This window comes from Spinacia oleracea, chromosome 1 (genome assembly GCF_020520425.1).
Source record: "Spinacia oleracea cultivar Varoflay chromosome 1, BTI_SOV_V1, whole genome shotgun sequence".
In the NCBI taxonomy this organism is placed as follows: domain Eukaryota; kingdom Viridiplantae; phylum Streptophyta; class Magnoliopsida; order Caryophyllales; family Amaranthaceae; genus Spinacia; species Spinacia oleracea.
Window position 1 is genome coordinate 117,710,878 of NC_079487.1, and position 141,592 is coordinate 117,852,469.

A 141,592-nucleotide genomic window follows, 5' to 3' on the forward strand; every position below is an offset into this window, starting at 1 on the left:
TTTTTAAAAAAGATTTACTTAACTTTTTATCCCCGAAAAAGTGAAAATAAAGTTAAATAAAAAAACTTAAAATCTTAATTTGATACGGAGTAAATAACAATAACAAAGTGTCACTTTGTTTTTTCTTGACCATAGTGTTATTAAGAACAGAAATTTGACTTGGCTAGGAAAGATAAATACTTTTGAAATCAAGAAGACAATTTGTTTTAGAAACAAACCAAATCATCCCACTAACCTACCTACTTTTTTTTTCTTTTTTTCTTTTTTTTGTGTGCAAATGCACTTACCTACCAACTTACTAATAAGTTTTTAGTTCATAGACAATACTTTTCTCCTATTTTCCTACCTAGATTTACATCATAAAACCACCAACACATAGCCCCTTGGATTCACCTCATAAACAATTGCATCACCAATTTTCTACACTTTCCTTTTACCAACCTCGCACACTCTATATATAATATACACAAAACTCTTAGTTGCAACTATATCAAACACAAGTTAGTGTACTAACATCCTCATGTGCATAAAAATGGAAACAAACTCAAAAAATATGTCCAAAACTAACTTTGTTAGAAACCTCACCCTTCTTGCCCTTTCCATTATTGTACTAACATCCACATTGACAAACACAAAATTCACCCTTTACCTCACAATATTTATCCCCATCATATTATACTTGGTCTATTCCTTATTCTCTACTCATGCACAAAAATTCGGAAATATCCCTCCTGGTCCGTTTTCTCTCCCCATCTTTGGTAATTGGCTCCAAGTAGGGAACGACCTTAACCACCGCCGTTTGGCCGCCCTCTCCAAGACCTATGGCTCTGTGTTCCTCCTCAAGCTTGGGGTTCGAAACCTAGTTGTGGTCTCGAACCCTAAGCTTGCTTGCGAGGTCCTCCACGCACAAGGGGTGGAGTTTGGATCCCGACCTAGGAATGTTGTCTTCGACATCTTCACAGGAGGAGGCCAAGACATGGTTTTCACCGTCTATGGTGATCACTGGAGGAAGATGCGGCGTATAATGACATTGCCATTCTTCACCAACAAGGTGGTGAATACTTATAGCCTTATGTGGGAGGAAGAAATGGACAAGGTTGTTAGTGATTTAAAGGAGGATGATAACATAGTTGGCATCAAAGCGAAAAGTGTAGGGTTTGTGATTAGGAAGAGGCTGCAACTAATGCTTTACAATATAATGTATAGGATGATGTTTGATGAAGGTTTCGAGTCTATGGAAGATCCCATGTTTTCAGAGGCGACCAAGTTTAACTCTGAAAGGAGTAGATTAGCTCAAAGTTTTGAGTATAATTATGGAGATTTTATACCTTTGCTTAGACCATTTTTGAGGAGGTATTTGAGCAAGTGCAGAGACTTGCAGCAGAGAAGGCTGGCCTTCTTCAATAACCACTACGTCGAGAAACGAAGGTAATATCATAGTACATGTTACTTATTTATCAATCAGATAAACTTCAAAATCTTTTCAAAATTTCTAACAGATGAGAAAACAACGACACAAGTTGTTTTGCTATAAATGAAATATCAAACAACGATTTCTGTCTAAATTTAGTTGTCACGCTACTGGTTCATCATTATCAATTTCGGATGAAGGAGTGATAACAAGTCTATTACTAATAATAAGTCAACAACATGTTAAAAATTGATATTATGACTATATGAATATTCAAGCTAGAATGAAGAATATTATTATTGACAAAAACATGTTAGAAAAGTATACATTTCTTCTTAGAGTCAAAATGACACAATTCAATCTTCTTTTTTTTACAGGAAAATAATGGCTGCAAATGGAGAAAAACACAAGATAAATTGTGCCATTGACTACATAATTGATTCACAAAACAAAGGAGAAATAAGTGAGGAGAATGTTCTCTACATTGTCGAGAACATTAATGTAGCAGCCATAGAAACGACGTTATGGTCAATGGAGTGGGCAATAGCGGAGCTAGTAAACCATCCGAAAATCCAACAAAAAATCCGGCAAGAAATCGCCACCGTACTAAAAGGAAAGCCAGTCACAGAAGCAAACCTTGAACAATTACCCTACTTACAAGCAACCGTCAAGGAAACCTTAAGGTTACACACCCCTATACCTCTACTAGTACCTCATATGAACCTTGAAGAAGCTAAGCTTGGTGGGTATACTATACCTAGAGAGTCGAAGGTGGTGGTTAACGCGTGGTTGTTGGCTAACAACCCCGAGTGGTGGAAGGACCCACAAGAATTCCGGCCCGAGAGGTTCCTCGAGGAGGAAGGGGCAACGGATGCAACCGTGGGTGGTGGAAAGGTGGATTATAGGTTCTTGCCATTCGGTGTTGGAAGGAGGAGTTGCCCTGGAATTATATTGGCTTTGCCAATTTTAGGGCTTATTGTTGCTAAATTAGTGACTAATTTTGAGATGAAACCTCCTCTAGGGGAAGAAAAGATTGATGTGAGTGAGAAAGGAGGGCAGTTCAGTTTGCACATTGCCACTCATTCAACTGTCCTCTTCTCCCCTATACATGGAGCTTCAAGTAATTAATCGTACGCCGGGCGAAAAACCAAGTTTTATCATCCAATATTTGTTAAATTGTCCTAGGGTTGAGATCTTATGTAACTTCATTATGTTGTTATTTAGAGTTTGCTTCATGTTTAAAGTTCGTTTCAGCCAACTATACTTTTATGTATGTCAATGTGTTGATGTTTCTTTATGTGAAGTTAAATATACAGTTAACTAAACCTTGACATGAACAAATTAGGAAAATTTGTATTATTAATCTAATCTTTGCCCGGTTTTTTCTTTGATTAAGCCTACCTATGCAATATTTCTAAATAATCCAACCTTTATGACCCAACTACTATTATTAAGCCTAGCAAGTTAATAACCTGTTGTAACCGGTATTCACCCTTACGTGGCAATATGACCCTTACAATTTAAATTTTTTCCCCCTTCTTTTTCTTAATTGTTATTCTAATGTTCGTTCATCTCTCCTCTGCGATTTAATTGCTTCATCTCTGCAATTTTCGTTCCTCTCTCCTCTGTTCATCATTTCTTTTCTACCTCTTCTCCACCATTGTTGATCCCTCATACCTCTCCATTCGAAATTCGTCAAAAATAATCAGCAATTGCTATGACTGGGTTAAACCAATCAACTGTTGGATCCGGGTTAAGGGTTAAGAGGAGAGAAGGGTTAAGGGTTTTTTGAAAAAAAAAAATTAGAAAATCCTGTTTAGGTGGAACGTGATGTGACGTGTCCAAAATTTTAGGAGGGAAATCAACTTTAGGTTGTCAACGTTTTTAATGTTGACTTTGTAACAGGTAACCGGTCACCCAGGCTTAATAATAGTAGTTGGGTCATAAAAGTTGGATTATTCAAAAATATTGCATAGGTTGGCTTAATTAAAGAAAACCGGGCAAAGGTTGGATTAATATTTACAAATTTTCCAACAAATTATAGCAGTGAAGTAGTGAAGTAACAACAACAAAAAAGTGTTCATGACCCGTAACTTCGGAGAATTTTGATCCCTTTGTACTTGTCGCAGTACTATATGAAGTAAAGCAATCAAGGCCAACAGAGTTGAGCAATGACGAAAACACGAAACAAGGAGTAGTCAACAGTCACCCACGAGAGTCTGCTTTAAACTTTTACGCAATTCTGGCTGCTTCATGTTTTTATTTTGTAGTGCAACCCGGAAAAGGGTTGTTTTATCTTTTTATGACGTTATCTCAAGACTAATACTTCTATCAAAAATTGAGAAGTTAGATAACAAAATGATTTTGAAAGCAGCGCGTCTCCTGTGAGACCAGTCACACCATCAACTTGATGGTGTGATGAGCGCGAAATCAATAGTGTGCCTCCCCTAAAACTATATTAAAAAAAAATAACAGATCTAAACTATAAAAGTAATATACCTAAACTAAAAAAGTACCTCCTTTAAAATTATATAAAAAAAAGTAACATGTCTAAACTATAGAAGTAACATACCTAAACTAAAAATGTACCTCCCCTAAAACTATTCCGTATAAAAAAAAAAGTAACATGTCTAAACTATAGAAGTAACATACCTAAACTAAAAAAGTACCTCATCTAAAATTATAAAAAAAAGTAACATGTCTAAACTATAGAAGTAATACATAAACTAAAAAGGTACCTCCCCTAAAACTAATCCGTATAAAAAAAAGCAACATGTCTAAACTATAGAAGTAACATACCTAAACTAAAAAGGTACATCCTCTAAAACTACTCCGTATTAAAAAAAAGTAACATGTCTAAACTATAGAAGTAACATACCTAAACTAAAAAAAAATACCTCCTCTAAAATTATTAAAAAAAAGTAACATGTCTAAACTATAGAAGTAACATACCTACCTAAACTAAGAAGGTATCTCCCCTAAAACTACTCCGTATAAAAAAAAGTAACATGTATAAACTATAGAAGTAACATACCTAAACTAAAAAAAATACTTCCTCTAAAATTATAAAAAAAAAAGTAACATGTCCAAACTATAGAAGTAACATACCTAAATTAAGAACGTATCTCCCCTAAAAACTACTCCGTATAAAAAAAAGTAACATGTATAAACTATAGAAGTAACATACCTAAACTAAAAAAAAATACCTCCTCTAAAATTATAAAAAAAAAGTAACATGTCTAAACTATAGAAATAACATACCTAAATTCGCAAGTGTAAACTTGTCTCACCATTAGTTGATGGTGAGGACAGTCTCGTATAAGAATTTGGGTTTTGAAGGTGTATAAAAAAGAAGTACAAAAAAGCAACAAAAAGTTGGCTGAATTTGACCATACACACCACAAAGTCACAAATCCATATCATATCTACATTTAAACCGACGTAAAAAAACCCAGCACGAACAGAGAATTTGACATATTTTAGTGAGTCGTTTAGTCAGATTGGTATGGAAATACTAGCCTATTACAGAATATGAAAAACATATATACATATACACAATTAGTGTTGCAGGAGCATCTGCTCAGTAGTGGGGAGAGGTAAGGGAAGGGTAAGCAAGCAAAACACCTAAATATCACCATTTGTCAACTTTTATACCGGAATGGCGATATGTTGCCAACTTGCCATTGATATAATAATGGTTACCAGTGTGGCAAGAGGGTGCTAACTCTAAAACAATACTGGCTAATTAGCATAGTTAAAAACTGTCCTCTGACAAATAAAAGGATGTGCGTGCATCCAGTCAGTTAAGAATATCAAACAGCAACATTTACAATCTCCGCTTGGCCAAAACTGAGGGATTTCAATTGATACGTATATGGAGTGTACAACTCTTTGTTAAGAGATGAGCTTTAATTGTTTTTTTCTATAGAAAGAAAACCCTTACATTTATACAACTGACTACAATTTGAATATCAGGAAAAAATAACAGATGATTCAAATACTGCAGCTACAAGTACAGAGAATTAGCAAACATAATACCTCGACGGAGGCTGGTACTTGCTTCTCCAAACTTGTTTTCCAGATTGGCCTCTCCCACTGCACTAGCAGCAGCTTTCAACTAGAAAAAGCAAAGCACATCGGATATCAACGACATGACACAAAAACAGAAGCAGTAGTCAAAGAAAAAACATTTAAGTCCTCCCTATACTATAGTTACTTTACAAGAACTATTTTTGAACCAGCACAAAACTGAGTAGTAATATAACTACAGAGAAAATTGGAGACAATCTTGCTAAGTCAGACACATGGAGACAATCTCAGTCTCTCTTAATAGTCTCCAATTGTCTAAGATATCTATTAACTTAATCTCCTTCCCATTACCATCAATCGGAGGTCTGAACTTCACTTTTAGTTAGTTTGCTAATTTGGAATTTGGGCTCTCTCAAACTCTTTTGATGATTGGAGCTTCCGTTTTTACACTATATGAAGCAAGGCCTACTCAATAAACCCTTTTCCAGGATCAAATTCAACAACCATATCCTACATGACTTTTAGTTATTTACTACTGGTCAATTGTACATGAAAGAAAGAGAATCCTCATGTTTTCACTCACCTGATTTAAGAACTCATCTAGCCTTCTCGCCAGTCTTATGATACTTCCTTCAAATATATCAGTCATTTGTATAACCTCAGAAAAATTGGCTCCCTGATCAAATAACAGAAACCAGAAAAAGTAAATCAAAGGACAGCAAAATTGAGACACGATAAAGCTCAAATAATCCAGCAGATACACACTTCAAAAGCAGCAGCAGATAGGATAACTGGAAAAGACCCCCTTAGTTGGGTCATTGGTTCAACAAAAAACTCAACTATCTTTACCAAGGGTCAATCCAACGGTAACGGTGATCAAAAGATTATGATATTTAAAGTAAAGAAATGAATAACATCATAAAAAGGCCAGCACGAAATAGGCTGTGAAAGAACTGAACCTTTGACCAACAGTATATCACATCCATCAAGTATGGTCTCGCAGTTGACTCAACATATTCTTCCACATTTACGTCCAGGCGGCATTCACGTTGTATCTGCAATATAACAATTGTCGATTCCAGCTGCTAGAATTAAGGACAAAATGGTCTAAAGAAAAGGGGAGAGAGAAAGAGAACCTCGGCTATTCTTCTTGCACTGTCTTGGAGTTGTTGTAAGGGCTTTGCAAGTTCTGCTCGCAGCTGAATCTGCTCGTTTGATTTATCACATGGGACAAAACAACTTGCAAGAGAGGCAACTTGATGGTGATCCAGATCATTAAATGTACCTGCATAATGTAAGCCAACAAAATCAGATACTTTTTCTTCACAATTACACATAAGAATTTCAAAGGAAAACAGCAGGGAGGAAGTATTCAGAAGCCAATCAGGGTGAGATCAACGGGTCTTTGACTCTTAGTTATGCAATACTGAATTCAAATTCAAAGAGATACGAAAGCCTAAAAATAAAAGTTTAACTGATCGGTAACAATTGCAAAGCAAGCTATTTCTTAGTAAGAAATCAAAATAGTTTTCCAACCCCTGAATGTGTGAAGCTTGTTAATGGGCATTATCCTGCTCTGGGTGCAACAGAAAGACATGCTCACATTCAAACCCATCTGGCATTTACACGTGCAGAAGGTGTACATTAATATTAATTTGGGCACACATAGTGTGCATGTAGGTGTAGCTACAGGCCTACAGCTATAAACCACATCCATAGATTAAACTACAAAGAAGACACTGTCAGAACTCAGAACAAGATCGTGTGCTCGAACCTAAGCACAAATCAGTTGAAGACACTGTAACTACAACTTATTTCCCATCCAATGATCAACTAGCCAATGTAAAAGCACAAACTAACAAGAGAAATCTTCTGACCTACAATCTCTAAGTTCACAGAAAACATTAAAATCCCGGTTCCCCGTATAACAATTTTAGGACACAGCATTATAGACCTCATCAAAATCCCTATATTCTATCAGATAGTGAGATAGTCTGCCTAACATCACTGCTAGCATCTTCCCTATTAAAACAATATCCTCAACTTAGTTTCTTTTAAAGAATATTTCCATTAAGACAAAAGTCAAGTATAACCATGCAGGACCAAGTGGACAGAAACTATCACAAGAAAGGGTTGAAAGGTCCAGATCTACATTACCAAGGCCTTGGTACAAGTATTGGATACGGGCACATCTCTATGTTAGCAGGACTCTGATAAAAGTACCGGATATGGGAAAACCATATCAATTTGACCGAGGATATAGCAACTTTGTAAATATATACTTCCCCTCTCCTTTTTTATATGACACAATTATTTAGGCACGTTTCCAATGCACGATTTTAAACATTAATATCTTCCAGTATGGATAAGAAAAAATTATAAAAAATTGATATTTAAAAACTATTACCTCAGACAACTCTGTTTTTTCTTATGTATAAATCACAAAAAGTCAACGGAGCTTGTGTGAATAGTGTCAAAAACCCAATTGTGTCAGGTAAACAAGAACGGAGGAAGTATTATATAGTGTTGTGTAGTGCGGCTACTAGTAAACCCACAAATAAGAGTTAAATTTATTTTAGGCCAATACGAAGCTTAAAAGAATAGTGACACCTCAAACCCATTAGTCACATGTAGCCAACACATAGAGAGGAGAGAATCAAAGCAAAAATAATTAATTGTCACGGTACATAAGGAGAGGAGAGAGGGAAGAAAAATTGGCAACCGCATAAAGGAAGGAGGGAGAATAATTAAGGATGTCTACTTGCTTCATATGGAGTATGTCATGTTCAATTGAAAGATCTGGGAACTCTCCCCAGAATTCTAGATCTGAGAACCTTCAATTTTACTGTGTTTAATGTGTTGAAGATCTCCCTCCTTTCTCTCTGATTTCTTGGTTAGGATAGGCGGTCGTATCCCAGTGCAAACAGAGGTGCACTGCCTACATGCTGTACCTGGATCTGTGTCGGGTCCGATATTGACACCAGATTTCCAGCAAATATACCATGTCTGGGTGACATAGTTCCAGATACAGTTTGAGGGACAAGTAGAGAGGGTGAGAGACTAGCATAACACAGAAAATAAACAAGGTGTCCTTCGTCAAAAGTCCGTGGAAAGATATAGCATCTGGAAGGAGAGAAATTCTATCTTTTCTAACTGAGTTCATGTTGATTACATTTTACATCATTAAGGACCACTTTGGGTAAGTCCCATAGGATAGTGTAGCACCAAAAGAAAGTGAGCTAGGGTACTCTCATAACTACTCAAACCCAATGATCCTATTTCAGACTATCTACCATTTCAGTTAAGCTCTGTAACCCAAAACTCAGACAAAGCTTACACATGTCGACCTCCAAAGCAACTTCCTACCCCTCTCCCCCCAAACCTTACATCAATGACCTGCAGGTGCAACAACCCAAGAGGACATGACCCAGAAGAGTCTATTCAAAGTACCCAAAAACACATCAGAGCAGAAAAAGTGATAACCTTCCCTACAGGCAGTAGCTAATTAGCATATTGTCACTGATTTTTGGGTGATTGGGCCTCTCTTAAGCATGGTATATACACAAGGTCTTTACCTTCTTAGTGATCTTAGATTTCTGAACTAAAGGTGCTACAGGAAAGGAGAAATGTGTGGAAAGTTCTGTAAAATTGACTATATAAAGGCGTACAACTGTAAAGAAAACCACCACCACGGCACCAACACCCTGTTGTCCTTTCAATCAGAATAAAAGACTTCAAAGTTCAAACCCCCTAAAAACCAATCTTCAAAAATTTCTAATCAACAGAAAATATAAAAAGAAAACTCTAACTTTGAGCTCCAGAACTCAGAAACCTTATTTAGTGAGGTAGCAAAAATTTAGGTACAAATGAAGGTGCTCCCCCAAACTGATAATATGACACACTGTGGTTCTATACCAACAACAAATACAAATGAAGATACATGGGCAACTAATTTCCATGCAATTGAAGAGGATGTCTGAAACCCCTCCAAGTTCATTACGACCATTATGCGAAAATCCATATCTACTCTTGATAGCTCAATACCCCTACTCAGAAGGAAATGATGCAACCCATATTTTCCAAGAAAATCCTTTTGACACCAAATTCCCAAAAGTGGAGGTCCCTACCTTTTGTGTCTGCAGAGTGCAGACTAGATCTCACCCAGCCAAAGGCCCATAGAAGCATCTTCTCAAAGAGAGCTTATTTAAAAGGGGTTACTCCTTCCTCTCGAAATACCCATTTGTCTTTTCAAAGTCAGAGTTCATCAACTTTGACCATATTGTTTCACCAATATATGCAGAAAAATATAACATTGTGTGGTAGTGCAAACACCCACTTAATCCACCAAGGCAACCACTTCTACACATGGATAAGTTGTCGCTCCAATCTAAAATTTTGCTAATTCGGAAAGTCTCCAAGATTGGAGAAACTACAAAGCACTTACCATTAAACATTAATTCAGTAACTAGAAGTTCATCGCCAGTGTCAATCAATGAGGCAGCTCGTCCTTTCAACTGGACTACACCATCACCATCTATGTGACCAAGCTTCTTCAAGACACGTGACCGGTTTTTAAGCTCATCCCGAAACTTTTGAAGCTGTGAAAAGTCAAGAAAACACACACACTCAGCTCAAGTTAATCACTCATACTCCCTTTTTGATAATAGAAGAACAAAAAAATAAGGACTACAAATTAGTTGATGCAAACAACCAGAGTATTTAAGTTATACATGCATCTATGACAACAGGAATATAGGACCTTCCTTTTCTGTTTGATTGTTGGACAAAGCACCACCCTTAAAAATTACTAAAAGAAATGAATACAATCCTCAAAAGAACGAAGTGATGAACATAAGATTTTTTTTTTCCAAAAACAATCTGATCATTCTGATGTATATCAGCCACATTTCTATGGTATTGATAATTTGAGTTGGTTGGAGTACATTAGACAGCCTAATTCATAGTCTATTATGGATTCAGTAGACGAAGTTTGGTAGGCGTAAGATTTATGGCAGATACCAGTTTTTTTTGTTTTTTTGTTTTGCAATTTTTGGGGTGCTCTGGTTGGATAGGAATAACTGGAATTTCCATGGTTGGGAGTCCACTTTGGTTACTTAGTGGAAGTGGGTAGTTAAATAGCCTTTTGGGGATCACGATCATCTCTAACGTTTCCTTTTTTATGAATTCTGCAAGATTATAATACTTGCTTTCCTTTGCCTTGATATTTAGTGGACTTATGCCTTGATACAAAGTAAAGGAGGAATTTACTGTGTCTTTTTTTGTGTTGAATGGTTTTTGTTCTCTTATAAAAAACCGGAAAAGAAACAAAAACACTGGTAAATTCCCCCTTTAGTAGGGACTAGGGTACAAAACTCTGAGTAGCGATAACTTAGGCTTGTTGCATAAGCATTTAATAACAAAGGGGATTTTTTAATAAATCTCTATTAACCACAGCTAAACTTCAAAAACTAAGTTATTGATTGTAAACAATGACCAATATTTGCAAAACCATAATACAATACCTGAGACTCACGCATCTTCGTCTTTAACTGTTGAATTTCATAATTAACCTCAGCTTTTTGTTGGAAACATTTCACCTGGTGGAAATCTTGAGACTGCAACGCATTCAGAAGATAGATCGAGGAAGAGAATGAGGTTAGCAAATGTGGAGTACTATCCAAAGAGTATAGCATCAAAAAACAATACGCCTATAGGGAAAACCTTGTGCATTGGATGCGAGAATAATTTCTGCTCAAGTTCCTCAATTTGACTGACCAACTCAACAATCTCCTTATCTTCAATACCCATATCCTGCAACGTGAACATCACCATGAGTGACGATAACATTCTAATAATGATGCTGAAAAGCCTTTCATCTATTTACCAAAATGAGCACTAAAGGCCTCCCATTCCCAAAACAAAACAGTGAACAGTGAGCAATATAATAAAGTAGTAAGCTGAAATGATTTAACACATACTACATCCAGACACAAACAGTCCATTCACTTCGTAAACAGTGCCAAAAATATTACAGGGGAGATGTAAATGCATCTTCAGCAGCAGCAAGTTAAGATAAGTTACTACTATTGTAGTAACAGAATGCAATAATGAGTGTATGAGAAATTCTATATTGGCTGTTTCTTGTCTGACGACAAAGGAGTTGAGTCAGTCAGGAAATAGGAGAAAAATAAACGTCTGGCAACCCATAAGGTAACCAATTCTGCAATCGTTGTATTTAAAAAGCAACAAGATCAAAACAGAAACAATAATTTTCTCTCCATTAATAGGAGGGGGAAAAAATGATGCCCCATTGGTACATCCTCCACTAGCCAAAACAATGCATCACCAAAGGGGAGAATTTTATAAACTTTATAAGCAGTCAAGCCCACCTTCACGGGATTAAGTTTTGGGAGGCCTTGAGGAAAACGTTTTTCCAATTCCTGTACAGCTAGAAGTATGCTCTGTCTTGCCTCCACAGGCCGAAGGTCAGGAGGGATAGAAAGCCGAAGCTTACTCAGAGCAGCAATTAAGGGCAGCTGCACAGGAACCTACAGAATATACAACACAATTAACAACCTATATAACAAATTGATTGATTCTTCCAGGTATATACAAGTGAATATGGATACTATGAACTGTATGGTTGCTAGCATATAAGTTAACTCACCACATGCATTTCACCCTTCTCACCAGGACGAGGGGGGCATGGTTTAGGCCTTGAACCACTATCACTTGTACTAGGGGAGCAATGAAGCAGAGTATCAACTATGTAGCCTCCACCACGCTGCACAGCTCCAGATGCAGCAGGGGCCTTTTTCACCACATTAACCACGACTCCCCAACCCCAGTCAGTTCCTCCTTCACGTATCTTGATCTGATTTCAGACAAATAAGTAAAGAAGACAAGTATAATAAAATCTACTTGTTTAATTGATCTGTATAAAAGAATAGGGTAATGTCATAACTAGGACAGCAACATAAAAGTTTGTGCAGAGTAACAACGACAAGCACATTAAATTATAGATGATTACCAGCCTCCCAGGAAGAAGATAGTAAAGAATTCTTTCAGGCCTCGTAATCTCTGACATCATCTTCTTCTCAAGTAGCACTAAATCAAGCCTTAGCTTGTGGTATTCTGCAACTTCAGACTACATACAAGACTGTCTTAGGAGAAATATATTCCTTATACTGAAAAGCAAAAAAAAATTCCAAAAAGAAAGAGTACCTCTCCAGAAGCATCAAGTGTGGCAGCTTCTTGCTCAAGCTTCTCAATCCTTTTCTCAATTTCAGGCAAAGCCTGTAAAAGGAACAAAAAGATAGGTAATACATCTTATCAGAAGATTGAGTACACAAAAATTAGAGAGAAGGCAAACCTTCTCATGCTGAAACTGGTGAAATGAATTTCTAATAACATGTTCAGCAGTAAATTGGCCTTCAGCTCGGCACATTAGATTCAAAATTGAGTAGTAGCTCAATCTAAAAGTGCTGACAAGAGGAGCTGGCTTGCCCAGCACCATATCCCTCAGAGAATTCATTTCCATCTGAAAAAAGTAAAGAAAGAACAATGCATTGAATAATTGAACAGAAAGCCCTTGTATAAAAGTAAATGTAATACTAAGGTTGAAGAAGAATATACTTCGTTAGTTAAAGCGTAAGCTCTGTAAATAGGACAGAAAAAGAGAGAAAGCATGAAGAATACTCCACTACTGTGAGTTTATTTTAGCTCTTTTTCACATTTTAGAAGAGAGGAAGCCTCTTCAAAGCTTGCATTATCAGTCCAAAATTCAGCTTTCCTGTATTATCCATCAAATTCATCTCTCTTTTTTCTTCTAATCCAGAAATGTCAATTCATAGGGGGAAAAAAAGGTATAAATGATAAATTCACTACAGAGAACAACTTAAAAACAAATATATAGAAAGTGTAAAACAATATACTTCCTCCGTCTTTTTATGATGTACCCATTAACCGTAGACTCTTAGTTTCTAGGAGAAGTGAGTGGGTGTAAGGAAAGGTGGATAAATTAAGAGAGAGGTAGTAAAATAGTGTGTGGGCGTAAGAAAAAGGTGGATATAGTAGGAGAGAGATAGTGAAAAGGTGTAATTGTTGTGGGGAAAAGGGGTATGATGGTAAAATGTGTTGGTCAAAAACAGAATACAGTACATCTGGTAGACCCAAAAAAACACCCCTTTTTGGAAAATGGGTACATAAAGAAAAAAAAAAAGACGGGGTATAATCATCACATAACATAATAAAATGTGGAGAAGAGGTTAGCTTTTCAGATAGTGCTCAAATTTTACAAGAATTACCTGCTCATCGACCATTATAATGCAAATGCCTCGATCATCCTTGCCACGACGACCAGCTCTTCCACTCATCTTCGGAAAAGCCAAGAGAAATTTTTGGTAAGACACAAAACCTGACATTTAACAAATGCAACACAATATAACGCGCAGATAAATCTTCACTCACCTGAATATATTCACCAGATCCAATATAACGATGGCTATCACCGTCAAATTTCTTGACTGCTGTAAAAACAACTGTTTTCGCTGGCATATTTAAGCCCATTGCAAACTACAAAAATCAAGCCAGGCAGAAGTGTTAAGGAGTTGCAGCAATAATATACAAACACTGAAGATGATTCATGGCAGCAGACAAAAGCAATTCAAGGAAAGGAGAATTTTCTCCCATCCCAATCAGTGTCCCACTTTCCAACAGCAAAATCAAGGAAAAGGCTACTGCTAAGTATCTTGAAAAGATGTGACATACCTATGGGCGACTAATCGAGTACATTGTGTGGTGATATACAGAAGACATTGTTCTAAACAATCAAAGAAAGCAAATGAATACTAGTACAGAAAGCTTACAGTTTCAGTGGCAAATAGGGCCTTCACGAGCCCCTCTTGGAAAAGGAGCTCCACCAATTCTTTAATAATCGGAAGAAGCCCAGAATGATGTACAGCAATGCCCCGTTGAAGAAGGGGTAACATCAGCTCAATCGCAGGAAGGCCCCTGTCCTCTTCATTCAAACAGAGAATCGCGTTTTTAAAAACCTGCTCCACGATATCTTTTTCTTCGTCTGTATTAAAGTCAAGCTTTGACATGGACATTGCATTTTGTTCACACTCTCTTCTACTGAAACTAAATACAATGACAGGCTGAAATTTGCGCTCCATGATCATCTGCGACACAGAAAGGATTGAAAACAGATGTTACAGAGTCAATAGTTCAGAAGAAAACAAACAGGAACAACAGCCAGAAGAAGAATAAGGTGTATGAATCCTGCCATAGGGAGGGCCTGGGGAGGTCTAGATGAACACAGTCCTACCTCCGGTCATTATGAACTGGAAAGATCTAACGGAGAGTGTAAGGCCCGTAAGCACATAGTAATTATCCTGGTGATTCAGGAAAACAATTGATTCTGCTATTCAGAATGGCAACGTACGGATGTGTAGCATAATGTATGTCCCTTACTTTCATTGCTCTATAGGCTTACAGCCAACCAGCAAAACGATAAATATGCAACTGATTAGAACCTAATAAATAGCATTAAAACCAAGAAGATGTATATTTATAAAGTCAACGATAAAATTGTTTGTATGCAGTAGTCCTCTTTCATTCTTTGGTGTCTTTCAATAACTTTTTACAGTAGAAACCCAACAATAATATGTCTATACACAGATCTCACAACATTGAAACCTAACATATTAAGTTGACATACTACGAAATATCCTGGTATTAACCTTCCGTTCGCTATGAAATTTAGCCTAATGACCCCATAACCTCAAATTCAGCCTGAGACTACAAGTTCTGAAAAATCACCCAAAAAACACAAACAGTTCCAAAACAGAAACCATGTAGACACGCTACATCTGAAAATCCTAAAACGAAGTTCCACTAAAGGCTGCAATCTTACAATGCAAGAGAAAAACAGCTACATACTCTCCAATAGAAAAGCACGTAAAAAAATAAGACAAACATTAAGCACGTAAACCAATAAGACAAACATTAGGCAGTAATGCTTCAATTTTTAGTCAAGTCTGATAACATTGTTCACATTAGAGGGGTATGAGGAATTTGTTATGAGAAGGGAGGAGAGATAAGAGTGGTAAAATTGACATTTTTCAGGTATAAAACTTACCCAAACAATATGTGTGTCAACTAAAAAGAACTTCCCAAAAAGGAAAGTGTGTCATTTAAAAAAGAACAGAGGAAGTACAAGTTAGAGAGAAAGTAGCATATTGCCAAGACTCTAACAAACATAAAACCTTCTCCAAAATTAAATCTCGGGAATGAGTTATCATGCAATGAATTTAACTGCATTAATAGCTTCTCATTTAGGATGTCAACTGTTATACGAACTTTTCTTCTCATTGCTATTCATGTATTGGCTATTCCATTCAGGCACTAATGAATTGAGTATGCATAGTAGAGTATTTTGATGGGACTTACGCTAGCTTACTTAACAACAGGAATGGAGGCCGTCCTAATCCAACAACTTACAGAGCTAACCTTAAAGACGACTACACAATCCATGATGGTATCCCATGAGTTACTCACGTGAATCCTTCTCCACCATTCACTTCCTAAGTTCCTATACAACTTTACTTCAAAGGCCAATTAGAATTACATAATCTAAAAACTTTTCTTTATACCATCCATAAGTTATCCATCAATAGACCCCCAAATTGAGAACACTCACAGAGTAATTGATCCCTTCCATCAAATACTCCTTTCTGCTAAATTGGCACCCCAACATCTTTTTTCACAGAGTAATTGATCCCTTCCATCAAATACTCCTTTCTGCTAAACTTTGAGCTTCCAACTCTTGTCTACATAATTCTACCTTACCGTTAACACATACAGCAACCAATAAGGGAACCGGGGGGGGGGGGGGGGGGGGGGGGGGGGATAAGGGAAGGGAAGGGAAGGGAAGGGAGGTGAAAATGAATTGCTTCCATGGATTACAAAAAGTACTAGAGAAGGGGAGGAACCATTGCTTTAAGTTATTCCTTCAACAATCGGAAATTTGGAAGAAGAATAACTTCAAATCTGAAGTAAAACCCAACGAAAACATGGTCAATCAAAACTGGCTTTAACCTAAGTACAAATACAAAAAAGGTCGATTATACAATGTCACACTGAGGAGTTAGGACACACAAGTTTTCCTTGGCCTAAAGATGTCACCAATACCATTCCCTACCTTACACATAAACATTGGAAGAAAAGGCAACGAGCCTGACAATAGGAAGTAGAGCCACCAATGATTACTTTGCATCAGAGTTTAGTGATTTTAGACACTTAGTCCAAAGAAAGTTGAATTCTAACAGAGAGCGAAAAGCAACCAAAACCCAAACTTCACTCTTGGGTTTACTCAATGTTTCAACTTACAAGGTGACCTCTCATAAGTCCTTAATCCTCCCAATGTTCTAAGATCATATAAACTTCTCACCGCATCCTCTGGAATCTTAAGAGGATTATTGAACACCAAGACTCAACAACCATACTGTAACCTTCCAAACAAAAATAAGCCTTCTTCCAATTAAACCTGCTAAAGTCTCTAAACCACAATCTGGGAAAAGCAGACATCCGACTGTTATCTCCATTTAAGAAACAAACATTTAACGATTCTCACATGAGTCATAACCAGCCAAAGTGGACAAACTTGTTAACGCGGGAATCAAAGAATACTTCATCGTTGCCAAGATCAAATTGAGGATTAAATTCGGGAATCGGGAGGCGTGTATGCACAAACTCACAGTAAATCAAAACGTACTTAAGTGGATTGATTAGCTATTGACAGCTTCTCATTTATCAACTTCAACCCTCCCCCCCCAACCAAACCGGCCCTAAACTCTTCTCCCTATTAAATCAATCACCTACAACTTCCCCAAAATTTTCCCTATTAACTAAACTTACCAGTCGCTAATTACTTAACATTAGTAAACTCCATTCAATATCATCAAACAAATAAATATAAGTATATGAACAACATACCAATGAAGGCAACAACATAGTCGTCTTCGTTGAAATCAGTTCTCGTGTTCCACAAATAATACAACGCAATAATTACTTGAAATGCAACAAAAACAGCAATTTAACAAAATGTACCTTGACAATCTTGTAGATATCTGAACCCCCTTTAGGCCCCGAACCAGCTTTGGCAATCCTCCCACTAGCCTTGTCAGCAGCAGCCTTCATCCCATGCCCAGGCTTCACAAATGTATCCTGAAGCTTCAAAAAGTTGTCCTCCCTAAACTGCTCATTCTCATCCACCACCAAGTACAACCCTGACCCACCAACCGGAAATACATAATGCTGCAAAGGCGTAGGCCGGAAATCGGTATATACAACATGGCAAGGCTGCTTATGAATATTACAAATCCACTCAGCAAACTCAGTGGCATTCGACATAGTAGCTGATAAGAACACCATCTTAATCGCAGTAGGCAAGAAAACAATACTCTCCTCCCAAACAACCCCTCTCTCTCTATCCTTCATATAATGAATCTCGTCAAAAATAACCCAAGCAACCTCCTTCAATACCTCCGACCCTCGATACAACATTCCACGGAGAATCTCTGTGGTCATCACCAAACAACTAGCATTAGGAGATATAGTAACATCACCAGTCATAAGACCAACATCAGTGAACTCCTGGCTCAACTCCCTGTACTTCTGATTGCTCAACGCCTTTAGAGGGGAAGTGTATATTACTCGCTGCTTATCGCGAAATGACATGGCAATTGCGTATTCAGCAACGGCGGTCTTACCGGCGGAAGTGTGGGCAGACACTAGGACTGATTCGTTCCGCTCTAAGCAGGCAATTGAGACCTGTTGGAAGGGGTCGAGAGTAAAAGCATACTTTTTCGCCTCTGAACCATTGAAGCTAGGATTCGCCAAAGTTCCATGGATTGAAGAATCTTTGTCTGAGATGAAATCCTTTGGCACCGCTACTTCGTGTACGCAAGTGCGAGTTGAACTTCGACGTTTTGATCCCGGTTTTTCTGAGCTTTCCTGAGATTCTTTCTGATTTTGTTGCTTTTGTTGTTCTTCAAGTGAGCTCTGTTGTGGCACCGGTTCTTCTAGTTCGGATTGTTTTCTCTTTCCTAGGGTTTGTTGCTCTGCAACTGGAGCATTTGAGGAAGGTGGATTTTCAACCATTGTTGAAGGAGCTTCTGTGGTTGTTGAAGGAAGTTCTGTGGTTGTTGAAGGAAGTTCCGCCATTGTTCACTGAAGTTGAGCTTTCGATTTGGGGAAATGGAGGGAGTTTTTGAGAGGGGTTAGGGTTTTTGGTTCCCTTTTGGTATTTTGTAGCGTTTGGGGTTTTAGCAGAGCTTTTTTTGGGTTGGGTTGGGTTGGGTTGGGTTGGGGGGGTCTGGAAATGATAGGCTAACCTCGACAAAAGTAAACTAAGGTGTAGTAACGATTATGATATCCGATCTCATCCGGAGGAGTATGAAAAAAATTGAGCTTCTCAACTTGAACAACATCTAAGGCCCCATTCGGTATCGTTTTTGTTTTCAGTTTTTCGTTTTTCTACAAAATTAAAAGGCAAAATATGAAAATCACAAAAAGTAATTTTCAGTTTTTATTGTTGGTTTACAAAATCAACATGATTACTAAGTATGATTATTTTTAAGTTCATGATTCAATCTAAACCATATGACTTTTATAACAAAAAACTTAAAACTGGAAAACAAAAAAACTTAAAACTGGAAACTGACAGTGATACCGAACGAGCCCTAAATTATCCATAAACGTTTGCAAATTGCAATGTTAAATGATATGATGGCATTTCTCTCTTTGATAATTTGATCTTCGAATTACTTTCATTATCCATTTCGCGAGCCATGTCCAGCCCAATAGCTGCAGCTAGGAGTTCCGCTTTGTAAGCGGTGCCAAGATTGGCTGCAAAAGCAAAGCCTTCAAAGGTGGGTCTTAACCCGCACAAAAAAAATGACAGTTTGAGGTTATACGGCCTATCTACCACTTCTTTTTAATTATTACTAGGAAAGAAAATCAACTTGGTAACCAAAAATCGGAATTGGATGGTATATTCGATAGTGACCTAAAAGACCCTTTCGGGTGAAGTACATGCAATTTGGGGTAATTGCACTATCTGCTAACAAATGATGGTCAACGAAGTTGTTGACGGTTAGAAATAATGAGACACACGTAAACCTTGATAGAAGATTCATTTACCGCCTTCTATCTACAGTGAAAATGAACTCAGTCAATAAAAGAATGCAAAGCTTTTTAACCAAAAAAACTTTTTTATTTTATTTTGTTTAATCCGAAGCTTGGACTTTTTATTACACAAGATATGTGAGTATTTGACACTAGTATGACCTATTTTGATGATTTGTTTCATGATTGCCTTGGCTTTGAATACAGGTCAAAATTATTATAAACGCAATGCACAATAACAAATTTTTCTTAAAATCCATTTCGAATTTCTCATTTTCCGTTGGGTTATAAAAGGTGAAAGAAGGTAAATGATCATCGTGGGTTAAAGTAATTTCCCCACGACATAGAAATTTTGAGAAACCCACAATTTCTTCCATATCACCTTCTTTATTCTCCCCTCTTCACTACCTCTATAATTTTCTATATCAGAACCAAACAAAGTACTCCGTAAAACATAATTTGAAAGCTAATTCCCCTGAGATACAATAAGATTGTTCTCTACTACTGTCTACTGGTAGGTACTTGTCATTCTCATAGAAAAAACGCACTACAACAAAGAACTGGTTGGATATGTCGCAAAACCATTAGCTAGATCGAACAACACATATAGATTATAATACGACGATATAGTATATCATTGTTTCTCTGTTTGAAACCCAAGGGTAACTTACACCTCAAACAAAAGAAACCCCCCAAAAGGCCAGTTTGTAAAAGCCCCTCGTCCCTCTTTTTCTCTATCAACTTCCTGAATCTTCACCAAGTTCACACAAAAAAAAAGGGTTCATATTACACTCTCATGGACCATATAGCTAGTGTAGGCCATAACAGATACGAAAGGCTATATATAACACATTTTCTAAGCTATTCGAGACACAAAACGTGGAGCTACCTATTAGCTCACAAGTCATAGTAACCATTTGGAGGTAGACGCGGACCTTTGATCTTGAATTTATGTGGACTGTGCTGCAATGGAATACTGCTGTGTGTTGATAACCGAGACTTTTTTTTTGCTGGTGGAGGCAAAAGGTTGGCTGAATAGCTTGGTGGCTCAGGTTGACATAACTGTAAGGCTCTGCTTTTATCTGGGGCTGCCCATGATAAAGGACTGGCTGCAAACACAGGATAAGATACATTACTTGCGCACGAGTTGTAAATGACTGATACATTAAATAATAAGAACACGGGAAAAGTATTGTTTACAATGTATGCAAGTATAGTACAAAAAAGCAGCGCGTTATGCCGATTATGAAACACGGGTAACACCATAAAATGATAGACCAGAACAGTATACGTAGCAAGATAATCCCTTTGTCAAAACTAAAAGAGAAACATCCAAGAAACAAAAGTCTGCAAAACCTACCAAAATCCCTTTGAGGTTTAAGACAATCTGACAATGTTTACAACAAAACATGATCATGATTTTTTGAAACAAACCTAACACGAGAATTTCATATTCTAAGGTAACTTAATGAGCCAAGCCACCTAGCAATTTTTCCAACTCCATTAGAAAAGGCACAAAAATATGCATACACATTCAAACAAAGCTATACTTTTCATCATTTAGATCATTTATACTAGCCTGCCCAGACTCCTATCTGCAGCTAACGATACTAGAACAGCAAGAAAAGGTAACATAGGCAGTAAAGGAAAATACTTCTTACTATGCATTCTCCAAAAGATCCAGAGTTCAAGACCCCTTTGCAGCAAACAATAATAGAATGGTACCAGTTTTCTCCATCAACTGAAACATATAGTGGCAATCACTAAAGTGCACCATACTTTCAGTTCTCTCCTTGCCAATAAGTATGCCCTAATTCCTATAGCAACCTCCTAGGATCCTAGCACAATTCAAGATCACTTGCAGCTCAAGTTACTTAAACACACGCTTGACTTGTTTGATAAGTGGGCATGGATATCTCAAGTTTTGCTAAGTTTTCGAGTAGTCAATAAAGATCATATCCAAGTACAGGTACACACACAAAGACAAACAGAATAGCAGGAGTACAAAATCACGCAACCAAACATTTTAGTATCTATTTGGGTATGCACAAGGTTTCTTTTATAATTTAGCCTTTTCAACTCGTTATGACAGAACTAACATGATCTTGATGTTGATTTTTTTCCATTGATTAATAATTCAAGCTGCTCATTCTTAATCACATATTCCGTAGTACATAAATACGGAAAATTTTATTATCAGCATTATCGCAACACTGTATATCAGTAGAGATTACAAGAAAGTCATTTACGAGGAAGCAGTTGAAACATATACAACAAGACTGCATGCAGAATAGAAACATAACAATATCAACTGGCAAAGAATGAAGTTTTTCACACGTGTCAAATAGGAATCAGGAACAGTTATCAACACGTGTTTGTGTTAGTACGGAGTAACAAAAAACGACAAGTTAGAGCTCATCAACCATTTCTTGACTATTACCTATGAGCATAAAGTCCTTGATTAAGAAAAAAGGGGATAAATAAAAGATTACAGCTTCCAGTTAATAATGCCACAATGTAGCCCATTAAGATAAGAAGCAATGAATTCCAGCTTGCCCTAATCATATCATTTGGATAACGTAATCTCATTTGCAGTTCCCTAGCATACCAACATTATCTTCAATGGTCATAGTTGGTAACGGATCCATAGAATTTTCATCAGAGACAAACATTTATTACAGAAGCATGATATTCAATTTGATATTCAGATAAATGTAATCAATGGTACAAATATGTTAAGTATTGACTATTGCTAGAAAATTTACAGGCATCAAGCATCACTATCAGGTTATTTGTCTTCCATGTATCAATTTTTGTTTTTTCTTATTTCCCCTTTCAAAACATAAAGCATATGTGTTCAGAAATTATCTTTAGAAGGCTTGCTAAGGCAGCTTTTCTGGTTCCATTTGATTAGAAAATATGGTACTATGGTCTGAATATAAGCATCCAAGTTATTAAACATAAAATACAAGCATCCAAATTATAAAACATAAAATATACCAGCGATGGTCTGATCGGGTCTTGACATCCCAAAATTAGAGCCATCAGGCATAGGTAAACGAGCAGGGCGCTTTCTGACATAGTCCTCTTGCAGAGGCTTTGGAATTTGAAATGAGAACTGGGACATAGTCACTCCTTCCATAATGAATTCGGGATGCTCCATCAGGTATCTGCATACAGACAAAACATAGGAGTCATGGATATTGCATAAGAATGAAACTTCTGCACACAAGCAATCAGTACAGAACACACTACAAATAAAGATCTAGCAAAGAAGATAATTTCAAGATGAAGAGGCTAATAAAAACATACCTCTGAATCTCCACCATCGACCGAAGTCTCTTACCAGATGGTGCAATATAGTACCTGAAAATATTAAGCAAATTTTGTTGTCATGATATACATAAATAACAACACAAGCTGGGGTTAAGGGGTGCAAAACTGGATTGGTTTCAAAAGAAAAAAAGTAACAGTTGAAGTTACAGGCATAAGCTAGTTAGTGATCTGGAAAGACATAGTATGGTGTAGCATATACATTGAACAATTGCTAATTATGTTTACTAAAATGACCCTCCCCTCCCACGTTCCCATAACAATCGTTACTTGAATCATGCTATCAACAGCTTAAGGTGTTAAGGTTATACTTCTATATAAGATATCAACTGTGATAGTAACTAGATAAGCTAAGTTAAGCTGATACACGTAGAATCGTGCAAGGTCAGACCTATATTCAAACAAAAAGGACTTGAACATGGGTACCTGGTTAGCAAGATTAGGGAAAGTGGCAAAATTCAACACTTATAGACAAGGAAGCTGAGAAAAGAGAAATTTGCCACAGATGTAATCCGAAACTCTCTCTCTGAACCTTTCCCACAGATCATCTACTTTGGTCTCTCTTATTGATGTTCTTGTTCATTGACATGGGTTTGTGTTTCACATAAAAAGCCAGGTGTCTTGCTGAAATTAGGGTGATAGCTGCAGAAAACTTCCTTTACCACATGACAATTATCATTAAGAACTCATCAAGAATTGGGTGCAAACAGAAGGGATGCCAAGATATTGTATGGGAGGAATCCGGTCATTACAAGGCCCTTCTGTGTCACTCAGGCACACCCCTACTTGAAAGGGGGGACAATAACCAAGCCTGAAGCTCTCAGCATACGAAATAGGAGCTTATCATGTAGCGGCAGAATAGTAGGATTTCATCATAGCCGTCACCTCTACATGATCAAATGATCAGAAAATGAAGCATGCCAGATAAATTTGAGTATAGAAGCCAATAAATCCATAAGACCTTTTAAAATAAAAAATGTTCCAAAGTGAATCGTGGGTAGTGGTCAACGACATATTCCATAAATCTACTAGCAATAAGAGCTATACTACGCACTCATTGTCTGGCCTTCAACACGCGGTTCTAACTCCTGAATGACAGAACTATAAATCTGTGCATGTGTTTTAAGGGTGACTCTTAAGCAGTAAGATACAGACATCCTCCGCTGATTGACAGAAAACCTAGATAACAAACACGAAATATAATAACCTCCAAAATCGATACAAGCTCAACAAGACACCAACAACCAAGAGAATGATCAAAGCATAAGTACAAGCAACGTTTCACAACAAATGAAAGCAACCAGCCACAGATGTCTTGGAGATTTGGTAACCAGTCATCAGTATAGCCAAAAAGGTATAACCACACCTCACATGCAATCAGATCATAATAAAATAGAAGTAAACAAACAGCAAATCAACATAAGAAATTGATCATTTAACACCAACTAACTGCTATTGACACAATTATATTCACCTAATACAAAACAAACGCAAAGAAAAAATAAACTTTTGTAACCAACAATCAAAGAACAAGAACAACAAACATGTTCATGAACTCACTTATTCAATCATAAACCCTAAAAAAACCCCATCAGAACAAAAACAAATTCCCTCATCATATAGAAAACCCAAGAACCTAAACACAAAAAAAAAAGCACATAACAACATATGGCGGATACTAATTAGCTTGGTTAGTAGTCTCGGGAAGGTGATACCCAAGTCCGGGATCAAATCCCGTCTACATCACTATTCATCAACTAAAATTAGCATACATATGTTAATCACAAACCCCCAATAATTTTAAAAATGAACTTTAAAACTCCATAAAAAAACAGGAGAGAGATACATACACATCAGCAAATTTAGAGCTGCCTTCACCACGAATCCTAAGCTCCCTTTCCCAACCAGGAGGAGGCTGAGAAATATTAGGCTTATCAATGGCCCACAATCTACTATTATCTTGCTCAAGATCAGTTGGTGTATCACAAGTAATCTCACCCCTCCACTCCTTAGCCAAATCACATGTAAATGGTTGCTGCAAAATATGTTCCCTGATCTCCTCATACTTCTCCTTTGAAGGTATAAGCCTCCATTTGAAGCAAACAGCACATTGTACTGTAAATGAACCCACTGCTGGTAAAACTCTTTGTGTTAAATTAGCTTGAGGTCCTCCTCCCCCTAAATTTGAGAACAATGGTGGTTTCCAGTGTATCGGACCGGCTTCGTGTTTGGGTTCGTGTGCGGGTTCAGCTACGGTGATTGCTAGCTCGTTTCCATTTGCATTTGGGTCGTTTCCATTTGCAGTTGGGTCGTATAGGACTATTTGATAGTCGTTATGAGTGGGTTGTTCATCTTCATCATCCGAGGATAAAACTACTGGGTTTGAGCTGGGTTCTTCTTGTTGCATTATTTAAATTTCGCTGAAATTTTCCTGCAAAAATTTGAAAAAAAAATTATGTAAGCAAATAGATTAAATAAACCCAAAGATACCCAGAAAGCAGAATTGTAAGATCTGGAGAAGTTACTGATTTATATAATTTGAATATTTCTGCTTTGTTTGTAGAGCATGGAGAAGTAAAGAGGGGTTAAAATATATTAAATAAAATATTTTTGGGGGAATTGAAATGGGTGTTCTGTTTATTTAGTCGAAGATGTTTGATCGATTTAGGGATTTGTTGATGTGGATGGCAGGAGATGGGGGGAAAACTGCGCGAAACAGGGTGGGAGAGAGAGGGGGGGATGGAGGGAGGTTGTAGAAGAAGATGGTGGGGTAATGATGAAAAGGAGAAGAGGAGAGAGAAAAGGGGCGAAATGCAAATGGATGAAGAAATATTTTACGAGTATAATATTTGAATGTTGGAGGATGAGTGAAAGTTTCAATTCTTTAATAATGTACACGAGGAGAGATACCACCGTAAAGACGTATAGTTGTCTCAAGCGGTAAGCAGTCTGATAAAGATTTTGGATTCGAGTCTGGTTATATGTTAAAATTAGCGTAAAAACTGATCCGATTCGAAAATATGGTGTGAACCAACAGAAATCATAACTGGTCATGATCCTAAATATTGGTAAAGCAGGTAATCCGTAATCCGTAATCCGATTTGTATTCGGCACGACAAAATCGATAACCGGTTTTAACCTGATGTATTCATAACTGAACTGACACGACCGAATAATGATCTGAACCTGATTTGATACTCGACCTGACAACGACCTTAACCCGATTATTACTCGACGTACATAACCTGGTAGTGTCTCGACCTACGAAAAAAAATATTTTACGCTTGAATATTTTGAAATGACCAAATTATTCATTGACTCAAAAGCCATATTAACTTTATTTTTCACATTAACTTGATAAGAATACACGACGAGTTGATTTGCATAAAACTCAAATTTGAAATAAGTTGAACACTAATGTTTAACATATAAGAAAAAAAATAAGCATAGGTTAAAAACTTGACAAGAACCGATAGTTATTAGACCAGATCTTGATCATGTTCGGGATTGAACCCAACCTCAATCTAGAACGACCCAATAATTATCCGATCCAACTTGACCCAAACCCGAAATTACCGCTACAAAACCGGCTTAAACTCGACTAGATAAGGCTCGGACCCGAAATTAAACCAGACATGAACATGACTCGGCCCGAACCCGACCTGTACCCGGAATAGAAAATAAACTGACATGATCCGACCGAAAACAAACACGGCCTAAACCCGGGTGACAAAGTGACCCGACGACGCCCGAAGTGATCATGACCCAAGGTGACCCGACCCAAACCCGGCCTGAGTACTCGTTTTGACATCTCTACCCGTATTTAATTAAGGAAACTTAATTGGTTATATTTGGTGTACTTGTTTTATTTTAAAGGTAATATGAAATGTCCTACCGGGTTGAAACCCCGCAGGGGTCAACCCGCTCGGGTTAGTAGGTTAGACACTTTGAGAGTGGCGTGGATGGTAAGGGGAATCCTCTCTCAAAGTGTCCCTATTTGGGTGTACTTCCTATCTATGGAAATTTCCCCTCTTACACAATACTCCCTATTTTATAATTTTCCTCTTATCCAAGGACCTCACTAGTAATATTTTATTCATTTATTCGTTGTCTTTTCTTTCCTTTGATATTTTAATACTTCAAATTTATTAAACTTGGCGTCGGTCAAAGTGCACTAATTAATTATACAAGAAGGGAGTACTATATGACAGGTAATCACGAACTTTGACAATATAAATTATGTAGACGACATTATTTCGCAAAACTTGTTAGCTACTTTCTATCGTTACAATTGATGTAGACGAGATTCATCCGCAAAACTCTTCGTAACACTAATAAGTAATGTAGATAGGATTTAATTGAAAAAATTGCAGACACAACATTTAACCGTGTAAACTGGTTTTTGTGTCCGGGCGATGGCCCGAGTTACTACATTAACAACATTTACATTTACTTAATTTTTTTAATTTTTTTTGCAACTATAATATGAAACGTGTAATAGTTTAGTGGTAAAAGCTTTATTGTTTAAACTCAAGGTCAGGAGTTCAAACTTTACGCGAACCATGTTTGACATTTTTGTAAGGAAAATTTGTGAAAAACTACCTTTAACCAAACTCATAAGGTAGTTAAATTTTAAAAAGTTTTAAAAAGTAGCAATTTACCAAACCACCAAACTTAAAGGTAGTGTTTCACAAAATTTTCTTTTTTTTTAATGCATATGAAGATTACATAAAGTTAATGACGCATAAGCAGAACGTCGCGTGTCACGTATGCTTTCTTATAGACGTAAGCATAGCGCCACGTGTCACATATGCTTTCTTATAGACGCCTTTTAATATATAGTATAGATTATATACACGGATTTTTTTTGCAGAACTTGTTAGCTAGTGTCAAAGTAGTAACCGTATAATACTCTCGGCCTCCGTCCCTTTTTATTCTTTACGTTTTCTGTTTTTAGTGTCCCATTTTAATGTTTACATTTAAAATATTTCAATTTATATTGTATCATAAATATCTTTAATATTCTGTCAAACATTTTACAAATTACTTGGAGAGAGAAAGTGTTTGTAAAATGTTTGACAGAATGTTTGTAAAATGTTTGACAGAATGTTTGATAAACCCTATAAAATGTTTCGTAGACCCTAAGGGTTGTCAACCCCTAAGATACATATAACATAAAATAATATATAAACATAATTAATTGGAGAGAGAAAGTGTTGTTGTAAAGTTTCAATGCATTTGTAACCAATCAAAATTCAATATTGAAAGGGTTACCAACCCTTAGGGTCACTCTATCATTGTCCATTAAACAAATAATTTCAGAAATCTACCCTACCTCCCACATCCCAAAATGACATGGTCCCCACTTATTTAATTATTAAAATATCTATTCAACTCCACTTACTTTATTATTTTATTTTAATCATTTTTTTTTAATACTCGTGTCCGGACAGTGTATCCTTAAATAAATACGGAGGAAGTATCATTAAGGTTGATTTGTTTTACGTTGGGGTAGATTATAGAGAGAAGATCGTGTATTCTCATTTTGTTGGATAGGTAATGTTTGTTTTATGCAAATAACGGTAAGAAAATAGCACTTCTTTTCAGGATTGTTTGAAATGTTAAACACAAAAGTGCAGTTGGGTATCTATTTATTCCTACTTTTGACTGAGTGTGGATTTGTTTCCATTTCACTTTATTTGAGTCAAGGTAGTTGAGTCAAGGTAGTTGGAGAACGCTTACTGAGAATGCTTACAAATTATAACACAAATGTCATGAGTTCGAGGGTTGGTACGACCGTGGTTTTGTATATATATATACATATTACAAAATACATTTTAGCTCATAAAACAATAAAATAGGCAAAAAACAAACACTAAAATCAAACGCTATTTAGAAAAAACGTTATTTTTCACATAAAAAATTTAAAATACAACGATTGTTGTGTTTTGTCATTTAGTGCTTGTCTTTACACCCATTTTGTCGTTTTATTGGCTGAGATGTATTTTGTAATACATATCTGATATTCGAATTTACTTCCCCAGATACGTTGTTTGTCATTCTAGAGTAACAAAATTATGGATCAATACATTAATACTCGATACAATGTACTCCGTATGGTATGCAGGGGTGAGCAGAAATATTGGGTACCCGATTCCGGACCGAAATTGCAAAGGGTCCGGTTGGTCCGGAGCGGAGCCAGTACCAACGGGTAAAATCTATTATTACCGGTTCCGATTTCGAATCCAGATTTCTAGGACGGCACCTTGTGGGTACCGATTCCAGGACCCGGTACCAGTGCGACCGATTCCGGAACCAGGTACCTCGTACCCGGTACCAAACGGACACAACTAGTTTAAAAAATATGATAATTAATTGTCATTTTGGGGTTAAGTATTATAGAAGAAAAAAAACAACTTAAAAATTGGCAAACTGATAATTTATTAGAAAAAAGCAGAAATATAAATTATCTTTAACTTAATTGTTAAATTAAAGTAAGCATTCAAAAGTGAAGGCTAATCTAGTACTCGATAACGGAACCAAGGTACTGGTTCAAAAATTTTGGTCCGATTTTACCGGTTTCAGGACCGGTTCCAATCATCCGTATCTAAATGAAACTCCTTTTTGTGGGCAACTAGGGGTGTCAATTCGGACGAACTGATCGGGTCCGGTCGATTTCATTGGTTCGGGTTGAAACGAGTTCATTTGGTTATTGGGTCAAATCGGGCTGGGTTGAAAAAGTAACGGGTCGGTTCGGTTCGGGTTGGTAGACACAGGTTCATATCGGACCGAGGAATAATCGGGTCGGGTCAGGTTGTAAACAAGTTTATCCGGATTGTAACAGGTTCTGATCATATCGGGTCGGGTTATAGTTAGATCAGGTCAGGTCGGTTCGGGTTGGAACACGACGGGTTGCAACATGTTAATATCATATTGTGTAGGGATCATACCGAGTAGGGTCATATCTGGTCAGGTCAATTCGGTTCCAAATTATAAACAATATCAGATTATTACTATAATCACAATTTTCAATACAGTTATAAATTATAATATGTATGTCTTAATTAGGAGACAAGAGCGGTAACTAACTTTTACATTAATTCACTAACTCTATTCAAGACCAATAGAGTTAGTGTATATATTGTATATGACTTAGTTTAGTTATCGGTAACGATGAACTTATAACTTTTAATAGAATTTATCACTTCGTATCCATGAAACATTTATTGATGAATTAATAACTAATAACATAGTAATTAATAATCGATAATGATGAATTAATACCTAATAAATTTTAAAGTTTGTAAATACAAGTTTATCATATATTCATATTGTTTAAACAACAAAGAGACTAACATGTTCAACAACGAAATGAGACGAACAAGTTCAATTGTTAATGAATTAAGTCGATTTAGTTAAAACAATATGGTTTTTCGATTAGTTGGTTGGTTATATGCTTATAACATATTGAATTAGATAATTTTAGTTTAGTAAATCGATTTATGAGTGAATATGAGTTAGTAAAAGAGTGCAAGACTAATAAAATAACACGAATTCATAAGTTTTATATTATTGTCAATGATTAAGGAATATAAGATTCTACATTTGATTACTATAATAATCAGTTGAATATGATCATAAGCGGTTTGGATATAACGAGTTACGAGTTGCAAACGATTTGGGTTGAAACAATTCGGGTTGTAAACGGTCTGGGTTAAAAAATACGGGTTGTGAACGGTCCAGATTAAATGTGTTTTTCGCGGTTGAAACGATTCGTATTGAAATAAATCGGGGTATTAACGATTTTCGAATCCATTCGGTTTTGGTAGAAACGGTTCGAGTTGTCGCATGACGGTTTGTTATCAGATTTCAAGTCTTAATCGGGTTGATATTTCGAGTTGATTCGGGTTGAATATAATCAGATCGAGTTTCGAATTCCAGCTCACGGATTAATAATGGTTCGAATTTTTAATGATCGGATTAACCCAGTGGATTCAACGGCTCGGATTAAAAATTTACAGCTCTAGGTGCAACACTTATTTCGTTTATGAATATCCCGTAAATAAATCACTTGAATTTTTACACCATTCATATATTAATTGAACGGGTAACCTCATTTGGACGGGTCACCCCATGACCAGCCCAACAACCAGTGGAGGCCTATTACAGTATGTGAATACTAGTCTTATATGCACGCAATGCGTGCCAAATTATACACAAACTAAAATAATAGATGGATATATTGTCACAAACCATATCAAATTACATAACTTAAGGCGATTTTCTTTAAAATAAGAAATGAACACAATTTACTCAAATTCAGTACTAAAAAGTAAAAATAAGTAAAACAGTTCAAATTTTACAGGCGGTGCCCGAGATGAGCCAAGAAAAGTCATAGTGAGTGGTATTGCACATCTACATCAAAATTGAGTTAGCCATTTATTTTTCTAAGGCAAATGTTTACACAATATGAGAAGCTCCTGCTTGACTGTGCCACCAAATTTTATTTGCCCTCCTGATAAACTGACATAAGACATGTACATGAAACTCTTAGAGCCACATCATCTATGATCCATTTGTGTACACCTTAAAAACCTTCAACCCATCAACTGTTACATAAAAATTAAAAATAACAATTAGGATACATTCATGAACTCAAGCCATACATAAAAACAACAACACCAGAAATCAGCAATCACATACACCTCCTTCTTTTGCCTTTGCAATCAAATCAGCAATTTAAAACATTAGTGACCCACAAATAAACCCTATTCCAGTGTTTTATACATGCCTGAGGAGTTGAAGACTGCGTTGATGCTCTCCCAATGCTCGATCAACGACACCAACCAAAGAGCCAAAGCACACCTGAAAATTGATAAAGAGATCAGGGTATTTTGTATTGAAGGAATTGCAAAATAAATAGGCTGGTTATGTTTCTATCATATGAGAGTATATGATTGTTTCGTCATCATAAACCCACATCACATAAGATCTTAGAACATGAAATATTCATTAATTGCTTCGTAAACCAACATCACCATCGTGAACCAACATATATGAAATATTGATTGTTTTGTAACCAACATCACCATCATCGTAAACTAACCTATATGGTTGTTTCGTCATATGAGAATTTCATGCTTAAACCTAGAACTGATAGACTATGATAATAGCAGGAGAAAACACATTAGCGAATTTCATGAATTTCATAATCATCTAGAAGGCTATTAACAGCGTCGTAAACTTGAGAACCGTCGATAAACCCTAGACTACGGAGCTCCAATTCAATGACTGAGTTGAGCTGGTCAGTGAAGTCGGGGTGACCTGAAAATTTCATGAATTGCATAATAAAATTGAGCAAAAACAACAAAGAAAATAGGTGACCTAATAAAGTTGGGTGATGAAGTTAGGCATGCCAGGTTAAGCATGCCTAAAAAAAATACACGTATCCCAACATGGCTGCACCAGCAAAACAAAATGGCAAGCTAACCAAAAAGAACATGAAAAAAAACAGCTAGAAGCTATCCAACTGCACCGACCATCTAATTGAATTATAGCAGAAAGCAGTTCCACTGCTTTCACAGCAAAATACCACCAGACTGACTGCAGTTTAAAAAACACGCAGCTACAACTTCCTACAGGCACATAGAAATCCACAGACGGACTGCAATACCCACCAAACCAACAACACTCCAGTCTGTTTAACATAATACTTTCAAAACATGATAATAATATATCGTGAATAAAACCAATATTTGCATATGGCTAAGCCATGCTAACTGGAACCTAATGAGACTGGACAACTTGAGCTTCTTTTATTTAACTGTCAAAATTGGTTAAAGCTTGAATCAAGCTGAACTTAAGCCCTTAATTAACTGATTCTACTTCCCTTACAGAACATCCCTACAATTATGGAGGACTTCATCCTTTCACTTAAAAGGGAATTTTGTCACCAAGTATTTCACAGTAAGAAAAGGAGCACAATTTCAAGTTAACCAATTATCATCCGAACTCAAGACAAAAAAGCCATATAGATGCGAATATCAAATTTATTTGAAATAAAAGTTAACCCATTGAAGTTGCAAAGAGCTGACATGTTAAACCCCATCAATGTAATCATCAAAATCCTAAATAGCTAAAACTCATTACAATGTAAAATTTAAGGTAATAAATTGAGATTGAATTTATGTATTGCTAATTAATGAAATTTAATCCAAAATCAATTGAAATCGATCAATTGAAGTATTATATGAAAATTTTGAAATCAGATTAACAAAAAAAGATGTATAAATTCATACTTGCATAAGGAGTCTCCGAAGTCAGATCCGGACAATTGAGGGAAATGGGGATCGCGGAGATGGAGAAGAGCAGCGGGAAGGAGAAGATGCGAAGACAGCGACTGGACGCGTGTAATCTAGGGTTTGATAGACTGCTTCAACTTCGGGTTTTTTGCATTTACAGTCTCCAGAACATTGAAGTCTGGCCTTGTCAGTTAGTTGAGCTGGTATCTTTGAATAAGCTTCTTCTGCCACCATGGTTTTATGACACTGGCAGATTCTGTTAACACATGGACAACCCTCTAATTTGCAGTCATTGAGGCTGCTACACCGATCTGGGCTTTGCTTCAGTTACAAATTCTTTTGAAAGTACTAAACCTGGTAAGACTCACAATGATGTATTAGATACTTTTAATAAATGCTAAATTATTAATTTTAGAGTCACATATGTAGTGATGTAAATAGTGGGAAGAAGAATAAACAATGCATTTCTGGTAGGGAAGGGATTGTGTTTTCTGTACCAAATGAAATAGTGAAGAGGATCACCAACAGAACTCAGACCGTCAAAGAGAAAGCTTTAGTCAAGCAAAAATTTCTGTGAACCAATTTCTTTTACAATAAAATTAATTAATGGACCTGTCACTCAAGTCACCGCGTCATAAGCACAGTTATACTTATGAAAACAACATAGTTATGGAGTTGGAGAGAAATATGTGTCGCGTTGAGCAAAATCATACACTCCCAAAATTAAAAAGTATCAAAATAGAAGAACAAAACTCATGTTATCAACACAACTAAGTAGGTGATGCTCTATGCCTCTATACCAAAAATAACAACTCACTCGTCAAAATGGTTTCTCGTCACAATCCGGAAACCTCAACCGCAAAATTGATGAGAACAGTTACTCTCAAATTTTGAATTTATCCAGAAATAACAACAAAAGCTAATAGTGTTAGGTACATGATCGGAAGAACATAATCATCTATTTAGATTGCAAGATTGACACACATCTATCTCCAAATTATCGAAAGAAAACCCATCACCCACAAACAACTCTGAATTAAGAACATACCCAAATTTCCCAGAGAAAAACTATATCAACAAATAAGCATAGAACTCCTAATTCAAAACTCGAAGCAAAAAAATAGTCAACAAATATAAACCAATAAATCAGGCTCCAACTTACAAAACTCGCATTGATAATGAGTTGCAAAATTAATCAACCATACTTCACATGCCTAATATGCATCCAAAAAACACCACATTTCTGGCACAAACAAATTCCGCAGCGAAAAACTACTCAAAGAAATTAACATCCATGTTCAATGAATTAACCTCAATAAACAGCATTTTCATCCAGAATTCTCAGATTTACAAAGTTCAACGCTCATAAATTCACAGATTTCGGATACGAATTTGGGATTAAAGAACCTCAATTTCGGATTAAAGAACCCACAAAATTCTTGAGCAAACTTCAAAATTGCAGTTGAATACTCCTATTTAACAAAATCTGGAAAAAAATAGCAAAAATTCAGAATATAAAATCAGTGTTTGTAAGGGAACTTACAATGACTTCCCGGAAGTTCGAAGAAGACCGGCGAGCTCCTTAGGGTAAAACGGAGTCATGTGAGCCAAGAACATGGCCTTATCACCGAGGTCTTTGGTGACAAAAGTGTCAGGGGCAATGCCGCTAACTGAATAGAAGCTGAGAGCCGCTTGATCCGCGAAAATCTTGAGTAAGGATTTGAATTATTTGTAAAGATACTGCAATTCGGATTCATAGATTTATGGATCGCATTTCATTTTTTATTGTAGGGTTTGGAGGGTTAATTTGTCGGATGAGAGCCCGGCAGAGGAGAAGCCCTCTGTTGCCATCTCCGCTGCGAGAATCGACATGCCGTCTTGATTTGGAACTCTAATTTGCAATCCGTACTTTGTGCGTCTGCATCATTGTTTTTCCACGATGAGGAATCCAGATATCGAAATTTGTTAGGGTTCTTCATTGAATTTCTAGGGTTTGGGAGGATTGGGAGTTGCAGAATTACCATGGAGTTGAGAGGAGAGAGAAAAGGCGTGAGCTGAGAGGAGGGAGAGATTGTGCGGTCAGTGACTCTCTAGGCCTCTAGGGCTTCGAATGAAGGCTGCGGTTAGTGAGGGTATTATCGTCTTATCCGGGGGACACGAAAAGCATATTTACTCATTTACCCTCAGCTGTTCCTTTATATATGTGAATATGTGAGGAGAGAGAAAGTAAGAAATCAAAAGAGGGAAAAAATGGGAGGAGGCATGGAAGCATCGAAGAACAAATTCATTGAAGATTGGGGTTCAGCTAGGGAAAATCTCGAGCACAATTTTCGATGGACTCGCCGTAATTTTGCTCTCATCGGTATCTTCGGCATTGCTCTTCCCGTTTTGGTTTACAAGGGCATCGTCCGAGAATTCGTAATCCTTCTTTCTCTCTCTTACTTTTAATCAATGTTGATTTGTTGATTATAATCTAATTTTGTCTTTCAATTTGTTGCAACTTTTTATTTGGTTTGCGGATTTATGTGATTAGGGTTTTGGGATCTCACAAAAACGTGGGTAAAATTCGAATATAGGGATTGAAAAGAACTGGATTGGATTTGATCAATTTTTGAATTTGAATAATGAACTTTGATGTTTGTTTGATTAGTCGAGCTTGTGTTGTTTTATGTAATATGGGAAGGGAGTCGTGGGGTTTGCAAGAAATGGCTGTAGGATTTATAGAGAGTAAGTTCGTAATTCGTGGAGTGTTTTGTACATCTTGCTGGACTTGGGTTCGGATTGATGATTCTTTGGTGGGTGGAGATGGAGCCAAATGATTTTATCATGTCTGTATCAGTTCTGGTAGTTAATCAAGGTTGTTTTGTTGCGCTTATGAATTATGATCACCAAAAGTAGATTAGCCAACTGTGTAAGAATTTTTTCTGTAGAGGATTTGTTTACAAGTTGTTGGACTTTTGTTTTGAGTGATAATTGGGAGGTGGAAAGGGGAGTCAAATAATGTTTTATGTCTAATTGTCTGTATCGATTCTGGTTATTAATCGAGGTAGGTATGTATCGGTTAAATTGCTATAATATACTGAATTGGATGTATTTTGCTTGGTGATTTAAGTTTTTGGGTTTAAGTGGTTGCTTCTGATTCTAGGAATTCTCGAAAGAGTATGACTTTGCTCTGTTTAGTTGGCTAGAAATCAATTTCTAGGGAAAATGGGTTTCTATCTGTTTGACTTGGGTTAGTGTAGGAAATGTGAAACTGGTCAAAAACTATATTTCAAGGGAGTAAAAGGTGTTTTCCCTACCCTAATAGGTTGTCATATTTTCCGTTCTGCATCCCCCCTCTACCCCTCATGTTTGGGCCACACACTTTCTCTCCCTGTCATTTCGTCTCTTGTTCTGTCCACTCTTTCTTTCTACTTACATTTCTCTCAATGTCCTCTATCCCTCTCCTTTATATGCTCAAGTATAGAATATAAAACTACTCTTTTACTCATAAACAAACAACGGAAGCTATAGCAGAAAACAAGATCATGATGGAGACTTAAAAGGAGCATCTTCTCTTAATATGAAAGTCTGAGACTCAAATGCTCATGAGTGAAGTGCTTGGAGCCTTGGAAGCTTGGGTTGCAGTTATACTGGTAATTGGATGGGTGTAACTATTCTAGGATCATTTTGAATCTGATTCGTATAATGTGGTTAAGTGTCTGGTAATCTGGTTAATAGAGATTCAAGGCCTTGCGTGTGTTGGAATGACTTCAACTTCATTGGTAGTCAATTGAGTTTGATGATTTATTTTAAGGTGTAATACAGTATTAGGAAACTAAACTCTGAAAGCGATTTATTTGCTAGGAAAAGCTGTAAATGGGAAGCTTTTGTTTGTGTGCCTGATTTAATTGTAGTTTTCTTTTAGTGCTGGAAATTGTTCTGGTGTTTTCTACTGTGAGGCTCTGAACGCTACACGCAGGAAATTACCCAGATGGTTATGTTTTAAATGGGCTACAAGTATGATTGGTAAGCTGCTGTGCCGAGTTCATTGTTATAAACATTGATCAGCAAGAAAACTTCGGATCGTTTGATTCCTCCTCCTACGTTTGGGGAGATTAGTTTGCTATTACTTTTGTTTCTTAATTGTTAAGTATGTCTCCTTTGGTTTAGCATCTAGTAAATAACCATCAGTTACCATGTTGGAGCAGAATAATGAAGTACGGAGTTTCTAGTTTTCCTTACTTCCAGCAAGAAAACTTGGGATGGTTTTGATCCCTGTTAGTTCTATGGTTGAAGACCTTGCAACATCTTGCTATCTTGTGAATTCATAATTTTGAGTGACTGTTATTGTTAGTTTGTTAATGTAGCTTAGAACACTCATATTTGTCTATCATTCACAGTATTAATTACTATGTATCGTACTTTTTTTGATGCTATCATACGTGGATGAAGATTCATTCACTTTCCAAATGCAACCAAACATCACCTCTGAGTAAAAACTTTTAATAAGCATTTCTTGACTTCATGTTAATTATGATTTTGCAGCACATGCAAGACGAGGATGCTGGTAGACCGTACAGGAAATTCATATGAGTAATGCTGATATCTTGTGTAATAATGGTGTTTAGAAACAAAACTAGGTTTTGTAAGGCACCAGGATAATTGCATTTCAACATTGGATATTAATGTTTCTTGTTTTTCCCTGTAGATTTGTATTTCATCTGTTTTGGACTGAATTCAGATCATCATTGAAGATCCAAAGGTCTTGTTGCTATTGTTTTTGCTGTACTGTTTGAATGGTTGAAATTTTTCCCTGACGCGTAGTACATATCTTCTCTAATATTTATTAATATTATTTAAGGAATATTGATTGTTCATATATTTAGTACTCCCTCCGTTCCTAAATAAGTGTCACATTTCCATTTTTGGCGTTCCCTTATAAGTGTCACATTTCTATTTTTTAACATGTAATTTTTCCACTTTTTCATACACTTTTCCCACTTTTCTATAAATCATAATTACTTTTACCTACACATTCTACACTTTTCCACTTTTTAATCCCCACATACACTTTTATTTGTACTTTATTCAATTAAACAATGATCTACTTTATCCTTTCCCCAAAAAAAAAAAACATTCTCAATCATTAACTCTTACACACTTTACAATTTTATTAATTACCGTATCGGAGCCTAAATGTGACACTTATTTAGGAACGGAGGGAGTAGTATAAAATAACAATATGTGTAGCATAAAATTCACGTGTTTACTCCAACTGCAGTGAAGTGTTACGCATGACTTGGGATCTATAGGAAATCGAACTCGGTAGATAATGTCTGATTGCCTTCTCATTTATGAGCCTATTAGGCTGTGCTTTTAGGTAATAAACTAAACAAAAGATATTCACATACTAACTGCAATGAAATATCCATGAGTTTTGGCGTAATTTATGAAATGCCCATTAACTTTCAATAATACATAAAATGCCCCTAAAATAAAAATTAACACCCCAAATACCCAATTAACGTCTAATTAACCTTGTTATATGAAGTAAGGAGTAGTTGTTAAACAATGAATCGACCCATTATGTTCAAATCCATGTGATATGTGATACACAACATTTGACTCTGTACATATATATACTTCCTCTATTTTTTAATAATTACACCATCTTGGTTTTAGCACTATTCACACATTCATATATAGTTATTTTTTTTGATTTATATGCAAGGAAAAATATATTCATGTGGGATCTTGTTAGATTCGTTTCGAAATATACTTTCAAAATTTCAAATTTTTATAATTTTTCAAAATGTATAATGAGAGATGTTAAAATAGTGCATTGACAAACGTGAAATCCCAGATAGTGCAATTAAAAAAAAATGGAGGAAGTACTATTTTCAAGGAAGAGTCCTTGAAGTGCAATGAAGTCAATATTTTGGGCACGATGTAATGTGTCTCTCTTCCCACTTGACTTAGAGGCGTTGACTACAAAATTATTGTCTTGGGATCTTGGGCCTATTTTTGTACGAGTAGCTTCGTGGAGCCTGACGTTGATTACAAAATAGTTGCAGATTATGTAAGAATTAATTGGAGAGCTAAAGTCTTAAAAGAAAAACATCTATATTTCCAGTCCGTAAAGTGTAATATGGGAGGATCAGATGTGAGGCTACGCATAGCTCAGTGAAAACAAGAAAGGCTCAAGCGTCTGCAGAATTCTGAATCTGATTGGAGGCGGCCACAGAAATCGAACAAGGCCGCAACAACATCTGGATCAAGTGATCAGCCAAGTTCAGAAACTGCAGTCATCAATGGAGAAACACACCTCCCACTTGAAGATGAAGCCAATGGAAAATATATGCCAGTCAAACTGTACCGCGCAGCAGCCAATAAGGATGATGCTGATCATTTCGTCCATGTCATCGAAGAAATTGCAGCTGAAAAAAGTCTTGATTTGTCGCAGATTATTCAACAAGTTACTCCACTGGGGAATACGCTACTTCATGTAGCAGCAAGTCACGGAAATGAGGAAAGCGTGAACCTGTTGATCACCGCATCACCCTTTCTTATTGCGAAGCAGAACTTTGTAGGTGATACCGCATTTCATCTTGCAGCAAGAGCCGGGCATCAGCTTGTTATTACTACACTTCTTCATGGTGGTCTATAATCATCGACTTATTAAGGATTCGGAATACACAAGGGAACACAGTGTTGCACGAGTTTGTAATGTCATGTGATCGGTCTTTGGAAAGCTCGAATTACTCCAATTTTAGCCTTTTAATCCAGGAAGATCCCAATGTATGTTACTTTCTCAACAATGAAGGGAAATCTCCATTGTATATAGCAGCTGAGGCTGGGAGACAAATCTATGTCAAAGACATGCTTGAAATTGGCAAGAATCAAGGATGCCATCAAGACTTGCTTAAAGGAATGTCTCCCCTCTTACCTGCTACGAAGTATAAGGATACGAAATAAAGGTAATTTATATGTTCATTTTGCGAAATAGTATACTCCCTCCGCCCCTTAATACTCGACCTGTTTTGACTTTTTGCACTATTCACATAATTCACTTTGACCCTATTTTATTTTAAGTATATGAAAACAAATGTTAGTATTTATAATATATTGTTGACTTCTTCTTAATATATATTTTCAAAATATTAATATTTTTATAAGTTTTTTATAATATGTAGTTAAAGAAATTGGTGGTCAAAGTTGTGCATTGATAAACGTGTCCGGTCAAAACAGGTCGAGTATTAAGGGACGGAGGGAGTAGATTTTTTTTTGTCAACTACTGGATTTTTTTCATTTTTAATGTTTTTAAGTTTCAGGGTTTTCTGGAACGTTTTGTATTCACCACTTTTTAATGATTTCAATTCAATTCTATACATACTTATTCAACTTCTTTAATTTCCTTCTTTTTTCATCAGGTTTTTCCAATTAAAAAAACTAGTTAAGTAGACTTCACATGGGCGAAAATTTGGATGAAATTCGTTAAGAGGTGATGAATATAAAACATTTCATAAAATTAAGGTGGTAAATAGGAAAGACATTTATAATTTGGTAAATATAATAATCAGTCTGAAACTTAAAATGTGGTAAATATGAAAATATCCTTAACTAATCCATTCATCTTCCTTCTGAAACAATCAGCTTTAATTGCCATAATACTTCAAATTGAGCCGGCATTCATCAACTTAAGAGACGAAGACGGAAAAACACCACTTGATCATGCAACTTCAGTAGGAAACATTGATATACTTCAATACTTACTTGAAAAAGATGTTGAGTGTGCCCTGAAAAGGGACAAAAACGGCTTCTTTCCCATTCATACGGCTGCTGCTCATGGTCACGTACAAGCAATCAGGATGCTGCTCGGGCATTGCCCTGATCCAGAAGAAATGCTGACTTATACTGGTCAGAATATCCTACATGTTGCAGCTGCTTGTGGGAAAATTAATGTTTTCAGATATATTCAAAACACATTTGGTTGTCTAATGAATGAGAAAGATATGAATGGAAATACGCCATTGCATATGGCTACTATGAATTGGCACCCTAAAGTTGTGAGCGATATGACTTGGGATAAGAGGGTGGATTTGAGTGTTGTAAATAACAACGGTTTAACAGCTCTTGATGTAGCAGAGTTTAACATGGGGGAATCACATTCCTATGATAAGGTAACTTCAAATCCATTACTATTCAATTTTTGTTTACCAAACGGACTAAGGGAAATTTATTCATGTGCTACTGTATTTCAGAGATTAAGAGCGTAGGTGTTTGGTATAGTAAGTTTAAGCGATGGAAATGGTATCATTTAACTATTTCGGTTACATAATGTTTGGCATGAGAGGTGTGGTAACACTGTCACTTTCCTAAGAGTAACCATTACCACCATGACACCATTTTTTTATCTCTTCCAACTAAAGATGGCTGTGGGCCGGGCCAGCCCAAAGCCCGACCCAACCCGACACCGAAAAAGCCCGGGCCGACACGGGCACGAAGTCGGTGGCCGGGCCTGAGCCTTAATTTTTTGGAAAAAGCACGACAAGGCACGACACGACTCAACCCGTCACTACAAAGCACGCAAAACTTTGTAAAATTAGCCTTAGGCATGACCTAGGCCTGGGCCTCGTGGGCTCGTGTCGGGCCTGGGCCTTGTTTTGAACTTTTCGGTCCGGCCTGGCACGATACTATGTGGGCCTAGATTGGGCCCGCCCCGGTTAGGCCCTCGGCCCGTGGGCTCGCCCCGGCCCACAGCCATCTTTACTTCCAACCCTATGGTCAAAAAATGTTAACATCATCAATCCCTATTTGGTACAATTGATTTATTTCCCAAGATATATCAAACAACTTATAATGGTAATAGTTAACAACTTAACATTACCCTTTCCCCTTCTTATTATTTCTTTTCCATTGCTGATATTGGTACAGCGGTTAACATGGATAGCACTGGAAGCAGCCGGGGCACCTAGAGCTCCAAAGAAAGAGGCTCTGAAACCATCCCGTACTGAACAAAAACCAGAAACTAACATATCTGCAGACACAGATCGGTACAGGGACAGAGTAAATACCCTCCTAGTGGTTGCAACTCTTGTAGCAACTGTAACTTTTGCAGCTGGTTTTACAATGCCAGGAGGGAATAACGACTCTGATCCAAACCAGTGTATGGCAACTATGTTACAAAACAAAGCTTTCCATGTATTCATTATCTGTGATACAATAGCTATGTTGTGCTCTATCTTGGTCGTTATCAGCTTGATTTGGGCGCAACTAGGTGACCTTAAGTTAGTCTTAATGGCTCTTAGACTCGCGATCCCTTTGCTTGGCGTAGGTCTCATAATGATGTCACTGGCTTTCATGGCAGGAGTATATGTAGTGGTAACTCAACTCAATTGGTTAGCATATGCTGTGTTGTTCATGGGTTTCGTCTTTCTTGTTGCCATTATACTACTTCTCTTGCCACTTTGCCTCCCACTTTATTCTCAGAACTGCTTTTTTCGTCGTATCACTTACTACCCCTTTTATCTCTTCATACTACTAACTGTAACAAGTGGAGACAATAAGATTGCAGGGTAAGTTTCAAGTTTCAACTACATCACTGCTTGCTTTCCATCTTTTCATCGGTGTACCAAATGTTGCCTTTTTCCATCTCCTGTAATATTTCAGCTTGTAATTTCTTTTTGTCATTTCGATTTTATTGAATTTGTTAGTTGCTATGTAACTTTTCTATTGAAATGCTTAGAAACAATTCCGATCATCATTTTGTTGCAGTTAGTATATATGCTGGTTAAGTGTAATCATATCTTCTCGCTTCTTGGCAAATAAAGTATCTGTTATAACTGATGCAAAAAAAAAAAAAAAAAACGTAATAAAGAACGCAGAGGGGAGGAAAATTTTACTGATCTTGAGGATTACATATTACATATTACAGAATACAACTAGGTTATGACCCAGAGAGTTTATATAGTACTCTCTAGACAGATGCGGAAAAGCCCAGAAAATAGATCCAAAACAGATAACCCTAGTCCAGAATAACAGATACCATAAAGGGGCTTGTAAGGGGCTTGGCCGATTCAAGGCATTATCTAACAAATCTCCACCTTGACTTGAATCCTCTCACAAATAACAGATGTACCAGATGCACCATTATAATGCCAGATGTACCAGAAACTCCTCTGCCTCATATTTTGCCCTCAAAAGGGCAATCAACAACTCCTAACATTTAGCAAGTTCAAACAATGTTGAAACTTGCTATGTGGAACCAGCTTGGTGAACATATCAGCTGGGTTATCAGCAGTACCCACTTACTCGAGTCTGCAGTATCTCTAATGTACTCAATCTATAACCTTACTCGAGTCTGCAGAAATGGACTCCCAGCTGCACCGTATCAATAGTTCAATTAATGAATATGTTTAGGGAGTGGACGCAAAAAATACATAATGTGCACCTTCCTTGCAATGGACGAATTCAAACAAATCTGAAATACAGTAACAAACAGAATAAATTTACTTTCATGTTCCGGTTAATTTGGGTCGCGCGGTCACTTTCGGGATGGAATTTGCAAATGCTTGTTCATGACCAAAACTTCCGGATAAGGTGACCTAATGTATTGTAAAATTTTAAAATGCGTATTTTATTTTCATTAAATGGCGTTATAAATATACACAGTATGTCTACAAATTAAGAAATTTTCATACTCGTGTGTATTTTTGTTTTTAAGGTAAGATGAACTGCCCTACCAGAGTACCCCAAATTTTTGGCTGGATACCTATGCGCGCATCTCAGCGTGCATATGAGGTTAAACAACGCCGTTTTGGCTTATTTACTTCCAATCCAACCTTCCTTCCTTAGCGCCTCTTTCCTATTTTCCCCCTTTCCTTTTGCTTATTGATCAAGCTGAAATATGGGTTACTAATCACGCTGATCAATTCAAAATTTCTCTCTCCTCTTCTTTTTCGCCCTTATGCATTTTTCCTCTTTGAATTTCATTTATTCCAATCTCATCCATGGCTTCCTCTGTTTCTACATTAAGATTTGTTCATGATTTTACTAGCAAGACTTCCATTGATTCTATACTTGCTGAAATTAATGTTGATAATTCCTCAATTCTTTCTGCGTTGATGAAGGAATGTGAGTTTTGATTCAATTGTTTTTTAGTTTTTCTTTTGTTTTTGTAATTTGCGATTCTGATTCTCTGGTTTTTTAAAAAAAAATAGTTTGATTCTGTTATTGCGATTTTGGTTTTCGATTTTGGTTTTTGATTCAATTATGCATAAAATCATTCTTATATTTGTTTTTTTTACGTCTATAGTTTTATTAGGTTTTAGCTTTAAGAATTGTTTATCGTTTTTATGATTTTGAATATTTTCCAGATTGTTTAATTTTCTGGAAAATTTACACATTTTGTTTTTGATGATTTTGAACATTAATCTATATTATGAACATGACTTTTGTTATTTACTTTTGTAAATATTTTTGCCGTTGTGATTACGTTATTATTACAACACTACATGAAAATGATACATATGTAGACGGAGTAGTTGTGACGGTGTAACAAATGGTCGCAAGGATTTTGGGGGCGCGAATACTACTTTGCAAATTGCGGCGGTTTAGAGGGTCGCAATATATTACGACACACTAAAGCGTCGCTATTTACCATAAAAAACACGTGAAACCCACGTGTTAATGTCTGGCCAAATATTTTCGCCAAAAAGATATCCCGCCTAACTCTAATTACCCTGCTCCCACAAACTGCTCCACGATTTTCTCCCTCAAACAACCGACTAAACCCTCACTCTCAACAATCAACTGCTCTCTACTCTCAACAATCAACTGCTCTCTGAAACATTCCTAGAGAATCGCTCAAGCTCTCGGAATCCCCTCAATTTCGTCGGCAAATCCTCAAATTCGTTCACAGTTTGTAGCAATAATCTCATTCCTCTCAATATTTAAGGATTGAAATCCCAGCTGGTTAATTCGTCTTCATAATTGCCCAAACAAAACCATCTCAGCATCTATAAATTAGTGTTTTTTTCTGGAGAAAATCGTCTGAGAAATTCGTTTGTGGGTTGTAGAATTACAGCTAGTTTGGTTTGTCAGATAGATTCGCCCAATTCACTCAAGAAATTCTTGAAGGTTTGTTTATTTTTTTAAGCTACAATCACACATAAGAAACAAACAAATGAACATTTAAAGTAATTTAATGAACATTCATGTTCAAAAGATGAACATGTCATTTATTTTCTATCTGTTTTCTCTATTTTAGTTGTTGCGCCCTATTTTCTCTTTATATATGCTTCTAATTTTTCTGCTTCCTTCCTTTCGGCTTCCACTTTTTCGCTACACCGGTCTCTTCTCTTTCTATCTGCTTCCTTATTTGCAGATTCTTTTCTTGTTGCTTTTGCCTTCAATTCTTCTTCAATTCTTACAGCCTCTCTTAATACGACTTCTTCCATTTCTAAATTGGTTTTTCATTCTTTTATTGACGCATTCATATTAACATTAATTTTCCTTCCTGCAGAAAAATAATAACGTTTTTAGTTGAACATTATTCTGTATAAGAAGAACATAAGACTTGAGAAACTGAACATCACACAAAAGTGTTCTTATTTATGAATATATCATAGTTTTATAAGTTGAATTTAGTTGAACATGAGACTTGAGAAAATGAACATCACACAAAAGTGTTCTTATTTGTGAACATCATCTTTTTTAAATTGAACATCATCTTTTATAAGTTGAATATGATGAATTATAAACTGAACATGCATGTATTTAGACAGCGCCACTTTTTATCTTTTAGTAAAGAATAATGAACATCTGCTTATTACTGTTGTTGCTTGCCTTTTAGTTGAACATGAGACTTGAGAAAGTGAACATCACACAAAAGTATTGAACATAAATTAGTTTTTTAAGTTGAATTTAGTTGAACATGATTTTGTATAAGTTGAACATAAGACTTGAAAAACTGAACATCACTCAAAAGTGTTCTTATTTGTGAACATCTTCTTTTATAAACATCATATTTTATAAGTTGAACATGATGAGTTATAAACTGCACATGACAATGTTTAGACAGTGCCAATTTTGATATTTTAGTAAGAGTAATGAACACATGCTTATACAATCTGAACATGATCTTTTAGTAAAGAATAATGAACATCTGTTTTAAAAAATGCTTTTGGCTCGTTGTTTGGTGGTATACTACTTTCTTATTAATGTTGATGCATGTCGTTTAGTTGAACATAATCTTGTATAAGTTGAACATAAGACTTGAGAAACTGAACATCACACAAAGTGTTGAAGATATCATAGTTTTATATGTTAAATTTAGTTGTACATAATTCTTTATAAGTTTAACATGAGACTTGAGAAACTGAACATCACACAAAAGTATTGAACATATATTAGTTTTATAAGTTACATTTCGTTGAACATGATTTTGTATAAATTGAACATAAGACTTGAGAAACTGAACATCACACCAAAGTGTTGAACATATCACAGTTTTATAAGTTGAATTTAGTTGAATATGATTATTTATAAGTTAAACACGAAAGTTGAAAAAATGAAAATCACACAAAAGTGTTATTATTTGTGAACATCAACCTTTATAAGTTGAACATGATAAATTATAAACTAAACATAACAAATTCAGAATTAATATTCAGCAATAACTACCACAACCACCAAGAACAACAATACCAACCACAATACCAACAAAACAACAATATCAAGTTATTAAATGTAACTCATTCTACAATTCCGAACATCGAAATGTATAAATTAAACATGCACGGTGATAGATCTAAAATCGCAACATAAAACTGTTGTTAAAAAACATGAACATCCACATATATTAATTTGAACATCTCCAACCACAAAATCAATTAACGACAATATGTAAATTAAAATCACAACCAAATTAATTTGGTGATGAAACAAGCAAATTATTAAACACGATTTTGCAGCAAATGAACATGGGTTGGCGTAAAGAGAGGAGAGAGATATTCGACGGATCCGATAAAAAATTCGCCGGAATCGATAAAAAATCGACAGACCCGACCAAAAATTCTACAGATCAGGTCAGAAAACTGATAGACCAGATTAAAATTTTGGCAGATACGACCAGAAATTCGACAGATATGACCAGAAATTCGACGGATCCGACTAGAAATTCGCCGAAATCGCATGAGTAACCGACGTGGAATCCAGCGGAGTGAAATTGGAGGTTTAAAGAGAGAGAAATATGTAATTTGAGGAGAGAGAATGTGGAGGTTTTGATGAGAGAGAAAATAAGGTTTGATGAGAGAAAAAATGAAGAGAGGTTAGAGGAGAGAGAAAATGGGCATGTTATATATAATGTAGTACTAGATTTTGACCCCGGGCGATGCCCCGGGACATTACATGAAAAATCATATTTATACCATTACATACAAAGAACATAATTAAATGCTTATATTATTTTTCTTTCTTTACTTCATGCATTTCAAAAGTATATTTCGTTTGGAAAAAAAGAAATCAAATATGACATATAGTTTGGTGGATAAGTCTTTATTGTTTGAAACTTGAGGTCAAGGGTTCGAGTCTTATGTAAATAATATTTTTATTTTTTATTGTATGTAAATGCATAGAGTACGACCCTTTAAGAAGGAAGAGGAAGGGCGCCACATGGCAGATGAACTTGATTGTAAACGCCTTTTAATATATAGTATAGATAGATGTTTTATCTCTAAATACATACCTATGCACCCATTAATTATTAGGAAAGGTAATTATATAATTATTTATATGCGAATTTGTGATACACCTTTTATTTTGAGGCCCCCTTTCTGGAAGGAATATAACAGACAACTAACCAGCAATGACAACCTATAATCCCGTTTCATTCGAGAGTGTAATCTGTGAAAATTGATGTATGGCGGTACATAGATGAGTCATGGAGTTCAGAACTTGATACAACTTATGACTTGAAATACTTGCTACATTTCAAAAATTCAACTTCTCTACTAGACAACAAGATTTCTCAGCATGTATAGTACAAATACGTTTGCTAACTAACAGCTACTCAGTCACCTACTATAAATTCTAACAATGCCTTGTACTGTGATTGTGTGGGCTGAAAGAGCAACCATGGTTGAGTAACCACAAACAAAAGGCCATAGCAGTGGCACTCCAAAAAATGCGGTAAAATTGTCGGGAGACACTGCTGTTTCTTCATGAGCAACAACAACACTGTGCAAAGTGACATCAATCAAAAGATTTCATGAGCCTTCCCATAATACCTGTTAATGAAAAGAGCCTGCATAGACAAATGAACTTAGAATGGTGGACATCATTAACAGAACAGAGAGCTAGAATGAGCATTAGGATGACAATCACATAATGGAACAACCAGAGGCTACTGAATAGCTAAGAGATCAGAATTTTATGTAAAATTTTCGATAAATGAACAACCATAATAAAGCAATTAATACCTCCAAGAATTTTTCACTGAAGATTAAGGCAGGGATTTTGAATTTTTGACAAGAGAAATCAAGCTCGAGTTTGTATCAAGTGTGGTCAAGTCAACCAAGAAACAAGCACTCGATATTTGGCAATCACTTTATCAAACAGTTAAATAAATCACTAGTCATCAATTCGAGCAAATATCATACAAGTCTGTGGAGCAATTCAAATAACATAAACAAAGTCATCACGAGAAAAGAGTAAAAAGGTTGAATATAGTAGAAGATTCTTCAATCACCCAAATCATTCATTTTGTTAACTTTTTCATTGCACATAAAACAAGAAATGTTTGGCCATATTTTTTTCACCTTACAAAAGAAGTTCAGATAAGATATAAAAGTCAAATTCACAAACAAAAATAAGTTCAGTCAAGGGTCACTGGGTCAGTATATCTGGACAAGTTACTGATAAGGACACGCTGTGTTACAACTTCTATCCAATTACTTTTATATTTTCTATGTAATAGACAACTTACCTAGTTTCCTTTATCAAGTTCCACACCTTCAAATGAATTCCCAGCTAGTCAGATTTATATTTATAACTGTGCAAGCAACTGTGCCTACTAAGGACGGGCCCAGCCTCTCCCACCAAAGAAGAACCCGAAAATGGGTGAGGGCCAGCGGGGTGTCACAGTCAACTTTAATAAGCTACTATATTGTGAAAAGAGTTTTAAATTGAAGCATTCGCTATCTAATTAAGAAGCTAAAAAACAACATTTTATAAAATGGACACAATCTGGTAATGGAATATTACCATATAACAAAGGAGACAACATTTGATGTTGAATAAAAGCACAGGAAGTTAGCTAGCTAAGTAGATATATCTGTCAGTCGCATCAGACAACGAAAATAGGTAATCAGTACCCTACCTTTACACCTGATACATCAGGGGTGTCTGGTGCAGCCACGGGGTAGAATTTGTAAAATCTCATATTTTCAAATGCAGTTTTTGTTTCCTCACTCATCTCCTCTAATGCTTTTTTACGAGCTTCCCTTGCCTGCAAATAATGATAAATATTAAATGACAAATTTGTAATTACAATACGCTCTCAAAGCAAGTATAGTCCATCACATACCTCCCGATTTGCCTTTTTAGCTTCCCGTACTTTCTCTTTAACAAATCCCTGAGGCAATAACAGATTAAGGTCTTCAGGGGTTCAGGGGTTCGGTTTTAGAAAGTAAACGGAAATTTATACTCCACAAATTTCAAAGTCAAACCTCGAAGTTCTCTTTTTCATCTGAAGGAAGTTCCTCCTCTTCTATAAGTTTATCAGTAAATTCCTGAAATATGAAGGTACAGCAAAGCATGAGGATTACGATGCTCAAAACAAGAAAAATTAATACAGTTCACTACAAATTCTCATCATGTTACTCCTTCACAAATGTGTTGACGACAGTATTAGTTTGGTTAAAACAGAATCAAAGCGACTCCACATACAGAACTCACAGAAGCAATAGACATATGTCAGCATCTTTGCACTAGGCAATGCTCTATATGATTCTGAAAACCCAAATAAAGTAACACCGAACAACTAGCAAATGTATCCAGGCCTTCTGGGTGGTATGTAAGAGATAGAGCTATGTACCCTTAGCAGAGAAACAACTCTCTGACTCACCAGACATGTCTTAAATAAAGGAGATAGCAATTCAGAGTGAAGCAGTAGACAGTAGACACTCAGTATTCTTTTTGGCATAATACTGTTGGGAAATAAAGACCCCACTCTTGGAAAACAACATTCTAAGTTCTGGTTTCAAGGCAGACAACCATACCCACAATAGGATATGACTTTTCAAAGATTTATTTCTCGAGTGAGAAGATAGCTAAGAAGAGCAATGCATGCCTGATGAACCACGGACCAGTTTCAGTCCTTTCAAACCAATACTTATTTTCTAATTTCACAATGGCTATTAAATTAATAGCTAGAATAATTAATTCAGAAAACATTGTGTACCTCAACTTCATCAAATTCCCAATCAAATTCACAAAATACCTGCCACAGGTAACAAAAAGAAACAAGTTAGTAACAAACCATTGCCATTTAATCACATTACACAGATTATTATCATCTCTGACATCAAAACATTTGTCAACGCCAAAGGAAACAGCAAAGAAAAGCTTAAAGGCTGGAAACATGTTGTTGTGTACTACCCTAAAGTTTTGTATATTTGAACAAATTTAGCTTATTGGGTGAACCAGCACCTTCAACACTCAAACTAGAACAAATACAATACATATACTAAAAATACTGTGTTGCTGTGCACAGTCAAAAACAAACTGTTAGATAACCAAATTGTGTCAACGGCAACTTTGAAAGGAAAGGAGGAACAATTTGCAACACAAGATTAAGTTTAAAGTTGTGCAAAATAACAAAGGGACTTTGTAGCTCAATTAGATTACAAAGCATCCATGCCACAACCCCATATCTCAATCTTAAGTCCCACCCTCTCCCTCTATTCCCAAATTTCATTCTTTTCATCACCTATTCTTTTTCTTCATCACCAAATGTGATAGTAGATCTCCAACTTTCCGTTACTAAATAAAATATGCAACTCCACAACCACAAATGGGAAGTAGTAGTATGTGTTTTCAAGATTACCTTAAATAACCTTTTGTTTTTATGAATATCTTACTAGAATACAAAGCTGTCAATTAAAACAGTCAAAGTTTTCTTAAATCACTAAATCTTACCGGCTTTGGATCCATTTCAAATATAATCGGCACAACAGTGCTCTGTTCAAGCTCATCTTCTTTTAAGGGCTGGTAGAAATCTGCATAAACATGAGTCATTAGCACTTCATTGCTAAATATTATTGCAAACAATAACATAATGGCTGCATACAGGCAATGGTGGAACAAAGAATCAAGGAAATGTATCAAACTATCAAAATTTCCTATTTTTCTTGTTATAAACAGGTAAGCTGATTAAACTCCACACGTCACTAAGCTTAGAAACAATGGTATAACTAAATACAAAGTACCACCTAGGCACCTAACATACAAGCAAAAAAGACAGACATCCCATTTCATTGAAACAGCCAACACAAGTGCTAAGGACATCCCATTTCAAAGAAACAACCAACAAAAGAGACAGAGAGGGAGGCGGAGAAAGAGAAGGGGGAGAGAGATAGAGAGTCCACAAAGGAGCAGATATATGACTTCCCAAAGCCTGAATTTCAGTTTGAATCAAACATGGAAATTGACTTCTGATAGCAAAAAGAAAATTCTGATTGCAGAATGAAAAGGGAAAAGAAAGGTCCGGGTCTCCAGATTCTTATTCCATAGGACAAAAGTGAGTGGAATATTCACATGAAAAGCCATGGGATAACATTTTGGTCCGTGTAACAAAACCATCCTTTTGAGATTCGGTCTGGATATTATAATCCGTGTAGCCAAACCAAACCACCGGCTACTACACCTCTCATGATCTCAACAAATTTTGCAAAAGGAAGGAGCTAAAGTAGGAAGTCAACAGACCTACAAAAAATTTCAACTAGGATTGAAACGTCCCAACAGAACACTGCATGTTCAAATACACTTTCTTTAAACTTGGATAAATCGACCATCCATATGTTTGAGTCGGGCATACATGAACAAGCTTAAGTACTTTTTCTTCTCTTTTTTTTAATAAAACTATTCTTTACAATTGTCTAAAAAAATTGGAATAGGAACAAGTTATGTTGAAAACTCACAAGGCAAACAATACTCATACGCCTTGACGCGATCTTCCTTCAAATGCCTTAACGCCGACCTGCAGTGAAACTCGAAACAATTTGCATATGAGAAATCTCTCAGCGGCTCAACTTTTATACACAAGACTTCCACATAAGCAACCAGCTAAAGATACTAACAGAAACCAAGATACAAACAATAAGATTATAAAAACCAAATATCATAACTTTGATAAAGAATAATATTATAAACATTTTCTGCATACAAATGCCAAACAAGTGCTATCATAAACCCATCTCCTTTGTTGTTCTCAGAACAAGAAAATAATTATTTTCTCTCCGTTAAAAGTCATGTTACAATCACTATCCTACTTCATCAGATAATTAAGGACACTGGTTAGCTATTATAAGGACTTTGTTTAAACTAGAATCACGATCCTACTTCATCTGATTAACAAAACAACTCAAAACTACACCAAGCGAAAAGAATCCATGGGTTCAAATTAATTGGAAAGGGAGAGAAGCACCAACACAGCTTCAGATGGCACTACCCAGCAACAATGAGCAAACAGAGCTGGCAACAGAGGTCGGCAGATGATACGAATGAGTCAAGCACTACTTCCCCAGGATAAGAAAATTAGAAGAACAATTGCATGTTTCAGTACCACTGTCTAAGTGTCTAGGCTATATCAGGAGACAAGTTGCTGCAAGACTCAATTATGAAAATGGCACACTTTTTGGGACCTAAATGTCCAAAAAATCTCTAAAAAGGGTAGATTTTGTCAAAACATATCATCACATTACCTTCTCTGAGTGCATCTCAAAATAAAGATCTCGGATTTCAACCTTTCTGCCATAATGTCCCTGAAAATTAAGGTAATACATACTACTAGGCATTAGCTGTTGAAATATAATGGATAAGCAAAAATGGGATTGTGCGAAAGAACAAAACGAGGATCCCAGAATCAGGTACCTATTCTCTAACGGAACATATGGTACCCAGTCCATCTTCATGCGCTTCATGGGAACAATTTCTTCAGCCTCCCTTTGAACTGAGTTGATACCAATCTTATCCGAAGGGGGAAAACGTGACACGACCTATACAAACAGAAGAACAATCTGGGTTAATAAACATGGTAATGACAAACCAATAAAGCAACCACGTTGAAAATGCCAAACAAAATCATTTCTTTTTTCGGTTTCGGGAGGGGAGTTACAAGTCATACTACATCCACAACTAGTAAGACTGCAAAAATCGTCAACACAATATTCGTACGAATAAAATAGCTGGAAACCAGTGACAATTTTGATTGGGAAAAAAGGATTTCATGCTCAAATATATGCAGAAAATGAGAAAGATTTCAGAAGGGTTACACAATATTATTGTACCTCTGAGGATGGAAGAAATGAGAGTCTTGAAAAAGAAGTAGATAATAAAGATCCACTAGCATGAGTATTCTAAACGGAGAAGTTAAGTTGGAAAATTGCAACAAGTGATTTTGTTCTTCCAGCAATCAATTTTGGTATTGGGATGCTTAAGAACGGAAAATTGTCTATCAGTCCATTATCAAGACAAAGTGAAACTTATATGCCTTTTATACGTCTGTTAAAATGTGAAAGGCCCCACTTGAGAGCCGTCTGCAGTTAGTTTCTCATTCTGTTGCAGCGACAACTTAGAGACACAAAGTGATGAAGCTATTACCCTTTATTGTGCTACGCCTAATACTCTAACAGTTGTATAAGGTATACACCTAATATTCCTTCAAACTAAGTATTAAAATTCAAAGAGCGATGTACAGTTTGGCACAATATCTCGCCTCCAGCCGGTTCGGCGGAGGACATACCTTTGTACGTCAAGTCTATAAAACTCTGTTCAATCGGAAGGCACAGCAAATAGCTAAAAAAACCATGCTCAATCAATTAAGAGAAATAACTTACCGCTACCACAACGGGCACATGAGTTATTTTCATCTCATTATTAAGAGGCACCATTTGAGCTGCATAGAAAGAAACAAGAAAGGGTGAAAAACTAAACCAGACATCATATGAGAGAGACAGAGCTACAGAATAATTATTGCCTAAAATGATGAGAAAGGGTGACATAAAAACCAGTCAAGAACTAAAGACACATGTATTTCTACAGAAATAAATTTGGAATAGTGGAATACACACAGCAGAGTACATGAGCATTCAGTACACGTGGATGATATAACAAATGCACGCATCAACATAACTTAACTAAGAACCTTTAGAGGGCAAGAAAATACATACGTTCGGTGCACCCAAAGAGATACACTCTCTTTCCATGCAGCACTCCTCCCTCTTCAAAAGCGTTCTGACAAACAGGTAACAGTTAAATCAGCAATGCCTCATCCAGAAAGCACTAGTACCAAAAGATTGCAAATAAGAGTACCAAACTAGATATGCCTATGCGACATACCTCCAAATTTGTAAAGTTCCAGTTATACTGGTAAACCAAGTGCATTTGATCCCACTGCATAAGAAAGAGAACTTATCAACATTGTCAACTGCCTTGAAAAGTTTTAAATTGAAGCACTAACAGATTAAACATAATAAATCTGGGTCAAACCTCTGTACCAACAGGGAAAACTTCTTTCCACAGGTCTTCCTGGAAAAGAAGCAAATAAAACAAGTGTCAATTGGGCAATTGGCCTACCTCATTCATAGTACAGCAGAAAAAACATTCTTCCATGATTTCTCTCACAAAGGAATGACCATATTTCAACTAGAATATTTCCTTTACTGCAACTAGATGTTTGCTTGGTGAAGGCATGTGTGAGACTAATTGCAAGGCACCTTGTGTAATTCTTGATAGCATAGCATTGTTGCTTCAATTTATATTCAACCATGCACATTTCTGTCATATGATTTCACCATGATTTTATGAAATTGTTTAAGCATACAAATATCAATTATCTTGAAGTATACGCTTCAAATTGAAAATTGACGTACTTTCTCACAAATTTATGATCAAAATGTGTGCAAAAAGTCAAGAAGTGGGGATTTTTTTATTAAGCAAAGAAAACAGACAGCAGCTTATAATGAATAATGTTTGTATGTATTACCTGTATTACGGCATTATTTGTGAATTCACTAAAATTAAGAGTTTAAGATCAACTAAGTAACTTGTTTACAGAAGTTGAAAAGATCCACTAATCAGTCATGAGCTAGTAAAAACCCTTGATGTGTCAAGACTCAAGAGCAATCTTCTCTCAAATACACTCCTGGTTTTTTATTTCCCAAACATAATATGTTCATGTCCTAGCTTACGCATTCTTGTCGAATTAAACAAGTCAAGCATACGTATACGGAGCATATTCAATGGCTTCTATACAAGAAACGGATAAATACAAATATGAAAGCTTCAATTTTTTTCAGAAAATAGAAATTCACAATGCAAATCAAACTCTGCTAAACAGAACCCTAAAAAACAAAAAGTAAAAGTCATCGACGAATTCAAAAACACATCAATTAACCTAAATTCCATAATGCAAGCTTGCAATTGAACCGAATTGAGAACACAAAAAATTACCAAATTACGCTGATCTTCGAAGTACTCTGGTTCGGTAACAGGCTTGGTACGCTTACTAAGTTTCCTCCCAGTTTTCTTCTGTTCTTTCGGTTCCTGTTTTACAATTTCTTCACCCTGCGACGCCGCAACTTCAACATCTTCGTGCTTCTCTTCTTCTACCTTTGGTTTATCCTCGACAATCTTAGCCTTTTTAGCAGCACCTTTTCTCTGAGCAAGCTTTCTCTTCGCCATTGATGAGTAAGAGCAACGAAGCTTCGGGAAGATTGTGGAGAGAGATTGCGAGGTTGTGGGTAAAGGGGGATAGGGTTTGTGCGAAACAGTCGGCCGTTAGAGGGGGAGGGCGCGAGGCTGACTGCGTGAGATTGAAGTTGAAAACAATTGCAAGGTTTGAGATTTGGGGATTTCAAACTCACAAAAAGATTCGAGTTTTGAGAGTGATTAGTTTGTAGGGAATAGGATACCTCTAATTAGAATTGTCAAAACAGGTTATTGGGCCTGGGTCCGTGTCGGGTTATCTGAGGACTCGGGTCATGTTGAAGTTGGGTTGTGATGGGTCACTTTGTCACTCGGGTGTATGTCGAGTTGGTTTTCGGTCGGATCATGTCGGGTTTTTCCCATTTCGGATACAAGTCGGGTTCGGGTCAAGTTGTGTTCGGGTCAGGCTCAATTTCGGGTTTGAGTCTTATATAGTCGGGTTTGAATCGGTTAATCTCGGATTTGGGGTCAAGTTCGGATCAAATAATTTTTCGGTCAGTTAAAATTCAAGCTGGATTCACTCTCGAACACGGGTTAAGATCGAGTCAATATCTGATTTAGTCATCTTAAAATATTCAAGCGTAAAATATTTACTCCACAGGTCAAGTCATAACAGATTAACAGGTTATGTGATAAAAATCGGGTTAAGGTCATTGCCCGGTATCGAATCGGATTCGGATCTTATTCAGTCAGATCAGTTCGGTTATCGGTTATCTTTCGTTTGGGTGTCGGGTTCGGGTCATACAACGTCGGGTTAAAATCGGTTACCGATTTTTACGGGTCGGGTACAGGTCGGATTTCGAGTTACCTATTTTACCAAAATTTTGGGTCATGGTCGGTTACGAGTTCGGTCAGTTTTGGTCGAGTTTTCAGGTCGGGTCAGTTTTTGACAGCTCTACCCCTAACTGTTATATCCGGGTACATCCATTAGTAGTTGTACCCCCACCCCACTCCCAAAAACGACGCGCATCTGGAATTTATTTAAAAAAAAACTACATCACGTGCTTTCTTTTTAACAAAAAAATTGCATATAATTTTTTCAAATATCACACGCTCATATTTTTGTTTTCTCGCTCCCCAAAAGTTTCTCTCTCCTCATTTGTATGTGATTTTTTTTTCTAATCTCGAATAACAATGTCAATCGGAGAATCCACTTGCGTTTGCGCCGCCCTTATCCTTCACGAGAATTATGTCGTTGCCACTAGCTGTAAACTTCTTCGCTCCTTTCTCCTTTTTTTTTGCTTTTAATTTTCTTATTTTTTGTGTTTTTTTATTGAATTTATATGTTGATTAGAAGAATGTCTTTGATAACTCAGTAGATTTTTCCTTTTATGTTCTACGTTTGTGCGCACATCAATTTTTATGTGATTTTAAAAATTTCTGGTTGAATCTCCATTTTTTCTCTCCATTTTATTGCACATCAATTTTTATGTGATTTAGAGCGTGTGTATTGTTTGTTCTTTCTTGTTGTACTGTTTGTTCTTTCATGTTATTTTTTACGTTCATCATAAAATTGTTCATAATTGTTGTATTGTTTGTTCTTTCGTATGGAATTTTATGTTCTTTTTTATATTGTATGTTCTTTTTTGTTGAATTGTTTGTTCTTTCTTATTTATTTGTTTGTTCATAATGATTATCGGGTTAATGTTCATACTGAAATTAAGCTCTTCATTGATCTTTATGTTTTTACAAGCGTCTATATTGTTTGTTCTTTCTTGTTGTATTGCTTGTTCTTTCATGTTGTTTTTTAAAATTCATCATAAAATTATTCATAATTGTTTTACTGTTTGTTCTTTCTTCTGGAATTTTATGTTCTTTTTTGTTAAATCTTTTGTTCTTTCTTGTTTATTTGTTTGTTCATAATAATCATCTGGTTAATGTTCATACTGAAATTGTTCATACTTTTTGTTTTATTTGTTCATACATTTTGTATTCTTTGTTCTTTGTTCTATTACTGGGCATCTTTTAAACCCTTGTTCTTTCTTTTTAACCTATCTGTTTTATTTGCATGTCATCGTTTTCAAATCAGTAAATGATCATTTTTAAATTATTTTTTATCACCATATCAAATTACTTACTATTTTCATTTTCAGCCTACAACAACGAGGAAATTGAAATCGTGAAAGTCAAATATTGTATTCAAATCACACTTCATACTGACATTCAAAAGTATAAGAACTCGAGACTACATAAAAAACAAGATTCAATATTGAAGATATAGAAAAATAAGTGGATGATTTTTACCAATATATTGAATTCAAGTAGAATTTTACATATGTAATGCTTAAAATGTTCATTTTTTGGTAAAATATGTCATTTAACATGTTTTAATTGCTCAATATGTGCAAATATATGTTCAAAGTGATAACGTTTCCCTCAAAAAAAAAATGTTCAAAGTGATAACGTAGTAATGCAATAACGATGTTCATTTTAAAATAATTAAATACTCATTTAACAATTAGTAGATAAATGCTCATTTCTAAATTGGTTGAATAAATGAGGATTGCCAAACAATTATATAAACTTTCATATTCGAATGAGTAGATAAATGTTCATTCCAAATAAATAAATAAATGTTCATTTCCGAAATAATAGATGTTCATTTCCATACTAGTATATTAATGTTCATCTTAAACAACACAAAACCACGCCCGTTTTGGAAAGGGGTACAACCAGCTTTGGTTATACCCGGGTACAACCAAAAATTTACCGGGAATAGGTAATAATAAATCAATTGAGTTGGGGTAATATGTTTGGATTTGGGCTCAAAATCTCGGATAACGATCATTTATTTAACAAATGGGATGGTCTTGAATCCTGATTACAATTTGAAGCTCCTTAAATAAAAGTTGAGCGAGAACATAAACATACTCTTTTATTTATGTTCATGAACAAAGATTTATTACGAAGTATTATTTTAGAAAAAGCTAACCATTAGAGCACCACCAATCTAGCATATATACAATTGTTTACTTCCTCCATTCTTTTTTAAATGACACAATTGTATTTTTGGCACTATTCATATAATATACTTTGACCATCAATTGTGATTTATACTTAACAAAAAATATAGTCATGTGGGATCTTCTTATAATCGTCTCATCCTATAGATTTAGAATATCAAACTTTTATAATTTTTAACCATTGATAATAAAAGGTATTAATGGTTGAAATATTGCATTGGCAAACGTGACAAAAAAATTGTGTCATTTAATAAAGACTGGAGGAAGTATTATATAATAAAAAACACATACTTGTATTTTACTTTTAACCTCCACAAAATAAAGTAGTTAAAAGTAAGTTATATAAAAAAAGCTCACTAATTAATTCAACTCAATTAATAAACGAGACGTTCATGACACAAATTTTCCTTAGCAAGCCGTCGAACCAAGCTTGAACATAATTTTAAACTTGATTAAAAGCTCGTCGCGCATAAGTTATATGAACATGAACAAGGGCAGTACTCATATCGATTCAGCTTGTTACACCCCTACTGGGTGCTAATTGAGTTGAGCATCCCTGGCAACGACTAAATCAACACTTAGTTAAAACTCGACTCGAACTCGACTCGGTCAACACTCGGTTAAAACTCGACTTGAACTCGACTCGATCAACACTCGGTCAAAATTCGACTCGAGTTGGCTCGACTCAAACTCGATTCAAAACCTTAATGAGCATGACTTAAACAATCTCTAACTCGAATCGATAATCTCACAAGCAACTCGTTGATTTTTAATTAATATATTTGTTAGGAAACTCTCATCGGTAACATCTTAATATTGACTTTTCTAGATCACCGATACTCTTCTTTCTCTCCCTTCTCTCTCATCTTCTAGGGGTTCAATTTTCTTGGCCGTTCAGGCCGGAAATAAGAAATTAGACTATTTTCAACCCTTCTTCTTGTTTTTTCACTGTTTTCCCTTCACGTGTTTGTCTTTCTTTGTTTTTTGCCTGTTGGTTTGTTCCCATTTTATTCTTGGATTGTTCCTAGATTTTACTAGGTTCTTGATCCTCATCCGTGAATGAGAATCTTATTTTTAGGGTTTCAATAATTGGGAATGTGATTTGGATTCATTCAGGTTTAGGATGTATCATCAACTCGCCGATCGGAACAATTCACGCGCAGTTTGCGAATGACTCTACTTGGAAAGATGCGAAAGCATCAAAAATCACTACTCGCGCCAAGCTACAAGCGGTGGAGTACGAGCTGGGCTTTAGGATGCATAATATTAATTGTTGTGATTGTAACAGTTATGTATTTTCTCTACATTTGTGGTTTGCAGATCTATTTTATCATTGTACGTGTCGTATGGATAATTATTAATGTTATAGTAAAAAATAAAATCATCGATACCATCTTTACAGATTGACTTCCAATATAACCATGTTTTATTACCCAATGTTTGATTATGTTTATTATGTTTCACCACCCAACGTTTGAGTGTTAAAAAAACTCTTTACTAAAATCTCCCCATTAACTCGTTTGATAAATTCATTTATATAGTTCACCTTCGATCTTATAAACCTAAGGGTTAAAGTTTTATTTTGAAGGAATAAAGTGGTGAGAACGGTAAAGAAATCAACATTATTGTTACAGCGTTAAAATGGTGAGTCCGACCTGATTTTTAAAAATTTGACGGATTTTTGGCGGCTAAAAGCCTAAAATATGTATTTTTAGTTATAATTTCGCCAGACTCGAAAGTTCTGCTATTTTTGGCCCAAAACTATGGGATTTTGGACACAATTTTTCTTTTCTCGTTTGTCGAATTGGGCCGACCCAACCTTAAATATCTGGATGTAAATTTTATTATGGACCTACCCTATCCAAACTCTTCCCGGCCCGCCATTTGGCCAGGGCTAGACTAGTACTACATGGAATCATACATGATTAATATAATGGACTCACCGTAACTAAATAGAGTTCGTCGCAATCGAATTACATGAACCAATTTATTGACTAGTTTTAATCTTGAAAACCACAAATTAGACTAGGTTTCAACAACATTAATCAAGTGTAACCAATTTTGACTTGACACCCAAAATTTTTTTTGCCCAAAATCATAAAATAAAGTAGCGGATTTTTCATAAAATGACATCGAGGTTTGCGTTAATGCACCCAATACCCCTAATGTTTCCCGAATGCACCAAATACCCCTAATGTTTCCCGAATGCACCAAATACCCCTGGCGTTTTAAAAAATAACACAAAATGCCCTTAATGAACATTTTCCGTTAACATAGCCTATCATCATTATTATTATTTTCCTTATTTTTATTTTTCTTTATTTTTTTTACTATTTTTTATTTACTTTGCTCATCTTTCTTTCTCCATGGCAGTCTCTTAACTCTCTTTCCTTTCTTCTCCTTCTATGGCTTATATGGCTTCTTTGCCATCTCCAAACCTTCAGTAAAAAATTATTTTCTCTTCCTCGCCATCATATATCATAATCATATCACAAGTGAAATCCTAAAAAATCGAGCCACCAAAATCACCACCGGAACCACCAAATCCGCAACCACCCCAAGCCCCCCCTCTCCCCCCATGGCAGTCTCTCGATCAGTTCATTTCTCTCTCTTCCTCACAACCATCCCAAGCTCCGAATTATTTCTCTAGCTCGCCGCCCAGACAAACCAACACCGCCGACCCGCCGTAAGTCGCCTTCACAACCACGAGCCCATATCGAAGCCAACCACCCCGATCTATGACAGTCGACTTCACAACCATGAGCCCAGATCAAAAGCCAAAACATGAGCCCAGATAGTGGTGAGTCGTCGGCAAATGCAGCAACCCATATCGAAAGCCAACAACAACCTCGCCGCTTAGAAAGTCAAACCCTTGCGGGCGACTCGCCGCCCTCGCCCTCCATGTCCGCCTCCTTGAATTTAATTATTCAGGTATTTTTAAAATTGAGTTATTTAGGTAAATTCAATTATTTAGGTACCCTAAATTGAGTTTTAAAAGTAACAATTTTTTCCAACTTGGTTTTCTGATGAAGTATGTAATAGGAAGAGTAATTGTTGATTAATTACGGGATTGAGTGGTTATAATGGTTGTCATGGTGGTGAGAGATGAGAAAGACGAAGATGAAGATGATGGCGAATTGAAGTGAAGAAGAAGAACAACAAAAGTGAAGAAGAATTTCCCAACCAAAGTGTTGGGGTTAATTGATGTTTTTTGGGTTAATTGATTATTTTTTGGGTTTAATTACTTAAATTAAGGGTTAATGTTATAACTAATAGATAAAATGATTTATTAAGGGAAAAGGGTAAACACACGCTAACAAAGACTTAACGTCCGTTAGCTTTATGGGCATTTTATGTTATTTTTTAAACGTTAGGGGTATGTGGTGCATTCGAGAAAAATTAGGGGTATTTGGTGCATTAACGCAAACCTCATGATCATTTCATGAAAAATCCGATAAAGTAACCAAAAAATTGAAATAATCAATCAATCAATACTATATATTAAAAGACACACCAGGAATGACACGTGTCATCACCTGGTGTGTCCTAGATTATTTTAAAAAATAAAATTTGAATTAAAGAATCTTTTAAAATATCTAATTTTCTATTTTTTTCTTACTCTTTTTTTCTTTTCAAAATTACGATTTCATGTGTGTTATGACAAGAATCTTACATAATATAATAATACCAATTGAAAAATATATGTTAGTAATGGTAAAATCACAATTTTTATGATATTATTGTTTTTATAATATACGTAGTAAGTTGCTACTCCGTTATAGCAAGATAGTATTTTGATATTCATAAACCTTTTTCAAAAAAAACTAATTATACTCTTAGCCTACAATCCTACATGCAATAGTTTTTTAAAAAATAATGTGTTATTATATGTTCGTACCCAAACAAGCATTTTTTTATTATTATTTTCTTCCATTTTATGTAGCGGGTACGGGTATGGTTACAGTTATGGATATCATTCAATTTTGGGCGTGTTCGGCGGTAGCGTTTGAGGTAGCGGGTAGCGTTTAGACCTAGTCAAGACGCTACTTGTAAAATTTGTAAGTGTTTGGTAAAGTAGCGATTTAGGTAGCGGTTAGCGGTTGAGGTAGCGGTTGGGTAACTTTTGTCAAACGTTAAAATTAGTAGCGTTTAAGATAGCGGGTAGCGTTTGACAAATTTATAATAAAGTTTTAAATAATATTCTTGCTTTTATTTTTATTTTTATAATATCAACCGCTACTTTTACCGAACACTCATATTAGTTACCGCTACTTTGACAGCTAACCGTTACCCGCTACTATTCACCACTACTCGCTACTTTAACAGCTACCCGCTACTCAACCGCTAACCGCTACCCGCTACCGCTAATTTTGCCGAACAGGGCATTTAAAAGAAACAGTTACCTGATAAAGGCGTGATAAGTTTTTTTTTTGTCCAACTTAAGTATTTTTGTCGAAACCCTAAACACTTAAGATTGCACTAATCACTTTATAATTCGAATAAAAATAATAAAATTCTCTAATTTTTCAATAACCCACAATAAAATTTTATATGATTTTATTTTGTTAAAAAAATATTTTAATAAATTAGTCAGAACATAGAAAACAAATTATATAGTATCATCCGTGCGTTAGACGGACATAACCTAGTTGATTTAAAAATTGAACCCACTTTCTGAAGTGACCCAAATGACCCAACAAGCTTTTATTACTCCGTATTATCATTTTATGTTTTGCCAATGTGAAAAAGTGTATGCTCTATTTCCTTTTGTACTCTTGGTTCCTTGATGATACTCCAATAAGATTATTATCAAAATCACATCCGAATGAACATTTTTTTTTTAAACCAAAAAAAATCAATCTTTTCCCCTCATCCTTAAATTGGCTGACTCATTCTTCCATCCCCAATTTTATCTCCATCCCCATTTCCCAAACAAAATATAAACAAAATCATACCACCAGCAAATCAACACCCAAAAACCGTTTAAAAGAAACCCCCTCCAAAAAAATCAAAATCCACAAAATTAAACTTTACTGAAATCAAATATGGCAAAAGGGGTTGGGCAAATGGCGAAGGCAGCCGTAGGAGACGCAATTATGTCCTTCGGATGGATGTTTACGGCTCCGACACTCGGTGTCGCCACCTCGATCGCGGCGACGGCTTTTGGGGTGGAGAAGGAAAGTCACTTGATCCACGCCATCTTCGCCGCTGTTATAATGGTTCACATAGTATTTTGTGATAGTATGGCGGTGGTGCTTGGTGGGGCTAGCTTTAATCCCACTGCTAACGCCGCCATGTATACTGCCGGTATCGGTGAGGATACTCTTTTGTCCATGGCCCTTCGCTTTCCTGCCCAGGTAATATATCTCCAGACTTTTTAATTAATGAATTTAATACTCCTACTCCTTGTGAATGTACTCTACTTCATTTACTTGATTGCTTCTAGTCTATATATTACTCCACCTAATTCGACACTCCGAACATATAGGCACTTCATTTTAGGCTAAAATCATGCAAAATTTTCGTAAAATAGTTGAGTCGGATGCGTAACATAACCTCTAGTAGCAAAATTACTGTGTTTTGATGCAAGATATAATACAATCCCATAAATTTTGGTGAAAAACAGTAGTTTAGTTTATGTAAACTATATTAGTATCATCTTTAGTTGGAATGTTTATTTGATAAGTGATTGGTCAAAATTAGTACTGTACTAATTTATCGTCACCACCGGATAACTTTTTGTTTATAGAATTGTACGGATCAAAATCAAGAGTGATGATAAAGGTCGCAAGTTGCGACAACATTTAGGTGTCGTAATATTACATGTCGAAATTTAATTGATACATATAGGCGACACATAGGCTATGAGTCATCATCATATTTTTACTATCAATGCAATATTTTTACTATGAAAATACGTAAATAAAGTAGTCGATAAAAAAAAAGGAAAGAAATTAGAATATTGAGTTTTTCTACCATTTTTTGAAACATGTATAATAGGATATATATGTTAAATATTTTAATTTCCACGTGAGCACAGCATGTCATCATTGTGACACAGCTTAAAGGTCGCATGTTGCGACCTTTAATTATTTTCGCAAAATCAATATGTAGTTGGGTTAATCAGAGGTGGGTTCTGGCTCGGCTAATAGGGGTTAATAAGTGGACCAACGAACTATAGCTCATGGGAGAATAATTCAATAATCTAATACAAATAGTTAGTCAAACCAATTGAGTAGACCACTTAATCGGCAATAAAAAAAATATGCCAAAACGCAGAGATTGATCGAATTGTAGGCGATGGTTGAATGGAGGATGGGAATGTAACGTCCTATAGATCCACCAAATGTTCAAAATGGATTAAATGCAAAAAAGGTGCTCAAACTCATCATAAAATTTAAACTAGAACAAATTTCTATACTGTCGAAAGAAGTAGAACAACTAATGTATCTGGAGGGATTGATATTTTAACTATCTCCTCAAGCTTGACTGGGTTTCGTTTGGCATGGCCGAAAGTGTTTTTAGTAAAAAGTGATTTTCCTATGAAAAAAATACAACTCCAAACTAGGGTTCTTTTGTTTGGTTCCTTATTAAAGAATTATAGGAAAAAGAAAAAATGAGGGTAGACGTGTGAGGTTTATGAAAATAGAGAAGATGAAGGTAAGGAGGAAGATTGGAAAAATGGGTTTTCTTCATTTCAAATGGAAAATGTTTACACTATTTGAGAGTTATTGGAATTTTTACACACGTTCTATAATAATTTTTCATGTAAATATTTTACACCAAACCAAATATTCTTGAACAATTGTTAGTCTATGGGCTTAGGCTCTGTGCCTTAATTCAGTTTGTAACTTCAGTTGTATTACAGTTGATGTACTATAGAACATATTAAATGCAATCTCTTATATCTGAGAAAATGTGATATGGATCATCAATGAACATAAAAATGCCTTAAATTTTGAGTGCATTGTACATTCGGCTATTCATACGAGTGTACAATTCAACAAACTAATTTGATTTCACCTAGTGATGATGTTTTGGGATGTGGATCCTCTTATCTTTACCCCGCTCTTAAATCTTGGACAATTTTTATACTACCGCTTAAAATAAGCAAGGGACAACCAGTTGTATTTATGATTTATGAACCCATATAAATCGTTCTGAATCTTTATCTGGCCTTTTGCCCTTACCTTAAAATCGTGGTTTGTTAAAGAGTAGTGGCGGCTAGACAATTGCCTGTTAGTTCAGTGATGATTGAGACTGTACTTGATAGGGAGAACCCCGTGTTCGATTCCGCGCAACCATAATTGGGAGGAGACTAGAACCTATCAATTCAGAACTCACCCTGAATCCGAATTAGCTTTAAAGGTGAATCGGGTACTAACACACAAAAAGAAAAAAAAGAAAAAAAAGAAAAGAGAGAGAGTAGTGGCGGCCGTGGGAGATAGTTTGTTAATCGGTGCACATGGTCCATCGTCGTAAATCGTACTGTAATAAAAACACCTAAAAGAATACTCCATTAAGATACTGTACAAAATAAGGAGTACTCCGTATCATTCTCCAACTTTTTTTCTTCTTTTAATTAATTAAAGGGATGTATGACGAATTAAAGTTGCGTCTGCCAGTCTGTCCATATGATCAGCTACCAGATTTTGATACCATTTATCGAGGCTGGATCTTAAAAGTAGCCCGATGCCCCCTTTTGGTTTAACACATAATAATACGGAGTACAAGAGAAAACCAACTAATACAAAGAAAACCAACTAATACAACTGGAAATCCACCATTGCTTAACTAACAGTACCTCAATTGTGATCTTAAACAGTTTTGCGAGTAGGGACAGTAAAAAAATTAAGTAATATAGTATACAGTTTATACAATTTACACGAGTTCGGATCTTCTAGACTTTTAATAAAACTCTACAAGGTAGAGTTGTATCTAAACCATTTATTTTAAAATCAATGACTCATATTATTGGGAGAGGAAAATCAGGGAATGGATATTGATGAGAAAAAATAGGGGGAATTTTAGAAATATAATAAATGAGCCATTGATTTTTCAATCGATGATTGTTATTACTCAAACTCTACCTTGTAGAGTTTTATTAAAACTCTAGAGGATCCAAAACCAATCTACACCAATTCTAAATTCATTTTAGTTTTCTTGTATGATACTCGTACTCATCAAACCATGTTATTAATGGCCCTATTTTAAAGTACTCTTTCACTCTGTATTTATTTAAGGGATACACTTGCCTTTTCCGGCCGTATTTATTTAAGAGATACAATTGCCATGTTTAGTAACTTATCAACCCCACAATCTAATTAAATAATATATTTACACCCCACCCCCACCCTACACTCCCTAAAATGACATGGTCCCTACTTGTTTTTCTTATTAAAATATCTACTCAACCCCACTTGTTTTATTACTTTATTTCATTCAATTCTTTTTCTTAATACCCGTGTCCGGTCAAGTGTATCTCTTAAATAAATACGGAGGGAGTATAAATCTAATGATACACAAAGTAAAAATAATAAAGTGAGGTAGGATGCATATCGTGTAATTAAAATTTCACGTGGCACACTTTGACGCTTGATAATATCTTTGTTTTAAAATGTAGCCATCTAAATTGAAGCAAAAGGTCTTACGCGCACTAGGTGTACAATAAATTTATTGTATACCAAGATAACTTTTACCCATTTTTTTGTAACTTTAACCTAGTTTTGATTAACTTTTATATTAGTTAAAAAAACGACGTTGATAGATAAACCTTTTAAAGAGTTAAATGATTAATTTAATACATTATTATGATTTTGAAGAAATAAGTTTTATTAAAATGAAAAAATTTATCACTAAAAAATGGATAATTTTTACACATATAAGTTTAACTTTTAAACATTTTGAGTTAACTTTTACTCTGGTGTACAATATTTATTGTACAACACTTGTAAATAAGAATTTGTGAAATTGAAGGACCCTCCCTCCTCCAGTCCTCCTCATTACTTCCAAGACTTCTACTCTTTCTTTTGTCGTTTGAAGGCCCTTCACAAGTTTTTCAATTACAACAACATAGACTATAGGAGTTTGCACCCCAGCAAAAAAAGAAGAAAAAAACGTAAGACTATCGGAGTAAGGCCATGTTTAGTTCACCTTATTTCTCCTGATATGGTCTGGTCTGATATGGTCTGGTCTGAATTTATTTTTTCTGATCTAATCTAATCTGAACTTATTTTTTCTGATCTAATCTGGTCTGATTTGATCTGGTCCGATTTGATCTGATCTGGTCTAGTCTGATCTGATCTGATTCTTCAAAATTAAGTTTAAACAAAAATCTACATTTATTAATATTAAACCACTTACGTGTAAAATAAATGTTACACAAATTTATAATATTGTTATTATTTATTTGACTTTGTTCATGATTTAACTATTTCTTATATTAAATAGACCTATACATAATCTAGATGGATCGGTTATGATCTAGACATATAAGTTCTGATCTAGACATATAAGTTCTGATCTGGATATAATCTGTACAGATCGGTTCTGATCTAGACATGATTTGTACATATCAGAAATAATAGTAATAAAATATTAAATATAATAACAACGATATAAACATATACAATATGGTCTGGTCTGATCTGAACTTATTTTTTCTGATCTGAACTTATTTTTTCTGATCTGATCTGGTCTGGTCTGATCTGATTAAATCTGAAATAAGGTGAACTAAACAGGGCCTAAATGCTAACTGAAATGGGGATGAAAATCTAAAATTTCCCAGCATACTGCCCATACAAATAATGTAATGAAACAGAAGTAATATACTTTAATAAAACCTAATAATATTTTGTAACATACCCATTATTAGATACCAATTGAGAAGTTGTCTAGGCCGCTGGTCACCGGCGATAAAGTCATCCATATACATTGGTAAAATGCTACTTTCACTCAATGCGTTGAAAAATCAAACAAAATACAAAGTATGGATAAAAATGACAGTAATTAATACAACAATGACAGTATTTTAATACAACAATGACAATATTTATACAACAATGACAATACTTATATTATTATATAACAAGTTATCAATATTTGTACACATTATTTAAGGGTGGGCTATCTTTTCATTTTTTTTTTAAAGAATGGATATGGATGATTTTGTCGTTGGTGACCGGCGACCTAGACAACCTCATTAATTGACGTCCTTAACATTCCTAAATTGTTGAAAATGTGACAGAATGCTGGTCTCCAACACACAGAGTAACTTCTCTCCGATAAAACAGTGAAGATAAAGTTTATGCTGGACTACGTAGCGTAATTTGCAGGTAGAGATTTGTTTATTTTTAACATGAAATCCACGAGGTGCACCAAAATATCAACAAACACACTCTAAACAAGTATGATGACGAATTGACGGCTCTCCATTTATTAAATAAAAGCTAAAATGGCTATAATTAGGTTCGTCACACTCCTCCTTCTACCCTTACCCAATTACCCGTTGACACCTGCAAATCCGATCAAAAACCAAAAAGTAGGAGAGAGAAAGTACCTTCGAAGTTAGTAACAATGGCGTCGACCACGGCGGCGATTAAGCTGGCGATTGGAGACGCCGTACTGACCGCCATGTGGGTGTTCTCGGCGTCAACCATCGGTCTTTTCACCTACCTAATCTCTAATGCTCTTGGAGTTCAAGGCCCTTTAACCCTAGTTATCACCACCTCAATCGTCGCTACTCTAGTGTTTACTTACACCTTCGTCGGCCAACTCCTCGGTGGCGCTAGCTTTAATCCTACTGGAACTGCTGCCTTTTATGCTGCTGGCCTTAGTGGCGATTCTCTCCTCTCGTTGGCTCTCCGCTTCCCTGCTCAGGTCGATTTTGATTGTTTGTGAATAATTTTGTTTAATTTGATGCTTAAAAGTCTTGATTCCTGAGCAATTTTGCGTAATTCATTATTAATGCTAAAATGTCGAGTTATATAATGATCAATGCTTAAGTGTTGAATTTGGAAGGCTGAATTAATGATAAATGATTCCTAAAATGTTAAGCTTATTTTTTTTGTTAAATGAATTAATTATATGCAATGCTGTGATAATAATTGGATATCTTCGACAATTTATTGGCTAAGCTTAATTGTAGTTATAGTTCTATATGCTAAGGTGATAGTTTCAGTTAAGATGGAAATTTGACTGATAAAGTTGACTTGAAAGTTTAACTTGATCTCTTAAAGAAAACGCCGCCAAGACTTTACTGGCTAAGCTAGTATTTTTGGACGTAGCCTGTGTTACAATTCTGCCAAGAGTTTTACGCAGGTGGTGCCTGGTGGTGGTGTTTTGGTTTCATCTAGATCGGAGATCATGTTTGATATAGTTGACTTATCTTTATGGTGAGGCTGTTTACAAAGAAATGTTTAAATGCGAGAAATTGCGATTTGAGATGTCCTCAATGTTTTGAGGTAGGTGTGGGACTAGTAATATGGGCCAAACACTTTGGTCTAAAATGAATGTAGGGCAGTAAGGCAGTAACTGAATTCTTTTTCTTCTGGAAAGTTTATGCTTATGATTTGTTTTTTATGCTAATCATGGTGATCTCTCGATATTTGGTTCTCGACTTCTTTTTAACGTACATGATATGAAATGAAACATTGTCAGCCTGCTAGGTTTAGCTACATCAATGGGTGCAATTCATCATCTTTGCTTGATTTTACTAAAACATCAGTGGTCAACACCTTTCATCTGACTGGTTTTTAATTATCTATTTGTCTTGCTTCAGCCACGTATGCGCAATTACGCACTACTAAATAGTACGAAATAGTGAGTTTTTACTTCTCTTTAATTGGATGTGTAGTTTTCCTAAAATTAGATGTGCCTGATGTATCAGTTTCTCAATGTTCTGACATTTAACTCAGTCAAATATTTTGTAAGAATTTTATTTATATTCTTCCTAATACGACTCCATAATTGTGCAAAAATTCCAATGTTAGTTAAGCGTTTAAAGTCACCTATTGGCTTTTCTTTGACTATGCTAGTTTGCTACATATTGACTATGCTAGTAGTCACATGACTCACATTCTCTGTGCAACGAAGTTTTGTTGAAAAGAAAAATAGAGTTAAGAGGAAACTGGTAGTTGGGGATAAATCCATCAAATTTTACTGATTGTTTCTGAAGATATGAACTTGTCTTTTGGCAGGCTGCTGGTGCTGTTGCCGGTGCAATAGCAATCTCGGAAGTGATGCCAAGTCAGTACAAACACATGTTGGGAGGACCTTCTATTAAAGTGGACCTGCATACTGCAGCCATGGCAGAAGGGGTATTGACTTTTCTTATAACATTGGCTGTCCTCATCATTATCATCAGGATTCCAGGTGGTATGTTTGTGAAGACCTGGCTGCTTGCCATGGCTACTGTGACTTTGGTTATTGCTGGCTCCAGTTATACCGGTCCTTCAATGAATCCTGCTAATGTGAGTATATTTTTGCTGAATTACTATTGACATATCTGTTCTAACTCCCCTAAGCTAAATCCTTTCAGTTGCTTAAAAACATGTCTCCAGTTGCTGGTTATGTGCAACAATATATTTAAGTCGTTTCATCTACTATAATGTTACTAACTCACACATTTACAATAGCTCTTCAATCATACTCTGGATTAGGGTTTGTCTTGAAATTTGGTTTAACAATGCAGGTTCAAAACAGGGTTTTTATGTCCTGAAGGACCAATTAAACTAGGAACAGTGACCAGATTTCCATTTATATCTTCTTCCGTTTCTTTGGCGTCACCGCCCTTTCTATTTTTGTTTCTTTCTCCATTTAGAATATGCTGTTCACCAAGTGAGAGTAGTTACCAATTTACGCAACAGGACTGCTGATTCTTGTTTCTCCTCTTTTCCGAAAAGAAGGATTAAAATACTTAACATGGCACAGTGGAGAAGTACATACATCAGTGATGTATATTATAAACACCCCTTAAAAGAGACCATATGAAAGGGATAACAGCAGAAATGAGGACCTTGTGATTTATCATTTATGCTTCGTATTAGACCTATGTGCCCAACAATATTTGAGGAAATATGAATTAAATTTGGTTCAAACAGTAGAAAAGTGCTATTAGTAATATAGTGGCCAGACACTTCCTGTATATGAGTAGTACCGCTTTACTGATTTGGTCTACTTTTGCTGTTGCAATTCTATTTGGTAAATCAACAGTATTCCAATTTTTTTTTTGAATCAGCTATAACCTTTAAATTAAGCACAAACCTTAATGGATTACGTTGATGTTGTTGCACATGCAACTGGCCAATGGCCAATGGCCATTAGGTATTGTTTATGGCATTGATGGAGCAAATTTAGGCATGCTATGCTACGGGCCTACGGTTATGTGCCATGAATATGAATACTTTGTCCTTTAATGTCTTCCATCTAAGACTCCGTAGTTTGGTCTGCATGTTCTGAAGGCTATATGGTTTAGACGTTAAAATAAAGGAGATAATTTTTTCAACAATTTGTTTCTCTGACAGAATTACTGCCTAGTATAAAAACTAATTGCGTCTTTTGTTGTTCTTGCAGGCGTTTGGATGGGCATACATTAGAAAACAGCATAATACATGGGATCAGTTATATGTTTACTGGATCTGTCCCTTCATTGGTGCAATTGGGGCTGCTTGGGTGTTCCGATTCATCTACCCACTACCTAAAAAGCAGAAGAAAGCTCCAAAGAACAGGAAAGCAGAGTAGTTTCGAATGAAATTAGTTGTTTATAAATTAATGTGGTATTTAACCACATTTCTTGATTTTCATCTTCTTCAATGGTAATATGATACTACATATTATCCAAATTATGAATATTCATAGGTGTGTAGTATTTGGTAAGATGTTAAACATGAAATTGTGCATTTGTGCAATTAGATTCTAGTGTTTCAGGTTTTTATCTCAGACTTGACCTTAATTTCTTGACAGCAAGAACAAACGCAAAAGACAAATTCAGCCAAGATATTTTTAGCTGTAACAGCTTTATTATGGGCCAAGCTAATTGCAATACAACAAGAAGCAACAAAGTCTTTTTTCATAGCAGAATCATTTACTTCATGCTAAAGCTTAAGCAGGCTCATTATGTGTATTGTGTGCGCGCAACTGCTTAGACAAAGATGATGCTTTCTCAACCTTCAACCAAGCAGCTTGTCTCGAAAAATTACGAAGCTTATTGCACATACTCTTGAAAGGAGGAAAAATACTGTGTTGTAACTTGGAAGCATAAAAACGTGCAACTTGTAGGCAAATAACACATGCATTCATGTAAAACACCATATTACTCCTTCAATCATGCTATTAACATTACATTTATTTTTATTTTTATTTTTGATAAGAAGAGATGCAAAGCAAGCAAAGGAAAATCTAGACAATAAACTATTTTATTCTAAAATGTGCTTTTCCCCTTTATCCCTTGCTAACCAAAGGGCTTTTACACTCACAATCTATTGACTTTAATCACAATGCATTTGCTCATTAGCTGCTTACCATTTATCTTGCCTAAATCATTTGAGGTTGATACACGATTCTCATCTTCAATCTTAAAAGTTGCAATATATCGAATCGAGTCAAAACCAAATGAAATTTGGCCTAGTGACAAAGTTTGCGCGATCAAACATTCAAACCTCAATAGGAGGCTCTTGCTCACTACACAACTATAAAAATGGTTAAAGAGATTAATATCAATTAGAATATGCAAGCTATTACAAGGAAGTTTTTCCTGTCACAGTAACACCACGTGACAATGTTACCCTCTACATACATAAATAAAATTAACAAACATTCTTTCATTAGCCAATTATTTCTAAATAAAGACAACATTAGTATTATCAATTATAAAAAAAATGGTGATATTATAAGATCAATTTCCCTTAATTTTTCATTAACAAGTGTGATTTGCAACATCAAGTTTGTTGACTTGCCCCTTACAATTCCCTTCCCCCGACAAAGTTCCCCTGCTTTTCGTCCATACAAACACTAAAAAACCAGTACTATATAAACACCTGAAATATCAAAAAATTGAAAATTCCAATTTTTGATTCATTTTTCATCATCCCTCATAAATCTCTTCACCAAAGAGTGAAGAGAATTCAATCAAAAAAAACCCAAAAAAATTAGATTACACATTGAATCAAATCACCCAAACTCTCAACAGAATAATTCCTATTCATCCCAAATCCGAAGAACTGGAGTCGTCGGGTGGCGTAAACGGGCAGATCAGGTACAGATCGCCGTCGTCGGCGGAGCTTTTCTCGGAGAATCAACCACCGCCATTATCATCATCATCAAACCCAGTTGGGGTTTCATCATCAACACAATCACCAGCATTATCTGATCCACCCCATTCACAAGACGCACATCACTCTTTCGACAAAATGCTTAAGAGAAACAAGTACCAACAAGAGTCGTTTTCCGACAAGATTTACCGTTTTCGCGGGGTTATTCTTTTGATTACATTGCCGCTTTTGCTGATCTCGTTTGTTCTTTACATGATGCCGGGTCCCACTGATGAAGGGTTCTCTCCTAGGAAGATGAAAACGGGATTACTTGATAGTAATGGTAATAGATATGCTGTGATCTTTGATGCTGGGAGTTCTGGGAGTAGGGTTCATGTTTTTTGTTTTGATAAGAATTTGGATCTTGTTCCGATTGGAAATGAGCTCGAGCTCTTTGTTCAGGTGAGAATTGTTTTTCTCTTTTTTTGGATTCTCATTTGGATTTTGTTGGTATTTGTTAATTCTATTTTACTTTTCTGAATTCTGGTTTATACTGATTTTGGAGTGTTTTGGGGGGTTTGATTATAAATGCTTTGATTTGAATTTAGCTTTGATTTTGTGGGTATTTGTCAAACTTTCTGAATTTTGCTTATGTACTGTTAGGGAGTGTTTTGGGTTTGTTTATGATCTATTTAATTTATTGATCTATTAGGTAATGGTGATAATTTTCGGTTGTGAATTTGCATTTCCGTTACTGGGGTTGGGCTTGGTGATTTGGTTTGAAGTTTTTGCCATGATTATGATTTCTTATGGACTGATATTATGGAGATAGGTAAGGTGCATTGTACAGTAGATAAATTTTTGGGTTGTCTTTGATGTGGTTTAAGAATGGACAAATTTTCGACTATCGGGCAAGTTAGTGATCGATTGACTTCAGGATTTTTCGATTGGAGTTTGAGGTTGGCTTGGAAAACAAAATTGAAAGACATCATCCTTCACCTAGTGATTTGAAATTGTTCTTTTCGTTTGCATTTGTTCTGAAGAATTCTATCGGGTTAGAATTTACTCCTGTGTTGAAATCTAGTTGTGCTACTATCAGCTTATCCCCCACCTTTGCCAAGCTTGCAAACTATTACTGATTGGATTAGTATTCGATTTCTATGTAGTGGGTTTCCTGCTCCATTTTGTTCTTCATTTTGTTGTTGTGTAATGGTTGGATTCTTTATAGCTGGTAGATAATGTGTCTTAAAGTCTAAATTAAATTAAGTTTCATGCGTCTACTTTATTTTGCCAAGCTTCAGCATTTGAGTGAGCAGAAATGTGATACTTGCAATTTTCATGTAATTTCTTTTCATTTTCGCTTTATAGAAAAAACCAGGTCTAAGTGCCTATGCGAGCAACCCTCAGGATGCTGCTAATTCACTAGTTTCTCTCCTAGAGAAAGCCGAAGCTGTTGTTCCCAAGAACTTGCTTGCGAAAACTCCAGTTAAAGTTGGGGTGAGTTGTTTACTTGGTGGTTCTTCTTCCCTGAATGGTTAATTGTCCAACAAATTGTTATTTGATTTTTTTCTTCTTCTGAAAATTGAGTTATTCTCTTGTAGGCAACTGCAGGTTTGAGGCAACTGGATGGTGATACGCCCGAAAGAATATTACAAGCAGTATGTTATTATTGACCTTTGACCCTCTTTTCACGGATGATAAAAAAAAAATTGCTGCTTCTCTTTGTTGGTTACATTGATTTAAAAATCTGTCTTGTGTGTACCCAAAGGTATTATTTTTTGCTCATTTGAGACTTTCTAAATGTTCAAAACATGGTTAAATGAGCAGAATATACCCTTGGTCACCGGTGTACCCGGTTGCAAGATGGGAGGTTTTCTTTGTTATTGTCAAGAAGTTGACGGAAGGATGCTTCTTTTTCCTTCTAATTGACGTTGGTAACTTATTCTACACAGGTCAGGGACCTGCTCAAGGATAAAAGTGATCTGAAATCAGAATCAGATTGGGTCACTGTCTTGGATGGAACACAGGAAGGTGCTTTTCAGTGGGTATGTGGTATCCGTCCTGTGTTTTCTTAAACTTCTTTTCTTGCTCTTTTCTCCTCTCTTCCGCTGTTTTATGTTTGTCTCTGGTTCTAGTTGTTTCGGCATTTAGAATCTTTATGTCAAATATCTGGAGATTCATCTGGCTTTCTTCATTTGTGTGTAGGTGACCGTAAACTATCTTCTAGGAAAGTTGGGTAAGGAATACTCTGATACAGTGGGAGTAGTTGATCTTGGAGGCGGATCTGTTCAAATGGCATATGCTGTTTCTGAGAGTGATGCTGCAAAAGCTCCAAAGATATCAAATGGTGAGGAGGCATATGTGAGGGATATGTATCTGAAGGGAAAAAAATATCACCTATATGTGCACAGGTTTGCCCATCTCTTCTCAGAAAGTGCTTTCTGTGCTTGTCTTTCACTCCTTGTTTTTGTATCAATACGTTGGCAAGTAAATGAACTTCTTATTATAGTTCTGCTGTAATTACTTTCAAGCTCATCGAGGTGTCTGTTTTTCAGTTACTTGCATTATGGTTTACTAGCAGCTCGTGCTGAGATTATAAAGGCAGTTGGGAATTCTGGAAATCCATGCATATTGGAAGGCTATAATGGTATCATCTCCTTCATTTTCTGCTTTCATACCCATTGCTCTTCCTGTTACTGCCCATTAAAACATTGCACATCATATTCATTCGGATGGTTTTGAAACATCTTTATTGTAGTGCTTTATTGCTTTTATGTTCCAAAGTAGTTAATGGTCTGATTCTTTTTCCATTCTACACATCAGTTGCATATTTGCATGTTTATGGTTGCTCGTAGACTGGTGCTTCATAGATGGCACTGTGTGATTGTTATATGCTAGCTCTGTTCGAAAATGATGGTTACCATTATTGAAGCAACAAAAAACGGTAGGAGAGTGAGTGTAAAAAGTGGTGCATGCGTAAGAAAAAATAGGAAATAGAGTGTGATAATGGGGTATTTAAGGAGAAGTGAGAAAGAGATTGTGTAAGTGGGATTTCTGTAAGAAAAGGTTTGCCAAAATAGGGAAAAAGTAGAAGTGTAACCAATGAAAAGGAACGGACAAAAGTAGGACATGTAACCAATAAAAAGCAACGGAGATAGTATATTCTTTTTCATGGTATCTAAATTATTCCTTCTAACCATCAAGTAGTTAATTTCTTAACAATAGATCTATCAAAAGCCCTTTTGTTTTTCCTTCTGCTGTGTGCTACACTGCCATATCTGGGATCCTCTTGAGAGGCTTTGGGTTGCTTGTATCAGTATTTATTCGTTTGTTCAGTTCACATTCCATTCTAGGTGTCATAATCTATTACTATATACTAAAAGAGACACCAGGAATGACACGTGTCAATTCCTGGTGCGATTTTTCCCCGCCAAAAACCACTTTCCCAAAAAAGTGTATCGGTTTTATTTTATTTTATTTTCTTTCTTTTTTATAAACTATTTATTTATGGAAACAAATTTTAGTTTATAAACTATGGCAATAATAGATACGACGTAATAATAATTATTCTAAATTGTTAATATTTATTCAAATCGCTATATTAATAATGAAAAATATATCACTCAATATTTTGCTCAAATTACCATATTACCATTTTAAATATGCACATTAGATGAATAAATTTAAACGAGTATGTTAAAAATGTTATAACTGTGCAATAGTTTGGGAGATAATTCGTTAAATAATTTGTAAAAAAATTTATCAAAATCCGTGCGTGCACGGGATCTATTCTAGTGTTTATCTAAATCAATGAACATGATATCTATTTATATTTGTTATTTGTACATTACGTGTCTTTGTTACGATTAAAATGTATTCCCCTAATACTTGAAGGATCCTTTGTTTTGGTGATTTTGGGTGAGTCAGCGATGATTCTTACATATCAGATCATTTTTTCAACCAAATGAATTACGAGAGATAGGAAGCCATTTTTTTTATTTTTTGGAAATTCTAAGTTTCTAACTGAACCTGTTCTTGGATCTTGAAGATTTACTTATCATTGCATGTAATAGACATTACAATTTTTTGCTGTTTCTAGGTTCTTACAAGTATGGAGGAGTTGGTTATGAAGTATCGACTTCTCCATCAGGTGCGGATGTGGATTCTTGCAAATCATTTGTGGCAAAGGCTCTGAAAGTCAATGAAACATGTACACACATGAAATGCTCTTTTGGCGGTGTATGGAGTGGTGGCGGGGGTGATGGACAGAAGAATCTGTTTGTTGCTTCGTTTTTCTTTGATAGAGCGGCTGAGGTATAGTATAATTCAGTTACTGCTATTTGATATAAACCCCAACTACTATTTCAGTACAAAAATTCTGATCTTGGTATATTAACCCCAACTACTGGTTTCTGCAGGCTGGTTTTATAAATTCAAAGGAGCCAGTTGTCACTGTACGCCCTTCAGATTTTAAGGAAGCTGCTGTGCGTGCTTGTGGCACCAAGATTGAAGAAGGGAAATCTAAATACCCAAATGTTGAAGATGGCAATCTGCCTTTCCTTTGTATGGACCTTGTCTATCAATACACGTTACTCGTCGATGGTTTTGGCCTAAAACCATCACAAAAGATGACATTGGTAAAGCAAGTACCATTCAGAAATTCGTTTGTGGAAGCGGCTTGGCCACTAGGAAGTGCCATAGATGTTATGTCATCCTTGGCATAGTTTAGAAATTCATAGCCGTTGAGGCATTTGGATAGGAGTCTTGTGTTTACCGCTGCTTGTGTCGGCTGGTCAGTGGCTCCAGAAGTTTTGACACGGCTTCTTGGTATGTAGATCTGTACCAAATTGATTCAGAAATTTGTTGGATGACTTTGGAAATTAACTTTGATACTTTATACTTACAATACAATTAGCTCATTGTTTTACTCATTAGTCATACAGGGATACATTAGTTGCTGTTAACCTACTGCATCCATCGAACGTCTGATGTTTGTTCTTTTCCCCCCACCCCCTTCTCTTCCCCTCAAGGAAGAAAGGAAAGTAAATAGAACAACCAGAGCACACTTCTATACTCAACGTCACAGTTTTACTCAATTAACTAGATTAGGTCTCGTGCATGCACGGATATTCAAAAATTATTATTTGACCATTTTTTTATAAACTGATTGACTAAAATATTTATCCCTTAAAGTTAATGTGTAATATTAATAAATCTTGATTTTACTCATTTAATCTCTAATATAAAATTTTCTCCCTAATACGTATTATATATTTTTTATGTTGAATATGATAATTTGATCAAAATATTTGATATAATTAATATGTTAATTTGACCAATATGTTAAGTAAATATATTTTCTATAATTAATATGTCAATTTGACTAAAATATTACTAAAATCGTCTAATACTGTAATATTCTATAATCGTATATTTTATTTTCCATACATATATAGTTACTTGTATAATAATAAAGTAGAGGTTTTGGATCCTCTAAAGTTCTAAAACAACTCTACAATGTAAAGTTTGAGTATATCAACCATTGAATGAAAAATCAATGGTTCAAATATTATCTTTCCAAAAGTTTTCCTATATTTTCTAATCAATATGAGCCATTGATTTAAAAATGTATGGTTTAGAGTTATATTAAAACTTTCCCTTGTAAAGTTATATTAAAACTCCAGAGGATCCGGACTCCGATAATTTCCCCCTCTTGTTTTATTTTCCCTCTGAAAGAACCGTATTCTCGTCTCTCACACTCACACATAACAGATTCCGGCCACCGACGACGAGCGCGGCGCATCCCTAATCCGGCCACTTTGTCTTCTCGAATCTCAACTTCTCTACTACTCTACTGTCCAATTTTCTTAAGGTAATCTACTGTATATTTTTTCTTGTTTGTCTAATTAGTAATTTTATTGCAAATTTTATTGAATTGAAATTCATGTTGTTAGATTAAAGTTCATATTTTATAGTTTTTATTGATTAATTGTAAATATGTTTGTTGTTTTACAATTAAGGGAGTTAGGTCTCGAAGTTTGAAGAGAAATGTTGTTAATTGAAATTGAAATGGTTGGTTTTGTTAATGTATATACAATTTGTGATAGTAAGTCCGAAAATTCGTACTTTAATTGATGTATTAATACATTTTATGCTCTAATATTGATTTACTTTGTTGATATTGTACCCAACTTCTTAGTAACTTGGTAATGCATTTTTTATTTATTTTAATAAACCCATGTAATTGATTTGCTGAATGTTCATTTCTATGTGTTGAAATGAATGAACTTTGGTTAAATTTTTTATCATTCAATTATTTCAGGATTTTTAAATTTGTATTTGTAGAAAGTAAAACAATTTGTTCTGAATTTGGTCGTATGAACACTGTAGAAGTGTGGAAACTACATGATGCTGTAACCAAAATCTTATCTACCGTTTGGGAATAGGTAGATCATCATATCAGGAAAAAATAAGCGAAAAGCTAAAACCTATTTGAATTTATTTGGCAGAAGAATGAACAAGGGGAGCTCAACATCTTGTGTTTTCTTAAACCTCAAGTCCTGGTTACCTGGGAGAAGTAGTGGATTTACTCTATGTGGCAGTGTATGTTAATCCACTTCGGGTTCAACCACGCCCCAAATGGCCAAACATGTAAAGATAGAAAATTGAAAAATCACTAACTATGAGGCTGAAAGTATGTAGAATGTGGGATTCTAGGACAAAAAAGGGGGTGTCTCAGAAGGTTGCGGAAATGGTTCTATGAGGGGATTTTGTTGGAGTTATCTGATCTTTTTAGTATTTACTATAATAAAAAAATTCTCTGTCGAAGATGCAATAGAAAAGTAATACAAAACTTTGTTCTTTTTCTTCTTCTAGTCTATCAATGTAACTGATAAACATTATATTTTGACCTGCAGGGCAGCAGAGTACCTACTACTATAACAGCAATGACATGCGAATTTCTGAAGGCCGTAGATTCAATATGAAGAAATGATCAATAATGTTGTTTATGCAATTTGCAAAGCATAAAAGAAGAATTTTTCTTGCACCATTCTCTTCACTTACAAATGCTTTTTCAATCCCAACAAAATCTCTTCCGCCTCGCAATTCCTTTTTCCAACAATCATCTAAAATTTCTTTACCCCGTTCAAAGATCAAGCTTCATGCCTCCCTTTTGTGCTCCCTTGTTCATCTGTTTCTGTCCTGTGGACATCCTTCACAGGCTATTCAAACATTTTCCTTCATGCGATCAAATGGAGTTGCTCCATCAGACTTGCGGTCGTGGAATCGGCTCCTTTGTAGCTTTCATAACTTTGGCATGGTTTGTCAGGTATTGGTTGTGCATCTGAAATGATTGCTTTTTTGCGCGTGAATTGGGTGCATGATGATCACACTGTTCGACCAAATGACTTTAGGGAAAGATTTCAGACCGGTCACCAAGTCACCTTTATCTGAGTGTGTGACTCACTGCACGCAATGCTTTTTTGCTCAAAGTGTCAAGAGTGGAAAAGTTCATTCAATTATGTACTCTGGATGTTAGTCAACAATCCAAATTTATTTTCTATTGTATTCTTAATGGCCAAGCTGAAATATAGATAGAGTAAAATTTATTTGAAAAGTAAGAAGACCCTTTGATTCTCTTCGTCTGCAAAGAATAATTGATGTGTAAACAAAAAGGCAAAGGGGTGGTCTCTGATTAGGGAAAAAGAGTGGATTTGCTAGGTCCCAACTCCCAAATGGCCAAATGTATGGGTTTATTTGAAAACCATCCCTATCCTTTCGTAGATTTATCTCGTTTTTGCATTGTATGTTTCCACTTTGCAAGACTCTGAACCCTCCTTAGTGTATTCCTGGTTTCTTTTTGGTCTTGTGGGAGAATTGTACGTGTGTGCATTGACAGGGGAGAGGAGATCATTGACAATAAAATTAGGTTGATTTATGATCTTTGATGATGGAACCCTTGGAGTAAAGCTTACATGTCTATGATATGGGTGGATTTGATATACTTTGTTAGCTTCTTTTTTTCCTTATGAGAAAGAAAAAACTAAAATTTTGCTTGCTAGTTGTTGCACTCAAAATTTCTGAGTTATTAGAAATAATTGTATAAATAAAATTTGACCCTAAGGCATTGGCATCTAAAATTCTAAAATTAAGCATTTATGCAGACTTTAATATTTGATATAGATACATAGGCTTTAAAGTAGCTATGGTTTTATTTTTTTTAGGTATGGGCTGTATGGCTTGTGTGTAGGGAGATGCTATCTTGTGGAATGTGGATTATCCCTATCTCCGTTCTGAGGACATTTTAGTCAAACTGCATGCTAGTTGGATATATTAAATTCTTCTTTAAACTTAGCTGTGATTTGGATCATCAGGTATGGCTCCTCTATTCGGAGATGCTGTCTTGTGGGGTAATACCTAATGTCTCCACACATAACATAATAATCCGCTCACTGTGCGATTTGGGCATGTTGGATTCTGCTCTTCACTTTGTTGGAACTGTTGCTGAAACTGACACCATCACCTATAACACTCTCATTTTGGGGTTCTGCCAGAAAAACTTGCCAGAGCAGGCCTTGGGTTTCTTGTCTCAGATGATTAAGAAGGGAATTTCTATTGATAGTTGTACTGGTAATATTTTAATAAAGGGTTTCTGTGATATTGGACTGCTGGGACATGCAAAACAGGTTCTGTTTACTTTAACCAGCTATAGTGGCGACGATGTTGATTGTCTTCCCGACCTGATAAGCTTTAACACCTTGATTCATGGTTATTGCAAAGCTGGTATGATGACTAATGCTGTTCAAGTAATGGAAGATGTAAAGAAGAGAGGTTTACTACCTGACATAATTACTTATAATACTCTAATTTATGGATTCTGTAAGGCTGGGGATTTTTCTGAGGCCAAGAATCTATTGAATAAGATTTGGGATACACAGTTAGGTGAACAGTCTTTGTCAGATGGGGAATATATCCAGAGCGATTCGAAGAAAACTAGTGTGGCAGTAGTGAAACCCAATGTGATTACATACACAACATTGATTGCTGCATACTGCAAACCAGAAGCAATGCAGGAAGCACTGGCTTTATATCAGGACATGCCTAATGCTGGAATCTTTCCAGATCTAGTTACATATACTTCTATTATAAGTGGCCTTTGCAAGAGTGAAAGGTTAGCTGAAGCACAAGCTCACTTTGAAGAGATGAGGCAAATGGGAATAGAACCTAATCACGTGTCATACACAACTATTATTAATGCATCCTTTAAACATGGGAGTCCGTTGGGGGCGTTTTCCTTCCTAAGTCAGATGGTGGTTCGTGGGTTATGTCTTGATCTTGTCTTGTATACAAGTATGATGGATGGGCTGTTTAAGGCTGGAAAGCCAAAAGAGGCTGAAGATGTGTTTAAAAAGCTTTCAATGCGTGACATGAGGCCCAATCAAATTACTTATTCTGCACTAATTGATGGTTGCTGCAAGTTAGGGGACATGAAGAATGCCGAATGCATGCTGCAAGAGATGGAGGTTACAGGTATTTCTCCAAATGTCATCACTTACTCGTCTATGATGAATGGTTATGTTAAAGGAGGAATGCTTGAGAAAGCTTTTGAACTAATGAGGAAGATGGTGCAGCAAAATATGCAGCCTAATTCCATAACATATGGTACTCTGATACACGGGTGTGTTGTGGCTGGGAAGATAGAACGTGGCCTGGTATTGTACGAGGAAATGAAATCACGAGGTTTAGATGAGAACAATTTTATAGTTGATACATTTGTGAACATGTACAAAAAATGCGAAAAGATGGGTGAAGCAATGGATCTGGTTAAGGATGTCATGTCTAGAGGCATATTGCTTGACCGTATTAACTACACAAATTTGATGGATGGTTACTTTAAGTTAGGAAACGTGTCCGCTGCTCTTAATCTGGCCCAAGAATTTACTGAAAAAGGATTAGAACTTGATATTGTTGCATTTAATGTTTTGATGAGTGGGCTTTTGAAGCATGGATGGTATGAACCAGAATCAGTTTATGGTTGTCTGGAACAGTATAATTTGGCCGCGGATGCAGCTACATACAATACAATGATGCATGCATATTGTAAGGATGGAAAAGTCGAAGAGGCTCTTCAGCTGTGGTCTGAAATGAAAGGCCATGGGCTAATGCCTAATCAAATTACTTGTAATATTCTTGTTACAGGGTTGTGTAAATTTGACAAGTTGGATAAAGCAATGGACTTGCTGAATCAAATGTCAGCAACTGGTTTTTTTCCGACGTCTAGTGTGCACAAAGTTGTCCTTGCTGCAGCTTCGAAGATCAGAAGGGCAAGCGTGATCACACAGATTCATGAAAAGCTCCTAGACATGGGCCTTGAGGCAAACTGTGTAAGCTATAACACCCTCATCAGTGTCTTATGCAAGCTGGGAATGACAAACAAGGCTTCCACTGTTTTAATAAATATGAAAAACAGAGGCATATCAGCTGATATTGTCACTTATAACAGCTTTATACTTGGATATTGCAGAAGTAGCCATATAAAGAAGGCCTTTGCAACATATGACCAAATGCTAAGTGAGGGTCTGTCCCCAACTATTGTCACTTACAATACTCTGCTTGATGGTGTATTTTCAGTGGGTTTTACGAGAGAGGCAGTGAGATTAATCGATGAAATGGAAAAAAGGGGATTTACGCCTAATGCTGTGACTTACAATATTTTGGTCTCTGGTTATGCTAAGATGAGCAATACAAAGGAGTCTATCAGCCTTTACGTCAAAATGGTGAATAAAGGTTTCATTCCAACAACTGCTGCCTACAATACGCTTATCCACCAGTTTTCCAAGTTGGGAAGGATGAGGCAGGCTACAGAACTTATAAATGAAATGCAAGTTAGAGGCAGACCATATAATGCATCAACATACGACATACTCATAAGTGGCTGGTGTAATTTATCCAATCAAGCAGAGCTTGAAAAGATGTTGAAAAGATCATATCAGGCTGAAGCTATGAAATTGTTGAAAGAAATGAGTGATAAAGGGTTGGTTCCAGGTAAAAGTACCATCTCTTCTATTTGTTGCACTTTAGCGAGATCCGGTAAGAAAGCTGCTGCTAGGAGTTTGAAGGAACAATACTATAGAAAATATCTCAGTACTGATAGTCCAAGGGATAAGGAGTAGCCTGAATCCATTGTTTTTAGGTTAATCTTTCACCCATTCTTGGAGCCTGATCATAGTTGATGCCGAAAGTTGACCATGTTATATGGAGAGAGAACAGTTGCAACTACATTATGATGATCGTTCACTCAAGGAGCTCTGTTGGAAAGTCCCTCCTACACATGTTGGCTCAAAATTATTTCTGAGCATGGGTGCTAGTTGGTTGAGGGTTACCCTTCTTCCTATGAAAGGCTAATCTTCCCCCCTGATGGAGAGTTGAGTTAATGACCTGCATGTTCTAAATTTCGACGACTTTTCATCTTGTCTCTGTAAGTTAAGCTTTTTGTGCAAGTTATTTTATCGTTCATAAGAGTGCTTTTCATATCACGGTGTTTTTAGCTGTATGTGCCATGTAATTGGGAAGAAACTATTGCAGATTAAAACAAAAACAAAAGGAAAAAAGCTTTCTCCTAGTTTTAGTGTCATCTCTTTATCATAAATGGCTTTAAACTGGCAAGATTTTGTTAGAATCCCCCCCCCCCCCCCCCCCCCCCAAGTGGTTAGGATTTTAGCTCATTTACAGCATTTATGTAGGTGGACACAGTACAAATGGTTGGCTTATAATTATATAGAGACTTTTTTTCCAGTTGGAGCTGTCTAACCTATTTCTGGAGTTGCCTACAATGTTAGAGAAAGATGCTACAAGCATCTGAGAGCTCTTCTCACGTGAAGTGCATGTATCTCAAATGTCAGTGGTAAGCATTGCATCTCTGTTCACTGGTTTTCCCACTTCTTTGATTTTTGTTGTTGACTTGTTTGAAGCATAGTATGGACGAAGATCACCACAAATTCCAAACAGGAATAGCTTATATATTGATTTTTAGCTTGTCCCTCAGTCAAAAAGATGTTGCTTCTGTAATTGTGTCCAGATCGTACTGATATAGCTTTTAATTTACTTGAACCCTATACCAATTAAGAGTTCATTACATAGACTTCAATCCAATGTATCATGTTTTTTTCTTTTCCCACCATCACGGAGTTGCTCTTATAAATTAACTCACTTATTTGCTTTTTATTTCAGCCAACCCCATTGTGGAGTTGGCTCTTATAATAAACATTTTACTGCTTTATTCAGTACTTCAGTTCATTATCATTTATAGAATTTGGAATTGCTTTAAAATAGGCTAGATTGAAGTCAAGATTTCTTGATGGGAGGTTAGAGAAACTGTATCTAATATTAGTAGAATCATCAGCAGTTATTCTATCCAACTCAACTTGCTGTCTGTGAAAGCAATTCTTCTGAGTTTTGACCCACAGAAGTACACTTTGACCTTTGCTTCTGGAAACTTCCATTGTCCATTCTCAACGTGATTTACCATCTTGTTGCTCAAAAAACACGACCCACCATTCTCCTTTTGACCGGTTCTCCATTTCAGATTTTTTTATTGGGAGGTGAAACTGGCAGTTTGCCAATTCAAAGCCTGATTCAAGATCTAAAAGCAATTTTAACTGTGGGAAAGATTTCACAGAATTTAGATTAGGAGGGATCGTGGATGAATGGGTTACACATCTTTAGCAAAGGCAGCTGCTCATCATCTCATATTATTTTTGGTAGCAACCTTGTAGGAACGTGTAATAGACTGGATTTTTGAGGATGATAGTTAAGAGAACAATATAGGAACGCTCATTAATAAATTGGAAAATGATAGTTGATTGAATGTTGATGCAATAAACTCATCAACGCCGGTATTACGATCCAGACGACCAGATCTTTCTAGTTGTTGGATACTTTTAACTACTGGCTATGCAACTTAAAATGAATTTTCACTGTTGCTGCTCAAGCTATCTCTAACTGAATTGCAATGATAATTCTTACTGTCCCTGCCCTTCCATATACCAGATGCATGCATTACAGAAAACGGATTGCTTATAATGCTTACAATGTTGAGAATATGCGTAATCTTCCATATTATGGTCAAATTTTCCTAGTAAGAATCAGCGGTGTCAAAAGTTTCGGAACGAAGAGATTTTGCAGTTAAAAGAACGGAGGAAGTACGATCACTCCTATGTATTGTATAATAGCGTTCCTCTGATTAAAGCCATCCCTTATGAAAGTCAATTTTGTTCATAGCATTGAGATTCATCATCCTTCAATCACACTGCTATATTTCCTTTATCTAGACTAGATTTTGCTTCTGTTCCAAACTTCACTGCTGAGAAAGAATTAGACCTGATTTGTTTTTCCCTTGTATATAAACACAGCATAATTCTTTGTTATCTGATGGCAGGGTCACCAATGGAGTTACATGTGAAGGCGTACTTGTACATGTGAGTGCGTCTGACATTGTATCAGCCTCGAAGTGTCACACAGTGATCTTATGGGATGGCAGTGGGGGAAGATAGACAGAACAAGCACCTCCTTACTTTGACATCAAGTGAGGTATCACACAATCTACTTGTTCATGAAAGGACTGCATGGTTTTACTGTTTATTAGCTTCCGCTGGCTATAATTGTTTCCATTTGCAAACCAAGTCCTGGAGATTTTAGGGACATTTTGAACAAGCATGCATGACTGCTTATATATACAGGATTTTTGGTGAAACTTTCACAGCTAATGGCTTAGCCTAGAGCCCTAGACACTTTTTCTTTTTCTTTTTCTTTTTTATTAGCCAAAATATAATAATTTGTTAATGTTATCCATTGTAAATTTACTTTACTCGGGATTGCATAATTCAATGTAATTGCTCTGAGGAGAATTTTGGTGAAAACTTTCCCATCAGAAGCTGATCTTGATGAATATACTTCCTCCATTCCACAATAACTGCTACGCTTTCTTGATAAGAAAGTTTTAAATTAATTGCAACATTACAGAGTACTACGTTTTGTAAATGGTTCTCTCAACCTCTCTCCTCGTGACATCTTTTCACTCTCTCCTATTCACGTGAGTTCCTAAAATTGTGTGCCTCCCCCGTGTTGCAATTATTTTTTAACAGGGAAGTATATTAGTGTGACAGATGTTAATTTTAAAAAATTACTCATTTTGTTTCTTTAATGTGCAGTGCAGGTGAGTATTGATGAAGACTGGTCTATGATTTTGAAAGTAGATAAACTTAAGGAGCAATACAATCTGAAAAGCACAAGTATATGTTTTTTTCCTTGTATATTTGTAACATTTGTAATATTACTGGCAGGGCAGCAGATTCAATTTGGCTGCTCGATCATGTTACTGTAGAAAGACATTGCCTGGTGAATGGTGATATGTTTCCATGATCAACAAGAAGCTATCCAAGGGATTTGCAATGATTTGGTTGGGATTAAGAAGACATTGGCGGGAGTCTCAGCCCCGGTCCTGACTATTACTGAACAGAACGGAACTGTAAGCAGCTGTGTACCACCTATTGCACCAAACCGTCAACCAGTTTTATTAGGCTGCAAGTGTTTGATGAGAAGCATCGACTGATGACTAGCTAACTGGAAGGTGCAAGTTAAGTCTCATTACTTTCGGACAAAACAAAATGGGTTTTCTACTTTATAGTTTATACTCGTAAGATTCTTTGATTTCTCTATTTGAAATCATTCATATTAATACCCTTGTGCGTTTTATTTGCTAATTGTTGCGTTTTGAGGCGGGAGTATACTTAATCGTCTTTTTGGCTGAGACTCTTGGGGGTATTATTCATTACTCCCTTCGCCTCCTTTTATTGCTTACGAAATTACGTTTTGGGTGTCCTCTTTTTATTCTTTACGTTCGAAATAATTCTTTTCAATAATCTACAAAAAATGTGCTTAAAATTAATAAAATATTCCAACATTGAATTCACTTCACTCCACTCACCTCACTTAATTAACAAGGAAACCAGAATTTTTATTATTATCATGATTCCAAACCTAAATAATAGGCTCCAAGGGAGTACAACAATTGGTTTGAAGGTCCAACCAAGTTTTTTTTGTTCTTTTAACACAAGTCTCTATACAAAAATGTTTTCAATGATAGTTATATGACCTTATATCATTTTATTTTCAAGTTAACAAATTTAATCTCATACTACAATAATCTAGGGCATAGCTCGAGCAAGAGTTTGCTATATTGGCTTCTTAAGGCCTTAAGGAAATGATGGGGCCTAAGTATCTATGCACTTGGAAGATAGTTTTTGCCAATTTCGTACCAGGTATAGTTTTCACATTATCAACTGAAATTTCAGATTAATATTTTGAGAATAAACCACCAGATCCGCAGCAAAATAGAAAGATTTATTATCAGTTGTCTATTGATACACATTACACAGTCTCCAAAACAAACCCAACTGATCAAGAAAACAAGTAGCAATATGAAGAAAATTAAAATGATTAAGAGATTAAAACAAGTTTAAATTGCCAATGGTCGAACAATAATAAACTAGTACATAGTGCTAGGACATTAACTTTCAATTTCCAGAATTGGCGACTAGTATCCACGGGTCTTTTTCGTGTTGTATCGGACTATCGGCCTATCGGGACAGGCATCATGTTTAAATTCTTCCAGGAGCTTCTTAAACCTGTGTTGCTTCAGGGATAGGAATCATGTTTAAGATCTTCAAAAGGAATGTGAATGTGAAGGCATCTTCTTGGAGCTTCTCAAATCTGAAATATACAAGCGTGTAATGGAAAAAAAACACTTAGCCCCAACTTTATAACCAAGTATTATTATAATATTCAGCTCATAAGCATTGATCTAGAAAAAGTGAGGAAGATTACCTTCCCGATTTAGCAAAGTGCCCAGCACCAAATTCACATTTAAACAGCAGCGTATTGTCATCAGTCTTTAATTCCCTCAGTTTTGCCACATATTTAGCAGGTTCCGAGTACATCACACGTGGATCTGCCACAAACACAAATCACACAATAAGCATTAGATTTGGGAGTCTGCCTGAGTATGAACTAGGAGAAAGAATTCTAATAACAAACTTCAGAAGCAGAAAGATGCTTGTCATATGAGATAAAAGTGCCAAGTCGCCGCATAGATGATGATCGGTAAAAGAGGAGCTACAAGCATATCATGATTTTGAAAACAGAAAAAGAAAAGCCAACCCTCTTTTTGCTTTCTCTAAGGTGCTCTTGCCAAAATATAGAAACCAGAAAGCTTCCAAAGAATCTTGTCAAATGATCAAAAAGTTGTCAAAGACACTCTAGAGAACATCGTTGAGTTACTAACCTCATTTTTATGAGGATGAACAAATGACTCTTACACATGAACATAGAAAAAAAATGCAAATGAGAAACCATTATGTCTCGGTACTTACCATATAATCCAGACGTAACCAGTATATGAGGATATTTTTGCGCTTTAACCTGTTTACGTTAAATGAATGTTTCAATTAGAATGACAACTATCTGGGATCAGATATAGACTTGCCAATGAGGGGAAATATAACTACGAGAATTTGTTTTAACAACTCACATTATCTACTGGAGAATATGATTTCATGTAGAAATAGAAATCCTTTTCCCGAGGATCACCCCATTCCTGTAACAACACATACCATGCCACAGTTAATTAAAATCTTCAGTAAAAAAATAGAACTTACTTCTCCATTTATTCAATAAATCCAGTCCTCTTCTATTCCATTTTTATATACAAGTACTCAATAAGCTTGACGTCCTCCTCTCCGTTTTTTCCAAGGAGGATTAAGAGCTAGGATAATGGAGGATAACTACTTATAAATTATTACCTAATTGAATATTTGAATGACATATTTTACAAGATACTTGGTATGATTCAATAGCTTCTGATGCAGAGCTAGTCATTATACAGAATTTCATAACTGGAATTTTCTTCTGTACTCTTTAGTCTTGACTCCCCCCCCCCCCCCCCCCCCACAAACACACAAAATAGAGGCAGGTCCAACAACCTCTAAGACTTCAATGTTGAACAAGTAACTTTTGATTCTTTAGCACGTGGTAAACATACATTAGCATCCAGTTATAAATTGTAATTTTTTTCTTAAAGCGATTCAAATGTGACAAAAAACAAGTAAACAAAGGCAATCAACATAATATTTGTTGAATCTTGTAGCATCTTGGAATGAAGTTCTTTTCTAACTATTCCAAGTCAATATAGCATTTCCTTCCCATATCTTTCTATCTGGAAAGGGAGTGCAAACCCTAAGGAGGGGGTGCGCGTAGTAACATGTAAAAAGTGCCTTTTACATGCTGGCACATTATGTTAACCAGGAGGAAAAAACAAACAAGGGTCAGGTAGACGTTTTGTGTAGGTATACACATGAATACTGGTAATCCGCTATTAGGAGAGAATATAAATGTGTTACCTCCCACTCTGAAGTTGTCAGAGGAATTGTTGGATCAAGCATTGTTGTCACAACATCAACAAAAGGTACACCAAGGACAGCAACCTTAAATAAATCAGGGCGCATATTCAAAACGCCACCAATTAGCAATCCACCAGCACTTCTTCCATGTATGCAGAGCTTTTCCTTTGAGCAATACTTATTTTCTATTAGATACTCCGCACATGTTATAAAATCAGTGAAAGTGTTCAACTTCTTCAAGAATTTTCCATTTTCATACCATCTCCTACCCATTTCTCCACCACCACGAATATGAGCTATTACGAAAATGAAGCCACGGTCCAACAAAGATAGCCTTGATGCGTTGAAATAAGGATCTATGCATATCTGCCAAGATATACAAACATATTCAATAACGTCAACAACAAACTCACCCAACAAATACAAAAATAAAATAAAATAATGCAAATTTGTCCAGAGTAAGGAAACAGGAACAGATATTTCATTTAACGTATCTCAATACTTAGTACTCCCTCCATATTTTATTAAGTGGTGCACTTTGACCGGCACGGAGTTTAATGATGATGAGTTGACTTTATTAAACAAAGAAACAAGTGAGATAAGTGTAGATTGAACAATTGGAGTCTCTGTTACCCGGACTCTTCATTTTACCTCAAATACCCATGTTGGATCCTCGACACTTGGACATGGATATGGACACTTCGACACTTCATTACACCTCAAATACCCATGTCGGATCCTCGACACTCGGACATAGGAGTGTTAATGAGCCGAGCCTGCTCGTGAACTATTCGATGCTCGGCTCGTCAAAGCTCGGTCAAAGCTCGGCTCGAGCAGGCTCGACTCGAGCTCGGATTCGGCTCGAGATCTTAACGAGCCAAGCCCGAGCTACCCTTGGCTCGGCTCGAAAGCTCGTGAGCAAGCTCGAGTTGCTTAAAATATTAATATTCATAAAGTTTTAATATAAATTATATTTCCAAAAAAAATTACATTGTACAAAGCTACAGATACAGACTACAGTACTTCAATAATTTTGAAAAAAAAAAACAAAAACCCAATAATCATTTGGGCTTTGGGACTACAATAAACAAAACAAACCAGACTACATATGTTGGCCTTGGGACTAAAATACACAAAACCCAATAATCATTTAACCAAAACATTTAACCTAAAAAGAAAGATGTATTCCTCGGTTACTCCTCCTCAGTCTCACAAACTCACAATCTCACGCATCCATGAACAAAAGCAAAGAAGCAAAAACCCTAGCCGACGGCGGCGGTAAATTCGTCTACGCTGCAATGATCTTGTTTCACTTGTGATCTTCCGACGGCCGACAACAATGAATATAAAGTCTACGAGATCCGATGACCGACTACCCCTCGTTCCTCGAAGTTGCGGTTCTCGCGGTTGTAGATATGGCTAGTAATTCATTTTCTCTGTTGGTTTTAGCAAGTTTTGATTTGTAATATATGTTTTGTACTAGTTTTGCAATGTTTTTGGTACTTGAGTATTGTTTTGTGGATTATTATGGATTTATGGGAAATAGCCGATTATTGTAGATTAATGGTCAAGTTTTAGGTTTTCTTAGTTGATTATCATTGTAGATATCGAGCTTCGAGCTTTAGTTGTTTAGGCTTATCGAGCGTCGAGCTCGAGCCGAGCTCGAGCCGAGTCCGAGCTGGATTAAAATATTTCGAGCTCGAGCTCGAGCCTAATTTTACAGGCTCGTCGAGCTTCGAGCTCGAGCTGAGCCTTGGCTCAGAAGTTCCGAGCTCGAGCCGAGCATACCATAGCTCGGTCTCGGCTCGGCTCGTTAACACCCCTACTCGGACATGAGTATGGACACTTCGACACTTCATTTTGGACCAAAATCATGCAATTTTTTTTATAAAATAGCCGTGTCGGACACTTGGACACATACTCGTGTCCGACATGGGTATCCGAGTCCGGGTAACATTGATTGGAGTAATAGATAGTGAAAGTATTAAATATGATAGGACTAGTGGGAGTAAAAAATATGACTAGTGGGTCCATAGGGAAAGAAGAAAATTGTAAAATAAGAGGAAAGTTTCCATAATCGAAAGTGCACCACTTAATAAAATACGGCCTAATGTGGGAAGTGCACCACTTAATAAAATACAACCGATTGTGGGAAGTGCACCACTTAATAAAATACGGAGGAGTAATGTGTCCAAAAGGAGAGAGGATTACAGCAGGTAAACAGAAATTGCTAGTGAGATAAAGAAACAAGAAACAAATGGCCATCACCAAAGAAACATACAACATAAGTCTCACCTCATATGATCCATAGCCATACAGTAACAATGGGTCAGAACCATCCAGCTTCACAAGATCCTTCCTATAGACAACTGATAATGGGATATGAGTACCATCGGATGCCGTGGCCCACTTTCTTTCTGTCACATAGTTTGATGCATCAAAACCACCTAATACCTGAAGGAGAAGTCAATGACTTGGAATGATAAGTAACTACTTCGTTTCTCATTTAGAAAGCAAAATTAGAGCGGAAAAACTTATAAGAGGAAGAAAAGGAAACAAAAATAAAACCTTAAATAAAACCTACAGAAATGATAGGACAAGCAAATAAACAATATGCTTACTGTATCAGTTTTCTTCAAGACACTCTCTCCACTGTCCATGTCATAGTCATATACAGAAGGTGGAGTCCGCAAGGAGCTGTATGAGAACCTTAAAACATTGGAAGAAAATTCAGACTCCAGAGAGTGCACATCATATACAGGATCAACAAAGTCAACGTTACGGCCCTCAGAAAGATTCCCAAGTGGCAACTCAATGTCAGGAAGACGATAGACAACTACTCTGAGCAGACCGCCTTCGCGCTCATGTACGACAAGATGGTTCTGAAAAAGTTGGAAATCTCTAATTTTTACACTGCATAAGAGTAAATCAACCGTCAAACTATGGCTAATAAAACAAAGAACAAGAGGGTAAGGTAACAGCAGGTCTACTCGCTGATACTTCATAAATCTAATATATGTCATTTCATTTATTTTATTAAAAGCCCAAAGAAAAATTTTCCATAAACACAGAGCATTAGTTGTAACTTGTAAGTTCGTAATCATACAAGAGCATAGGTATCAGATAAACGTTTCATCTTATCACTTTCTCTTAACCACATAAGCAAAAACATTATCAATCAGAAGATCAGATTTTTCATTATGAACTGCAAACAGTCATCAGACTCATCACCCTACAAATGCCTACAATCCAGTCACAAGTTAAAAGCACAGCAGAAGAAATAAGACTGAAAAGCTTTAAAAGAAAGAAAGAAGATACTCTAGCTTATAACAAAATGTGTAGCCAGATTAAGACCAGTGAAATCAAGAAAGCCAAGTCTACAATGAAATAAGACTCCAATAACAAAACAAAAAAAAATGTAAAAACAAAGAAATGGAAAGCCTTGCCTTTCCCTGTGCGGAAGAATAACTGTTGTTGCCGATAAGTTTTCCAGTGGACAAGCTAGCAATTCCGAGTTAAAGCACACATCAGTCCTCCGTCTAATAAAGAAATGGCTTCCACGGTGACTGACATAGGTGGATACACCTTCTGTCCTAGGAGTTAAAACCTTCAGGCCTTCTTCGGGTTTTGATGTGTCCAGATAGAAGACAAACCTTGTAGTTTTACTTCCAGATGCAACAAACAAATAATTCTCACTCTCAGATTTATTTAGATCAAGATTGAATTTTTCATCTTTCTCATGGAAAAGGCAAGAGTCACTTGATTGATCCGTTCCCAACTTATGTAACCACACCTGTCAAGTTATCTCACATAAGGAGGCTAATCAGAAAAGATTCTATGACAAAATAAATTTTAACAACAAACATAACAGACGTCAATTATAGAGGATTGAATGGCCACAAAATTGTCAGCCATAAAAGAAATGACCACCTTCAGAACCAGTTTACCAAGACAAGAAAGATAACAAAGTTCACAGTTTCACACAGGCCGCAGTTAACATGACACATTAAGATGCAACGGACTGGCATAAATTAATAAATAATTGAGGCAGAAGCTGCTCCGACAAATACTTGAAACGCTAAAAGGAAATGCAACTAGGTTGAACAATAAAACTAATACCTTGTCTGGTCGAAGGATCTCATCCATTGTGATGTACAACAGGGCCCCATCACCGGCCCATTCAACATCACACGTCACATTCACCAGAGGCTTTTCAATGGGCTCTAGAGTCTCAGCATCAATGATGTGAATAGTATAAATTTCATCCCCTTTAGTATCTTCCGCATACGCTACCAGCTTATTGTTTGGACTAACCTGGAGATATAGGAGCAAAGAATATGATGCCCCGAGATTTGTGGTTGAAAGCCAAAACTAACATCTACAGCGCACAAGTAAGAAGCAAGAAGAAGCAAGCTTACCTTTAAAGCATCAACGCAGTAGTATGCATGCTGCTTAGACTTTACATTCTCATCCAGTATAACATGCTCAGGAGGTGCGTCAGGCCCAGTTGGCATAGTATCATGAACAGACAATTGGACTCCATTGTCAGAAGCAACACGCCTGCAGTGCCTAACATACTCTTCTCCTTCCAGGGTCCTTTTATAGTAATAGTAGTTCCCTTTCCGTAGTGGAACTGACATGTCATCTTCTTTTATTCGTCCTCTAATTTCTGCATACAGCTTTTCTTCTAATTGCTTGGTCCCTATATAAAACATAAAAATGTCTGATGTGAGAAGAAGTAATCAATAAGAAAATTATGGTCTCTACAATTTACAGCTTCACTTTTATACTGTTTTCATAATTCTAAATAATAAGATACCAAAGTCAAAGAAAAATACTCCATTTAAAAGCTACATGTTAATGTGTAATTTGACTGGTAAATTCAAAGTATGCAACTACAAGGAATCAATATATTGTGCAAACGAATTTTTGTTTGTCTAGCACTACATTATCCAAGGAGAGAGAAAACGGAAACTAGTTCTACCCCAACAATGGGGTGCTAGAGTGTATCTTAAGTCGCTCTCCATGGAGAGACGCTTAAGAAAGACTCAACATAGAGACCACTAGGAAACACCTTTGCCATTGCCGGAGTTTTTGGATAGAGATCTTGAGAGTGTCTGAAGAGAAAGGTAGAGTGGAGAGCTAGTTTTACCAATGTACACGCTCTAAGATGTTAGTAAAATCCATCAAAGGAGCCTACTTTCTACCCTCCCTTCCCTTTCCATAATTTTTCTTCCCTCGTTTTAGATTAGGGTTTTTAATTTGAAGGTAATCGTTCATTTTAGTTGTTGGATTCAATGACGTAAAGGGAGCATGAGAACTAGTATGGTATACCCCCAATAGAGCACAACCTAACAAATACTTTTTCCATAACAATTACCTTATAACAAGTTTTTGTTTCAGTAGTACAACCGATTAACCGCGAACATTGCCCTTAGTTGGTAGTGCTAGCCAAGTGTAAGTAATACTTCTCAAAAGTCAATTAACAAAAAGGTAGCTCCCGGCATAATTTCCTTGGTGAACAGTTTTGATAGAAACTTTGGACGACGACGTTCACGAAGCAAAGAAGTAAAATCTTTGAATCACCATAAATTAGAACTAAACTTTTTACTTTTAGCTCCCAGTAAACTATAACACATGGATGTCAACTAGCGTAGTTGGTTAATGGGAATGGTATCCTAGACCAAAGATCATCTACCCTTTGCGGCTCCCTCTATGCACACACACACCAATACCACTAATAATTTTTGCTGATTACTGCAATAATAGCAGCAATGTCCATTTCCAATGGAGCCAAAGAGTCATTTGTTCTTTTAGCTGTGGGATGTAATGGACTAAATCAAAATGGCTCTTAAAACCTCCTCACTTCCTTTCCATGAAGTAGAAACATGGTCGTCCCGTGGGGGTAAGGTTGCGTACGTTCGACCCCCTTACCCTGCTTCTTGCGGGAGCCTCTTTGAGGCAATGGGGTAATGATAATGTATGAAAGCAATAATAGCAGCAGATTGCCAGATTTCAGTTTCCTACTACTACTAATGATGGAAATAACACAAATCCGGGTGAATTTTCTTCTTCATTTTCTTGTCATGTGTAAGATGGTCCAAATTGACAGATATAGTAAAAAGCTAAATTAAAAAAAGCTTCATTTTGTTAAGGAACATTACTGATTCCAAAATTGACAGATTTATACTCCTTTAGAATCGCAATAATAATTACTGAATAATAATTGGGGAAAAAGTGAGAGATTACCGGACATGACGAAATCAGTGTAGGAGTTCTCGGCGCGAAGATGGGAGAGCATATCAGAGTCAGAGCGAGAATCGTCCCTAAGCCAATAATAGTTGTCGACTCTGACGTCACCGAACATCTCCATCTCGTGTTTCACTTTCTTCGCAACGGGCGGCAACGGCGATGGCGACGGCGGCGGTCCTGCTTCTCCCATAGCCATTGATGAAGAATAACGCCTGAAGGTGCGGTGATTCAGATGGATGGTTTTAGAGATTGGTGATTTGTGAAGAATAATTGAGTTTGGATAGTTTGAGTAGGAGTATTTGAGTAAGGAAAGGGAAGAACTTGATACAGACTTTGAAACTCCTGCTAATATTTTGGATTGAAGTATTTGTGTCCGCATTATTAGCGGGAGAGAGTGTGTTTTTCAGGCCCGTTACTGACTTCTTAAGAATCCGGGACGAGATGATGATAAAAGGGGGCCCTTTTATTTTTACATAGATTAATTCTTTAAAATATTTTTTTATTAAAAAATATTTTTTTAAAGTCATAAAATGTTTTGCTTTAATAAAAATTATCTTTTTAAAATTACTATAATTCTTTAAAATATTGATCCATAAAAAATAATATAATTTTAAGTGATATAAATTTTCATTTTAATAAAAGTTATCTCTTTAAAATCACACATTAATTATATAGCCCTTTAAAATATTTATGATATACTCCGTAATAGTTAATCAAAACATGTTAAAAGTTACTACCAAAAGATAGGTAAAAGTTAACTTAATGTACAATAAATTTACCGTACACTTGTGCATGCAAGACCTTTTGAAAATAGAACGTGTCAGTTATTACCTATTCTTGCCGTCTTTAAAAAATTGCCTCAAATTTTTTTCAAAAAAAAATACTTATCATTTATTACCTACGTTTCTAACATGGGATGTCAAATGCTACTTTAATCCGTTTTCGATCAATTACGACGACTCGTAGGCCTCCTGGCATCATAATTACCTCTCATTATACTTAAACCATTTTAATGACTCCATGGAATTGAACGTGAGAAGTTGTTGCAATAAGTACCGAGTTAATGAGGATTAAGTTATGTGGCTGCGACAAATAAAATCAATTCCAAGCCAAAACTTTTGCAGGAACCTAATCAATAATAAATTAGAAGTGTGTACATTTCTTCCGTGTTAAATCAATTGAAACTCCTAGATGCAAATATAACGTCGTAACCATATGGATTCGTAGAATTTCCTTAAACGCGAAATGCTCTTCTGCTGGTATTAGGACTAATCTTAAAATGCGATTTTTGTAAGTTCGGTTGTTGGATTCCACAAAGTGACAAAACCTTTTAATAGTCTTTGAAACTTGGGCGCAACTATCTCTTATAACAGTGAGGAAAAAAAGAGCATCATCTGCAAAAAGAAGATGCGAGATATGAGGACATCCTCTAGATATATTGGTACCTTCAAAGAGATTGGGATCAGTTCCGAGTTGCAAAATTCGTGAAAAATATCCATGCATAAAAGAACAGTTTTGCATGAAGTATTGCCACTGAGAAGAACCTTATACTATAAAACTTTAGAAATATAGAATATTAGCTGAATTCCATGTCTTGGAAACCCATAAGCTCCAAGAACATGGAGGAGGAAGTCAAGTGAACATATAAAAAAATTACATATATAATATAACAAAAATTAAATATATATATCATATATTGAAGATGGTCAAAGGAGTGTGCCAATAATATATAATAAAGTTTAGGCCCTGTACGGTAAAGAGCTATTAGCTGTTAGCTGGTTTGACTAGCTATTAGCTATTTGTATTAGCTAATTTGACTAGTTGGTTGAATTAGCTGTTTGTGTAAAGTGTTTGGTAAATTAGATGTTAGCGGTTAGCTGTTTAATATGTGAAATGACCATTAAGGATACTTTGTGTTGGATACTTTGTTTCTTATTAGTATTAGACAATAATTCATTATGTTAAATATCTTCACTTTAACAAATTTATTTTCCCTTTCAAAAAAAATAAAACAATTTTTTTTTAAAAAAAATTATTCTCAATTAAAATTTTAAATGCATAAACTATTGATATGCAAATAGAGAAATGTTAGTAGTGATATTACAAGCGTGATTGCAATAGTTTTAATTAAGTACTTCAACGTACTAATATGAATTTTATTACAACTAACGAGTAGTAAATGTGATAAAGGAAATAATGTAGAATGCTAAGCTTGTTAAGTGTTGTAATTTTAGACAATATTAGGACAAAATAGTTATTTTACATTCACTTTCTCAAACCTCTAATTGCAAAAAGCTCCTATATTGAACTTTTCGAGAATTAGCTTTTTTACCCCATACTCTCTTCCAATCCTCTCCTAACCAGACACTCCCAATTAACTTTTTTGAAAAGTCAAACCTCTAATTCACCTCAAAAAACTCTTTTTCCCTCAAACCTCTCATAACCAAACACCCCTTAATAACTGACCTTAAGATTGAAAAAATAATGCAACTAAAAAAACAAAGGACGCACAAAACAAAAAGAAATCCAAAGCTTTATTGTTTCATCACCGCATAGCCTCTGTTCTACAACTCAAATATGGGTTTTTTCAATGTTACAGAAAACAGCATGGGGTTGAGGGGAAATCTGTTGAATCAAAAACAACTTCTGCAATGAGGGATTTCAACATATTAAAATGGACCATACAATAACTATTTATACAAAATTTGTATTTTGACTGTTATTAAGAAAAAAAAATAGGCATGAGAAACACCTCAGCGTATAATCTCGAGCAAGTATCCTAACATTCTACCTAAGAAGAATGTCTGCTGAATGGCAGCAACTACTTCAAGATCAACTGAAACCGTTCTTCCTAACTCTATTGTGCTCATCCACCCAATAACCTCTGTGGAATCAAACAATATTACATAAGCAGGATTCTAGAGAACTGCACAGCAGAAAAAAATTACACCAAAAAATCTTTAGATCAGATCATACCATTCGTGACAGCGAGTATCAACAACCTTCAAATCTTCTGAAGATTGATTATCTTCTGTCACCGTTGCTTCCTCACTTCAAGACCAAAGTAACACAATAAGAATGATGCATATAAAAGGTGAAGGTAAACAAATTATCCAATAAATTCCTTCATGTATGAGAAAAAAAGCAATCCCAAAATCATTGCAAATATACAAAATTTGGGTTCAATGTTAGCAAAAATGAAAACAACAAACATTAGCAGCTGCAATTTACCACCTGTAAGTCTGTAACAGACTTTTAGCCCTCAACTTCTTAAAATTCACAAGTTTTGCACATCTTCTCATCCTTCCTGCTCTCCACAGACCTTTTTGACGTAATTCACAAAATATCAAATACTGTTTTTTGTTTTAATTTAAAATAAAATTGGATGCACTAATGCTTCTCAATAAATTACAATAAGTCATTCAGATTTAAAACATGTTCTGTAGTTTTCTTGCTCCCAATCTATGTCACTTTCTGGAATTGAAATCAATTCTAACATGCTTCAGATTTAACCAACCAGCAACCAAACTATCTTGAGATGAAAGTAAATAAATCGTGCAAAAAGCAGCCGGAAAAAAACTTGCGCAATAATGAAGATTGCATTTCCCCATTTGCATAACTATTTGTATTTGGAAACTCCAAAAACAGGCAAAAAGCATAAATCTCTTCTCGAGGGAACTGACTTTCACTTTTAAGTCTCTTTCCGTCTTCCCTCCCTTGATCACTAAAGTCTAAAACTAACTTTGTTTTACGCTGATCTTTTTATTGTAATAAGATTGGCACTAAATTCAAACTTCTTCACCAAAGCTATATGTACAGCTTCTTTTTGGCCAACTCTTGGACTTTTTTTTATTTTTGGTCATAAATCCTTAATTGCCTTTTCACAGCCTACTTTTTGCTTACGGTAGAATTATTGCATTTCCTAGAAACAACTGTTTCCTATACCTTTACCAATATCCTTTTGTGCCTCCAAATTTGTTATCACACTCACTTCCACGTAATACATAATACAGGCCTAACCGCTCCACGCCAAAAAGTGAATGACAGAAATTCATACCCATTTTTTTCACATGAAGCAAGTACTACTCGAGTTCTCAACATTGAATTGTGTTTTGCCTTCCAATTTTATCATTATGGATAAACAATAAACACTCCAACCTTCTACAACCCAAAATCAACAACCTCATTCCAATCCCCATAACTCCATAAGACCTTAAGCAATAACAAAGAAGTGGTTTCCAATAGACCTTCACCCTTGATACGACCGAATTAGAAATTTATACCACTTGGAACTTTCGGTACATGTAAAGTTGTATGCACAGCACTATCCCAACATTTCTCCACAAAATTCAGAACTGCGGAAGATATTCTGATTCTTTCAGTTCCCTCCAAACTTTCTTCACAAAACGCTAATATCAAATACAGATTTTGTACAAAACTGATGTATTCCATATGACTCTTCAATAAGGCATTCAGCTTCTACATTTAGTTCTTCAATTTATTTTCTCCCAAACCATGATACTTCCTAGAATTCAAATCATACCGAATATGCTTCAAATTCAATCTATACCTCTGTGTGGCAACGGAAGTATATAAATGGAACAAAAGGCTACAAATAAAGCCTCCATCGGCCAAAATTTTCATGAAAGTTTAGTTCCCTCATTTTCAAACTATTTGGTTTAGAAAACTCCAAGAAACCTAGGGGGAACCTCTCCTATACGAAGCTAACGCACAATATTTATCCCCTCCCTCTCTGGCCTTCAAGACCAACAAATCACCTTTGATTTACATAAAATTCTGCGCCACAACTATATCTATAGCTAGTCTTTTTCCCACTCTGTAAGTCTAATCTCTTGCTCAAATATCATTATTTTGCATTACAGCAGCCCCATTCTAGAAATATTCATCCTCTACATCTTTAAAGGATGCCTGTTCACATCTCCATTCTTATAGTATCCACTTCTGCGCAACATACAGTATAACCAAACAGCTCCATGCCAAACGGTTAGCCAAAAGCACGAAATCACCAAATCCAATGGTATATTATTTCACCACTACAAGATGGTGGAGCATGACAAAGAAAGAGACTTGCACAAATTTTTGGATGGTGGAGCATGACAAAGACGGAAACTTGTATAAAAAAAAATCAACACAAAGCAAAGATTGCTCTAGAATAAGACCACATAAAAGGCTAAAAAAAATCCAGTCTTTTATGATCCAACGCCAAAATCAGAGTTACACTAATGCCCTCCAAAATAGCTGCAACCTATTAAGGGGTTGAATAATGTTTTATGTATGCAGCCATACTTCTGAAACAACAAAAAAGCAGCTACCGTACAAAAAGTAATGACCATATCCTACCTCACAATAAATAAGTAGTTTAGAATTTTAGATTATTACATATTTGGTTCTTCTCTAATCTCTATAGTTGTAGTGAACTACGAGTAGTAACTAAGTCTTCACTAAACTATACAAATATGAACTTGAACTTGTGGGGGGGAAAAGACGAAAGTAGAATTGTGCAGAAGAAACTGCTAAAATGTAACAGCACCCCAAACAGACTTTAACATTCATCCAGCCTAATTTGACGGTATAATCAACATTTCAACACAATGGAAGAAACTGATTTAAGATATAGGTCGTGTTTGCCTGTTTGATTTTTCAGGGAAACTAATTTGCAAAATTAACTTCGTTCTCTTTGTAAAATAATGATTAATTAATTGTCGTTGATTTTTCCAAAATTAAAAAATGAAATTTCTTACTTGAGGAAAGATTATTAGTTTAGAACATTTACCATTGCATGTTTAACCTTCCTCCTCCTGACGAACCTGGCCTTCTCTCCTCCCTTCCATCCCCTCCCATCTATGTTCTATCTAGCCTCTCCATGCTTCCTCTCGCATTGTTTTGATAAAAAGGAGCCTAAGAAATGAAAACTAAAGTTTATGCTCATAAAATTTCCTAGTAACTAAAGACAACTAAAAGGTTTATCAAGTTTCTTTCACCACCATAAAGTAAGACCTCGAAACCAATCCGAACTAACCCAGAAAAAGTACTACCACTTATAACCCCAAGTCCTCATAACATACGGAGTAGTCAACAGACTCAACACTGCTAATGTACACTATCATTTTCCTTTCATTTATCAACATATCAGAAGCAACTGATCCCCAAAATTGGAACTACTCCAAATAATGCCAGTCCAAGACAATAAATCCAAACCCTAGTGATCTATTCAACAAAATACAAGTCAAAATAACATATCTTGAATGAATGAATTTCACCTTGAAGGTTTTTCCAGAGCTTAACCATATTCATAACACCTACACATAAGCAACAACTATCCCCACCCCGCTGGAAAAAAAAAACGTTGGTGGTAGGAAAGTCTTATTCTTTACTTCAAACTTGAATTTAAGAAAAAGACTTTCCGAAACAAATGGCCAATCTTGAATCAAGCACTTAGTATACACTAAAGCATATGGCTTTCCAATAACATAAAGGATTAGTTTTCCCGGAAGTCAACCAAAATAATCAATCAATTAAAGCTAAGCAACCACCATAACAATTCCACATAACCCCCACAACATTTTCTTTCTAGCCCCATTTCTCAATTTTCCTAGAAATTAATTTGCCAACGTTAAGACAGTTCAGGAAATTAAAATTGACAATTTCCCACAAATTCAGCATACAAAATTTGATTACACAAATATAATTACTACCATAAACAATTTCCATATCCTCAAATCAATACAAATTAAGCTAAATAAAGATGGACAACAACTATCGTCTTACCCCAGGGAAGCATCAGTAGCAAAAACATCAGTAGAAGAAGCATCAGTAGCAGAAGCTTCAATTGCAGAAGCTTCAATTGCAGAAGCTATAATTGCAGAAGCATCAGTTGCAGAAGCATCATTCAAATTCAAACTCTTCTGCTCAAGCAAGAACGTCTTGGTGATCAAATTACAAACCGTATAAACAAACTGAACCGAATCATTACACGGAATCGGGTAAGTAATCTTTTCGAAAACCTCCCTGGGAACACTCGAATCAACCAAACCAATAACCGGAATCTGAAGCCTGGCTGCCTCATTAATCACAGACGACTTCCTCTCAAAATCCATAATGACAACACAATCCGGAGGCTGAGCAGGAGCAAAGCAAATCTTCTTATTCCTAGAACGAAACTTCTTAGGGCTTGAAGAATTCGTCAAAAACCCCCCGAGACGCCAGTACTGAGCTTGAGGAGAGAGAAAGGAGCCATGGCCGATCTTACGAGTCATGTGGTCGAAAATGTCATCGAAAAGAGGGTTGGTGTTGACGAAGAGGAAGCGCGCCTTGCCGCGAACAAGATGGGAGATGAAATCGAGCGCATTCCGGAGGGAAATTAGGGTTTTGTCGGAGTCGATGATGGAGGTGCCGTTGCGGCTGCCATAGATGAAGGGTTTGCAATGGTGGGCGGTGATGCGGCGGCCTAAGTGAGCGTTTGTGCTGAGAAGCTTCTGGATAACCACCGAGTGAATTGTCATTTTCGGAGGAGAGGGAGTGTCTCTGCAACAACTCCGGTGTAGTAAGGAAAGAGGAAGATGTGAAAATGGAGGGTTTTGGGTTTTCTTTTTCGGGGATGACTATACTAAACTTGGACTTCCTAACATGGTCATCGGGTCTTGGATCTGGGTAAAGAGTCCAAGACGGCCCTACAAAGTACAAATCCAAGCGGACGGAAAAAAAAACGGATTTTTCATGAAATGCCCCCGAGGTTTGCCTTAATGCACCAAATACCCCTAAACTTTCCAGAATGCACCAAATACCCCCGAGGTTTAAAACAATAACACAAAATGCCCTTAATGAGCATTTTCCGTCCATTCTGTTAAGTCTCCGTTAGCATAAAATTACTTTTTTGCCCTTACTCAACTAATTTCTCTACTAATTCTAATATTAACACTTAATTATATTAATTAAACCCAAAAATTTAATTAACTACTGTTATTTTAAAAAAAAATGTTATCAAAAAAAAAAAAAAAAAAAAACCCAATTTTTTTTCTGGGCTCTTCTTCTTCACGCAATTTCTGGGCATTCTTCTTCCTTCACGCCATCAATCATCATTGTCATCATCTTCTTCTTTTTCTTCTTATTCCACCATCATCATCCCTAACTAAAACCCTATCTCATTAACTTGCCCTTGGTCGGTCTTTTCTCTCTCCTCACCATCACTTTCCTTCATCCCTCCTAAAAAAACCCACCATTTTCTCTCTCCTCAAGCTACAACAATGGTGGATTTACAACCCATTTTATTGCCGAATAACAGCAACATCAGCAACAACACTTCATTAATCTGTGTTTTCAGTGCCACCACCACCAAACCACCCCCCCCCCCCGCACTTCCCCCACCGAATTCCTCAGTTCTCCCCACTGCCGCCACCACCAAACCCCCAAACCCCCACCACCAAACCCCCACCTTCCCCCGCACTTCCCCCACGTTACTCACCCCACCGCCGCCGCCACAAACCCCGCTCCACCTTCCTCATCGTCGGGGTTTCCCTCATTGCTGATATGGGGATCAATTTTGCGACGTTTTCCTCGATTTGCGGCGTTTTCCCTCGATTATTGCAACGAGGATTGCTGATTATTTGAATCCACCATTGCTGATTTGGGGATCAATTTTTTTGTAAGGGTTTGTGTTGTAGATCTGAATTTTAGGAGAGAGGAAAATGGAATTTGTTTGTTTGAGTTTGAGTTGAATCTTTGAAGGGGGGATAGCAGAAAACTTGTCTGTTCAGGTGAAATAATGGGGTTTGGTGGTGGTTGTTGGTGAAGTTCATGAAAAAGGAAAGAGAAAGAGACAGAGAAAAGATAAAAGATAAAAGATAAAAGGAATAAAAAGAGGGAAAAAAATAATTAATGTTAACGGGGGACTTAACGGAGTTAACGGAAAATAGTCATTTTGGACATTTTGTGTATTTATACTAAACCTCAGGGGTATTTGGTGCATTCTGGAAAGTTTAAGGGTATTTGGTGCATTAAGACAAACCTCAGGGGCATTTTATGAAAAATCCGAAAAAAAAAAGCACCGCACGTTGCTACACAGTACTGTTCATGTCGGGTTGTGGTTCATGTCTTAGACATGAAGTGGCACCAACACGGCTTGGCTCCTTGGCATATCAATAAACGCTAAAATATACTTTCTCCGTCTTTTAATACTCGCAACGTTTGGACTTTTGCCACTATTCATATAATATACTTTGACTATTCTTAGTGCTTTTTATATAAGATAAAACATAGTCATGTGGGATCTTGTTAGATTCGTCTCAATGTGTATTTTCAAAATATCAACTTCTTATAATTTTTGCATAAAGAGAATTTAAGATATAAATGATCAAAGTTGTGCATTGGCATGCGTGAAACTAACAAACGTTGCGAGTATTAAAAGACGGAGGAAGTATTTGAACTAGTCTTTGTGCCCGTGCAAAGCACGGGACTCACTTAGAGTAAACAATTTACAATATAAATCAAACGATATCATAGGAAATTTTGAAATTACATACTGAATTATAAAAGATATCTAGGATTTTAGTAAAAGGGTATGTTTATTCTAGCTATTAAACTACAGTCTTCTAATTCATTGCTTGTATACCAATGACTTGTTTTTTTATCACACGAAACTTTAAAAAACAAAAATTGTATACTCCGTAATATTTTCAGCTAGCTAATTTACCATGAACATAAATTCTCATAAAAAAAGTTTAAAATAAGTTGTATTCCGTATATAGTTTCCACAATACTTAAATTATTATTAAATACCCACCAAATAAATAAAATTTTGCAGTGAACACGTACTACAAAAAATTGTACCATTAACGATGGAAAATTCCGTCGCTAAAGGCCAGTAATCGTTGATTAATGACAGGATTTTCTGTCGTGAACCCGTCATAAAAAGGGACCGTCGTTAATGGAAAATCATGTCGTTAACCCATCATAAAAGACATTTGCGATGGTTGTTCCAGTCTTTGTTTGGTTGTTAGCGCCGTCGCAAAAGGCTTTTGCGACGGAATTTTTGACCCGTCGTAATTAGGTTGTCGTTAAAGATGCAAATTCTTGTAGTGGCGAATAAATGAGGGAAATACCTTGGTTATAATGAGTTCAAGAACCTGCAAAAAAATTACAGAGTAATTCTTGATAATCTTGAGTATATACGAATTATTAGATAATACGTAAGACCAAAACAACCACAAAATTACAAAACGAAGTTATGCTTACATGCGACGTGCATAGATGGGAAAATTACAACCCAAATGAATATATAACTTTTGTATGTCATCTGTAAGTAAAAATGAAAAGAGGATTAATATTATGGAATAGAGAACGCAATTGAAAAGAAAATGAAAGATTAGATGTAGTATGATAAATACCGAGCACTTGTAACACCCCGACAATTCCCATTTTCTAAAATAACCCTTTTTTAAATATAACTGTGGGGAATTATCAAAGTATTATCGCCCGTGTGAAAACGTACGGCTTATTCGGAATTTTGCAGCGGAAAACATAAAACTAACTTTTAGGTTCATAAATAATCTTATTACATATTAGGTCCAAAACCAATTAACTGAAATAAGGAAATACGAATAGTACGACAAATTTCAAATTTAAGTTAACAAACCAAATCACTTAATAAAGAAAATATAACTACAAGCTCTCTAATCCTGATCCCAATGATGCATCATCTTCAAACCTGTAGATGGGCAACGCTTATTGATCCTTAGAGACTGTTCACCAAAGATGGGTCATCACAGGATCAATAGGCATAGCCATGATCAACACACACAAACAAAGCACGTAATCAGCAAAGCTGAGTACTACATACTAAAGCAATAATAATCCTAACATGATACTATTAAACATAATTAAGGGCAGACAAAGCATGATAATCTGACGACCATACTTAACTAGACTAGGCTAGACTGGAATAGACTTTATAACAATAATATTATTTTAATTGAAATAGGCAATGGACCGAGTTTTCTAGCTAGGCGAGGTACGGGCGCGACTCCGTAACCTCAGTGACCTGCGATATCGAGGAACGTTTGACTGAGAATAGGACGCGGTGATCAATCCGGTCCGAATGAAAGGCCATGGGCTACCACCATGAACCCCAACTCCTGTTTGTCCGTCACTTTAGACGTGCACAGTCTAAAGCTATTGCTACTCAGTTTCACTTTACATGATTTACAAATTGACACCCTGTTATGACTCAACAATCACATAAGGCATGCAACTCACATTTATTTATAACTGTTTTTATCTTGGAATTGAGTAAGTGATCACAAAGGCATCAAACAAGACTCATTCCAATTAACTCCAATCTTTTCTTTAATACTGATCAACCCCTGAATATGGGTATAAGGTTTCAACTTACTAAATAAGGTCCTCCGCCCTCATAAAGTAGTGAAAAGCTAAAAAGGGAACAACAATTAACTGATCTGAATTAAATACTAAATAATCTAGTGTTCCCAATCAAACATGTTTGCATCAATCTTCCATACTAACATGTTATAATCCTCAAAATGCAATAAAGGTTTAATATGTTCATCCAACAGTATCAAACACGCAATTTCAACCTGACTAAGTTCATCAACAACATTAACATAACCAAGTTCATCAATAATTCAACATGGTTTCAACAATTAGCACACATTCCAAGCACACAGGTATGTACGTACCTTGTGTAAACAAACTGATAGGCCACTTTAACACTTTCAAAAGTCGCCTAAAGAGAATTCTCCGCCTAAAACAACCAACAAGTAATCCCAATCAACTTCTAGTCATTGGCAACCATAATAAAGCATTCTAAACGTATCCTAAACATATTTAGAGCTTTCCCCAATCTCAAAACTTAAACATTTGCTTTCCTAGCATCATAATTATTGAACTAGTGATTGAAATTCGTTGAAAACTTTTGCAAACATCGTACTTTTAAATTTTCAGCAATATAAATTCATTTAAAAGCTTCCCCAAGGTCAACCTACGTTCCTAGTATCTCAAAACAATCAATTCAATAATCCATACTCAACCTATCATGATTAATAATTATAAAAACCTTGAATTTCATACTTTAAACAATCAAAAACCAATATTTCAATGTAACTTGATAATCTGAAAATTAATAACTTTATTATAAAATCCATATAATCTCAAATTTATAATTTAAATCACAAAACCCATAACTTTAATTCAAGAAAACATAATTCAAGTTAATAAATTATGATTAAGCCCTAATCTTAATTTTAATTAATCAAAACTGAAAATTAATTCGTTTTTAATCTCAACATCAAATCTGAAAATCATATTTACCATAAAAATTACAAATTTAATTTAAGAACATAATCTAAATTAACAAACTTTAATTTAAATATAATTAGTTACTTAGGGTTTAAGAAATAACCAAGAATTAAGGAGAGAGAAGAGCTGGACGGCGGGACGGCGGTGGCTCACGGCAAGGGTTCACCGGCGACGGTGGCTGGGCCGCGGTGATGCTGCGAACAAACGAAAAGGCTACGGTCATGGACGAAAAACAGAGGGGAGGAAAGGAACGAAAGCAAAGAAAGAAAGAACAAGGGGAGGAGGAGAGATACCGCACGGTGGAGGAGGAGAACGCAGGTGGTCGGTGGCTGGGACGACGGCGCAGGTCGAGGGGTTGAAGGAGCTGCGGTCGAGAGGTTGAAGAAGGCTCCCTTTTTTTTTTTTTTTTTTTTTTTTTCTGTTTTACGTGAATCAGGAAGGAGAAGAGAAGAAGGGTTTTTTTTTTTTTTTTTGTTTGGGCTTTGCCCAATTGGGCTAGGAGTAGGATTTAGGTTGATGGATCCACAATGGGTTAGGACTTGTTTTCTAATTTCAATAGAACATGGTAATGCAACTCGAATTCGTTTTAAAGTAAAACTCGAAATTACATTTTGATTTCATAATCATTAAAAGTGTTCGAAATGAAATAAAATAATTATATTTCAATTATATTCGTTTCTAAAATCCGTAATTTATGTTTAAATATATATTAAATATATTAAATATTCGTTAAAATATATAAATAAAAGGTATAAAATTACGGGGGATTACAGCACTTGTCTACAAAACCCATCAAAATATGTTTCCGTTTCAATAATGTATTAAATGGCTTATTAATTGTAATTGAAAGTTGAATATAGATGGATGGAAAAAGAAAACGTTGGTTTATTTTCATTTCATATTTACTGTCACATTGAAATGTTTGCATTCAATATTGAAGAAGACAAAAAGGTGGAATCAAATAACAAATAAGTTATTGTACACGTAGCTTGGTGAAAAAAGGATTGGAATAAGATAATGACACATGGCAAAGTGAAAATATGAAGGTGACACATGGATGTATTGGTTTGCTTTTTTGAAATACTATGTATAGTCGTATATATGTATAACTAGTTTGTGGCCGGGCGTTGCTTCGAGTTTTACTTTTAGTGGGATTTACTTATTTTAAATACGTGCGTATGTGGTGCTATTATCCGATTTTCATGCAAGATCAGTGGCCGATCAACAAACTTCCTTCCCATATCCGAAAATCAAAACAAATGCGAGTTCTCTTCTTCATGATTAGTTGATTATTATACTCTTGTCAATGTTTCCCTCTTCCACACTCATAATTACACTCCATTACCCTAAGTTTTTTTTATTTTTCAAGCTTAAGTTGAGAAGAGAAGAATTGTACATTTATAAGTTAAGTAATTAATTCCCTTTTGTTTTTTTTTTTCCCTTTAATTCATTATTATTCATTTTAAAAAGGTTGTATTTATTATTTAAATAGAAAAATATAACATCAATGTGGCTAGCTAAGATGGTAAGAATGGTAACTTTTAATTCAAGAGGTCTAGTGTTCAATCCTTACTACATGCTTTTTGGTGATATGATCTACGTGGCACTTATACGTTCTTATAAACTCCTTTCAATATATTAGTATAGATAGCAGCAGGTTCAGCATCTAGGTTGTAGGCTTTTCTGATAGAGAAATAATCTAGCTCAAACACCCACAAGGGTACCAATGGTATGTATGGTTCAGTGGTGATTAGAGCTAGCTGAACTTGGTAGGGATGATTCAGTGGTGATTAGAGCTGAACTTGGTATGTATGGTTCAGTGGTGATTAGAGCTGAACTGAAACCTATTCACCCAGAACTTGTCCTAAATCCGGATTAACCCTAAGGGTAAACCGTTTGCTAAAATCAATTCAAACAAGACCCATTTTGACCAATAAAACGTACTGATATTATATCATTGTTCTACATTTTACGAAGTAAATGATTTTTGAATATTTTCGTAAGGAACACCAAACAAACACAAACACTAGACGTCGAATCGATTCGAAACCACCATGACCCATTTGCCGGGTCTACTTTTAATAATTAAAAATTTAAACGAAATATGACAAGGGAGGAAATTTAAACCTAAAAACTGAAGCAACTCTCCCCCTCATTCCAACTTCTTCCGCGAACAGAAGAAATGGCTTTGAAAATTCTGCATTATCAGTCGCCATTAAGGTACTATCTTTCTCTATCCTCTTCGCAACTTAGATTTTTCACCTCTGAACCCTCTTTAGATCACGACGTAGATAAAGTTTTCCGCATAATCAATGATTCGTCTTCAATCCAAAACTTGAAACAATCCCTAAATTCAACTGGGATTTCTCTGTCAAATGACCTAATTGATAGAGTTCTGAAAAGGGTTCGTTTTAGTCATTCAAATCCACTTCCAGCTCTGAATTTCTTTAACTTAACTGGGAGCAGAAAAGGGTTTTATCACACGCAGTTTTCGCTTGATACTATGCTTTACATTTTGGGAAGAACTAGGAAATTTGACTTAATTTGGGATATTTTGATTGACATTAAGAGGTCGGATCGTTCTTTGATTTCTCATAGGACTTTACAGGTTGTCTTGGGTAGGATTGCGAAGGTTTGTTCTGTTAGGCAAACTGTAGAAGGGTTTAAGAAGTTTAGGAAACTTGCCCCTGAATTTGATACTCGTTGTTTCAATGCATTGTTGAGGGTTTTATGTCAAGAGAAGACGATGGTGGATGCCCGGAATGTGTATCATGGGTTAAAGGGTCAGTTTAAGCCGGATGTGATTACTTTTAATATATTGTTGTCTGGGTGGAGGTCTTCTGAGGAAGCCGAAGGTTTTTTCGAGGAGATGAAGGAGTTGGGTGTGAAACCTGACATTGTAACGTATAATAGCTTGATTGATGTTTATTGTAAGAGTGGAGAAGTTGTGAAGGCGTACCAATTGTTTGATAAAATGCAGGAGGAAGAAATATCCCCAGATGTAATCACATATACGACTTTGATTGGGGGGTTGGGGAAGGCAGGTCAGCCGGATAAAGCTAAGGATGTGTTGAAAGAGATGAGGGAGTATGGGTGTTACCCGGATGCTGCAGCGTATAATGCTGCCATTAGGAACTATTGCATAGCAAAGAGACTTGGTAATGCTTTTGAGTTGATGAATGAGATGGTGTCCAAGGGGTTGAATCCAAATCCGACTACTTTTAACCTGTTTTTTAGGGTGTTTTATTGGTCGAATGACTTGAAGAGTGCATGGAGTTTGTATCAGCAGATGAAGATAGACGGTTGCTTGCCAAACACACAGTCTTGCATGTTTTTAATTAGGCTGTGTAAAAGGCAGGAAGAGGTGGAGATGGCACTTGAGTTGTGGAAAGACATGGTAGAGAAGGATTTTGGGTCGTATATTTTGGTGTCTGATGTGTTGTTTGATCTTCTTTGTGACATGGGAAAGTTGGTTGAGGCGGAGACATGTTTTTTGCAGATGATAAATAAGGGCCAAAAGCCAAGCAATGTTTCTTTTAGGAGAATTAAGGTGCTAATGGAATTGGCAAATAAACATGAAGCTTTAAAGAATTTATCAGAGAAGATGGATATTTTTGGACCACCAGTCAAATTTCGAAAGCCAAATGAGAACTTTGATGATGCCACACCTCTGCGATCAATTGCACGTTGAGTTAGACTGCCACGTGATTTTTCCGTGATGGCTTTTCTGTGTTAAGCTTGTGACCCTTCCATGGTTTACAAGGCCGTTGCACGTCCCTTGATGTCTAGCTTGCAACATGGTTTGACCATGGTCTAGAGATGCAGGGTCTCATATTTCCATCTGCTGGCATAGCATGCTGAGCAAACAGTTGAGTCACTGGGATGGCCAGTACTGACCCTTCTGCTGTTTTTATGAAATGCTTCGCAATAGTTGCAAATGCCTGTTTGTCTCACCTTTTTTGGTAAGCCTGTCTTTTTGAGAATGCAAGCATGGACCAACCAATTTAAAACTTCCTCAAGTTATATGCTACCAGAAGAGCTCAAAACAGCAAACCTATGAAACCGGAAAAACTCCTGAAACCACGAAATCTTGTGAAGTCAAAGGTAGATTCAGCCTAAAGGAAGGTATGTGTATTACGTGTTAGTCAGACGTCAGAAGACCCTTTCTCAGCCAACCCAATGAACAATCAACTGTTTCTCCCTCTTGATTGAAAAGTAGAATTCTTAAATCCATCAAATTTCTCAACTCTCCTCTTGGTTGCTTTGGTGGGCTTTGCTGCAAATTCTGAATCACCTTTGGATGACCAGATAGGTTCAACATACATGTACTGTAGTTCCTTCTGCTACTAAAAATGTTGAATGATGAACATCATATGTGTTCGTAGTATGTATCTATGTAAATCACTTTAATTTGAAAGCATTAGAGAAAACAGGTATACAGGATGCCCCGGATGACTCTGAATCACACTATTCGTCTGGTTTTGCAGGTTCTGGTTCTTTTGTGTCTGATTGTTGTTTTTTATTCGTTTTATACAGAGTACTAATCATCAGTATTCAATATTCATATATGTATCGTAAATGTTGTTTGTGCAGTGGCATCCAACGTTTTTGTGCGACAAATCAAGTTATGTGGCCAAGCTTTGATTAGTGTGCAAAACAGTGGAACTTTTATAACAAGTTCGAATCTCCACTACTAAAATCATCATAGAACATTATAAGAGACCCTGACATTTCTAAAATACCCTTCTCTAGGTAGAAAGAGGGAATTTCAAACAAACTTCAAACGCCGAGATATAATGATCACTTTTTTTCTTTTCTTAAGAGTAATGATTTTTTTGTAAGTTAATGGCATATGTAGTAACTCTTAGGGTTGTAGATAAACATACTTAACATTTCTAAAGTGGAATTAATTTATAAATACATGCCAAAATCACAAAGTTTGTGTAAACAATTTTGCATTTTTTTTATGACAAATTCATTTATTATGAAATCAGCTGATCACTAAAAACACACGTGAGTTGCAGCAATTTGATACAGTAAATACCAATTGACTGTTGGTTCAGTGGTGATTGAGGCTGAACTTGGTAGGGAGGACCCGTGTTCGATCCCCCGCAACAACAATTGGGAGGGGAATGGAACATAACCACTCAGAACTCGCCCCGAATCCGGATTACCCCTAAGGGTGAACCGGATGGTACACCAAAAAAAAAAAAATTAGATACAGTAATTACAATATTTACCATAATAGGTAAATATCTGAGCGCAATCATTTTTAGGAAGCGACGTTACTTTGTAACCTTACGACTCGTTTGGTATGAAATGGGGATAGGAATAGGGATAAAAATTAGGACAACAATGATGTGGATGCAATTGTTCAATTTTAGATTCTTTGGAAGAAAAGCGATTGTAGTAAGGATGAAATTGTCCTTTCATATTTCAAGGAGAAATTTTTAATCTTATAACGGCCCCCATCAGGTACAAGATAGGAGGGATAAGGGATCATTTTATCCCTATCTGTATCCCATATAAATTTTCAATTCCTTCTAAACAAACATGGAATTAGAGAAAGATGGGATAAGAAATCCTTATCCCTAACCACTATCCCTCCAAACAAACAAGCCGTTAAAGTTGCGTATTTGCATACTTGTATATCATTCTCTCTTCTTAAAGGTAAATGGAAAGTTCAGAAGACCCTTATCTTACAGGATGATTAAATTATCATACTCAAATAATGAAAGTACGGGCTCATGCCATACACTAAATTAACCAAAGATCGAGTTTCAAATATACAAAGAAGCTGATGATACAGGCTACTGGACTATCACTGAAAGTTACATTCTGTAGGACACCACAAGTTTTTCAGCAAGGTTGTAATTTTGTCTGAACAGAAGCTCACAAATATGACAGTAAATTTTCAATGAATAGCTGAAGCAGTTACGTTGTCTTTGTTTTGCTCCTCGTTGCTCTACTAAACATGTCTTTTATGTTATGTGAATCTTTCTCTATCTTCACCTTTTTTCCCGGTCTCACTATCTTGGCCGATTTCTTGCCAGTTGATTCTGCTCCCCCGTTTTCCTGTCAAACCACCAAATGGACTTTCTTTTACAACAAGCAGACATTTTTTGTATGAACAAAGCATATTAGGTGCGTAAAGTACTAATTAGAGCGAAGATAATTCAATGATGATCATTGTGTTTACAGCAACAAGCGCATTGTGTTTACTTAAACATTATCATCATTACGCCCATGAAATAGCATTTGCAGAAGGGGAGAAATCCACAAAACTTGACAAAATATACATCAAAATAGTATTTTTGGTGCCTGAAATACAGATTGGAATCCATGACACATACCTGGATCGAGAATTGAAGCCCACTATCTGGCACGGGTGAAGAGTGATCATCTGCTTTCCTCGTCAGATCTTGTAAATCCAACCTGGACAAATAAACCCAGCTTAGCTTTTAACACCACTTCTTCAATCCACATTCAATAAGGTCAAGAGAATACCTTAGATGACTACACAAAAGTTCCACCCAGGGCTTGTCCCTCAAATACTCGCCTAGTATTGATACCACTTCAGCTACTGCAAATTATTCAAAGTATTAGTGATAGAACACAAGATCTATAAAGAAGAAAAAAACAGCAATAAAACACCAAAATCAAATCAGCTAATAGATTATAGAAAACAAAATTTAATGTTGTGCTCCTTTATCTACAAACATTCAGTCAATAGACTCGTAATCATATTCCATGGTACGTTGACATTCTTTTGGCACAGAGCTGATTCGATTGGTAGAAGGAAACGTCATCGCGTGGGAAGCTTTCTAGTAATAATTTAATCAGCAAAGACACCTGTTATAAGTTATAACGGATGTAAGAAAATTACCAAAGAACACACATAGAGAACATAGAGATTTAACGTGGATCACTAACAAAATATGTTAGCTATGTCGACAGGCAGAAGAGAAGAAAGTTTTATTGATCTTGAGGAATAACAGGCAAGACCCTCGTGTTGGGTTGTTCGTAGGAACTTAATTGATTCAAGGCGCAGAATGGCAGATTACACGGAAAGAAAAAGATGATTTTGATTAATAAAGTGGAACTATAGAAAATGTAAATGACATTCAACCTTTCAAGAGGCTTCATTCTTTCCCAATCAACTCTCTAAATGCTTAATTAAACTCATTAATATTCCACATCATTATTCTCTCTCTCATTTGCTCTATCTATAGATATTCTACCTTAACTAACTACTTAATTATAATTCTACTTTGCCCCTACCTCGCACATCGATGTTTACCAATTTCTTCAAGAGTGAAGACTTCAATTAAGTGCCATCAAGTAGATAATTGGTAATCAAGAGTAAGTTTGATATTAACACAAGCTTTGTTGTGATTCTCTAAGCCTTAGGAAGTTTGTCCCCAAGATTTCGCCTTAATTTCCTTGCTTCCACCACAAATCATCCCCCCAGCCCCTCCAATAAAAGGAACGGAGAGAAGATGTGATACTAGTCTGCTTCTGACACATTGGATCATTTATTTTGATCGAGTTCCTTCACTGTTTTTATTAGTCAACTAACAGTCACACCATATCATATAGCTAAGCAGTCGATATTATTGTGCCACTTCAATAAAATGTCATATCTTAATGGATAACAACCTGGATGCCAGCAGATGTTCACATAATTTACTTTTTAGTTTGCTTCTAAAGAAATAGAGAGTAGTTAAGTTCCTCATATAGTCATATAGCGCAACTGATAAAATATTCAACAAAATCTACAGCGAGTCTTGCACATTTTTGGAGATATTGGTTCTTACATGTATGCTTGTCGTCCTGAGCAGCATAGTTCTTGTCTAGCGTGAGTAAAGTCTTTTTTAAGCGGTCAACCTGCAGAGGAAAGATATAACATCAGGAGAAGTTCAGAACTAATTATAAATTCTAAAATCCAGATTCACTAAATTAAACAGGTAAAATTGACCCTAAACTCAGATTTACAAGCAAAACCATGAAAGCACTAACATGAGTGAAACTGATTGAACATAAACGGCCCTCTCATTAGCCTGATTTTAGTTTTTTGGCTCTAATACAATTTGATCCCAAAACCAGCTTACATCTGTTGAACCTAAAAGTACCTTCTGAGTTATTTAATAATCGCAAAAAATTTCAACTATAAGCAATATAGCTATAAGTAATTCAACTACTACTATAATATTTAGTTTTCTAGAACTGACAAGATGAACGCACCTTTGCACACAGCCAAGCTATAACCTTGGAATCATCAAGCCTAAAGAACTTTGTTGATCCAATATCTGCTCAAAACAGAAAAGATATATCTAATGTAATTGAAGAAAATAACTAGTCTTTGACAATAAAGCAAAAAAAGATAAATACATAGAAAACTAAGTCATGTCAATCAAGGCTTCATACATGGGCAGAAATTAACATACAAAATTTAGCAGAAAGATGAGTTCCACTTCACAAGATAATATTGGTCAGCAGAAGCTGGCAGGTTTTAACAACTTAATAGCTGCAGAAGGTGAACTGGGATTATATTAAGTACAAAAGATGAAAAGGGTGTATATTAAGTGTGAGTACAATTTACCTTATTTCCACCTATTTGGGGAAAATTAAGTTCAGATAAAAAAATAAGGGCTACCCGAGTACAATTTACAACTAAAATAAGAAGATCAATTAAGTTCAGATAAGTGAAAATTAGGTGAATAGAATGCACTCTAAGACCAAATAATCGTCTGCCTACAAATAAAAAACCTACCATCTCTCATATGGTGGATTATTTGCACACAACTAGGGAGAACAGCTAATACATAGTTACCACTGTGAAAAATGAGTTTCCATACACTAACCTATCCAACAACCTATGATACTCTGACACTCTCTCGGACGGTTGGTGTCCGGGGAGGTGTCGACACCGATGTCGGAAAAATGTCTGGAATACAGTGTCGGAATCGGCAACCCGGTGAAGTATTAAACCCTAGATTTGGTAATTGAAGGGTTATACATTCGATTATTTTGTTGGAATGTTAGGGCTTTTGTTCGCGAGGTTTAGATAATTACAATGGTGAAATTTTTGTGGTCACCGGCGACCATCTTGGCGGTCCATTTGCCGACGACCGCAGAAAAGAGGAATAGAATAAAAATACATTATTGGTTGTGGAGGGTTGGGAAATTAGGGTTGGAATATGTAATAAGTGGAGTATCCTATGTGGTAGGTACCCACACAACCACTTTTCTCTTTTTAATCTCCAACATTTTCTACTTTTGTTATTTTTTTTTTCTATGAAGCATGGGTACGCCTCCCACTGATTCCCGTACGGGTACGGGACGAATTCGCCTGGGATTCGTACCCATAACGAATCCAAAGGGCCGGGTACACGAGCTACTTTTGGGGACGACTAAGGTGAAGTCGGGGACGGGCTGGGTACGTTTTTTAGGAGGAAGGCACGTACCCAACAGGGCCTTCCTGCTCGCCTTCCTGCTATGAGCCTCTGCTGAGTTTTACAGCTCAAAAACTGATCTTCGGCATAGTGATACCCGAAACGTGGTACATTGCCTCGAACCACGATCTCGGTTCGCTTGTTCCCGTTTCGCGGTGGTTCGCAACCCAAATTGCCGGAAGTGACGCACCAGAATTGAAAACCCTAGCTCTGCAATTGAACCACATTGGTACAATTATGAAGCTCAAAAGCATAGGGCTTTTACTCGCCTAAGTGATGCGAGACCACTGGTGCGTTCGCCGAGATAAATGGTGTTCTTATCTTGGTGAAGAGAGGGGGAGGAGGAGATAAAGAGGCTAAGGTCGGGGAAGAAACCAGCTTTCTGACCTTTGTTTTATTTTTTAAATAAATCTATGTTATTTACTCCACTTTACAACTATCAGCCATTCACCTTTTTCTATACAAACACACTTTCCACCTTACTTTAATAAATAAATAAAGTACTGCCAATATAACAATTAGTGCTTTTCTTATTAATTATTTTTGACTTTCACAGTTTCACCTCTTAAGTTGTAACTAAATTGCAAATTTTATTATTATAAACTACTGCTCCATACGAATTTCTTAAATCCTACTCTGTATTTATTAGTACTACAACATTCCGTGTTATTTTATTAATTTTCCTTTTGTTACTGCATTTTTAATTATAGGTATTCCATATTATTTTATTTATAATTGCTTTAAACTATTTATGTATGGATGTTTAATTTAGTTAAATTCTTTTTTTTTTTGCCGAATCCATGCCGTACCCGTTTTTTGCAATTTTGATTTTGCCGTTTTCAGTCCCCATGCCCGTACCCATTTCCGTGCAACCTAGATTTTTTTACCTTTTTTACTAAATCGAGGTGTGGGAGAATAATGGAAAGTGGGGCAAACCCACGTGCATGCCTGTCCAGCTTATTTCCCATTCCATTATTTTTTTATTTTTTTATTTTCTTATTTTTTTTCATTTATTAATTTACTTTTCATCTTTAATAAATTGTGCTTGGATATTTTGACTAACTTTTATAAACATTTTAATCTTCATCTTTTTTTTTAATTTAACAACTACTTTATTTTTACAACTTTTTTAATTTAACTATTTTTGTATTTTTATAAAAAGTGTCGTTTTTTTCATCCGACACTTTGTATAAGAGCCGTGTCTAAAAAACAAGTCAAGACACTCCTTTGACCGTGTCGGGAGTGTCTGCAAATTTTGGATCAGAGTGTCAGATACTCTGACACCTTGTCGAGCACGACATCGACACCCGTGTCTGAGTAACATAGCCAACAAAGGGTTATATTTTGGCACTTCAATTCTATATGTTTTGTGCTTTGTCCTTGAAGTATGCCCCAGGCTCATTAGAGAGATCATAACTCATGACTCATAAACCTTTTTTCTTTTGTTCATGACACATTCTATGAAGTGGAACTATCACTGCTTCTTCCTGCAAGCCTGGACTGCTAACTTAACCTCATCAGCAAATCTTTGACACTTTACTACAAACTCCACCACAGTAATCACATTCAAAATTAAGATGATCAATAGTTTCATTTGCCAAACCACAAAAGAATCTTAAGGGGCCGATAGAAATATTTCAATTCAGCTTCCTATCCTTGGAAGACAGTCTATAAATTGCAGCTAACCGAGTGATAAAAGACTTTTTGGGCTTGAGAAGTTGTTGCATATAAAGATATAACCCTTTTCCCGGAAACTTGAATGACATCACCACTCTATCTATGATACGACTTCTTGATTGAAAATCTTCCATTCACCACACCGGCACACCCTGCTGAATAGACCACAAATTTCCAAATGTTCTCAACTAGCCAGAACTTTTTTTTCATAAGCCATGACAATCCACTAGAATTACATTTCCACCTTGCACAATATGCATGGATCCACCTGATCTAAAGCTTAAAGTTTGTTCTGTTTCATTGACATAGCCCAAAATAGCTTACTGACAACAGCTTTATCCACGTAGAATATCTGACACTCCAATCCAAAAATTTGCACACTTCGGCACGGTCAAAGGAGTGTCTTGACTTGTTTTTTTAGACACTGCTCTTATACAAAGTGTCGGATAAAAAAAGCGACACTTTTTATAAAAATACAAAAATAGTTGTTAAATTAAAAAAGTTGTAAAAAATAAAGTAGTTGTTAAATTTTAAAAAAAATGAAGATTAAAATATTAATAAAAGTTAGTCAAAATATCCAAGCAAAATTTATTAAAGATGAAAAGTAAGTTAATAAAGGACAAACAGAAAAAAAAAAATATATATATATATATATATATATATATATATATATATAATAATTATAATAAAAAGTATAATTGAATGGGAAAGAAACTAGACAGGCATGCACGTGGGTTTGTCCCACTTTCCATTGTTCTCTTACACCTTGATTTAATAAAAAAAAGGTTAAAAAAAGGTAACAAAAGAGAAAGTGCTAAGAGCATCAATACTAAGGGACTCTTAGCCCACTCTTAAGGAGAGAGAAAGTTTTAGAATTAGCTCTTAATAAAATTGGGGTAGCTCTTAGCCCACTCTTATTTAGAGATTGATGGTGACATCCTCTAAATAGAGATTGATGGTGACATCCTCTAAATAAGAGGTAGCTCTTAGAAATTAAGAGGGGGTGAGGTGGAATGTTGATTGGTATTGCGTTTGCCTTTTGGCATTTTTATTACAAAAATAAAATTAAAAATATGATAAAGTTATCTAAGAGTTGATGTATAAGAGTTAAGTGTATTTCTTGTATTTTTTGGTACCTAACTCTTATTAAGAGTGATGATGAGGTGGATTAGGAGAGAGACTAAGAGGGGGAAAATAAGAGTTATCACTACAATTGATGCTCTAAAGATTAAAAAGAGAAAAGTGGCCATGTGGGTACCTACCGGCTACCACATAGGATACTCCACTTTTTATAGATTCCAAATTTCCAACCCCAATTTCCCATTCCTCCACAATTAATAATGTATTTTATTTTATTAAAGAAGTAAAAGAACAATAGATGCAGATCAGGCGGGAACCAGGAAGCACACTTGCAATTTCTCATTCCTCTTTTCTACGGTCGTCGGCAAATGGACCGGCAAGATGGTCGCCGGTGACCACAAAAATTTCACCCTTGTACTCGCCCAAATCTCGCGAACAAAAGCCCTAACATTCCAACAAAATAATTGAATGTATAACCCTTCAATTTCCAGATATAGGGTTTAATGCGATTCCGACACTGTATTCCGGACACTTTTCCGACATCGTTGTCGACAGTTCGACACCTCCCCGGACACCTGTCGAGCGTCGTATCACGGGTTGGATTGTGTCGACACCGACACCAGCGTCCGAGGGAGTGTCGTAGTAACATAGCAATCAAGTTTTAGCCACCAGCAACTTTGGGAGGGCATATTTGCTCCATGAAATTACAGCTTTCTTAAAAGGTAATGAGCTACCAGTTCACATAAACACACTGCAACATCTTTAAGTTTTTCTCTCTTTATATTCTTAAGATGTAACATTTTTCTTTCTGGCAATCTACTTACATTAGGAATTGAGTCTTTAAATATGTCATTCCTGAATTTTCTTTCTGGCATTCAGCTAGATATGAGCCAACTAGAATTAGAAGTTTACACCACATTAGCCAGAATCTTAGGAACACCTTGCCTCTAGCCCAACAGTCAATCAGATCACTTTTAACCCTAGTAAATGTAAAATAAACTCAATGACTTGATGACTGGTACCGATGTCTAACAAATAGATATATCATTGCTAATCATTTTAGAGTCTTAACAGCCGGAAAAATAGGCTATGGATATTCATAGAGTATGTGCACATAAACAATTGTCACTCATTCCTCCAACTATTCTTCCTTGAGAGATAATATTTATGGGGTTTTAAGTCAAGCTAAGCTTGCATTCTATTTTCAGAGGTGGTCCCCTTCCTTTTTCTGGATACTGGAACTCCTAACCCCAAATCATGGGCAACATTTCACTACAAAGACTAATTAGAAATGGGCGATACATGAGCTCTTGTTTAAAAGTGGAAGGGAACTACACTGAATATTCACACATCTCCTATCATAATGTTGCAACAGCAACCACTGCAAATGGAAATAATACAGCAGACGGTGATAGAGGCCTAGTATGATGACAAATAAGAGGTATCACATGTGCAATGAAAAGAATAAAGTGAAAGTAGTTTTAGATGACCTTTTACTTCACAAACAACACTCATGGAGTTCTCAAGAACTGGCAATAGATGTTGATATCCTGGATAGCCGTCAATATATAGTATCTCATCTAATTGTCTAAATTTTCCCGGATCATCCCGCTTCTGCGTCCATTACAAACACAATATTGGAATTTATAAAGAACTGCAATAAAAACCATAAGGATCAAATATCTGAATTGATTCACAAGTGCATTCAAGATGATCAATTGCCAGGGAAATGTTCCATTATGCAATGATTCTCAAACACAAGATGTTAACCTGAGTATATATATAGGATATATTCATATGTTTACGTGAAAGGTATAAGACTAATGATGCAGAAGGAAAACCCAATGCTATTTGTATCAACTAGGCTAAGATTGAACGAAATTTCAGAGTGTAATACCACAAGTCCACAGACTCCACGAGCCTTAATCAAGCTAACTAGACCACTTTCAATTGAGCTACAAACATACTATTTCCTCTATTTCTTACATATTGCACCATGGTATTACTTTCCAACTCATTACTTTGAGTCTTAATATTTCAAATTATGACCTCATATTACTACAATTTTACGTAAGAATCACAAAAAATGGCCAAAGTCGTATTGTGAATAGTGTAAAAATAAAAATGGTGCGATATTTAAGGAACAGAGGAAGTAATACATTTGTAAGCAAGATTTGCCAAAACTCATTCCTTAAGTGCATAATCCAACATCAACAATATTTTCAAGCTCGATAAGTGAAATGAGCACCATAGTGCAAAACTTGTGCAAAACTCGTTTATCTTCGTAAACAACCCCGTTAAACAATTTGAATGGAACTTTAAGTAGTACGAAGTACGTTTCTTTTAGGAAAAATTGTCAGAAACAACCTTTAATAAACGAATTTGTGGGATGGTTACCTTTTAAAAAAGTTCTTGTAAGAAGAAACCTAAAACAATTTTTTAGTTTTGTCAAAAATTACTTTTGGCCGGAACCCGGTGATTGACTGTACTTTCCACCATTGACCACCCACGTGACCCACTTTCCTCCCATTTCTTTCCTATTTCTCTGCTCCCGTCTTCTCCTCTCCTTTAACTTTTCCAATCTGCCATGGCCAATATTAACTCATTTTCTCCTTCATTAACTCTTAAAAGACAACAAAAATCCTTACTTTAAGAACAAGAACAAACCTAAATTCTTCAGCCTCAAACCCCAAAAACCCATACAAATTATAAAAGCTTCAAATCAAGATCAATGGCAAGAGCAAGAATCTTAAATTCGAAGCCAAACCCGTCATTGCTTTTACACCTAATTTCTTTCACGGCCTTCTAGAAGCTTTGCCAGACTTTCAAGCGAGGGTGAGGTCTTTTACCCTACTTTCATCTCCCATAAAACCCTAACCTCCAACCTTTGCACCACCACTTACTTCCCTTAGACCTCCAAGTCTCCAACCTCTCTTCGTTTTCTCCCAAAATCCCCCAAAACTGTAAAATCTTTAACCATAATAAAACAAACAGTACTAGAAAGAACATCACAAGTCTGAAAACCACTAATTAATAAACATTTTCCAAATATTAGAACTTCAATTACACACATAAAAAATTGACAATAACCAAAACTCAACCAATTAACCCCGAAAACGAGAAGAGAGACAATACAAAATTGAGATGGGAAAAAGAAAGAAAAGGGAGAAAAAGAGTTCATGTGTGCCCATGGGAGTAAAGCCCACTAGAAATAGCCATTCAGTGAAATGGAGAGGAAACAGGGGAAAGAAAGAAAATTTGGGGAAGAACAAAGAGTATAAAGAAGTGATAATGGAAAATGGAGGGGAAAAGAAAAGAAGAATTCAAGTGGGTTCCACATGGGTGGTCAACGCCCGGAAAGTAAAGTCAACCATTGGATTTCAAGCAAATGCGGTCTTTAACAAAAAAAAAAGGTTACATGTTTCTTCTTACAAGATTTTTTTTAAAAGGTTTCTAAAAAATCTGCCCTTTCTTTTAATGTATGTTATCTTTATACAGTTTGATTGGTCAAATTTTATTTACTAATGTACAGAAATTTATGAATTTAACATAAAAAAGTTACACCCACTCGATTTGAGGTTTATTTAAGCTCAATTAAAATAAATGAGTAAGCATGGAAACTCTACTACTCGGTTATGTTTAACTGAATTCATAACCTGACTATTTGATAAACATGAGCCTAGAACAACATTAGGGCACCTGTGAAAACTGGGTAATCAAGATAATTCACTTGAGGTAAACTTCTACTCTTCTAGTTGAAACACCAATTGCTCAAACTGCTAACAGAAAATGGTCATGACTCATGATTTTCCGCCACCAAAACACAGCCAAAAGATATGCAGTCCAAGGCATAATCGAAAGAGCTTCACAAATGTTTTGGTTAAGGTCTATTGTAAACAGAATTTAATGGAAATACTAACAATGTTCTTCACATAGCATAAAAATAAAGCATTGGTTATGCCTAACTGCCAACATAATATTCTGTAAAGTGTAAACAATAGGGTATATCAAAGTACACTCAGGTACCTTCATTCGAGCATCCTCGAAAATGGGAAGCATGATGAAGACAGGATCAACAGGTGTTGACAGATATAAGCTTCCATCTGTATTGATATTGAGATGGAAGAAAATAAATAAAGCAGGTTAAGTTTATGCTGGCAGAAAAATGAATAGTAAAGATGGAAAAAATGAAAGAAAATGCAAGTGGGAGAAAGAGGGGGTTCAAAAGATTTGAATTTGGTCGATTGAGAACAGATGTATTAAATTTATCACGGATTCACAGGCTATTATTGACAGCTTACTCTGTTTCGGTGAAGAAGGACAGAGTATATGCAACTAACAGCCGCACAATCACACAAGTCAAGGAGGGTGCGAGCGTATTTTCAAAGACACACTGCTATGGCATTGATGGCCTATTCCTTACATATCAATGTATCTTTGGTTATTTAGATTTCTAATTATGAGATTATAGGACGGACTAGACAAAGTGAATAAATAATCAAACCAAGAAGATGTCCCAGAAAGTATAATTTGGCTAATCTATAACTTTATAGTCTAAAGGATGCTGGTCCAGGAAACAAAGAGGGAAGGAATTGAGGAGCAAGGACACTTAAGCGCAAAATACAACATTATATGAATTGAAAGATTAGGTCTGTTTTCTTTTATTTAAGATTAAGACGGACTAAATCAATATGGCTCGTTAAACTGTTTCTATTTCTTATTTATTGTGAACGAATAGGAAAATGTTGCATTTTTGGACATGTGGACACGTCTTTCTTACTGGAGGATAAGACAATGTACATCCAACTACCCCAGGGCCCAGTCCATGCAGAAGCCTCTTCATAATGTTGAATTTTTTGTAGTCGTCGAAATGTAGCAGCATAAACCTTTTCTTTCACATGAAGTAAGCAGCTAATTTCATTAATAAGCAAAGTTGGAGTAAAATGGCCTCGATGTTTGAAGATGTTTCTTCAATCCATATCCTTCTACCTAAACATACAACTACCCTTTGAAAGTGAATGGACTGCCTAATCTGGTCTTTAAAAAATGAGGAAAACAAATAACTCAAAAACTAAAGAAAGATAGTCAATGACATCTATCAACGTCCTGAAAATATGATTCATCCTTCCCTTTCTAATACAGCTACCTTCCTTCAAACAATCTGTTCTGTGAAACACACTTGCAGGAGCATGAATTTGATAATCCAAGCTATGGAGTACAAAATGTAGGACAAGACCGACAAGTAAATTAAGGATGCTATCTAAACCAGTTTGTTTCTCATGGCAATTAGGTCATAAAGAAAGCTATTTTCATGTTCAGTGAAAGAAGGGTATCATGAATGTGAAGTTCAGTAAAACTGCAATTAGGAAAGATTAAAGTTTTTCCATATGAAAATGCCTAAGATTATTCATTCAGTTTTACCATATTCATATCACTCAGTGAACACACAGCATTAACGTTATGGTGCGTAATTTTTCCAGTGGTTCCTCTAAGGGTGTTCAAGGAACAACGTCCCTTCCACTTTCAATTAGGAAGGTATACGGGCACACGACTCTAAAAATCGGAACTTCTCCAAAATCGAACATTGCTGGAAAAACTGAGTTCTTGATGTGTTTGGGATTTGGGAAGAAGCATATACCTTAAATATGAGGTATCGTGAATAAATGGTGGGACTGATGAGGATACTATCCACACAAAAGAGCACAACAAGAGGGAAACCTGAGGAAGTACATTGGTAATTTAATACAGGTATAGTATGCCATATCAAGTATTATCAACTAGAAGACAAGTGTCCGTGATTGCTTTAGAGAAAGCTATGGTATATGGTGAAAATTTTCACGAAAATAAGTCGGGAATCCCAGAGCTCAGAAAAAGGTGGCAATGTATACGAGTATGTCATTGATAGCTGACTCCAGCCAACATGAAACATGCCCATTACTTAAAGACGGGAACTGTAAACGTACAAGAATTATATCCATGGATAATAGCTCTCGTCATGAATTCTTATGTAATGGACTAAACAGTAGAAGGACATAATGCAATACCCCAACACCACCCACAACTGCTGCAAACATATTCAAGGAAGAAAAGGAAGTCAGCACTACAGGACAAAAGGGATATAGAGGCAGCCACCAACCCAAGGGCAGTAACCACTCCACAGAGTGGCAGCAGCTATTTTGTTTAGACTACTTTTATTAATTGTTTTTGTCCTATTACTAGCAGTTGGTAATTAAAAGGAGAAGGGAAGGGGAACCAGAAGCATGTTGAGATTTGGTAAAGCTTAGGCTTTGGAGAGTGGTGACCTCAAGTCACTAAACCTAGAGATTGGTGGCCTCAAGTCACTACTTTTATCCCTTTTTGTGTTTTTCATCCATCAAACTAGTTAATATAATTTCTGCCTTTACTTTTATGCTCAAATTTAGCAGTTCATCTCACTTGGTATCAGAGCGGTACAATTCTGGGAGGATAAGTGGTCTGATTTTGTGAGTTTCCCAAACAAAAAAAAAAAAATCAAAAATGGAGTTTGCCGGAGAACGTGCAGCACAGCGAATGCAGTTGTGGATCCGAGAGGAGTACGCATATATTTCTAGCAAGAGAGACCGTGGAATATCAAATCTCATGGAGGAGCGGAGCATCCGAAACGAACTTCAATTGCCGGTGTTTAGCGGAGGAAACCCGAATGGCTGGATCCTTCAAGTGGAAGATTTCTTTCATTTTTTCAGATTAAATGAGAAGATGAAGTTAGAGGCTGCTGCAATTGGCCTTGAAGGGGAAGCGTTGCAGTGGTTTGAATGGGAACATAATCGACAACAATTTTATGGTTGGGACAAATTGAAGAATTTGATGGTTCGCCGTTTTGGTTCGTCATCGGCAACCTCATGGCTGCCACATGTACACCAGTTGGGAGGCAACTCTCATTCCTTGACGGAGAAATCCAAAGAGGAGGTGTTGAATGAAGCGATAACAAGGGGTTCTGCCAAGATGGAGCAAGTAATTAAGGAAGCATTTTTAAAATTCCAGCAAACTATAGATCTGAAGCTGAAATTGGGTGGCGGGACCAGCAACAAAATCCAGACAAACATCACAACGGAAGAGAACGAAGTGGTGCAAACAACCACCACGGACTTTCAAGCTTCCGACAAGGAGGAGATCAAGACAGAGAAAAGCAAGTCATCACCTGTGAGCGAGACACCGAAGGTGGAGGAAATACGACCAGATCCAGAGTTTTCTGATTCCGAAGGTGGTGGTGTTACTGCTAGTGTCTGGATGAATATTAGAGGCAGCCTTAACCTAGGCGGAAGAGGTGGATCTGATGAGAGGCAAGGAGATTTTGGAGGTGGATTCACCGGCGGCGGTCGGGGTTGTTTATCTGGTGGTGGAAGGTTGAATGATAATGTTTCTAGTAGTGTCGCAAGTGGCGTATCCATTGTAGTACTGTTTGAGCGAGGGGGTGCCTCAGGGAGTGGATCGGGTGGTGGTCCTGGTGGCTTCGCCGGTGAGGATTCTGGTGGTGAAGCAAAGAACTTACAGAAGAAGTTCCCAAGAAATGTGGTGTATGGGAGAAGCTTCAAGGAGTCACTTACTGGCTTGGAGAGGAAGACAAGAATTGGAGATGATAATAGTAAGGGCAAATTGGTAAATAGTAAAAAGAATGACATAAGCAAGGGGACATGGTTGGTGAAGCCACGTACCTTAGGGGAAGGAGTGGATAGAAGTACATGCTTTACAGCTGATATTTTTAAGGGAAACTTTTCAAGTGGCCTACAAGCTGGCACCAAGGAACCCATTTACCTTTCACGTGAGGACTCCAAAAAGGCCAGGGCCTTATTTAGGAGGACTATCGCCAAGACCAGTGACCCAGCCCACAAGAGTAAACCCAACTATGTCTCTCCTCTATTAATTTCCCAATCCAATCCATCTACTAACAACCCAATCAGCTTCCTGATCAACATTTCTCCACATACTACTCTTTCCGCTCCACAGCTCACCCTCATTCACTGCAAACTTTTACAAACATTTTTCCCACCCAATTCTCATACCCGCTAGTTCTGACATCATCCAAGGGCAAGTCCCATGAATATGTTTCAATAGTCAAACTCTTAATGGTAAGTCAACACCTCACTGATAAGGAGCTTCAAGGCATGGGGAAGCGAGGTCTTGTTCCAGGGTGTTACAACAACCTATTGTACATTAATCATTGTTGCTGCCAACGCCGAGAAGTGAGTGCCGACTACTATCCACCTTGAGGACAAGGTGGAAGTTTAGGGGGTCGGTATTGTAATGGACTAAACAGTAGAAGGACATAATGCAATACCCCAACACCACCCACAACTGCTGCAAACATATTCAAGGAAGAAAAGGAAGTCAGCACTACAGGACAAAAGGGATATAGAGGCAGCCACCAACCCAAGGGCAGTAACCACTCCACAGAGTGGCAGCAGCTATTTTGTTTAGACTACTTTTATTAATTGTTTTTGTCCTATTACTAGCAGTTGGTAATTAAAAGGAGAAGGGAAGGGGAACCAGAAGCATGTTGAGATTTGGTAAAGCTTAGGCTTTGGAGAGTGGTGACCTCAAGTCACTAAACCTAGAGATTGGTGGCCTCAAGTCACTACTTTTATCCCTTTTGTGTTTTTCATCTATCAAACTAGTTAATATAATTTCTGCCTTTACTTTTATGCTCAAATTTAGCAGTTCATCTCATCTTATCTTAGATGACACAGAGCATTAGACCGCAGAAACAGTAGATAGAGCTAACCCCATATCAAGTACTTTAAAATAAAAGGCTACTCTAGATAGAGTTTAAGTGCGTTGTTGTGAGTGTTTACTCTACAACTCAATCCTATTCGGAATTTCAGATTGAAAACAAAGGTTAGCTTTAAGAAAAAAGGAAAAAGTAAAAAGTATATTGCACTACTTTTCTTCTTTGTTTATGGGAGACAGAAAGCAACTATTGTCTATTGGAAATTTTATAGGATGCATTCTGCATAAACAGCAGTTCGCATAGTACCAGCACGTGCAGCAAACAGTGAACTTCACATTAAATTCTTATAAGAGAAAGAAATCTATAAGCTTGCAATAATTATCATGTACTACCAAACAAGAGCTTCTAAGGAGCTGAAGCAAGGCCCTAAACTTGCAGAGTTGCAGTAATTCAATTGCTATATTCTCTGCTCAAGTCCAAGCTGGACTTCCCCACAACTGAGTTTCTGAGATGATAATACAAAAGGAAATAACTAAAGCCCTCTACCTAGAAAATTATAAAAAAAATAAAAAAAATAAGAGCTATATTAGCAATGCTGGAAATCAAAGTCTAAACAAGGGAAATCACAGCAGTATGAAACCAAAGGGGAATAAAAGCTGAACTCTAAAGTACTATCATGGAATATGGCATTGTTTCTACGCAGCCAAAATACCTATCCACACAAGTGTAATGAACTGGGTTGCATGAGGTCATAATAAGTAGTGCAAGTGATGTTAATGTTAGTATCCTTAGGAAGAAGACAAATCAGGTAGTTAGAGTAGAGATGTTATAAAAGGACATACTAGGTTTAGAGGAGGAATATTGAGAATTTGGTAAGCTTGGGCTTTGGAGAGTGGTGACCTCAAGTCACTATACCTTGGAGATTGGTGGCCTCAAGTCACTACCTATGTATCCCATTTTGTGTTCATTCATCTATCAAGCAAATTAGTAAATTTTCTGTCATTATTTTTCTGCACTAAATTATTAGTTCCTTACAACAAGCTACACAGATCTTCAAATATCAAGAAAAATAATTAATAGAAGGTACAGCACAACGTAAACATCTATACTAAGTTACTCTTCAACAAGTAAACTAGACTCAAAACATAGAAACTAAAGTAGAAACATTCTTGTGACACAGTTGCAAGAAAATTACACATGCTACACTATTAATTCAGATGATAAGGGGATTCAAGAAATTGGGCAAAATGCATTACCTTCGCAGACATATTCCCCTAAAAACCAGGAGGTATGGGATTTCTTAAACCACTGAAGTTCATGAAGACCATCATTGATAAAGAGATAATTAGCTGCAGTTCCTGAAAGATCAATAAGAATAACAATAGAAGTAGATTAGAAGCTGTAGATTGAGACCTACCTAAAGATGCATTGAACATGCAATTGAAGTGCCACCTGTTGGACAATAAAAGGGTTATTTCTGACCTATTTATCTTCTATGCATGACAATGAAGGCCCATGATCCCAACATATTTGAAATGAATGGCAAGAAACAATTTAAAGATAGAGGACATTACAAAAAAGGACCGGGAATTCATAATGAAAACAAGTTAATATAGAAAGATAGTTTTCCCTTTCAGATTTCCTTCTCCTTTCTAATTCAAGACCCGTCAATAGGAACCAATGACATGAACTATATGCTGTCACTGGTGTTATCTTGAATTCTTGAAAGACAGGAGACCACATTTGAATCGAAGTCACAGAATTTCCAACTGATAAACAAATAAAATTAGAAACTTTGTGTTGAGACCATGGTTTAAGAATTATAGAAGCTGGGAATCTTCCAAGATGATAACAAGAGGAGCATTTACCAAAAATGACAAGCATGTTAGTGCAAAAAGCTCAATTATTATGGTTTAGCACCGAAAACACCTTAATGGTACCCACAAAAAGAAGTTACATGTAACCACAACAGCTCTACTGGAAGAAATAAAAATGATAACAATATGATAAAGTAAGATCAGCAATGTAGTGAAAATAGAGACCATATTTAATAATACAAGATAGAATGCACAAATGAAGGGGAAAAAATCTGAATATTACCAGATTTAGGATGGCGTAGAGAGAGCAACTGTCCTGCATCTGACCCAGATGTACCTTTGTCTGTAGGTGGATGTCAATAATGTTAGGATATGAAAACTACTGAACAACTATGATCAAAGTAATCATATTCGCAGCTACAACACTTTAAAGGACTTCATTGCGAAGAATTATTTTAGGATTTAAGCATGATGCAACAAACCCAGGGTGACCATAGTTAATGAAATAATAAAAGTTTGTGCCAGAGTAACTGTCTCAAGACTCCTATAGACAGGGATCAAAGCTTCCCATTTACAAACCAGACGAGGTCTTGTTTCTATTCTATAATGATATGATGCCCAATCAAATGGTGACCAATAAACAACTTGTTTTTTATTCATCGTGATGATGTGTTGCTAGATAGATTAGCTTATTTTCATTCATCTTCATTTGTAAAGCAAACAATTAAAGACATACCAATATCAGAACCTCGTACTGATTCATTGGCATTCATGTGTAAGCAATCAACTAGCAATCTACAAAGCCCGTACTCTTAACAGAACTGCAAGCATATTAAAATCCTTCCATCACGACTTCACAAGTACGCGCAAATTTCACGCATACCTATGTGATCCCCACCCAACCCTGGGCATTTAGGTAACTAAGCTAAAGACTGTTGGAGACATTTAAGTATGGTATGGTATGGTATGGTATGGTATGGTATGGTATGGTATGGTATGGTATGGTATGGTATGAAATGTTAACAAGGAGTCTGTTACTTGCAAGACTAAATGCATTTTGCAAAATCTCAAATGACTTGTTCAGAATTTGTACATTAAGCAATTCATTCCACATGAATCGTCTAACAGCGTGTTTCTCAAACTGATCCAAATTCTTTTATCATAATCAAATTTATGGGAAATACTATAAGATGCATGAGGACATTTCTTGGGGTACTAGTAATAAACTAATAATACAAGTACCATAAAACAACCACATGCTGGGGTTTGGGAGAGTATTATTCCAAATAAAAGTACATATCCAAAAATAACTTTTACAAGACGGAAAAACCTGCATTTTCTATTTCAAGGTAATCTCTTCAAAAATTTCAATTTGCTAGTATCAGTGTATCACATGAAAGATTATCAATTTAACATCTCTTCTGAACGACATCAATAATGCTAGCATGAGACAACTTCCGGGGAAAGGACTGCACTCATGCCACCCTTCATCATCATACAAGCACATACAGTTACACTTTCTTTAAGAAACTAAACAAATAATTCATCAAGCAAATGCCATTAGCTTCAAAACCCTAAATTTTGTCCCAATATAAATTTCAAGTCTATCAAAATCCAAACCTCATATTATTATTCTCAAAATAATTAAAAGCATAAATTTGAAGAAGAAAAAAAAACATGAAAAGGGGAAAGAGTTTGGGATAACCTGGGGCAATGAGAACCCGAATTTCACCATCAGGACTTTCCCACCAATTCATTTTGCGAGAAACCCCTTCTGGCCAAACAAGGGTTTTGCTCTAAAAAAGTGGGAAATTTGCAAATTGCAATTTCACGGAGTATACCCAGTAAAATTAACCTAAAACCCAATTAATATAACTTGATTTTTGCTTTAACAATTGTATTTGGGAGAGGTTATTGATCGTAAAAAGAAATCACCAGCTTAACAATCGAAGAAAAATGAGATGAACTAGGTAAACCGTGCCCCGCTTTTCTTATGGCTTGAATTCTGCCTCCTTCGCGCCAATGCATTGCGACTTGTACCTTTTTCCCGCTTTTTTTATCGATCACTACGTTCCTAGGCAGGGGTGTCTTTGTGCATAATCGGGTTCGACAAGTTGTCCAAATTTTATTTTCAAGTTGTTGGAGTCCGTTTGACCTGAAATCTCAAGATACACTACACAATAACACAAAGCAAATTAGTACTCAAAATGACTCTTTAGAGCTCATATAACGCAGAAAATTATTAAGAGACGGGGTAAAAACTCTATATAAAATGCATATATCATAAACCATGACATGAAATGTGAAATTCCTCTAAGCATTATTGTTATTTAACGTATGTGTTGCACTAGAAAATAAACTAAGTATCCATGTCCATCACAAGTTGTTAAGATCCAAGTTCATGATCACTAATGTGATGCAATTACACTTCATACAATCATGCATAACTCACGCGGATAATTGTAGCAATCCACATGCTTTGTTAGTGGTTAATATTGTTAAATGAATTTACCCTATTTATATAATATGAATATACCTAAAATTTCTCACTTACTCATTAAATATAGATAATTGCATATTTATAGTTTTACTTTCTTAATAGTAAATTGGATAATTGAGTTTCCCACTTGAGAAACAATGCAGAAGGGATAAGTTTTTCACGTCAAATTACTTAGAGACAAGTTGATTATTGAACAATATGGATGATTCAACTAATCAACTCCTTATTGAAAACATATCATAAGTGTGATTCAATACACTATGATCTACAACAATCAACCCATTAATGCGAGGTCAATCATATTACACATTTATTTTTCCATGTATATATAATGCACCAAGAAAATGTAGTTATTTTAATATACAATTTGTCATTTCGGATAGATTACTCCATAAATTATTTTCTTCATAGGAAGACATTTGTAGATTACGCCAACTCATTGTCGTCTTCTCCTCACCATGCATTATGAAACACTATGTTTCATCAAATAAATATAAAAAATGGCTTAGTTAATTAGAAATTTTATGCAGGAATTGAATATGACATGACGATTAGGGCCAAAATTGCACACATACAAAACTAACCAGTTGATCATTATTCATAAATCTCCGCTTTGGTTTGAGTATTTCCTAAAAACGATTGCCAAAGTTTTTTCGATCTCTCTTTTTCTTAGGTAAATTATTCACACGGGTTAGTCTTTATTTCTTTTACTTGTAATAATTTTAAACTTTAAGATTACATTCAGGCTGCAACTGGAAATAACATTCAGGATTCGATTACAATATATGTTTGCTTATAAGTGAATGAGTGTTTATGCACGAGATGCATGTTGACATTTAATATAAACATTGGAACTTTGACTACTCAGTATCGGGACATGTTACTTGGTCTATATTTATAAATATTAACTTGGCTAGTGTATGCGTTTTGTATGAAGGATATCAAAAAGTCAACCCCAAATGCTTATAAGTGAATAGAAATTATAGTGTTGGTAAACTATTTGTGGAATACTGGAATTAGATTCTTAACGCTAAAATGTGATTAAGCATGACTATAAGTAGTTCAAGAATAAAATATAGTGCTAGTAGACTACGACCACTAAAAAGTTGAAGTCAAAGTACCCTCAATTTTTTAAATAGGATCAACGTACGAAATGAAGACGCAAATTAATGGGAGTGACATTGGAGAAAAAGAGATATAAGGCTCTTAATACCTCGTCTATGAAAAGAAACTTATTTTGTATCCGAGAAAATGAAACATTTATGATAAGCCTTATACCAACTAAGCCACCATGGTTGTTAGTTGTATAATTGAAACAAAAATCGATATACCAATTAAGCCACATTATTTACCAATGCCTTTCTTTGACAATTGTGGGATGTGATATAATTGCCAATCTTTTTTCTCCTTGCTCATCCGATTCACAGTTTCACACTCCTTTGACATCATGAAATCGGAAAATTTGTATTTAATAAAAAAATTAGAACTACAATATTGTTGGTATTTTTGGCACTAAGTTTGGGAGAATAATATCTTTTTTGCCAAGTAGGAAGATCTAATACCTAGTAATTTTTTAGCGTATTTATAATTTCATATCCAACGTATCAATGGTGAAGTTTCACCATTTTCCCAACAAGTTTGGCAAAATCCTTAACTTTTTCTCGTGATCTATGTATTTCTTTTTTTGGTATCGGCAGTGACGCGACCTAAAATATTTACTGTCAAAAAACATGGTGGATGTTTCTTTGTGGCGTTGACTGAAATTGACAAACATATTGATATAGTTTTGTTTATTTATTTTGGTTTTGTTTAAATAACTTGGGAGGTACCTTCAAAAAATCGATCAAGAATATATCTCTAGCGATAGTGTACCATTAAGAACTAGAAACAATTTAGACTATCATGTTTAATACTCCATATTTCTTATGTCATAAACTTCATAATTATCTAGACCCACTTGGTTTTTTCATCTATTTATATTCCGTCATTAACTTATATAAGTTAGAAGTTTAGTTAAGTATACAATGGTTATGAGTTCAAATTCTCCAAACCTTTTATAAGTATATATTTTTCCCAACATGTACGTTAACTTATTCGAAAATTTATAATTTGAAAATATTTTTTAAGGTAAAATTATTTCGTTGCAGAGTCACCCAACATTTACAATATAGATATAGACCAAAAAATCAAATATGTAGTACATAACAAATGTAATTAAAATAATATTTTTAATCAAAACTACGATAATTGAGTAAATTCTAAATGTTATCCTATATATAACTAGTTTGTATGCACGCGGTGCATGTTTGTAATTTAAAAATGCAAACACGATAATACTTATTTGATTAATTAATTCTCTTCCTTTTTATTGATGTTTAGTAAATATATTTTTAAATTGATTATCTTATACGTTGAACGTAAAATATGTTTAATTTGTTTAAAGCGTTTCTTTGTATAATAGAAATGTAAGAACATGTAATATTCTGACCTAACAATTTATTATAGTTGCGAAAATAATTTCTCTTTGATTTATCTAAGTGTATTCGATAATATTGACGTATGCCACGATCCCGCACAAATCATTACAAAAACAAACCAATTTCATAGTAATCTATCTATTATGAGAAAGAACAAACAAAAACACAAACACAAACTAACTACGGCAAACAAGAACCAACAACAACGACAAATTATACTCATAACACGTACTTCGTAGATTTATTTAATTTAAGAGACAAAAATAAATTCACAAATTCTTATTTACAATGGGTGTACAATAAATATTGTACACCGGAGTAAAAGTTAACTCAAAATGCTTAAAAGTTAAGCATATATAAGTAAAAGTTATCTATTTTTCAGTTATAAATTTTTTCATTTTAGTAAAACTTATTTCTTCAAAATAACTAATAATGTATAAAATTAATCATTTAACCCTTCAAAATATTTATCTATCAATTTTTTTTTACTAATATAAAAGTTAATCAAAACTAGGTTAAAGTTATAAAAAAAGGGTTAAAGTTATCTTGGTGTACAATAAATTTATTGTACACCTTGTGCGCACAAGACCTTTTGAAATAAATTAAACTAAAGAGGATATTTTTTGACTACTTATGACCTAAACACAATAAAAAAGTAAAACCCTAAAAGAAGAGGGGATAGAGAAAAAAAAGGGATAACGGCGGCACATACACACATATTGATGTATCTTATATATTTGGAATATCCTTTTATAAAGATTGTGATTGTTAATTGATTTATAATTTTCTTTTTTCTTTCCATAAGTGGTTATTAGACCTTTGAGCCATAAGAAAATCCAATGCAGCAAAAGATGATTACAATTAGTTACCCTTAGACCTTAGTTGTTAAAAAAAAAAAGTTACCCTTAATTTTTGTTGGGATAGTATAGTAAAATTTAAGAAAGTAAAATAGGAGGAAAAAAATCAAATAAACTTTCTCTCTCCTAAAACTCCAACTCGCATCTGCTCTTCATCTCCTTCCTGTTCCCCCCCTCCTCCTCCCCTAACTTCCGACCGATTGCCTCCTCCTCTTAAAATCATCCAACAAAACCACCTTCTAGTGGCTGTGTCACCACCTCTAGTCGGTGGCACGTCTGTCATTGTGAATTTCCGACCACCTCTCCTTCTCTGCAGCTGCTATTCTCGGGGTTGACGACAGTGTATAGCTCCTTTTCGTCATCTATTTTCTTCACCTTTCTACTTTGTATCTTTTGTTGGATTTTTCTGTTGATTTTATTCGTAATTATGTAATCCAGATTGTGTCTTAGTCAATTAGTCTCATGTGGGGATGATGAATTTTGCCTGAAATTTTGTTTCAATGTGGTGAATGATGAAATTTTGTTAAATATATACTGCTAGGTTTTTTGTTGGTTTAATTAGTCTACACCCAGTTCATAATTGTAGTTGAAGATCATATTATCCTTTTTCACTTTGTTTTTTTAAATTTTTTAATTAGATATTATGTTTTAGGGGTTTGATTTTGTTTTTTCAAGAAGGGAGCAAAGTATTAAGTATAAGAGGGCAATAATTCAAGGGCATGCCCCTCCTGTCCTGGCTCAGGGATGGGCCTGTTTATAACCACTTCCGAACTAATTGAATATTTGTAGTTGTTTTTAACCGGTTGCAAACCAGTTGAGTATTTGAAGTTGTTTTCTCGAATTGTTTAGTTGATTTTGTTTTTTTCAAGTGTTTATATCGCTTGCAGAACGGGGGGTCACTCGAATTGTTACAATGAGCCGACCGTCTACTCGTAACAAGAATAAACGCACTAGACCAGAGGATGAGCTTGATGCAAAATCTGAAATATTGAGGTATGAAATTAATCCTCTTTTTGTAAAAAGTATTTTTGAGTTTTCCCTTTCTTTCTACTGGTGCCTCTTCAAATTATTCTTATTTTGACCAACAAATATGGCTCAGGAGGATTAACTCAACGGGCCAAGTATCAGATGATGATTTAGCACAACTTTACAATATTAGAAAGACTAATTGTCACGGGTGCCGTGTTAATACGAAGGACAATCCCAACTGTTTCTGTGGGCTGATCCCACCATCAAATGGAAGTCGTAAAGCTGGATTGTGGCAAAAGATCTCAGATGTAGTCAGTTCATATGGTCCTGATCCATCAAATGATCTCAGGTCTTCAGTTGATTCCCCTGCGGGGTTGACAAACTTAGGCGCCACATGTTACGCTAACAGCATACTCCAATTCCTTTACATGAATAGGGATTTTCGTGAGGGTATTTTTTCGGTTGAACCGCATGTCCTTGAGCAGCAGCCTGTGTTGGATCAGTTAGCACGCCTTTTTGCACAGTTGCATGGAAGTAAGATGGCTTTTATTGACTCGGCACCTTTAATAAAAGCCCTAGAGCTGGATAATGGTGTTCAGCAGGACAGCCATGAGTTCCTCACTTTACTTTTGTCCTTGCTGGAACGATGCCTAAGCCATTCTGTGGTCTCTGAAGCAAAAACTATTGTTCAAGACCTTTTTAGGGGAAGCATGTCACATGTTACCAGGTATAGTTGGATAATTTAACTTGGTTAGCTGTGTTGTCCTGTTACTCATGAACACTGTTTTTATTTTTAATTCATTACATGCTTTTGTTGCGTATTAGCACTAGTAATCTAGTATGCTTTATTCTAGCTTGAGAAATGTGCCTTCAGGGCTCAAACTAATGCTAATTGTGACTACTGCAGTCCTGCTGGCTATATGGTATATTGATATCTTGTATCTTCGTTGTTTCTTGCTTGTCTATATGCGGGACCACAACTGCTCTTCTAGATAAAAAAGGATCATAAAATATGCATGTTGTTGTGTCGGTAGAATGTGAAAGATTTTAAGTTTCACCAACAACCACTTGATCACTTTCTTTGACAGTGTAGACTAGATATTCAGAGCATTCAGGCAAAATGTGTTGATAGGCAAGAAAGTGGAGAAAGTGGGAGGATTCTTGGATTGCCGATTGATTAAAGTGCTCTAGTTTTTGTGAAGGAGCTAAGTAAGCACGTATACATAGATAACATATGGTTTGAAGATACATTCTACGCTATCGGAGTGCAATTTCATTACACAAAGAAATGATGATGTAAAGGGATTTTCTTCTATATAATGCGTATGCTTACTTATCAAATGTAACTCAGGTATATTACTGGTTTACCATTTTGAAACTAAGCTCACATTATTATCAGCCAAGAGAGAAAGCATGCACGTGCATCACGCATATACAGACACTCACTACCAGTCTACCACACATTTTTTCAACCACACCATAGTCACTGACAGAATAACATGATTTTCATTATTCAGGACATTACAATTATTTTGTTTGTATCTAGCTCAAAGAAGTAAATTTAAAGGCCATGAT

At 35.9% G+C, this 141,592-nt stretch overlaps 15 protein-coding genes and 1 long non-coding RNA gene across 29 annotated transcripts in view; 9 read left to right on the forward strand and 7 right to left on the reverse strand.

The window, feature by feature from the left end:
- Window positions 1-358: 358 nt before the first annotated feature.
- On the forward strand, window positions 359-2,734 carry LOC110783961 (cytochrome P450 CYP73A100-like). Its single transcript, XM_021988367.2, has 2 exons — window positions 359-1,428; window positions 1,789-2,734. The coding sequence occupies exons 1-2, from the start codon at window positions 521-523 to the stop codon at window positions 2,537-2,539; spliced, it is 1,659 nt and encodes a 552-aa protein (XP_021844059.2). The 5' UTR covers window positions 359-520; the 3' UTR covers window positions 2,540-2,734.
- Window positions 2,735-5,180: 2,446 nt separating this feature from the next.
- LOC110783960 (DExH-box ATP-dependent RNA helicase DExH10) lies at window positions 5,181-18,765 on the reverse strand. Its single transcript, XM_021988365.2, has 16 exons — window positions 17,552-18,765; window positions 14,308-14,622; window positions 13,910-14,014; window positions 13,747-13,815; window positions 12,813-12,980; window positions 12,665-12,736; window positions 12,471-12,587; window positions 12,108-12,314; window positions 11,830-11,988; window positions 11,162-11,251; window positions 10,963-11,055; window positions 9,885-10,038; window positions 6,577-6,725; window positions 6,400-6,495; window positions 6,024-6,116; window positions 5,181-5,528 (listed from the first exon to the last, which is right to left on the reverse strand). The coding sequence occupies exons 1-16, from the start codon at window positions 18,665-18,667 to the stop codon at window positions 5,418-5,420; spliced, it is 3,114 nt and encodes a 1,037-aa protein (XP_021844057.1). The 5' UTR covers window positions 18,668-18,765; the 3' UTR covers window positions 5,181-5,417.
- A 1,472-nt stretch (window positions 18,766-20,237) lies between these two features.
- LOC110783959 (methyl-CpG-binding domain-containing protein 2) lies at window positions 20,238-25,770 on the reverse strand. The gene is made up of 5 exons (XM_021988364.2): window positions 25,489-25,770; window positions 24,814-25,394; window positions 22,943-22,996; window positions 22,631-22,800; window positions 20,238-20,739 (listed from the first exon to the last, which is right to left on the reverse strand). The coding sequence occupies exons 2-5, from the start codon at window positions 25,368-25,370 to the stop codon at window positions 20,528-20,530; spliced, it is 993 nt and encodes a 330-aa protein (XP_021844056.1). The 5' UTR covers window positions 25,371-25,394; window positions 25,489-25,770; the 3' UTR covers window positions 20,238-20,527.
- A 5,403-nt stretch (window positions 25,771-31,173) lies between these two features.
- Window positions 31,174-35,371, reverse strand: LOC110783958 (uncharacterized). Of its 2 annotated transcripts, XR_008931976.1 has the most exons (4): window positions 34,808-35,371; window positions 33,262-33,618; window positions 31,667-31,828; window positions 31,174-31,572 (listed from the first exon to the last, which is right to left on the reverse strand). It is a non-coding gene; the product is annotated as an uncharacterized lncRNA (long non-coding RNA). The 2 variants fall into 2 exon arrangements; XR_008931975.1 differs by having other exon boundaries at window positions 31,174-31,828; window positions 34,808-35,366.
- Window positions 35,372-35,479: 108 nt separating this feature from the next.
- Window positions 35,480-38,020, forward strand: LOC110783957 (uncharacterized). Its single transcript, XM_021988363.2, has 2 exons — window positions 35,480-35,682; window positions 37,792-38,020. Exons 1-2 carry the CDS (start codon window positions 35,515-35,517, stop codon window positions 37,837-37,839), a joined length of 216 nt encoding a protein of 71 aa, XP_021844055.1. The 5' UTR covers window positions 35,480-35,514; the 3' UTR covers window positions 37,840-38,020.
- Window positions 38,021-39,394: 1,374 nt separating this feature from the next.
- Window positions 39,395-39,913, forward strand: LOC130465640 (uncharacterized). Its single transcript, XM_056834477.1, has 2 exons — window positions 39,395-39,409; window positions 39,461-39,913. Exons 1-2 carry the CDS (start codon window positions 39,395-39,397, stop codon window positions 39,911-39,913), a joined length of 468 nt encoding a protein of 155 aa, XP_056690455.1.
- Window positions 39,914-39,924: 11 nt separating this feature from the next.
- LOC110784004 (protein ACCELERATED CELL DEATH 6) lies at window positions 39,925-43,602 on the forward strand. Its single transcript, XM_056841383.1, has 3 exons — window positions 39,925-40,223; window positions 40,900-41,426; window positions 42,181-43,602. Exons 1-3 carry the CDS (start codon window positions 40,115-40,117, stop codon window positions 42,823-42,825), a joined length of 1,281 nt encoding a protein of 426 aa, XP_056697361.1. The 5' UTR covers window positions 39,925-40,114; the 3' UTR covers window positions 42,826-43,602.
- Window positions 43,603-48,113: 4,511 nt separating this feature from the next.
- Window positions 48,114-56,405, reverse strand: LOC110783956 (protein HEAT INTOLERANT 4). The gene is made up of 14 exons (XM_021988362.2): window positions 55,978-56,405; window positions 55,015-55,053; window positions 54,865-54,918; window positions 54,696-54,759; window positions 54,363-54,421; window positions 53,398-53,522; window positions 53,229-53,288; window positions 52,446-52,504; window positions 51,445-51,524; window positions 50,708-50,746; window positions 49,974-50,036; window positions 49,832-49,879; window positions 49,625-49,753; window positions 48,114-48,550 (listed from the first exon to the last, which is right to left on the reverse strand). The coding sequence occupies exons 1-14, from the start codon at window positions 56,206-56,208 to the stop codon at window positions 48,503-48,505; spliced, it is 1,098 nt and encodes a 365-aa protein (XP_021844054.1). The 5' UTR covers window positions 56,209-56,405; the 3' UTR covers window positions 48,114-48,502.
- Window positions 56,406-63,970: 7,565 nt separating this feature from the next.
- LOC110783955 (aquaporin SIP1-2) lies at window positions 63,971-73,133 on the forward strand. Of its 2 annotated transcripts, none has more exons than XM_021988360.2 (3): window positions 63,971-64,552; window positions 71,393-71,665; window positions 72,768-73,133. In XM_021988360.2, the coding sequence occupies exons 1-3, from the start codon at window positions 64,241-64,243 to the stop codon at window positions 72,933-72,935; spliced, it is 753 nt and encodes a 250-aa protein (XP_021844052.1). In that variant the 5' UTR covers window positions 63,971-64,240; the 3' UTR covers window positions 72,936-73,133. The 2 variants fall into 2 exon arrangements, with proteins under 2 accessions (XP_021844052.1, XP_021844053.1); XM_021988361.2 differs by lacking the exon at window positions 63,971-64,552 and adding an exon at window positions 69,643-70,073.
- Window positions 73,134-74,119: 986 nt separating this feature from the next.
- LOC110783954 (apyrase 2) lies at window positions 74,120-79,370 on the forward strand. The gene is made up of 8 exons (XM_021988358.2): window positions 74,120-74,905; window positions 75,812-75,940; window positions 76,045-76,101; window positions 76,396-76,488; window positions 76,649-76,854; window positions 76,999-77,090; window positions 78,543-78,757; window positions 78,862-79,370. The coding sequence occupies exons 1-8, from the start codon at window positions 74,603-74,605 to the stop codon at window positions 79,165-79,167; spliced, it is 1,401 nt and encodes a 466-aa protein (XP_021844050.1). The 5' UTR covers window positions 74,120-74,602; the 3' UTR covers window positions 79,168-79,370.
- A 758-nt stretch (window positions 79,371-80,128) lies between these two features.
- On the forward strand, window positions 80,129-89,339 carry LOC110783953 (pentatricopeptide repeat-containing protein At5g14770, mitochondrial). Of its 5 annotated transcripts, none has more exons than XM_021988354.2 (6): window positions 80,129-80,315; window positions 81,361-81,773; window positions 82,819-85,922; window positions 86,188-86,348; window positions 87,882-88,033; window positions 88,654-89,339. In XM_021988354.2, the coding sequence occupies exons 2-3, from the start codon at window positions 81,444-81,446 to the stop codon at window positions 85,615-85,617; spliced, it is 3,129 nt and encodes a 1,042-aa protein (XP_021844046.1). In that variant the 5' UTR covers window positions 80,129-80,315; window positions 81,361-81,443; the 3' UTR covers window positions 85,618-85,922; window positions 86,188-86,348; window positions 87,882-88,033; window positions 88,654-89,339. The 5 variants fall into 5 exon arrangements, with proteins under 5 accessions (XP_021844046.1, XP_021844047.1, XP_021844044.1 ...); XM_021988355.2 differs by having other exon boundaries at window positions 86,226-86,348; XM_021988352.2 differs by having other exon boundaries at window positions 86,241-86,348.
- A 485-nt stretch (window positions 89,340-89,824) lies between these two features.
- Window positions 89,825-98,589, reverse strand: LOC110783952 (uncharacterized). The gene is made up of 11 exons (XM_021988351.2): window positions 98,149-98,589; window positions 96,318-96,601; window positions 96,019-96,213; window positions 95,346-95,692; window positions 94,521-94,812; window positions 94,195-94,353; window positions 91,900-92,265; window positions 91,032-91,097; window positions 90,874-90,922; window positions 90,329-90,452; window positions 89,825-90,214 (listed from the first exon to the last, which is right to left on the reverse strand). The coding sequence occupies exons 1-11, from the start codon at window positions 98,528-98,530 to the stop codon at window positions 90,124-90,126; spliced, it is 2,355 nt and encodes a 784-aa protein (XP_021844043.2). The 5' UTR covers window positions 98,531-98,589; the 3' UTR covers window positions 89,825-90,123.
- Window positions 98,590-100,668: 2,079 nt separating this feature from the next.
- Window positions 100,669-105,794, reverse strand: LOC110783951 (ribosomal protein S2, mitochondrial). Of its 2 annotated transcripts, XR_008932007.1 has the most exons (4): window positions 104,941-105,794; window positions 101,386-101,473; window positions 101,128-101,202; window positions 100,669-101,035 (listed from the first exon to the last, which is right to left on the reverse strand). XR_008932007.1 is itself a non-coding variant. In XM_021988348.2 (3 exons), coding segments are annotated over exons 1-3 (810 nt in total). In that variant the 5' UTR covers window positions 105,675-105,792; the 3' UTR covers window positions 100,669-101,034. The 2 variants fall into 2 exon arrangements, 1 of the variants encoding a protein (XP_021844040.1); XM_021988348.2 differs by lacking the exon at window positions 101,386-101,473 and having other exon boundaries at window positions 104,941-105,792.
- Window positions 105,795-112,552: 6,758 nt separating this feature from the next.
- LOC110783950 (putative pentatricopeptide repeat-containing protein At1g02420) lies at window positions 112,553-115,278 on the forward strand. 2 transcript variants are annotated; one of them, XR_008932008.1, is made up of 2 exons: window positions 112,553-114,968; window positions 115,075-115,278. XR_008932008.1 is itself a non-coding variant. In XM_021988347.2 (1 exon), exon 1 carries the CDS (start codon window positions 112,664-112,666, stop codon window positions 114,170-114,172), a length of 1,509 nt encoding a protein of 502 aa, XP_021844039.1. In that variant the 5' UTR covers window positions 112,553-112,663; the 3' UTR covers window positions 114,173-115,043. The 2 variants fall into 2 exon arrangements, 1 of the variants encoding a protein (XP_021844039.1); XM_021988347.2 differs by lacking the exon at window positions 115,075-115,278 and having other exon boundaries at window positions 112,553-115,043.
- An 874-nt stretch (window positions 115,279-116,152) lies between these two features.
- LOC110783949 (uncharacterized) lies at window positions 116,153-135,379 on the reverse strand. The gene is made up of 10 exons (XM_021988346.2): window positions 134,920-135,379; window positions 133,498-133,557; window positions 132,654-132,755; window positions 126,720-126,796; window positions 124,184-124,307; window positions 118,726-118,790; window positions 118,299-118,368; window positions 116,989-117,064; window positions 116,835-116,916; window positions 116,153-116,556 (listed from the first exon to the last, which is right to left on the reverse strand). Exons 1-10 carry the CDS (start codon window positions 134,969-134,971, stop codon window positions 116,416-116,418), a joined length of 849 nt encoding a protein of 282 aa, XP_021844038.1. The 5' UTR covers window positions 134,972-135,379; the 3' UTR covers window positions 116,153-116,415.
- A 3,773-nt stretch (window positions 135,380-139,152) lies between these two features.
- The window catches only part of LOC110783947 (ubiquitin carboxyl-terminal hydrolase 26), a 23,712-nt gene continuing 21,272 nt past the window's right edge, over window positions 139,153-141,592 (forward strand). For 3 of the 6 annotated variants that reach the window (XM_021988341.2, XM_021988344.2, XM_056841439.1), the window contains exons 1-3: window positions 139,154-139,390; window positions 139,936-140,041; window positions 140,148-140,744. In XM_021988341.2, the coding sequence (XP_021844033.1) occupies window positions 139,962-140,041; window positions 140,148-140,744 (677 nt within the window). In that variant the 5' untranslated portion in view covers window positions 139,154-139,390; window positions 139,936-139,961. Of the gene's footprint in view, window positions 139,391-139,917; window positions 140,042-140,147; window positions 140,745-141,592 lie in introns of all 6 variants that reach the window. The other 3 variants (XM_021988342.2, XM_021988345.2, XM_021988343.2) reach the window with 2 other exon arrangements.

What these genes read in the sequence shown, in the direction of transcription:
- LOC110783961 (XM_021988367.2), top strand. Translation starts at nt 521, where the DNA reads ATGTGCATAAAAATGGAAACAAACTCAAAAAATATGTCCAAAACTAAC. An exon ending in CACTACGTCGAGAAACGAAG is followed by an intron (nt 1,429 to 1,788) that starts GTAATATCATAG and finishes TTTTTTTTACAG; the next exon opens with GAAAATAATGGCTGCAAATG.
- LOC110784004 (XM_056841383.1), top strand. Translation starts at nt 40,115, where the DNA reads ATGTCAAAGACATGCTTGAAATTGGCAAGAATCAAGGATGCCATCAAG. An exon ending in TATAAGGATACGAAATAAAG is followed by an intron (nt 40,224 to 40,899) that starts GTAATTTATATG and finishes TGAAACAATCAG; the next exon opens with CTTTAATTGCCATAATACTT. An exon ending in AATCACATTCCTATGATAAG is followed by an intron (nt 41,427 to 42,180) that starts GTAACTTCAAAT and finishes ATATTGGTACAG; the next exon opens with CGGTTAACATGGATAGCACT.
- LOC110783952 (XM_021988351.2), bottom strand. Translation starts at nt 98,530, where the DNA reads ATGCGGACACAAATACTTCAATCCAAAATATTAGCAGGAGTTTCAAAG. An exon ending in GGTTACGTCTGGATTATATG is followed by an intron (nt 90,453 to 90,873) that starts GTAAGTACCGAG and finishes TGTTTGTGGCAG; the next exon opens with ATCCACGTGTGATGTACTCG. An exon ending in CACTTTGCTAAATCGGGAAG is followed by an intron (nt 90,215 to 90,328) that starts GTAATCTTCCTC and finishes TGTATATTTCAG; the next exon opens with ATTTGAGAAGCTCCAAGAAG.
- LOC110783959 (XM_021988364.2), bottom strand. Translation starts at nt 25,370, where the DNA reads ATGCAACAAGAAGAACCCAGCTCAAACCCAGTAGTTTTATCCTCGGAT. An exon ending in AGCTCTAAATTTGCTGATGT is followed by an intron (nt 22,997 to 24,813) that starts GTATGTATCTCT and finishes TAATATTTTCAG; the next exon opens with GTACTATATTGCACCATCTG. An exon ending in ACCCGATCAGACCATCGCTG is followed by an intron (nt 20,740 to 22,630) that starts GTATATTTTATG and finishes CTGTGTTTGCAG; the next exon opens with CCAGTCCTTTATCATGGGCA.
- LOC110783953 (XM_021988354.2), top strand. Translation starts at nt 81,444, where the DNA reads ATGTTGTTTATGCAATTTGCAAAGCATAAAAGAAGAATTTTTCTTGCA. An exon ending in ACTTTGGCATGGTTTGTCAG is followed by an intron (nt 81,774 to 82,818) that starts GTATTGGTTGTG and finishes TTGGATCATCAG; the next exon opens with GTATGGCTCCTCTATTCGGA.
- LOC110783955 (XM_021988360.2), top strand. Translation starts at nt 64,241, where the DNA reads ATGGCAAAAGGGGTTGGGCAAATGGCGAAGGCAGCCGTAGGAGACGCA. An exon ending in CCCTTCGCTTTCCTGCCCAG is followed by an intron (nt 64,553 to 71,392) that starts GTAATATATCTC and finishes GTCTTTTGGCAG; the next exon opens with GCTGCTGGTGCTGTTGCCGG. An exon ending in CTTCAATGAATCCTGCTAAT is followed by an intron (nt 71,666 to 72,767) that starts GTGAGTATATTT and finishes TTGTTCTTGCAG; the next exon opens with GCGTTTGGATGGGCATACAT.
- LOC110783960 (XM_021988365.2), bottom strand. Translation starts at nt 18,667, where the DNA reads ATGGCGGAACTTCCTTCAACAACCACAGAACTTCCTTCAACAACCACA. An exon ending in CAAAACTTAATCCCGTGAAG is followed by an intron (nt 11,252 to 11,829) that starts GTGGGCTTGACT and finishes TTCACGTTGCAG; the next exon opens with GATATGGGTATTGAAGATAA. An exon ending in TAGATGAGTTCTTAAATCAG is followed by an intron (nt 5,529 to 6,023) that starts GTGAGTGAAAAC and finishes TGCTTTTTCTAG; the next exon opens with TTGAAAGCTGCTGCTAGTGC.
- LOC110783949 (XM_021988346.2), bottom strand. Translation starts at nt 134,971, where the DNA reads ATGAATTGGTGGGAAAGTCCTGATGGTGAAATTCGGGTTCTCATTGCC. An exon ending in TCAGGACGACAAGCATACAT is followed by an intron (nt 117,065 to 118,298) that starts GTAAGAACCAAT and finishes AATAATTTGCAG; the next exon opens with TAGCTGAAGTGGTATCAATA. An exon ending in GGCTTCAATTCTCGATCCAG is followed by an intron (nt 116,557 to 116,834) that starts GTATGTGTCATG and finishes GTGGTTTGACAG; the next exon opens with GAAAACGGGGGAGCAGAATC.
- LOC110783954 (XM_021988358.2), top strand. Translation starts at nt 74,603, where the DNA reads ATGCTTAAGAGAAACAAGTACCAACAAGAGTCGTTTTCCGACAAGATT. An exon ending in AAACTCCAGTTAAAGTTGGG is followed by an intron (nt 75,941 to 76,044) that starts GTGAGTTGTTTA and finishes ATTCTCTTGTAG; the next exon opens with GCAACTGCAGGTTTGAGGCA. An exon ending in TATCACCTATATGTGCACAG is followed by an intron (nt 76,855 to 76,998) that starts GTTTGCCCATCT and finishes TCTGTTTTTCAG; the next exon opens with TTACTTGCATTATGGTTTAC.
- LOC110783957 (XM_021988363.2), top strand. Translation starts at nt 35,515, where the DNA reads ATGGGAGGAGGCATGGAAGCATCGAAGAACAAATTCATTGAAGATTGG. An exon ending in AGGGCATCGTCCGAGAATTC is followed by an intron (nt 35,683 to 37,791) that starts GTAATCCTTCTT and finishes ATGATTTTGCAG; the next exon opens with CACATGCAAGACGAGGATGC.
- LOC110783950 (XM_021988347.2), top strand. Translation starts at nt 112,664, where the DNA reads ATGGCTTTGAAAATTCTGCATTATCAGTCGCCATTAAGGTACTATCTT.
- LOC110783956 (XM_021988362.2), bottom strand. Translation starts at nt 56,208, where the DNA reads ATGGCGAAGAGAAAGCTTGCTCAGAGAAAAGGTGCTGCTAAAAAGGCT. An exon ending in TTTTCCCTGTTGGTACAGAG is followed by an intron (nt 54,919 to 55,014) that starts GTTTGACCCAGA and finishes TTTCTTATGCAG; the next exon opens with TGGGATCAAATGCACTTGGT. An exon ending in ATGAAAAAGAGAACTTCGAG is followed by an intron (nt 49,880 to 49,973) that starts GTTTGACTTTGA and finishes TTATTGCCTCAG; the next exon opens with GGATTTGTTAAAGAGAAAGT.
- LOC110783951 (XM_021988348.2), bottom strand. Translation starts at nt 105,674, where the DNA reads ATGACAATTCACTCGGTGGTTATCCAGAAGCTTCTCAGCACAAACGCT. An exon ending in GCTACTGATGCTTCCCTGGG is followed by an intron (nt 101,203 to 104,940) that starts GTAAGACGATAG and finishes TTGGTCTTGAAG; the next exon opens with TGAGGAAGCAACGGTGACAG.